General features: G+C 39.6%; 2 protein-coding genes and 1 pseudogene across 12 annotated transcripts in view; 1 reads left to right on the forward strand and 2 right to left on the reverse strand.

Moving 5' to 3' along the window:
* The window catches only part of LOC100773601 (b(0,+)-type amino acid transporter 1), a 9,201-nt gene extending 8,732 nt beyond the window's left edge, over positions 1-469 (reverse strand). For both annotated transcript variants that reach the window (XM_027424398.2, XM_027424399.1), the window contains exon 1: positions 1-469. This exon is cut by the window's left edge and continues 290 nt beyond it. In XM_027424398.2, coding sequence (XP_027280199.1) covers positions 1-469 — 469 coding nt within the window.
* Positions 470-31,454: 30,985 nt separating this feature from the next.
* Positions 31,455-43,887, reverse strand: LOC113836585 (annotated as a pseudogene).
* Pum2 (pumilio RNA binding family member 2) lies at positions 42,310-120,835 on the forward strand. Of its 10 annotated transcripts, XM_035448074.1 has the most exons (22): positions 42,310-42,371; positions 59,288-59,356; positions 60,296-60,420; positions 66,578-66,686; positions 71,267-71,454; positions 72,210-72,376; positions 75,431-75,701; positions 75,900-75,993; positions 81,380-81,505; positions 83,260-83,402; positions 84,962-85,100; positions 90,088-90,231; positions 90,350-90,637; positions 94,777-95,013; positions 109,334-109,601; positions 109,938-110,067; positions 110,902-111,036; positions 113,612-113,749; positions 114,905-115,030; positions 115,181-115,302; positions 115,705-115,897; positions 117,902-120,835. In XM_035448074.1, the coding sequence occupies exons 5-22, from the start codon at positions 71,275-71,277 to the stop codon at positions 118,031-118,033; spliced, it is 3,033 nt and encodes a 1,010-aa protein (XP_035303965.1). In that variant the 5' UTR covers positions 42,310-42,371; positions 59,288-59,356; positions 60,296-60,420; positions 66,578-66,686; positions 71,267-71,274; the 3' UTR covers positions 118,034-120,835. The 10 variants fall into 10 exon arrangements, with proteins under 10 accessions (XP_035303965.1, XP_027280411.1, XP_027280417.1 ...); XM_027424610.1 differs by lacking the exon at positions 60,296-60,420; XM_027424616.1 differs by lacking the exon at positions 60,296-60,420 and having other exon boundaries at positions 110,902-111,030.
* Positions 120,836-123,891: the final 3,056 nt, after the last annotated feature.

Below are 123,891 nucleotides of genomic sequence, written 5' to 3' on the forward strand. Positions count from 1 at the left end.
CTACAATCTTGACCATGATCTGAGGGAGGGAGGAGCAGCCTGGGTAAAAGGGAGCCAGGGCATACTCAGCGAAACTCAGAGAGACGGCAGTGATGGCGGCTGGTCTGGCCACCAGGACAAATGTGTAGATAACCAGGAAGGCAGGCAAAGAGCCAAAGGTTCGCAAAATGTAGGTATAGTCTCCCCCAGATTCAGGAATCAGGCTGCCCAGTTCAGCATAGCACAGGGCACCCAGCATTGCCAGGATGCCACAGGTTGCCCAGACAATAAGACTGGCTCCAGGACTGCCCATGTAAACCAAGACACCCTGTGGTGACATGAAGATGCCAGAACCAATCATAGAGCCAGCAGTCATGGACACTGCACTCCACAGACCAATCTCCCTCTTTAGTGTCAGCCTCGGTGCCCCACAGCCCTGCTCTTGCCCTGCAGGTCTGTCACTGCCATCTCTCTCCTCGCTTCTCTCCATCTCGAGACTTCAGCAGATACTGCCTCTGGTTGGTGACAGGCACAGGCTCTGGTACCTATTGTCTGTGGGTTTCCTGAAAGCATTAATGATTACAGTGCTGGAGGGAGTCCAAGCCAGAGGTCAAAGACAGGGTGTGATCTAGAAGGAGCTGAGCAAGCAAGCACCAGACCAGCTCAAGCCTCAGAACAGACAGTCTGTAGGAGATGGTCTGTGGTCACAGTCAGTCATGAGAGGTCCAGGAGAGAAAGGGTTGAAATCTCTACTGATAGCCAGAATGTGGCTCAAGGAAAAGGGTGCAAGTTCCAACCCCAGCCCCGAAGGTGGGACGGAGGAAAGAAAGGGAGAGAGGGAAGGAGGGAGGGAGAGAAGGAGGGAGGGAGGAGGGTGAGAAGGAGGGAGGGAGGAGGGAGGGAGGGAGGGAGGGAGGGAGGGAGGGAGGGAGGGAGGGAGGGAAGGAGGGAAGACATTTCCGTTGTCCAGTTCCATGGCAGCATGACAGCTGGATGTGTACACAATATCAGCAGGACAGTCAAGCTGCTGCATCTTCCTTTCATCCCACATCTCTCCGTTCCCCATCCCCACTTTACCCCTCTGCTCCTAGTATCCCCCTTCCACCTTCACATCGCATGTAGAGTCTCTACTCTTAGCCACTTCCTTCTCCCTTGTCAGGGAGCAAGCTCCTGCATCCTGCAGCTTCTTCACCAATCCTCCTGGTTCTTCCCTGGGCTAGGCTTTATGCAATTGGCTTTAAGACTGTATTGGAATCCTTGCTTCTTGGTAGACTTGGTTAAAAAATGTCTCAGACTCTCCAGGTGGTGGGGGGGCTAAGAATGTATAAAATGTGGTAAGCAAACCTGTTTGGGTGGGTGGTGACTGAAACATAAATTGACAAAGCATTGCTCTAGGATGAGACTGCTGATTTCAAATCCCAGATCTACGGCCTGAAAGTTGGGTGACCTTGAACCAGATCTCTGAACTTCATCTTACTCTCCATCGGTTAGTAACACCTATCTTGTAGAACTACTTGAATTAACTAACAATCTGAAGAAGTTTGAATAATATATGAAGCAAAGTATGAATTTCATCACTGTGGTCATCACCTTACTCTCTGAATTATTTTCCTTAGTTCCATTGGGAAACAGAGGGTTTGGCATTAATACCAGGAGGAGAAAAGATTAAAGGGATATATATATATATATATATATATATATATATATATATATATATAACGTCCAGTATTCTGTGTTATGTGAGTTGGTCAAAGAAAGAGGTCACTCCAAGATGAATTTTCTAGGCCTTTGTGGCAGCGGGAAGGTCCAGCCTCTGATGGACCTTGAATCTCATACCAAGGCATATTTATTGATTATTGCACAAACTTGTCTTTTGGGTAAACAAGTTCATCATAACAAAGATAAAAATCTAATCTATATGTTCTCTGAAGGAAAGCATCAGATCCCTGTTGCTTCAGTTCTTATTGTGCACCGTTTGCAGTACCCAGTGATCCAAGAACTTCAGGTATGCCGGAAGTGTCTAGGGAGGTTGTGCAGCTGCTTCAGAAAAACAACTCTGGAAATCACAAAAAGCAATCATTGTTTTCCACAACGATTTCTTCAAGGCTAAAGTACTTCTAGAAAACAACTATCCACTCTAATGTTTACCCTAGATACAGTGAAAACAACTGCTCATTCTAAGGTCTACCCTAGCTACAGTGATTCTGCTAGCTTCCTACAACAATTTAATAGCACTAAATTTCTTTGATCGATAAATAATACTTATTTCAGGACAGTGTGTGTAGCTTTTATATTGATCATCCCCTTTGCTTTAAAAATACTGAATAATGGGACCTTTGCAAGTTACAGGAATGTGAGAAGAACTTACTAGAATTTAGGGTAAAGATGTTGACTCCAAAAGTGAGCGAAGAGCTTCCCATCCAGCTCTTCTAGCTCAAGCTAGCCACATGGACAACTTGGATCTCATGAATGTGTCAGTAAGGCTTTCAACAGACACTCTATTGTCATGGCTCCTGAGTGTTCTACCTTTCATATCTGTTGCAAGACCAGCATCCTAGGTGTAGGTGTAAGATTTACTCGAGTTGTTTACAGGCTGTGGTCCAGTTCATTCAACAACGTCTGTCTACCAATGGAAAGTCTAGGAATCCAGTAGATATTCAGTCCATGAGGCTGGATGTCTCAGCTTGTCTTCAGTATACACCAGGATCCCAAAAGAGTAGGCTCCAATGCCAGTGAAGGGATGGACTTGTTAGCAAGAGCAAGGACAAGCAGACAAAGAGCAAGAGCTTCCTTCTGCCCTGTTCTGTAGCTAGGCTGCCACCAGAAGGGGTGGCCCAAATTTAAGGTGGATCTTCCCACCTCAAAAGGTCCAAATTTAGGGTGAGTCTTCCCACTTCAAATGATTTAATTAAGAAAAATTCCTCACGCCCAATGTTGGTGGCACATGTCTTTAATCCCAGCACTCGAGGCAGAGACAGGGAGATCTCTGTGAGTTCAAGGCCAGCCTGGTCTACAGAGCGAGTTCCAGGACAGCCTCCAAAACAATACAGAGAAACCCTGTCTTGAAAAAGAAAAAGAAGAAGAAAGAAAGAAAAAGAAATATCCCTCATATGTGTACCCAGCTGCTTGTGTTTCAGTTAATTATGGATGTATTCAAGTTGACAACCAAGACTAGCCATTTAAACGCTACGCTGTGAGTCCTGATAGTGCAAAGCCACCACTCTTGAAACTGGTCTGTGTGTGTAGCCCTGGCTTCGGTGACCACTGAAGTTCTGAGGGCTTGGGGGGGGGTTGTTTTTGCTTTGTTTGTTTGTATTTTAGTGTAATCTGTATATACTGGGGAAGTTTCACTGGTTATTTCTTTTTGACAAGTCTATCAATATTCTTCCATCAGTCTTTTGCATAATCATCTTGCCCAGGCTTCTTTTGAAATAATCTCCAAAGCATTTTCCAGTCCTTCGGGTGGCCATTCCGAACAAAATATTAACTTCCTTTTTATAGATATATCAAGTTACTTTGAGATGTGGAGACCTTTAGAAGGGGCTTCCTCCAAATCCTTCTCTTCCCATTTGAAAAAAATCATTCAGTCATCCAGTCACACATCCTGGGGAACCCTGAGGACTAAGGCCAAGTGCTCAGAACATGGTGTTACACCTGGTCTGTGACGTGCTATGAGGAAGGAGAGAAACCACTTATGGGTTCTATAGTCTCTAATAAGTCACTATAAAAGCAGGTCACTGATCAAGCAGGATTGCAGGACAAGGACTCGGAAGTCTTGTTTCTCCTGGCAGCCCTGAACAGGGGCAGAAGTGGGTTTATAAGCACAAAAACAATAAGTGTTTGTTGCCAAGTTACAGTTACTATGGCTGTTCCTAACCACAGAAAAAAACAAATGAATCTGATTGGTTGGACTGAAAAACTCACACTCTTGTTTCTGACTACCTGATGACAGATGTGTACCACTGAGCCCAGCATAACAGCACTATTCTGAGGAAACAGTTCAGATTTATACCAGGCAATAAATGGATAAATTAAATGTAATATATCTGTACAGTGGGATGTTACTGATATATATAAAAAAATGAAGTATAGATACATACAACTACATGAAAGAAGTCAGACACAACTGCAGAGGATGGAGCCCAGGTGACAGCCATTGTCTAGCAAGTATGGCACTCCAGGCTCCACCACAAGTACCACAAAAAACCGGGTAAGGTGGCACACACTATAATACCAACATTTGTGAAGTTGGGAGTTTAAGGCCACTCTTGGCTACACAGTTAGTTCAAGACCAGCCTGGACTGCTTGTGATCCTGTTTCAAGAAACAAAAAACAACAAAAATCAAGCAGAAAGCAAGACACAAAAGACTCCATAGTATTATGGCTGTATTTTTAAAAAGTTTCTAGGGTAGATAAACCCACTGAAACAGTATGGATTTTTTTTGGGGGGGAGAGTGATTTTAAAAAATCTTCTAGCGTTGGCTACTGCTCCTGGTTGTATAACATTATAAATGTAATTTCTTAAAGTACCTGGGAATCAATCTGCGTTGGTAAGCTCAATAGTTAGCTTTTGTCTAGCACGTGTTAGTCTGGGTTCAATTCTTGGAACTGTTAAACAAACAGGAAAACAATAACAACAATACCCAAAAGACAGGCAAAACAAAACAGAAACACTAAACTTACATGAAAACCATTATTACGTTATATATATTTTACTTCAAACATTTTTTTAATTAAGAAGAAGATGGTGGGGCTGCAGAGATGGCTCAGAGGTTATGTTGTTGCTGTTACTCTAAAGAACCCAGGTTCAGTTCCATACAGCCACCAAGCACACCCTGTATGGCACATTAAAGACCATTCCGATCTGGAGGTCAGGGAAAAATAATCTAGAGGTCGGCAGGATGCTGTTGGAGCCAGTGACTTGTACTAAGCCCCTGAACTCCCCCTCAAACCTCCCTGCCTGGCACCTGCTCTATGAGCCCAAATGTGACAATCCTGCCCTGAGTGGACTGTGAAGTCCACTGTGAAGCTGTGAGAGCTGTTATAGTTGTGAAGCTGGCTGCTGTGTATAAAACTATGGTGAGGGGAGGGAGCGGCCACTGCTGAGGCCTACAGGCAGGTGTCAGGTCCAAAGGGAACTCCATTTCTTTACATTCTGAAAGACAGAGGGAACACATGGTTACCTGCGGTGTCTGTTAGCACACCAGTGCACATGCTGGCCTTCAGGCTCCCTTAGTATCACAAATACCTGTCCTTCTCACCTCCTCCCCTACCCTAAACACCTCCAGCCCGTGGGTTTCCCTCCCAGCTACTCATTCTCATTATAACCCTGCTATTTCTGCTATGCTATTCTCTTTGCCTTCCTACCCCCACCCTTGGTCTGTCTGTCTGTCTCAGTCTCCCTTCCCTCTGCTTTCCAGTGTTCTCCCTCTCTATCTCTCTGCTCTGCTCCTGCTTCCCTCATGATCAAGTCTAGTCTGCTGGCCATGTTGTCTATTTCTGTCTCTCTCTGTTCTGGACTCTTCTAGATGCCTCTGGCTGTTCTCTCTCTGTGTCTCTGTCTCTGTCTCTGTCTCTGTCTCTCTGTCTCTCTCTCTCTGTCTCTCTCTCTCTCTCTCTCTCTCTCTCTCTCTCTCATATCTACAATAAAAACCTTTGCCTAAACATACCATAGATCAGTCATATCATCAGTTTATACACTAAGGTGTTCAGTTCTAGGAGTTTCTTCATGTACCATCTCCCAACCAGATTCTTCCATTTCTGTTCCACTCGCTTGGGAAAATTTCTCTGGGCCTCTCTGTGCTTCAGAAATGATCCTGGCTCCAGTCACAAACGGCCTTTCAGAAATTATCTGGCCTTCACATACCCTGTTGAGATAGGATGGAGCAGCCCATGGAAAGGAGCTGGGCCTTTGACACTCTGCATAACAGCAAACGCCTATCAAGAATGTCCTGGATACTTGGGGTGGGGCCATAGCTAAGCTGGCCCAGCATACAAAAGGCCCTGGGTTCCATCTCTACCACAGCATAAAGTGGTGATGGCAAACACCTGTAGTTCCAGCATGTGAGAGGTAGAGGCAGAAACTCAAGCTCACCATGCGTTCCAAACCAGCTTGGATTATTTGAGTCTATTGGGGGCGGCAAGTGAAGGAGGAAGAGGGAGAAAGAGGGGTAAGCTGGTTGATCTCTGTGAGTTCAAGACCAGCCTTCATTCAGAGTGTGTTCCAGGATGTCCAGAGCTACAAAGAGAAACCTTGCCTAAATATAGTCTAGAACAGAATAGGATATTCTTATAGACAGATCACTTAACTCCTATCTCTTGAGCTCTGTGGCCCTCAGCCCAGAAAAAGCCTGAGAAAGTGATTGTCCATTTTGAGGTGCTAAGAAGGTTCCTTGTTTTTCTGTCTCCCTCCTTCCATCTTCCTGTCAGGCAGAAAGAATTAGCTTCCAGCCGTGTTTCTCGATTTAGTAGGCAGGGTAGAGGAGTGGTTTCTCCACTTTCTCTTAAACGCAGCATTTCCCACCATGTAGATCCCTCTAACAATAGGAGATTTTTAGGACGGAAGGGGCCCCATAAGTTGTAAATTCAGCATCCTCTTTGGTCTCCCACAAGAGGGCAGCGAACAAACCGCCTCTGAGTGAATGCTGGTCCCAGGACTGTGAGATGTCGCCCTCTAGTGGACCCAGAGGGCTCAGACAGATGGAGGAGGGAGAGCCTAAGAGATGGGATGCAAGAAGGCCCAGAGGCATCCATCCCCATGTGACCAGCCCCATTCCCTGGGCCATCCTGAATCTCTCCGGCAATCTTTTCACCATACATCATTCCCTGGAGCTCATTCATCTGGAGTGGTGACCAAGCACCCTCATCCACCCACCCGGGGCCAAGCTCGGGCCAGGCTGGGAATTCCTGAACTTACAGATTCTTGCTTGTTCCCACCCATGTGTTCCTTGAGGAGGACCTGCCTGATGGCCAACTAGGATACCAATTTGCCTCGATTCCAATGCCCATTGATTCTTCTGATTGCCACTGCACCACTGTGGGTTTTTTTGTTTGTTTGTTTTGTTTTTGGCTAGATCTGTTACTGTCCTTGACATCTCTCTAGAGCATCGATTCTCAATCTGTGGTCTTGACCCCTTGGGAGGAGGGTTCAAATGACCCTTTCACAGGGGATGAATATCACATATTTAGATTATGATTCATAACAGGAGTAAAATTACAGTTGTGAAGTAGCAACAAAATTTTCTGGTTGGAGGTCTCCATAACAAGAGGAACTGTGTTAAAGGATCTTAGTGTTAGGAAAGTTGAGAAACACTGCTCTAGAGCACACATTCACACACTCACACTCACAAGCACGCTCATGCACTTGTCACACACACTCACAGAGGAGGAGGAAGTGGAGGAGAAAGAGGAGACGGAAAGAGAGGGGGATCTGGACAGCAGCACATGCCTGTAATCCCAGCACTCAGGAGCCTGAATAGGAGGACCACCAAGTCAAGGCCAGTCTTAGCTTGAGTAAGTCCCTATCTCAAAAGACACGGCTGTGTGCATGCATGCATATGTGTGCACATGCAAATTAATAAAAACTGTTAGCGGCTGCAAGAAAGGAGTTTGCTAGAATTCAGTACTAGTGATAAAATTTGAAAGTAACTGAAGAAAACTGTTTGAACTATACACTGCAAGTCCACAAAAATCTCAGCTGTTAACCTGTATGCTTGTCAACCTAAAAGTCAAATTGAGGCACATCAAATGTCAGAACAAGGCTTTACTGGAGCCAAAATAAAGATGGCCACCTGAGAAGAAAACACAAATTCAGCTGCTGAGAATAAGTGCTCCTCAGGTGGTATTGCAAGGGCTGAGGTTTTGTTTTGGTTTGGTTTTTTACACTAATACAAACAAGAAGGAAGTGTGGATGGTGGTGACACATACCTTTTGATTCCAGCACTCGGGAGGCAGAGGCAAGGCAGATCTTTGAGTTTGAGGCCAGCCTAGTCTACAAAGTGTGTTCCAGTACAGCCAGGGCTACACAGAGAAACCCTGTCTTGACAAACAAAGCAAAAAGAATGAGATGACCACAAGACAATGACTGGCTGTCTGTCACTGCATTATCTATTCCAGATAAGAAGTGATACCAACTGGAAAAGGCTTTCCTTGGTGTGTGTCTGCATCTTAATGGCTTAGGAAGTCTGCAGAAACCCAAACCCATGTCTCATGTTTTCCCCTGGGCTGAAGAATCCTGTGACTTCATTCTTGTGACATTTAAAATACTTTCTCATTTCCACCCTTCAGTTAACATACAGATGAATGGTTAATTGGGTACAATCATTTCTCAAACTCTTTCTCCGAAAGCATTGATGATCAACAGATAGCTCTGAGGGCTTAAGAACTACATCCCATGTTACTACATCCTGTGTAGGAGGAGAGGAGGAGGAGACTGAGACCAAATTATGAGTAACAATAGGCAACTCTTGTGAGTACTCTTGATTCTGTTATTTCATGACTTAAGTGATCTGGTGGCTAAGCAACTCTGCACTTTCCAGGTATGAATGATTCTTCAACAAATAAGGTATAAAATTTACAATTTTGACATGAGTGTACAGTGTCAGAAATGTGGATGAACCTCAGATGAACAGGTTTGTGTCTTTCTACAAAGGCACAGTTCATTGAATAATTCACAAAGTACAGTGGTTTCATTGGCAGCAATTTGCCAAGTAATTCCACTTTCCTTGCTAGTCAGGCCAAAGGAAACATGGTTTTCTTTTTTTCTTTCTTTCTCTCATTCTTTCTTTCTTTCTTTCTTTTTTTGAAACAGGGTTTCTCTGTGGCTTTGGAGGCTATCCTGGAACTAGTTCTTGTAGACCAGGCTGGTCTCGAACTCTTCCTGCCTCTCCTAAGTGCTGGTATTAAAGGCATGCAACACCACCGCCAGGCTTGGAAACATGGTTTTCTTTATTCCAATCTGTTTTCCTTCCTTCCTTCCTTCCTTCCTTCCTTCCTTCCTTCCTTTCTTTTTTCTTTTTTTCTTCCTTTCTTTCCTTTCTTCCTTCCTTTTTTGAGGCAGGGTTTCACTGTGTAGCCCTGGCTGTCCTGGAACTCACTCTGTACACCAGGCTGGTCTCAAACTCACAGAGATCCACCTGCCTCTGCCTCCCAAGTGCTGGGATTAAAGGTGTACACCACCACTGAGGACTTCCTTTATTTTGAAGCAGGGTCTCACTCTGTAGCCCTGGCTAGCCTAGAACTCACTATATAGACCAGGTTAGTCTCCACCTCCTAGAGGTATGCCTGACTCTGTCTTCCTGGAGCTGAGACTAAAGGTTAATTTTTACTCCCATCATGCAGTATGCAAATATGTGCATATATGCTCATATATAGGTAAATATGTATACCTGTGTTAGGGAATGGCTGTATGTAAAGGGTTAAATACTCCATGGCAGGGTTCAGGAGATTTCTAAAGAGGCCTGAGAGAGAAGGAAACTGAAGAAACATAAAAAGAGTCTTTGTGGGTATAAATTAAACCCAGGTAGGAAGTCTGCTGGAGATGCTAATGTAGAATCTGCCATTTCGTGCCTCAAGTTTGCAAAGGTGAGTCCAGCTGCAGAGGTGAATCCAGCTGTAAAGGTGAGTTGTAGGAACTAAGGTCAGGACCTTATCCAGGAGGATGGATGGACAGCATGTCCTGACATACAGACAGGCAGACTGCATTGTAAGTAGGCCCAATCAACAGCAGGGACCAAGCCAAACTAAAGCCCCTGGGACAGTCACGTGGATCCCTACACACACAGACACAGACACAGACACACACACACACACACACACACACACACACACACACACACACACACACACACACACCAGATGGTCAGAGGATACTCAGGAAGAGCCAACACCATCACAGTGTTAGAGGTCTTCTTCTTTACGGGGTCCAAGCAGGGAAGCTGCACCCTTTCCCTAATCTGGTATGTCCAATAAGTTCTTGGGTCTGGTTTACTTGATATGACTTTCATGTGCCCATGTGCTCCTACAATCTCAGTTCACCCCAATAAACATATAGGCACCTCTTTTGCTCCCGGGAATACACCAGTTTTCAGTCTATACTGTGTGGATGGTGCCGGACAGGTGGTCAAACATCCGCCAAGGTACAGAGTCAGTGTCTATCCTTAAAATGCAGTCAGATGCTACTTGTAAAGAAGAATCTCTAAATGCAAGGCACCATCTGGGAAAGCCATCATTTTACACAATATGGAATCGCTTAGGACAGGGCACAGTCTGCTCTCAGCAATTTCACTCAACTCCAACATAAACACCATTGCATGCTGAGACCATCTGAGATGAGATGGTCAAAGATGAAGCTCATTAGAAAGAATTTTTATGTTAATGTCTTTCCCTACTTGGAGATTTAGTTGGCAGGAAGGAAAACACCCTCACAAATGGAATTTTCCTTTATAGATGTGCATTTCCTTTATAAAGAGTTTTAAAATAGTCAGATAAAATGTCAGCAAGTCACACTTGGAGGGTGATTTGGATGACAGGTCTATAAACACTATTAACTTTTATATTAGGTTATAGATGTTAGGATATAGTCCTTTAATAAACAGAGCAAAGACTGTGTTTTAGGCCCATTTGACCCAAGAGAGTACTTGGGAATGCCTCTTCACAGCTTTCTAAAGCTTTTGAGCAGTGTAGAAAGAAATGTTGTAAAAGAGGGATTTTGGAGTTCATAAACTCACCAAGAATTCTACATCTGATGGTTCTGCTTGTTTTAATTGTCCCAATTGAGCATCTTGACTAAGTTTAAAGACACTTCTCTTTTTTCGAGAGAAAGAAATATGTGTATTAGAGTTTCCAAGAGATTTCCACTGGGAAACTGTATCAGCATAGATGGGACAAGTAGAGATGGGTGGGACACAAGAGAGGTGCTGCATGGAACATTAGGGTTGGGGCTTGTAAGCTGTAATCACTGCTAGGCCTTCCCCAGCCTGACTTTAAAGAGTTAGGACAAATCAGCTCCAGTGGCTCATCTCAGAAACTAGAGGAAGCAATGGTGAAAGACAAAAATCAATGCAATACCAAATGGGAATACAAGGGAACCAAGTGTCCTCAGTACTGTCTTTGAGGGTTCTACATAGATCTCAGCTTATACAGAAAAAGGTCAGAAGTGGGGAGAGCAAGGCCCATGTGTAACCGTCAAACTGTAGTCTCAGGACTGGCCAGGCTGAGGTATGGTTAATAAAAAAAATTGCTATTGCCTTTGAGGTAGTTTTGACCCTTGTCTCAAGTTGTTTATATATCTGCTCTATTATTATTGGAATCCTAGATGCCTGTAGGAAAAAAGGACTCAGAGGTAAGGAGACATGCAAAACAGAAGCAGAGATGCTAAGCTTTCATTCTGCTTGTAGTCACCCAGTGGGCATCTGCAAGCTTGAGGTGGAACAGAGTCCCCAGCCAAGCAGGGCCTTTCACAGCTTGGATTTGTTCTCCATTAGCAGACATTCTGACTTCTAAGGTGTTAAAAATGAAAAAGGGAAAGGCGTCTTGTAAACCCTCTATTCCTGTTGCCTGGGGAAACTAAAGGGATTGCCTTGTGTGGTTTTTGTTTCCTTGTTTGTTCCTGTATTTGTTTTTGCTTTGAGACAGTGCCTTGTAGTACAGTCCAGGCTGGCTTTGACCTGTGCTTTAGCTTCCTAAGTGTTGAATTACAGGCATAAGTGATCATACCCAGGCTTCCCCTGCTCTACCCAGTGGATACATATCCATTCATTTATTTATTCAAAGGACTATATATTTTAACAGCCATTTATTTATTATTTTCTTGTCTTTTTTACTTAAGTTTAAAACAATATTATTTTAATACCAATCCCAGTTCCCTTTCCCTCCTGTCTTCCATTCACCACCACCACCTCTCCATCCCACCCCCCATAGACTCCTCAGAGAGGGTGACGCCTCCCAAGGGGGATCATCAAAGTCTGTCACATCATTTGGGGCAGGACTGAAGCTCTCCCCTTGTATCTAGGTTGAGAGAGTATCCCTCCATAAGAAATGGGCTCCAAAAGGCCATTCATGCACTAGGCATAAATACTGGTTCCCCTACCAGTGGCTGCATAGACTGCCCAAGCCCCACTACTGACACCCACATTCAGGAGGCAGGACTATATTTTTGTTCTCAAAAAGTTAGGTAAAAGGGGAAGCCACAGCATTCTATCTAGGTCACCAAAATGTCATGGCTCCAGGTCCAGGAATCAAACCTAGGTCACAGGGATTAAAGTACTGACTTTACCACTGAACTACCAGGGAACAGAAGCATTGAAATCAAGGCACAGAAAGGTATAGTGGTGTAACTTCCCTTCATTCACCTCCTAGTGGATGCAAAGCTATTGTGCTCAAGAGGGAAATGGAGTGGAGAGAGGTTAATTTCTTGCAGTGACGATGGAGACACTGAGGCAATATTCCCAAAGCAATGTCTTCCCAAACAAAAAAAACAAGGGACTTTAACTGGGAAAACATACGTTCATCTACTGAACATCTACTCCCAGGTAGAGGTGGGCATACCCCTGAACACCCTCAGTTCCAGTTCATCTATCCCATATTCAAAACAACGATGAATGCAAGCCTCCGCAGGGAATGTCCATGTTGCAATGAGCAATATCTACACTATAGGTCCCCTAAACAGAATGAGTTAGAGTGACTCAGGGCTTTGGCTTGTTCCTTCTAAGTTTCAACTTTGATGGGGCATTATTGGTCATTTAAAAAGGGAGGAGCTCGGGCTGGAGAGATGGCTCAGCGGTTAACAGCACTGACTGTTCTTCCAGAGATCCTGAGTTCCCAGCAACCACATGGTGGCTCTCAACCATCCATTATAGGATCTGGTGCCCTCTGCTGGTGTGCAAGCAGAAGACTGTGTATGTAATAAATAAATAAAATCTTAAAAAAAAAAAAAAAAAAAGGGAGAGCTCCTACCACTGTGAGTTTGTCCCTAAAAGAGCCCCCTGGCAGCTAACAGTAGCCTCAGGACATCTTCAGTTCAGAGACAATCCTGATTTTGTTTTGTTTTGTTTTGTTTTAGAAAACTGACCTGTGCTGCATTTAGAAGTTTCTAAGTTGCCATTAAATGCAGATTAGCATTAAATATAAAATACCATTAAAGACAAATCTCCCACCTTTTTGTTTGTTTGAAACCATGCTTCTCCAACTTAATGACAAAACATGAATTTCAGAGACTCTCAGTCTAGCCACTGGAGTTTTAGTTTTTGTTTCATTTTTATCCTGTGCTCGGGTATATCATGTATGTGAATACAAGCAGGTGGGCAGATGTCAAGTGTTCGTATGCATGTCGAGGTTAGCAGGTAACTCAGTGGAGTTAGTTGTCACCTTCCACCTACACTCTGGGGATAAAATTCAGGTCACCAGGCTTGCATGGAAAGCACCTTTACCCACTGAGCCATCCTGCCTGCTTCCACTGGAGTTTAACACCTTTCTTAGTCTCTGCTTGGTGTTCAAAGTTGAAGATGTGATCTCTCAGCTTTCTGCTCCTGCCACCATGGCTGTCATTTGCTGTCCTATCCACCATGGTGGACTCTAGTAGATCCATCTAGAATTATCTTGACTGATTCATTGACCAGATACGGAGAACAAGCAATAATTTGTGTTCTTGGACAGTAAGAAATAGAATCCGGATTCAAAGATGAAACAGGAGAAAAACATTCCTACAGAAAAGAGAATGTTTTGCTCCAAATGAATTACTGAGAGCAGTTAATATGGAGAAAGATACAAACAATGATACGTATACTGATGAAATTGTGACATTTCAGGCAGAAAAGTAGTCTGTGTTCAGAGAAAATAAGATCAAATAGCCCAAGCATTCCCACTGGATGTTAGATTCTAGAAGAAAACAAAGCCAGGAGGACAAGGGATGGGCTAAAAAGTTTTGATCAAATGGGGTTCCTCACACATGACCCAAACTGTAAGGATTTAGAAAGTGTGTCATCACATTGTGTTCTCTGGGGGAAACAGACTGGGGAAAAACATTTAGAGAAGTATTTTAATTTACTAAGATTTAGACCACAGCAAAGGGTCCATTATTGTTGGTTGTTTTTTTTTTTTTTGGGGGGGGGTGTCGAGACAGGGTTTCTCTGTGGCTTTGGAGGCAATCCTGGAACTAGCTCTTGTAGACCAGGCTAGTCTCGAACTCACAGGGATCCGCCTGCCTCTGCCAACACCCAGCTCGTGGAACCATTTTTCTAGGAGCATATGGGTGTTGTCTGAAAAGCCAGCTGTACTTTTTAGGGAAGGTTATCTCCTAAAGAGAAACCTCAGGTGTTAGTTCTTGTCAATCACATCCTTCGAGAGTTCCCATACTCCAGCCAATTAATTGCCTGGAGGGCATGTTTTGTGACCCTTGCTCCTCCAAGTCTCTTCACCTTAAGAGTTGATTTTTCACCCTGGCAGTGGTGGCGCATGCCTTTAGTCCCAGCTCTTGGGAGGCTAAGGCAGGTGGATTTTCTGAGTTTGAGGCCAGCTTGGTTTACAGAGTTCCGGGACAGCCAAGACTACACAAAGAAACCCTGTCTTTCACCCCTCTCCAAAGAGTTGATTTTATTCTTTAAGAGTCGTGTTCAAGGTCCAGGTGAGCAGACTTAATGTGCATCTTCCAGGTGAGCTGAAGGTTCCCTTGAAGAAAAATTCTAGTGGGAGTATCCACACACCCCTGCATGTCGCAGACCAACATCCTAACATTTTGGTTGAGGCTTTTGATCACCCTTTTGGTCTACAAAGAACCATGTAATCTCTTCAGAGATTTATCCTCATGATTTTACTTGCTTCGTTTGCAAGGACATGGAGAGAAGGTTATTTTTTTTAAGATGTTCTTATTTTATTTGTATGTATGAATGTTCTTTTGGTTTTTTGTTTTTGTTTTTTTTGTTTGTTTGTTTGTTTTGTTTTGTTTTTTTTGCAGGTAAGAATGTGCACCATGCGCATGTGCTGTGGTGCCCATGGAGGCCAGAGGAGGGTGTCCGATCCCCTGGAACTGGAGTTATAGATGGTTGTGAGCCACCATGTGGGTGTTGGGATTTGAACCTGGGTTCTGTGTAAGGGCAAAAAGTGCTCTAAGCCTCTGAACCATGTCTCCAGCCTCAAGGGTTTTTTTGTTTTGTTTTGTTTTGGTTTTGGTTTGGGTATTTAGGATTTTTGCTTTTAGACAGAGTCTCTCTGGGTAGCCCTCATCTGGAACTTTGTGTGTAGATCAGCCTGATTGCAGCAACCCTTCTGCCTCGATTTCCCAAATATTGGATTATAAGCATATGCCTCCTTACCCACCTGAACATTTCTTTCCTTTTTTGTTTGTTTATTCGTTTGTTTCTTTATAGCCCTGGAGGCCTGAAATTTGATATGTAGACCAGGTTAGTTACAGAATAAGAGGGATCCTCCTGCCTCTGCTTCCCAAGTGCTGGGATTAAAGTCTTGCACCACTATATACCCAGTCTCTTATTTCCTTTTTTGAAATTGAAATCAGACTAAAGAGGATGCTTAACAAAGGTAGATAAAAATCTTGCCCCCCACATACATACAATTATAATTTGTAAAGTGCTTATACTAAATCAAAAACCACCTTAGGACCTTTACTGGTAACTAACCTAACCCTGACCTTGTCTAAGACTCAAATATTCTGCAAAGGAAGGTAGGAGGCAGTAGATATCTTACAGACATATACTAGGCCAGTTCTCACAGAGAAGGTAATAAAACAGCTCTTTAAAGACACAGTCTCATTGGGCAGTGGTAGCACATGCCTTTAATTCCAGTGCTTGGAAGGCAGAGGCAGGTGGATCTATGTGAGTTTAATGCTAGCCTGATTCACAGATCGAGTTCCAGGACAGCCAGTGTTATTGCACAGAGAAACCCTGTCTTGAAAAATTAAAACTCAAAAACCAAAAGTACAGTCTCACTCAAAGACCTTGGAGACTTGAGATCCTGAGGGGACTCAGTCCTGCTGTCTGGATGGGCCCTGGGCAGGACAGTACAATGGGTTCACTGTCCCAGTGATATGTCTGCCACATCTGAAGAGAGCCACCTGGGAAGTGTGGAGAGACACTTTAGGAACTCCTGATTAGGCAACTGGTTTGACATTATTCTTAGAAAACATTAGGTCTGGGCCCCTCCTTAATAGTTAGCAGCCTAAAAAACAAAAGAACTGAAGGAACAGGATTTAGTAACTGGTTTAAAAGAACCGTGCCTGAATCGTGTCTTCAGCCCTGGAGGAATACATGACATCCTGAACTTCTCAGAAGGTTAATGGATAACTTTCTAAACCTGATTCCAGGAACCACAAATCTTACATGATTACTACATAGCAGAAGATCTTTCTGACTAATAACGATCAAAGTCATACCATTGCTCCCTCCTTAAAACTCAATCAGCAGTGACCAGTCAATCATGTGCACAATGGCTACTTGCTCTAGACACCACTTAGAAAACGCACAAATGCCTGCCTAGACTGTTGTTCGACATAGTGGTCTCTTCAGCCATTGTCTGCCCTCAGTCCACCCCCAAGTGGGTACTCTACTCTGCTCTATGACAAACTCCATCTTTTTCACTGCACGTCAAGCTGTTTATCTTATCTGAATTCTTTTCACAGAGATAAGGAGGATCCCACAGGTAAAAGAAGATCTAGTTCTTGATAGTCATCCAAAGTAGCACCCTTTTAGTGGTGAGATGATATTTAAAAGTTGAGGCACATGGAGTATGTGAAGGGAGAGTGCACTGAAGCCAGAATGAGGTTGGTAGCCTGAGAAGAAAACATGAACTCAAGACTCTCAAAATAAGTGCTTTTATGTAAGTTTGCCCATGGGATCTGGGATTTACAGATTAAAAGAAGGAGGAAGAGGAGGGGCAGGAAGCTAGGGTATACCTCAGAGATGGAGTGTTAGCCTAGCATGTGCAAGGCCCTGAGTTCAATAACAGTAACAAAGAACAAGGAAGATGTTAGAGAAACCAGTTACCATAGTCACATGGGGCACTAAGAACAGCACAAGACATTGGTTGGGTATCAGTCACCTCCATTTTATGTCCTAGGTAAGGATGCTGGTAAGCAGGGATGAGCTTGTTCCCACATCCTTTATAATCCTTTTGGTGTCAGGGAGTCCACACAAACTGGCTGTGCTAGGTAAGTCAGAAGGACTTAAGTGATTTTGGTCTGACCATTCAAATTTTCTCTAGGCTAAAGTATTTTGTGACCTTATTCATATGATAATTTAAGTCATTTTTCATACTTAAATGAATATTAGAGCCAGAGAGATGGCTCAGCAGGTTAAGTGCCTGCTTCACAAGTCTGATGATCTGAAATTGATCGCTGGAACCCAGGTCGAAAAGAGAAGGGAGTCCATGGAGCTGTCTTCTGACCTGCACACACATTCATGGTGCACACACACACACACACACACACACACACACACACACACACACACCATGTACACAATAATAGTAATAGATAATTTTTAAATAAAGATAATAAAAAAGCACACCAGTAATAATAATAATAATAAATGTTAGAGTCAAGATTGAGATAAGAGCCACTGGACACAATGGGAAATGCCTGTAATTATAACTCTTGGGAAGTGGATGTAAGCATATTTGAAATTCCAGATCATCTTCAGCTATATAGTGAGGTCCAGGTCAGCTACGAGAGCTCAAGAAGAAGAAAGAAGAAGAGGAGGAGGAGGAGGAGGAGGGAGGAGGAGGAGGGGGAGGAGGAGGAGGGGAGGAGGGGAGGAGGAGGGGGAGGAGGAGGAGGAGGAGGAGGAAGAAGAAGAAGAAGAAAGAAGGAAAGAAAAGATAAAGGAGTAGAGTAGGGGCTGAAGCAATGGTTCAGCATTTAAGAGCGTCAGCTGTGGAATCACGAATCACGAGGACTGGAGTTCAAACCCCAGTACCTAAGTGACAATCTAGACATCAAGAGGGCTGAGACAGGAAGATCACTAGAGCTTGTAAACTTCCAGCCTGGCCAAGAAGGCATGAGACCCAGGTCCAGGGAGAGACCGTGCTCAAAGGAATAGGCAAGGAGAGATAGAAGATGCCCTCTTCTGGCTCCAAGCACACACAGGCTTGCATACCTACATATACACTACACACACATGTGCAAACACTCACTCACAGAGGCATACGCATACGAATAAATAAATAAGTACAATTTCTTTTTTAAAAAGCAAAAAACAGATCAAAACAAATAAAAACTACTAAGAGCTACATATGGGAGGGCGGGGGTGGGGGGGCGGTGAGGGCTGGAGAGATGGCTCAGTGGTTAAGAGCACTGACTGTTCTTCCAGAGGTCCTGGGTTCAATTCCCAGTAAACACATGGTGGCTGACAACCACCTTGAATGAGATCTGGTGCCTTCTGCTGGCCTGCAGGGCACATGCAGGCAGAAGACTGTATACATAATAAATAAAAATAAAAAAATAAAAAAAACTGCATATGGTGCATGCCTTTAATCACAGGACAGGGGATGCAAAGTCGTTCAGATCGCCTGAGTTGGATTCCCAGAGTCCCCATGGTAGAAGGGGAGAACCAACTTCACAAAGTTGACCTCTGACCCTTGCAGGCAGGCTGCAGTATATGTGTCCACCCACGCTTCCCCACACAAAATAAATAAATGTAGAAAGTATTTTTAAAAAGAAGTAAAATTGTTCAGTGCTAAGTAAAGAAGTAAGTCTTTCTTTTGAGGGACTATGGGCTTGACAGGTATCTGAGTGGCAGACAGATAGGTAGTGGAGCCAAGATGGCAAGCTTCCATTTTTCCTCATACTCCTGACTTGATACAAAGGCCTAAAGACCTGGCAGGCTTTCTCTCTAGAGCTTCTCGCCAGTGGACTAACCCAGCGAGTTCAAGACCAGATCAGGACATGTTAACCCCAAAATTGTGGGCCCATCAGCCTCCCCGTCTTTGTTCAAACTGACAAGCCCTGCATTAGGGAAGGAAGACCACTCAAAGACCCTTCAAACCCCCAGCCCTCAAGGACAGACCAGGGTTTGGCTTCACAAGCTCCACCCCCTGCTCTGCAGAGGGGTGTCCTCCATGTACACCTTGGTGCGTGCGTGCGTGCGTGCCTGTGTGTGTGTGTTTCTTCACCCCTAACGAAAGAAAGCCTTTCTTCATCAGCTGGTTCTGTCTTCTGTGTCTGAGATTTTTCCCTGCTGCTACCTGCTGCACTCAAGAATTGCCCTGCTGTTTCACTCTTTAACTAGCAGAGAAAATGAACCTAGATAGTAACTTTACAGCTTTATCTCCCTTTCTCTTTTTAAAGGACATGTTTTATGGTGTGTGTGTGTGTGTGTGTGAGAGAGAGAGAGAGAGAACGAGAGAGAGAGAGAGAGAGAGAGAGAGAGAAGAGAGAGAGAGAGAGAGAGAGAGAGAGAGAGAGACCCTCAGAAGCCAGAACAGGGTGTTGGATCCCCTGGAGCTAGGACTATTATTATAACCAGTTATGAGCTGCCCAAGTTACTCATGTCTTCTGGAAGAGCAGCAAGCATTCTTAACCACTGAACCATGGCTCTATCCTTTTTTTGGGGGGGGGGGGGAGATGGGACATGTGCTGTGGCTGGCAGCCCAGACTTGCTATATAGCTGAGACTGACCTTGATCTTCTGATTCTCCTGTCTCCACTTCTGGAGTGCCATGATGACAGGGCATATGCCGAGGTTATGGGCATGCGCCTCCATGCTAGGCTGATGCAGTGCTTAGGATCAAACCCAGGGCTTTGTACATGCTAGGAATGCACATAGCCCTCTTTCCTCTCTCCGTTCTCTTTGAGTCAGTGCAGTCCTAGAAGTCATTTTGTGACACACAATTGGACAAGTGTCAGATGTGATGGTGCACACCTATAATCCCAGAACCTAGGAAGCAGAGGCAGGTGGATCTCTGTGAGTTCAAGGCAAGCCCAATCTACATGGCAACTTCAGACCACCCAGAAATACATAAAAAGGGAGGTAAAGACATGCATATAAGAGTAGGGAGCTGTGAGGCCAGGCATTGGTAGTACACGCCTTTAATCCCAGCACTCCGAACTCTGTGAGTTCGAGACCAGCCTGGTCTACAAGAGCTAGTTCCAGGACAGCCTCCAAAGCCACAGAGAAATGCTGTCTTAAAAAACAAAACAAAACAAAAAAAGAGTAGGGAGCTGTGACAATCTCCAAAATAATAGTGTTGGAACTTGGACAGAAGACAGACACTTGGATAGAACAGTAACTGATCCTAGGATATCTGAGCCCACGTAAAAATGGGGGAGTGCCCCTGCTGGAGGGCAGTCTGGCCTGGGGTGTGGGAGTCAGAATGGGTGAGGAAGGCTTCTACTTGTTGGGACAGCTCAGCACAGAGTGAGAGTCCAATCAGTGTGCAAATGGTCTCAGCCTAGTGTGGGAGGCAATCCAGCATGAAATCTTGGAGCCTGACCACAGCCTGGGGCAACAGGAAGCAGCCAGGATGAAAGGGAGACAGTGTGGAGTCAGCAAAGCTCAGATGCTTCGGCAGTGGAGGCTGGCTGGTTATCAGGACCAACATGAAGGTGACGAGAAAAGATGTAAATAGAGGCTGTCTTCATCCCAAGGTGAAACAAACTGCCTAGCTCAGCATAGCACACAATGTCCAGCACAGCCAGGAAGCCCAAGACGACCCACCAGGACCATGAGATTGGCTCCACACCTGTCCATGTGGACCAATACAACTGCAGTGCCAGATGTGACATGTGGCAGGAAGGTACTGGAGCCAATTGAAACATGATGGATGCTTGACAGGTCAATTCCCCTGCTCCAGAGTGTCTTTCCCTCCTACACCATGCTTTCTTTCCTTCTGTCCATCTCAGAACTCTATAAAAAACTGTCTCTAGCTGAGCAGAGGCAGGCTTCTAAGCCACTTCAAGAGCTAGTGACTACAGCAGCCTAAGGGAGTCTGACCCAAGAGATGAACAATAAAGACATTCATCTCAGACCTAGATTCTCTGTCTGTCTGGCACCGTCTTAGACCTGTGTCAGTAAAAGGGCTCATGGTAACTCAGCAAAATTTCCAGAGAGAAAGGTTTTACTACAAACTCCTAGTATTTACTTTCTACAACTGTTGGTGTAGAACTAACAGAAAAGCTTAAAATAAAATTCTGGGCTTAAAATAGAAACCCCCAAGCCAACTAGAAAGATAAAAAGCCAGAATTCTTAAAAAATGGGTGTGTGCACAGATATAACAAGTACATGGGCTGTCAGGATGGCTCAGTGGGTATAGGTGCTTGGCCAGGGGCCTGGTGACCTGGAACTTATGTGACAGTAGGAAAGTTAACTCCTGCAGATTGGTACAAGGAAAAATGCTTCCACTGGGAGTGGTGGCTTAGACCTGTAATCCCAACACTTTGGAGGCTGAAACAAGAGGGCTGACACAAGTTCAAGGCCAACCGGGGCTACATAATGGGTTCCAGGCTGGCTGGTGCTACATGGACAGATTCTGTCTCAAAATAAACTACAATCAAAAGTACCGCTCATTCCAAGCCAGGCATCATGGGCTGAGGAACCAGAAAAGGGAAAGAACTCAGGGAGAATGCTACCATGGATGAAGGATGAGGTCAATGTAGACAACCAGGACTAATTCCACAGTGCCAAGAGGAAGGATTTAATATGAGAATGTCACTCGAGTACAGAGCCCATAATGTCAAAATGTCCTGTTGAGGTAGCATGTGCTACACAAAGCTAAAGGACACTTGAAATGTGGTTCTTACAACTGAGAATTTGTATTTTTTTCAAGTGCTTTTTGCCAGCATATATTAATTATACATAATGATGGGTTTCATTTTTACAGTTTCATATTTTATAATTATGATGTTTCATTCATATTCACCTTTGTTACCATCTCTTGTCCGCCCTCTCATTCCCACTGACTTCCTTTCCCTTCCCAACTAGTCTTCCTTTTAGTTTCATGCCTTTTTTTTTTAAATGACCAATTGGACTTCATTAGGGCTGCTTACAGAAATACTGAAGAGGTTTTGAGATGGGGCAAGTCCTTCTGTGTATATGTTTGTCTTATTGATTGATAAATAAAGTACTCTTGGCAAATAGAGAAGCAAGTTAGGCAGGACTAGGAGCCGAGGAGGATTCTGGGAAATGTAGTAAAGAGAAGTCTTGTGATCCAGGCAGGAAGTGACATAGCAGGCAGACTCAGAATATAAGCAGGGACAAGCAGGAAATGGATCTCTTCCTCCTCTCTTCTCTGTGGAGCCGCCATGTGATCCCGGGAAGAAGACACATGCCAATGGCGTCCTCCATAAGATAAATCTTTATAAATATATAGATTAATGGCTATGGTTGATACTTAAGACAGAGCAAGCATATAAGAAATCCTAGTCATTGGCCAGCAGCATTGTAACTAATATAAGTTTCTGTACTTGGAACCCTAAAGTGGTGGCAGGCGGAACTCGGGCAGCTGGTAGAAAGATTTATCGTTACAGGTTTGGCTTCAGATGCATGAGCACCTTACCAGATGCTACACCACTAAAGAAAATGCCTCTCTATACCCTACCAACCATTAACTTTGTACAAATACACCCAGCCCATGATGCCTCTCCCTCCCATCCCACCCCAACATCCCACCTGCCCCTAGCCACCCCCCCTCCACTCCCCAGGCAGGGTAAGGCCCTCAAAAGGGGCTCCCCAAAGTCTCTGGTGGTATCTTGAATATGGGCTGAGGACATGCAAAAAAGTTGCCTCCGGACAGGCATTATTAGAGTGCAATGGTGACCAGCTGCTATCTGGCCATGTGTTGCTTATGCTAGGACCAAGAATGTATCATACACTTCCCAAGGATCAATCCCAATCGAAACCCTTCTACAAAGGCATTCCACACATGCCTCATGGATGGATGCTAGAAAATGTGGCCTTGTTCAGTACAGATCAAGATCCATGATGTTTCCTAGTGCCTAGGGGTAAAACACAGAGAGAGGGAAACAAGTATGAGGAAAGCAATAAACAGACAGGAAATGAGGGCAGAGGATGGAGCCAGTGGGAAAGGAAACCTCTTGGGTCCAGAGAACAGCGATTTCTAACACTTCCCTGGTGAGGGCTTATTAAAACATAAACAACACACAGTCACGAGAGACAAAGGACTGGGAGGTCTGCTATGATCCATAAACCCACAGAAAGATAGGATATGAGGTAGTTGGGTCATACTGGACCCAAATCCCAGACCACAAAAAGATGATAAGCTGGGAGAGATGAGGTCCAGGAAAAATCCCAGGAAAGGAGAGGGAGCTGGCTGCTCAGTTTTCTTTCAAGTTTTTTGTTTTGTTTTAGTTTTGCAAGACAGGGATTCTCAATGGGCAGTGGTGGCACATGCCTTTAATCCCAGCATTCGGGAGGCAGAGGCCAGCAGATCTCTTGAGTTCCAAACCAGGTGTTTTTATTACATTTATTTTGCTTTTTTTGTGTGTGTGTGGTCATGAATGTGTGAAGGACAGAGGACAACTTGCACAAGTTGGTTCTTTTCATCATGTGGGTTTCACGGATCAAGCTCAGGTCATCAGTGTTGGTGGCAAGTGCCTTTACCCATTGAGCCAACACATCAGTTTCTGCTCAGTTTTCTTGCTGTGGGGTACATGGTAGGCTGAAGCATACTGGCTGTGGCTGCTGCCATGCCCTTCTTCCACTTGTCACACTCAAATGTGACAGGTTGCATTTGTACTCTTAGGTCAGATTTACTGTTATCTTCCTACTTGCTTGCCCTGGACTCGGGGACCATAAAAGTTTCTGGTACTGTGGGGAGTTCTCAGGGGTGCCATATGGATGTGCAAACACCAGCTTGTCAGCTGTATAGGGCCAACCACTTTCACCCCAAGCTCCTTTGTTGCTGTCCTGGTTCATGACTCTGCAGAGAGGGTGCCTCATGTCTTCCTCCTGGGACACAGCCTCTCAGGAAAATGGCAATGTCTGCACCAAGAATGCTATCTCCAGTATTTCCAAAGCTGCTGACTGGAGGCGCCAGAGGAGCTGGCCTTCCTTTAGAAATACCCCTGATTTTGTGTCTGATTTTACCACCTCAGTGCTAAAGCAATACTGCACATAACACCCAAATGTCAGACCTCAGCAGCCTGCTACTGCCAAGTGAAGTCGCAAATGTAGACTGAAAGCCTGCCTTTGGATAGCCTTGATGAAGCCCTGACCATCTCCTACCTGTCTCTATCTGAGGGGGAGGTTCAAGATCAGTAGCTCCTCCTTCAGGAATTTTCCTCACTCAACTTGTTTCCCTGCTGGGGAATCTGAAGCTCAGTCACATCCACAGAGCCAGACTGTAGACCCTCTGTCCAGCTTTATACCTTCATTGGGTTGCCCCCAGAGTACCTGCAGGAATGTGCACAGAAAAATGCAAGTCTCATTCTCAGAGCTCCTATGTGCTTACACAAACGAGGTCTCTGAAAACCTGTAAGAAAAAGTCTTCCTAGCAGGACGTTCGTGGAGCACGCCTTTAATCCCAGCACTCGGGAGGCTGAGGCAGGTGGATCTCTGTGAGTTCAAGGCCTGCCTGGTCTACAGTGCAAGTGCCAGGATAGGCTCAAAAGCTACACAGAGAAACCCTGTCTCGAAAAACCAAAAAAAAAAGAAAAAAAAAAAAAAAAGAAAAAGTCTTCCTTTGGGTCTGAGAACAAAAGCACCATGTCTTAGGGCGTCTATTGTGATAAACACCATGACCAAAGCAAGCTGGGGAGGAAAGGGTTTATTTGGCTTATGCTTCCATATTGTTGTCCATCACTGAAGGAAGTCAGGGCAGGAACTCAAAACTCAAGCAGAGCAGGAACCTGGAGGTAGAAGCTGATACAGGGGCCTTGGAGGAGTGTTCCTTGTTGTCTTGCTCCCCAGGGCTTACTCAGCCTGCCTTCTTATGAACCCAGGACCACAAGCCCAGGGGTGGCACTTTAGTGAGCTGAGCCCTCGCACATCTATCACTGATCAAGAAAATACACTACAGGCTTTCCAACACGCTGGTCTGGTGGAGGGATTTTTCATTTGAGGTTCCCTCTTCCCAAATAACTCAAGCTTGTGTCAAGCTGACATAAGACTAGCCAATACAGAGCACTAGAGGTGACCTGAAGTTATATTATCTCTGCTTATTTCCTCTTGTGGAGACAATGCCAGCCCTGCTGGACCATCATAACCAGAACTCAGGATGGGCTAAATGGACCAGGCAAGGGAGTGGCCAAATTCTGGAAATGAGATCACGTCAGTCTTCAAGTACTCTTGGTCTCAGCCAATTGTTTTAAATGTACAGACAAATGTTTACAGGTGATGTCATTCCTCCAGTCCCCAGGGAGCCATCACACAATGCCAGCTAATCCCACCTGGCCTGGTGCCTAAAGTGAGAGTGGATTGAGCAGCTGTGCTTCCAGGAAGGCTCAGTGGATTCTCCCGTGGTCTACACACTTGGCATCAGTGGCCTCTAATGTTAGTGGCTGAACTCCATTTCAAACGTCATTATGGCTTGTTTATAATTTGACACTTGTTCATCTCTGTTGGAGGTCTCTTTAACTACAATCCTGCCTGGCACACCAGAATACTCCACCCTATAGAAATATATCTTGTACTGTTTTCTGCATGTCCACTTGAGAGGGTTTTCTTAGCTGTAGCAAGCCACAAACCAGTGCCAGGGAAAGCTTTCAGGGTATCAGTAGACAGAGGTCTGGGTCTAATACCCAGGGCAATAGGTGCTGGATACATTGCTCAGTCTGTCAAGGAGTTAGTAGTTGGGATGTGTGCATGAGGGATTCCTATGGTGATAAGAAGTGATGGGAGAGGCAAGCGGATCTCTGTGAAGAGGCAGGCAGATCTCAGTGAGTTCGAGGTCAGCCTGGTCTACAGAGTGAGTTCCAGGACAACCTCCAAAGCAATACAGAGAAACTCTGTCTCGGAAAAAAAAGAAGAAGAAGAAGAAGAAGAAGAAGAAGAAGAAGAAGAAGAAGAAGAAGAAGAAGAAGAAGAAGAAGAAGAAGAAGAAATGATGGGAACCTAAAGAGGGCTGCACAGGCCTCACTGGCTCACTAGCAACCTTGGGGGCACAGAGAGGAGGGCTCTTTGTAGCTGCTTCTGCCAAGGAGGAGAGGGGAAGGTTGGAAACTCTTGAGCTGACAGGTACCCTTCCTGGGGACCCCCAGGTGGTGGTATCTCAGGAAGTCATCTCCAGAGACAGTCTTTATGTGGAGCTTGGGACACAGCACCTACTCAGTAAACATCTGTGGAAAGGTGGACTCAAAATGAAAGATCAGTGTCTGCTGGTTCCCTGGCAAAGCAGGCAGCAGCTTTGACACTGTGTGTGTGGAATGGTTGACTTCAGCATCTTAGCAAGAAGTCTCGGCCTGTCCTGTACCCTCATTGAAGACTTCTTCAGGAGACCCCATGAGTCTCTTGTCCAGCAGGAATCCTGGCCTTACTCCTGTCAGAGTGATTCTAGTGACTTACTCAGTGCCTGTACTCCTCAAACAGTTTCTGGAACAGTTTGTGGATTCTTCTCTCCCCTAGCTCATCCTCTCTTTCCCAGAGCAGCTCTCCTCTGTGGCTATGTGGTGAGGTAGAAGCCAAGGCAAGGTAGCAGCCTCAGAGGGACAGAGGCCTGCAGCATTCGCTGTAGAGGGTACAAGCTATGCCACCAAAGCTATTTGCCCAAAGAGTTAGGATGAGTAAATGCTCATTTATCACTCATTTACTCCCCATTATCCTGCAAAAGGTACTGTCTGGGAGATGGAGTACAACAAGGGAAGAGTACATTTCTGCTGTTATAGTACTTCATTCTAGTGTTGGAGCAAAACAGTAAACAGACAACCAATACTTCAGGCAATGATAAGTGCGGAAAAAATAAAATCCATTAGATGAATGGGTATGAAATGACAGAGAAGGATGTAAATACAGATGTGCAATCGAAGGAGGAGCATTTGGAAAAGGTTTTGATTTCACTTATTTATTTACTTATTTATTTTTGGTTTTTCAAGACAGGGTTTCTCTGTGGCTTTGGAGGCTGTCCTGGAACTAGCTCTTGTAGACTAGGCTGGTCTCGAACTCACAGAGATCCACCTGCCTCTGCCTCCAGAGTGCTGGGATTAAAAGCGTGCATCACCACCGCCTGGCTGAAGACGGTATTTTATGCACAGTACATCTGAGCAGAACCCTAAGGAGCTGAGGGATTAAGTTGCATGTGGATCTCAGGGCAAGAGGGTCCAGGCCAAGGAACAGCCCATGGTTATCCTGAAGCAAGGGTTCCTGCTGTGCTGACCCAGTAGTGCATACCCAGTGTGGCTTACCTCAGGGTGGGAGAGGTAAGGAATCTGAGAGAGAGCAGGGAGCCACATCATAAAGGCTGTAGTAGAGATTCTGGACTTCCTGAGAGTGACACCCAGAGCCAGGAAAGGGTTCTAGGAGCAGAAATGAACTTCTTATATAAAAGGAGCACACTGAAAGCCAGCCAGCAAGGGCAGGAATGCACAGTCTCACTCATATGTGGAAACTAAAAATATCAACAAAAAGTTATCTCCAAGAAGCAGAGAGTAGAATAGGGGCTGCCAGAGGCTAGAAGAGGACAATTGTAGGAAGAGGTTGGCTTGTAGTTAAAAAATGAAGGGCTGGAGAGATGGTTTGGTAGTTAACAACACTTGTTCTTGCACAGGACCCACAGTTCAGTTCCCAGAACCTACGTGGTGGCCCACAACCATCTTTAACTCCAGTTTTAGGGGATCTGAACCCCTCTTTTAATCTCTGAAGGCACCAGGCATGAATGTGGCACACATCTATACATTGCAGGCAAACCCTAATACCCATAAAAGAAATCTTCTTTTAAAAGAATATTATAGTTAGATTGAAGCTTTAAGTTGTACTCTTCTATAGTACAGTGGAGTGACTATAGTTACAACAACTGATTACATATTTCAAAACATCCAGAGGGGATTTGAACATTGTCACAAAGAACTGGAACATCTGAGGTGACAGATACGATAATAACCTTAGTTTGATTCTTATATGGTGCATGATGGTCTCAACATATCACACTGTATCCTGCAAATATATATAATTATTGTGTCAAACTAAAGGAAAACAAATGTTATATCCCAAATAAAAAGTCATTAGAAGAAATCCAAAGAAAAATTGGTATATAAAAAAAGAGCTGTTTGAAAATGTGGCAATGGCCAGAGAGATGATTCAGCAGATCAGGGTGCTTGCTGCCAAGCCTGTCCCATCCCTGAAACCTACATGGTAGAAGGTCAGAACCTTCTCCTACAGTTGACCTCTGACCTCTACATGCACATCATGACATTCATGTGCCCGCACATACATAAACACACACACAACACACACACACACACACACACACACAAATAAACGTAATTAAAAAATTTTTTTGAGATAGGGTGTCTTAGAGTTTTTATTGCTGTGAAGAGACACCATGGCCATGACAACACGGATAAAGGAAAACATTTATTTGGGGCTGGCTTACAGTTTCAGAGATTTAGTCCTTTATTATCATGGCTGAACATGGTGGCATGCAAGCAGACATGGTGCTGGAGAAAGAGCTGAGAGTTCTACAATTTGATCCACAGGCAGCAGAAGCAACTGTGTCACTGGGCATAGCTTGAGCATAGGAGACCTCAAAGCCCACCCCCACAGTGACACAGTTCCTCCAGCAAGGCCACAAACCTCCTAATAGTGCCACTTCCTATGGGGGCCATTTTCTTTCAGATCACCACATAAGGTCTCACTAAGTAGTCCTGGCTGGCCTAAAACTCAGAGAGATGCACCTGCCTCTGCCTTCAAGTGCTAGAATTAAAAGTAGGTGCCATCATAATACCAGCATTGATGAGGCAGAGGCGGGCAGATCTCTATGCATTTGAGGTCAGCATGGTCTACATACAATTTCCAGGACATCCAGAGCTATGTAGGAGACCCTGTCTCAAAAAAACAAAAAAAAAGAAAATACTCCCCCAACTGTAAAAGCAATAAATATTTTAAAAAGTAAAAAACAAGTAAGTTAAATTAAATTAAATTAAAGGGAAAAGGAAATGGGGTATGGTAGCTCATAGTATATAGTAGCCTATAATCCTAACACTTAGGAAGTGGGTGCAGGAAGGTTAGGGGTTCAAGGTCATTTGAAGCTACATAAGGAGGTAGGAACCAGTTTGGGTCACCTAAAAGAAGAGTGAGACATACTTCTCCTTACTGAGTGCTTCCATCTGTCATACCATGTGATACCTTCTTCCACATTCTCCCATCGTGATGCCATCCGTCATGAAGTAACACTTCCAAGGATGCCGTATCTGAGGGCCAAGTTGTTTTCAGATTTACCCTCCAAAACTGTGAGCTCAGCAAACTTCTTTCTTTACAGACTAACCAGCTCGGACATTTTATTACAGTGAGAGAAAACAGACTGACAACGTGTTCTAGAAAGAGCTATTTTCACACCCACTGCACAGGGAACCATGGACACTGAATCCAGGTCTGCTGTTTAACCAGGAAGTTTTCAATATTACATGTTATGACAAAGTTTGAGGGTTACACCTTTAGTTTAATGACAAAGTAAGAAGACATGTTTTGAAAATGTCCATTCCCGATAGCTCAGAATGTAAATGACAGCAGTAGCTTTTCCTTGAAATCATCAACTACTTAATTCCTTAGCATATGACTCCCTGACTCACCTCCTCACAAGCTGAGACTCACCCCAAGGGCCTGCAATTATACTCTAGAAGTCACAGAAGTGTGATACATCTGAGACGGCATAGGGTCTCTTGGTCAACTTTTGCTCCTGCCCCAGTCAGAGATATTAAATAAGGTCATACATAGGTTTGTTGTGTCTAAGATCTATCATTTATGGTTTTTTCCTTTTTTATCCTTTTTTAAATTAATTTATTTTTACATTCCATCATTTATGTTTTAAGCTGAGGAAAGCTACAGTCAAATGTGAAGAGGAGCTGGGATCTGCCCCTAAGAAACAACAATAAGTTATGTTTGAATGACAACATAGGCTCATGTATTTGGACACTTGGTCCCCACTTGGTAGTTCTGTTAGAAGAGGCTACAGCAACTTTAGGAGGTACAGTCTTGTTGAAGGAGGTACACAATCACTGAGGGGGTAAGACTTGAGGGTTTATAGTCTCACCTTGCTTCCTGCTAGCTCTTTGCTTTCTGTGTGCAATGGAGATGTGATCTCTCAGCTTCCTGTTCCTCCTCCTTGTTGCCTCCTCCATAATGGACTCTTCCTCTGGGAATGTAAGCCAAAATCATCTCTTTCTTCCACAAGTAGCTTTTAGTCATGGTGTTTCATCACAGCAACAAAAAGAGTACCTGGCCGGTCATTGGTGGCACACATCTTTAATCCCAGCACTCAGGAGGGAGAGGCAGGTGGATCTCTGTGAGTTTGAGGCCAGCCTGGTACCCAGAGCGAGTGCCAGGATAGGCTCCAAAGCTACACAGAGAAAAAAAAAAAGAGAGTACCTGATTGACCCACTCTATCCCTGTATGCCTGTATGTTTATTCCCAGGACATTCCCTCCAGCTTTTCCTCTAATCATGTGACCTCTTCTTCAAGGGTACTAGAACACACACGATTATAACAGTACTGGTCTTGTGCACAAACCCACCATAGCTTATCCAAGCTGGGATAATGGTTCCCAGAACCCAAACACTGAGAGCTAGATCCATGTGGTGTTACTGTGTATCACTCTGGAACAGTAGGCAGTCAATGTTTAGCTAACAGTGGAGGCGTCTTTGTGCATGAGGGTTTGAGCATGAGTGGAATTCAAGTTAGCCCCCATCAGCCATGAGCAGGAAGAAGTGGCAGAACTATTTCAGGATTGGAAATAAAATGTTGGAGAACCCCTGTACCTAACACTGGCTGTTTCAGTTCAAAGAGTGCCATATTCAGTGTCTCTTCAACTTATTTGACGGGACAAGCACTAAGGCATTTATTTCTTCAATTGAGAAGTGAAAACTTGGCATAAACCAAGCATCTGCCAACATACATATCCTGACAAAACTAGGCTGTTTTGGAGGGTGGGAGGAGTTTATGGTAGCCATGCACTGGCAGGCTTCTAGCTCTTGCTTTATTTTAGAATCAGAGTCAGGTTCAAACTATGAGGAGATGCTGTAGTAAACACTGCAGGTGTCACCCTAACTTGCCATCTACCAGGCTACTCCTAGTTGGCAGAATGCACCAAAGCCCATGGGAGTGGAACAGACCCATGACTGGGTGGTATAGGCACTGGCAAAGAGTGTTCAGAGGATTTCTACTGAGTGATCAGCATCCAAGCTGTTCCCCAGGAATTCAACTTAGCACTGCCTAAACTCTTATCCCCACAGTCATAGCTTCCTCAAGCTTAAGAGAGGTGGCTCTCTCACTGGAGTTTGTAGGTTATGAGCCTGGGCCCTGACAGCCCACTCACCCTCGATTTACCAATTTAAGACACAAGTCCTAGTGAGAAGTACAGAAAGGAAATTCATTCAATGTCATCATATCTGGAAGAGGAAGAAAGAGGAACAGTGACCCTTAAGTCCATCCTCCAAGGTACGAATGGGAAGTTCAGCTTTATAGAAGGTAAATGGTATGCTTACATCAGCAGTTCCAGTAAAGGCATTGTCTTGGCTTCTAGTCTAACCTGAAGGTGGTCTAACAAGATGCCAGACTATGAAATCTCTTCCTGGGAAACAAGTTCCTCCTTGGGATGGTACAAAACCTCCAGCCTCTCCTTTTCCCCATCATGAGATTGTTGAAGAAATTTCAATTTCTTGGGAACCACTTTGTCAATAGTCTGATAGCCAGAGGCAAGGGGAAGGAGGGAGGGAGGCAGGGAGGAAAGGAGGGAGGGAGCAAGAGAGAGAGCCACATGTGTCTCTATTTAGAATTTGCTCCCTCCTGCCAAGAGGGTTACAGCTTTACTCAGGACTGTACCCAGCAGCAGATCTCAAGGGAAGATATACTGGTTCCAGGTGAGTAACTCAGTTTTCAAAAATATTTTACTTGGGGCTGATTAGATGGTTCAGCAGGTAAAGATACTTGTCACCAAGCCACATGACCTAACTTTGATCCCCACATGGTGGAAGAAGAAAACTGACTCCTGTAAGTCCTCACACATTCATATGCCTACCCCTCAAATATAGGAATAAATGTAGTTTTAAAATATTTTAAGGGCAATATTTTTTAACAGCAAAAGGTAGGTATGTTAGTATGGTAAAAAAGAGGGTATATTATTGAATCTACTTTAATCTAAAAACCAACTGTTAATCTCAAAATACTTTACATTGATATGGATTTTGGTTTACTGATACAAACTTAATTTGTTATACTATATGTATATTTCTACTCTTGTTTAAGGTATTATGTTTATGGAGCTCATTTCAAAATGTAATGTGTAGTTAACAAATACAAATTAATAGTCATCTATACAATAGTCAAACATATAGTCATGTTAGTTAGATTTTATAGATATACAAAGATGTATTTAGAAGGATAGATAATCTTCAAACACTTCAAAGACCAATAGAATATGGCATTTAAAATGTTTTCAGAACTTAGACTTTTCTGGAGAGTGAGACACATCTGCTCCTGGCAGCACCAATTACTTCAAAGGGGATGATAGACCTCAAAGAAGCTCCTTACGATGTTGGTGTTTGCTTTCAATATGCAAGGCTAGCCATTTGGGCAAGAAACTTCTCTTGCCTGGACTGCTTGACTGTATGCTCTATAAACTGGACATGCAGGATTGACAGGAAAGTGACGGCTGAACGTCCCAAATCAAGACAGGATGATCCTTCAGGGTTCTTGCTTCACAAAAGAGTCTGCCAGACATTCTGCAAGACACAGAAGACACCTTCCCCCCCACAACCCCCCCTCTCCCACCCCCTCCCGCCATCCCCCCCACCCCCACCGCCAAAGGGGTGCTCAGCCCTGGGCAGGCCGCTCCTCATTGCAGTTGTCCCTGCAGGTCTGGTTAGAGTGGTGCTATTGATATTGCTAGAAGGGTTTGCTGGGACTATGTTCTGCACCACAGGAGGTCCAGGTGAGGAGGTAGTCTGTGTGAACTGTGTAGCTTCTTGGCTACCAGAACCAGAACCATGGTTACTAAATGCTTTCACTGGTTGCCTGGCTGAAGCCTGAGGTTGCATTCGAGGTATTCCTCCATTTGACACTTGAAAATTGGAGTCACTTCTACTGCTTTTCACCGAGTCAACTTATGCGTTTGATGTTCGGGATGGGTTTGGAAGACTGCGTCTAAGTTTTTCTTCATTTTTAACATTACTTGTCTGTAAATCTGTGGGATGGCCTTGGAGGGAAAGGCGAGGTTGCTGCAAATGGCTAGTCATAGCCTGTGGGGACACTCTACTGTATTCTATTCCCCGAGCAGGAGATGGCAAATGAGAATTTCGAGGTTACTGCTTGGAGATGGTAGGGGTGAACTGCGTGGTGATGGAGAAAACCTGTTAACAGCAGGGTATACTGCATGGAGCACACCATCATCTTCATCATCCAAGCTCTGTGCATCCAGTTCTGTGATCACTAAAAGTGCCCACCTCGTAGAATTGCAAGTGAACCAGAACTGCGCTGAGAGGTGGTGGCTGCATATTCTTGCTGGACGGAGACTTCCTTCCTGCATCTGGGCTAGAATCTGCAAATCAGTTACCTCATTTAGCTTATTGTTGGATCCAATTGAATCTTCATCTAATTCTGAGCACTTAACTCACTATCTATAGAGGATTGAGGGCTGAGTGGAGGATTTCTATCTGATGAACTTTTGAAGTTACCTAAATTTCCAGGAAGTATAAGCTACTTGACTATAGGAGGTCAAACTGGTGTTGAGGACGGAGAGTTGAAGCTGCTGCTGTAAGGGCTACTTGCATTTGGGCTATAAGGACTTGTATAACTCATAGAGTTGAAAGGATTATTGTATAAATTTTGCCTCTTGAGAGCTGACATAGTTTGATCAAGTTTGTGGATAAGAGACCTTTTTTTTTTTTTTTTTTTTTTTTTTTTTTTTTTTTTTAGCACATTCCACATCAGGACTTGGGTAATCCAAAACTTGCCTGCACCAAACTAATGGACTAACAGATTTCTGCATTGGTGTGAGTTTTTTTCTTTGGTGATGAGTATAGCCAGCTCTCCTCTTCCTCCCAGCCTGACAGTCCCTCCAGCTCGTCAGGCAGTGACTCTGCCTCGTTCAGCAAGCAGCCTTCAAAGACTGCCAGCAAGGAGATGGCTTCCTTCAGGTCCTGGCTGTTGGTCCACCTAGGGCCTGAGCCCGCCTTGGCTCCCAGGCCCAGGGGGCTAGGATATTTTCTTTAATTTTGTCAAATACAAATAGACTAAATATCATAACTTGCTTAATTGTTGCTTAATACCTATTATGTTATATGTAATTGGGTTAGCATTTTGGAGAGAAGCAGGTGGATCTCTGAGTTCAAGGCCAGCCTTGTCTACAGAGTTCCAGGACAGCTAGGGCTACACAGAGAAACCTTGTCTCAAAAACAAACAAACAAAAACACCACCAACAAAACAAGGAAGTCAAAGAAAAGAAACATACTATAAGAATAAAGCTAGAGAGATGGCTTAGTAGCTAAGAGCACTGGCTGCTCTTCCAAAGGACCTGGATTTAATAATTCCTAGCATCCACATGCCAGTTCACAGCTGTCTGTAACTCCAGACTCAGGGGATCCAATCAGATGCCCTCTTCTGACCTCTGTGGATACTACACACATGCATGCAAGCAAAATATCCATAAAATAAATAATAACAACGTCAAAACATACAGAATAGTAAATGTTAAATGGACAAATTATAAAATATATAATTCTGACGGGTGGTGGTGGTACACGCCATTAACCCCATTACTCAGGAGGCAGAGGCAGGCGGATCTCTGTGAGTTCGAGACCAGAGGTAGTTCCAGGACAGCCTCCAAAGCCACAGAGAAACCTTGTCTCGAAAAAAAAAAATATATATATATATATATATATATATATATTTCTACCTTCATAATTCTGCTTCAAAATAAGAACTAACAAAGTTGTCTACAAATTTAAATACCAAATAATATGAAGAAAAATTGTTAATAAAGGCATGGGAAAATATATAATTTGAAGAAAATAAAAAATCTCATTTTCCAGGGCTGATGAGGTGGCACGACAGTTAAGAGGGCTTGTTACTTTTGCAGAGTACCCTAGCTCAGTTCTCAGCACCAACACAACCATCTATAATCCTAGTTCCAGTGGATCTGACATTTTTTAGCTTCCATGGGTTCCTGCATGCATGTGGTGCATATAAACACAGGCAGGCAAACACACATATAACTCAATAAATAAATCTTTTTTTAAAATTACATTTTCTGCAGATGCCCACACTAAAGAAAAATTTAATACTAAGGTTTCAATACGATAAGTTCCAAAAGATGATGTATGAGTCACTGATTATTGTATGATTACTGATTATTGACAGTCACATTGATTATTTCACTGTTTTGCTCACTGTGGTGTTGGCAATGGAACCTGGGGCCTCACGCATGCTGTAAGTACTCTGTCATTGAGCTTGTTCTCCAGACTCTTTTCTTTTCTTTAAGATTATTTGAGACTAGATCACTATGTAGCTTAGGCTAGCCTTAAACCTGTCATCTTCCTGTCTCAGCCTTTTAGGTACCTGAGATTTCAGGCATGTATCACGATGGCCAGCTACACATTAATTACTTTCACAGAGAGACTATAATATGGGAATTAGTTACACAGGTGTCTAAGGAATGACAAGATAGAATGGGTCAGTGAGGAAATGCAAAGCTAACCACTGCAGTAAATACTGACTCTCCTGGGGAAGTAAAGGGGAAACAAAAGGAGGCAGATTGAGAAACTAGGGGGCATGAATTCCACGTGCACACGTGGATTCCTAAGGAAAGAGTAGCCTGGCTGCTCTTGTAGCTCAGGACCTTGAAGATATAACTCTGGGTCCTTCTAAGGAAGTACTCTGCCTAGCTTTAGGAGTGTGCAAAGAAGCTGAAAACAGGAAGTGACTGCTGCAGCTGGGCTACTGTGTTGTTTGGGGGTCATTCTGACAGAAGTTATAAGCAAACAAGAAGCAGCAAGAGGCTTCTCTTCTCTCCTGACTTCCAGCGTCTCTTCAGTTACCTTCTATCCTCACAGCCTGACAGGTAGTGAGCTTGGTGCTAAAAAAAACAGCATAACCGAAGCTCAACAGTGCAAGCTTGGAGCCAAGGAAAGAGGGTCCAACCATCAGGAGAACTGACTTGATCACACCCCTGGAATGAGATGAAAAAAGTGAACTGCATAAGGAAGCCAGGCAACCAAAACATCCCTGCAAGTGTGACTGTACACCACTGCATGGCTTGGCAATGAACACTTAGTAATTCACAGACTGAACTAATGTGGAGAAAGGCTTGATGTAATCATAGTAAAATCAGAAGAATGATCTATACAGAGGATAAAGGTGTTTCCAATAACAAACTCTTGCCCTGTGTGGTGATGCCTGTATGTGATCCCAGAATTTAAGAGATGGAGGAAGGAGGATCAGGAGTTTAAGGCAAGCTTTGTCTACAAGTTGAGTTTGAGATCAGTCTCAGCTACAAGAGATCCTTCCCATAAATAAACAAACAAGTAAATGAATGTGCTCTCTGTGAAAATAAAACATGAATGAAAGGGCCAGTTTTGAATTTCTGGACATCGTTATAAAGGACTTGTATTATTATTATTTAAAATTTTATGTGTATGGGTGTTGCTTGCATGTATGTCTGTGTCATCCCTAGTGTATGTCTTGCTTGCATGCCTGGTGCCAGTGGAGGATAGAAGAGGGTGTTGGATCCCCTGGAGCTGGAGTTAGAGGGTCCTTCCTTCCTTCCTTCCTTCCTTCCTTCCTTCCTTCCTTCCTCCCTCCCTCCCCCTCCTCCCTCCCTTCTTCCCTCCCTTCTTTCCTTCTTTCCTTCCTTCCTCTCTGCCTTCTTTCCTTCCTTCCTTTTTTGTTTTTTTTTGGGGGGGGATAGGGTTTCTCTGTGTAGCCCTGGCTGTCTAGAATGCACTCTGTAGACCAGGCTGGCCTTGAACTCTGCCTGCCTCTGCCTCCCAGGTGCTGGGATTAAAGGTGTGAGCCACCACCCATCAGTGAGTTGCAGATTTTGAGACATCTGGGTGATGGGACTCAAACTCAGGTCCTCTGGAAAAGCAGCAAGTGTTCTTAACTGCTGAGTTATTTCTCCATCCCTAGCTTGTGTTATTGTTATATAGATAACAAAGTTATAAAATGAATTTACAAGAAGCTTCACAAACAGTCTCAGGGGGAAAAGGCTATTTGCATAGGGAATATTAAAATGAAATTATGCTCTAAGATGTAATCTGCCTAAATTGTTGCTTCTCAATTATAACTGCACATTATAACCACTGAGGAGCTTTTAAAAAATACCAATGTCTAGGCTCCAGCCCAGACCCATTAAGCCAAAATCTCAGAAGTGGGACTTGGGAACTGATATGTGCTAAATGTTCCCGGAGTGATTGTGATGTGAAACTCTGGTCAAGAACCACTTGAGTCAACAAGTCACATGGGTAATTCCCAAGATGCATGGCATGTGGCTAGAAAGTCAGGACACTCCATTCTGTCCTAGAAGCAGTCACAACCAGAGCTAAGCAAGAAGGAAGAATGAACACTAGATGGACTACAACAGCCTGGACCCCAATCTGGCTTCCCTTGCTGTCATAAAATGCTTGTCAGCAGGAACCAAGAAGGCAACACGTGATCTTATTTGATCTTATTTACATCCTGTGTGTGTGTGTGTGTGTGTGTGTGTGTGTGTGTGTGTGTGTGTTGGGGGGTAGACTTTCTTTCTGTCCCCCAGATGCTCTGAGTTGACACCTCACTGTATGTTGCTGATTCCAAATGGATAAGGCACACCCATTACAGAAGCAATTTCTAGTGAGCATGATGGAACAATTGTGATTAGCTTACTAATGCTTCTCAAACATTACTGTGTACAGGTATTGCTTGAGAGTCTTTTTAAAATGCAGATTCTGATTCAGAAGGTCTGGCCATGGGCCAATTTTGGCACGTATAACAAGCTCCCAGGTGATTAGAGAGGCTGGCCGAGGTGTCAATTACAATGTCCGTCTTAACTGCCAAGCACACGAGATGTTTATATTAGCTGAGGAATACATTCTTTCCTTGTAGGTAACTCTAAAGAGAAGCCAATTATATTCACAAGTGCTTAATGAGCACAGCAGATTGTAAAGCATATGTGAAGGCACAAAAGTAAGAACCTGCTCACCGTGCACTGAGAGATGGGGCAAGGCAGAGTCAGATCACTAAAGGATTGGCCTTTGCTGTGCTTAAGAACACAAAACCGTAAGACATTGTCTATGAAAAAGAACTCTTCTGGGTCCAATTAGTGTGGGAGACATTGCATTCTATGTCTCTCACTTGTGTATTTACAATGGCTATTTTGATTTTCAAGATTCTAAGAAGTTTTCCTGCAGTTAAAAAAAAATTCCTCAAATAGATAATAACCAATAGGCAGGATGGGGTATATAATTTAGGGGATTTGGCACAAAATGAAAACGAGGGGTTGCTCTTCCAAAAACCATTAAGACTTCCTAGATGGTGACAAGAACTTTAGAACAACTGCCTCTAAATGAGGCCTTGTAGTGAGGCTCAGAAGGCCAGTACTGCTCTTGAAGAATTTGGTAGGAATAAAGGGGAAGGAATAGAAAATGTTTACACATTATAAACACCAAACACACAATAATTCTAATATACATATGGGCTTTGGTTAAGATTCTTGATTGCAGCAGAAAATCACTGGATCCAACTTTTGTGGTAATATATTATTTATGATTTAATAAAGATTCCCTGAAGAATGCAAAGTGAGCCACACTAGATAGCTATAGAAGCTAGGCAGTGGTGGTATACACCTTTAATCCCAGGACTCAGGAGACAGAGGTAGACGGATCTGTTAGTTCAAGGCCACACTGAGCTACATGAAATTCATCCAGTTCTAAAGAGAAACAGCTCACACAAAGGTGATCTCAAGGATCACATTTGGGATCCCATGCCTTTAATTCTAGGATTTGAAATGTATAAAAGAAAGCAAAGGGTCCCATGATAGATTTAGTCTCCAGCACAATCAGAGGCAGCAGTCTAGGACTACTGTCTGAGGATTCGTGGAGCTAGCCGGATCACCCTTTCAGTCTGAGGTAGAGGTAAGAGCTAGTGGCTGGCTGCTTTGCTTATCTGACTCTCAGCTTGAACCCCAATATCTGTCTCTGGTTTTTTTATTATTCCATGTTACAAACTTCTGCAAGAATGAGGAGAAGGAGTAACAGTAATGATTCATTATAAGATTGTTCATATGCATGTTTCTCAGACTCCCAAGTACTTAAGCATTGAGCCAGGCACCTAAACAAGTGGAAGAGAAACTTCCATATTGCAGAGAAACACTGTTACAACTCTTTCAACTCTATTCAAGAGGTTCTCCATCTACATCCTCCTGGAAGCAAGTCTCAAAGAGACTGTTTAGTGGTAGAGTGTCTCTCCATCCCAATTCTATTTCTAAGGAAGAGGCTCTGATGGTTCCCTTTCTCTCTCTCCTCTCTCTCCTCCCTCCCTCCCTTCCTCCCTCTCCCTCTCTCTCCACACTTTTCAAGACAGGGTTTCTCTGTGTAGCTTTGGAGCCTATCCTGGCACTCACTCTGTAGACCAGGCTGACCTCAAACTCACAGAGATCCGCCTGCCTCTGTCTCCTGAGTGCTGGGATTAAAGGCGTGTGCCACCAACACCCAGCTCAACAAAATCTTTATACAAACATGTTTATCTAACTCACTAACTCACTGTCTCTATAGACCAAGCTGGCCTCAAACTCATAGATTCACCTGCCTCTGCCTCCTATGTGCTAGGATTAAAGCATGTGCTACCAACGCCCAGCTGGGCATATTTCTTAATGAAATACTATTAACAGGAAACTGAGAGGGGGGATGGGGGAGGGGCGAGGGCGCAAGCTCCAGCGCTTTGGGAGATGCTGCTGGGATGGACATCGAGATGGGATGCTTGAAGTAGAGGTCTGAGTACCGTGAGTTGAACTGAACTTGTATGTTGGATGACATCAAGAACTTATTGCACGGGGTGAGGCCAATGATGGAAAGGTTGGTTACGAGCCAGCTACCTATAAAGTGGGGCTTGGATTAGTGGAAAGATGGGCGAATGAATCTCTGCAGAAATACTTGGGCAGTTAAAAATCTGTAAGGCTTGGAAATTTAAGCTATGTGTGTGAGGGGTCACAGAAAGTAGGTAAAGATAAAAACAGTCCAGAGAAGTCATTTGGGAATGGAGTGGTGATGAAATTGCTAACTCTGGAGACAAAGTGAGGATCTGGCATAGGGTACAGATATGACTTCAGTTCTTAGCATGTTTGGGGACAAGAGTGATACTCAAGTGGAAGCCTGGAACTTGGGCAGGAGGAGAAGACTTATACTGTGTCCAGGTTTGGATGCGTCTCTAAATGTTTATGGGTGGGAAGTGAGAGCCTAAAAAGAGGTGGGATTGGGGACCTGGGGCGATGGCTTGGTTGGTGAAATGCTTGTTGCATAAGGATGTGAGTTTGAGTTCCAGAAACTGTTTAAAAGCAGGGCATTGTGGGAACTACCAGTAATCACAGTGTCAGGCAGGCAGAGACAGGATTCCTGCAACTCACTGGCCAGTCAGCTTTGTCAAATTGGTGAGCTCCAAGCTCAGTGAGAGACAAGTTGGAGAGCAATTGGGGAAGATACCCACTGGCATCAACTTCTGGCCCCCAAATGCCACACACATACATGTGCACCCCCCCACACAAAAACATGAATATACATTTTTAGAAAGAGGTGGGATTAGTTCAAAGGGCTCTCCTTCATGAATTAGTGTCATCATTAAGGGAATACGTTATCTTGAGTGGGTTATTAAAAAAGCAAGCTCCACCCCTTCTCCCCTGTTCTATTTTCCTTTCGCATTTCACCATGGGATTACACAGCACCAAGGATGTTGCCAGAGAGTGGCAATTTAGCATTGGACTTTCTAGTCTGCAGAAGCTTGAGAAGTAAATTTCTTTATCAATTACCTGATTTGGTATTCTGTCAAAGCAATACAACACTAAGATAAATTTAAATGCCGGTCCGTTTTTATAATGATAAAACCCCAAAGACCTCCTGTGTTTAACAGACAATAGGAGACATTACATGAACAAAACACACATAGTCTCTGACCTGGTGGAACTCACAGCTGCCTAGAGAAGATATACTAAACGGGGCAATTTCCAGGCCCTGGATATTTATGAAGTACAAAAATGTCAAAACCAGTGGTAAGCCATCAAGATCTAGTCCCACAAGTGCCTATGCTCTCCAAGAGAGCTGTGATAGGCAATGGTCCCAATGACTGCGACCAAATCTTTGGAGTCATTGCTATTCTCTGAAGATTTCAAGGAAGTCATGCCTCACCAGGGCAGGTCTGGAGTCTGTAAACTGTTGACAAGAAACCATTTAGTCTGATACTTAGAGCAAATTAATTTCCTTTGTGCTTACCCACCACCGGGGCCTCTTTCTTTGCCGGTAGTTGGCAACACTTGTCTACTGAGAAGTCACTAGGAGACTAGACAGTAGACAGACATATGCGGGGTGCATTTTTTTCACTCCTAAATCACTAACATCTGGATAAAAGGGGAGCTAAATGGTGAACCGTAGGTGCCAGCATCGCGGAAGTGAAGACATACCCCAAGTTTGGGGGCGTGGGCAGCTGGGCTTGCACAGGCCGTCTGGGGAGAACAATGAGATATCCGGGAGGAAGCGGAGGATGAATAAATGCAGCCTCAAATAGAAAGTCAGGGTTTTGCAGCACCCTGACCATCCGAGGCATTGATCTACTCCGGGAGCAGAGCTCCAGCGGCCGAGGGCGAAACCCAGCCCTGAACACACAAGGTAAAGGCCGGGCAGTGCACGCCTGATGGCGGCCGCACGCGCAAGAAGAGCGCCGCGACAGTGCGCACGCGCAGAGCCTCGGCCGCCCCACTCCTCCCCCTCCCCCGCACGCCCGCCGCGCGGGAGAAGCTACGCACTCCACTGAGAGTCGCCGCGTCTGGGTGAGCGCTCCCCCCCACCCCTCCCCTTTTCTCCCGCAGTGCTTTGCGCGCGGCCGGTGGGCGGAGGGTGGGAGGGGAGGCGGCGGTGGCAGCCATGTTGTTGTGAGTCTCTGTGCCTCGCCCTCGGTACTCGGTGGTTCGGAGGAGGAGGGGGAGGAGAAAGGGGTGGGGGGGAGGGAGGTAGGAGGAAGAGAGCGAGCCGAGGGGAGGACGGCGGCCGAGAGCGTCGCCGGTGCCCAACGGTCGGTCCCCCGGCTGAGGCAGCGCGGCCGCAGCAGCCCTGTAAGTCAGCCCGCGCTCGCTCCGTGTCGTCCGTGGGCGCCGCGGGGGCCGGCTCCGGGCTTTGTGTGGCGGCCTCCCCGGGAGCAGGCCTCGGGCGGGAACAGGCCGGGCCTGGGAGGGTGTCGGCGGCGGGCTGCGGCCTGGGCCCGGCTCGCACAATGCCGCCGGGGGAGGGGAGCCGGAAGGGGGTGTGCGCTGGCGGGGGAGGGGGCGCAGCTCGCTGCTGCTTTCCCGCTTCCTTCCCGCGCCCTGCGCCTGCTTGCCTGCCTGCCTGTCTGCCTGCTGGCTGGCCGGCCCGGCCGGACCCGCTTCGGCGGCCTTAGTGACCAAAGCCGTATGCCTTCCAGCCTCAGCCCTTGGGGTCCCGCAGTCTGGAAGAAGCACGGTGGAGCCAGGGAAACGTGCGAGTTGCTAGTGGGTGAAGCGGAAAGGAGTGGTTTTTATATGAAAAACGAGTGTGGGTGGGTGGGTGGCGGGGGTCGGGAGGGGGATTGTTCCTCGAGCCCTGCGAGCGTCCAAGAAAGAAAACCTCGGCCGACGGACGCGGATGTGAAAGGAAATAGGGGCCGGGATTCGACCTGTTCAGGTGCCTTACTAAGGAACGTGGTGGTTTTTGTTAGAGGAACATCTTTCGGTGCTCCGAAGAGTGTGTAACTTTAAAGCCGAAGGCCGAATCAGCGACTTGAAATTATTTGAGCCTTAGTTTGGGGTGTGAACACGGTGAGATTTGGGCGGTGGGGCGGGGTGGGGGGGTTATAAACGGTGCAGAGTTGATGCTCAAACACGTGTAAAGTTGGTGCTTCTTTCCGAGAACACAGCTATAGAAACCCTATTTTTTCTTAACTTGGGCTTTTATTCTGTAACACATTTGGACTTTTGGGGAAGGGAATGGATTGCGGACATTTTATGTTCAAGAAGACAAAATAATGACAGTTCCTTCAGATTTTAAGAAATCTGGAAGCAGAGATTTTCTGTAAGGGTTTTAGGGGGAATGCTTTTAATACTTAAAAAGATCTAATGCCTGGAAAGGTACAGTGTGTCACGAAAGCAATTTTAAGGAGTTACCTTAGCATTCTAAAAGCTTGTTCATGGCTTAGATTCGTGACTCTTCATTCACCATGTGACCGCGTGAATTGGAGGATGATAAAGAAAATTCTGGCGAGGAATGAATGCTCTGTTTAAAAATACTAAGATGGATATTTTTAATTGGTTAATAATAAGCCTCTGTTGCTAGTCTAATATCTTGCTTTTTATAAATTACTTACGTCATGTGAACAGTCAAATAATTGACGATGTGTTCTTTTTTTGCAAGAATGTCTTTAAAATTAATTTTCGGGGAAATTAAGTTTTGTGTAGTCTTGGCGTTTTGGATCACATCTTTTCCACATGAAAAAGTTACAATAACTTTGTATTGCAGAAACTTGCTACAATATTAAGGGTTTTTGTTTTTACTTATTTTATGTCCCAGTCTAGCTGATTTACCTTAAGTGGATTTGTCGTGAGCACTTACAAGCATTTTCAGACAACCTAAGCTGTTTAGTTTTTAATGAAATTTTCCTTGTCTTGAGTCAAAAGTTCCTATAGGTGGTTCATTATTTAGTAAGCTTTTAGAGTAACTGTTTTTTTAAAATTATATTACGCTTTTATGTAACTTTTTGTCCGTGTATTTGTGTTTGTATGGAGGTCAGAGGTCAGAGGACAAATTGCGGATGTCAGTTCTCTCCTCCCACCATGTGGTTCCTGTGGAACTCAGGTTGTTAGACTGTTGCAAGCAGGCCTTTACTGCCTTGTCTCTGCAAGATTTTAAAGTAACTTACGAATAACAGCACAAAAACGTAGATTTTTTTCTTTTGAATCTTTTATACTTGCTTATTAATTTTTCTAGTGTTGAGATTGTCTTTTAAGTATGTATTTATCCAAGTTATCAGAAATACTAAGCGATTTAGATCAGGTGTGACATCCAGAACTGGTCAACCAAGATATTCTCCCTCCCTCTCTCTCTCTCTCTCTCTCTCTCTCTCTCTCTCTCTCTCTCTCTCTGTGTGTGTGTGTGGACAACAGTGTTGTTGGAATATAGAACCTTGTGCCTACTAAGGTGAGTGCTCTACTACCTATGTACATACCCTGCCTCTTTTTTAAGTAGTAATCTGAAAAGGAAGTTGGTTCATGTATCTTGTACTCAACATCTTCATGTCTCCTAATTTAGAATTTCATTGGATTTCAAAAACAGGGATTTTTCATGTTTGACAAACTGCATTCATTCACAGCTTGAGACCATCTTACTAACAGCTTAATAAAAAGGTTGCTCTTGTAGGTGGGTAAATTAGCTTGTGACATTAAATAAATACCTTATTTCATACTTTTAAGAAGGCATGAAAACTGTCTGGCTTACTCTTACTGTCTTTTCTCCTTGTTTGTCTATTAGATGAATTTTAAGAGGGAGTTAAAAACCATGCTAACGCTTTCTTTCTTTTTCTTGGGAGCATGCACCCTGCAGAAAATGTGTTCTATCTCATGTGACCAACCAGGATAGACAGTTTCTTTCTATAGGAGAGGACAGTAGTTGTGTACTGTCTAGTAGTTGTCTAGTGCTACCTGTGACTGTGTAGCTTTATCAGGAGCATATTGTTTGATTACCATCAGTCTAACTTGCCTCTCAGTTCAGTAGGTTCTGAATTCTGGTACAGTAGAAAAATATTCAAACTATAATGGTCTGATAGTGCTATTTCTAGTGACAAGTCAGTTTTTTTTTTTTTTAATTACTGCTTTGTGGTTAAAATGTGAACTTATAAAAGTATTTTCAAACTTTTCTAGTGCATGGACCACTAGAATTTATAGGTAGGTGTACGATGCTTTTTCTTAATTCTTCAGAAAGTAGTATATTTAGATATGAGGTAATACTTATTTATAAATGAGAATTTAGGGTTTACCTAGTTAACAAGTATCACCTTATAGTCACTTGCAAGCCTTTAATCCCAGCACTCGGGAGGCAGAGGCAGGCGGGATCTCTGTGAGTTCCAGACCAGCCTGGTCTACAAGAGCTAGTTCCAGGACAGCCTCCAAAGCCAGAGAAACCCTGTCTTGAAAAACCAAAAATAAATAAATAAGTAAATAAATTAAAAAATGCCCTATTAAATAAAAAAATTTTAACTGAATTCTGGACACTTATTTCTTTTTGGGGGGATTTCGAGACAGGGTTTCTCGGTATAGCTTTGGAGCCTATCCTGGTACTCACTCTGGAGACCAGGCTGGCCTCGAACTCACAGAGATCTGCCTGCCTCTGCCTCCCAAGTGCTGGGATTAAAGATGGTTTCTTTATTTAGCCCCATTCTGAAAGTTTAGCTATTTATTCTTTTTGTTGTTGTTTTGTATTTGTTTGTTTTAGGCACTGGGGTTAAAGGCTAGCACTACTACCACCCAGCTGCTACTGTAGTCTTAATTCCATGTAACTTATTTTCACTTTTCTTTTGTGGAAGGATAAAAGACTTTAGAGTGCTGAGAAACATCCAGCTGTGTCCCCCTGATGGGCCTTCCACACTAGCTACCAACTACAGAAAAGTAAAGGAACATCAAATGCAAAAAGGTGTCAGTATATTTTAATTGAATGCAAGTGGGACAGGAAGAAACAGCTACCTACTTTCTGGCAGAGTATGTGCTTGGGCTCTACACTGACCCCCAGATTTGTTTCCTGGAAAGAATTCGGTGGGCATGGCTACTACAAGACCATCTGTCTACTCGGTATTGCTTATGTCCAATTCTTGGCCCATAAGCTGCATGTGGTCAAGAATAGCTATGAGTGCAACTCAGCATAAAACCTTAAACTCACTTAAACACATGAAATATTTTGTGTGGTTCTCAAGTATGAAATTCATAGATGACAATGTTGTGTCACATGTCAGTTTGGATATCCTTGGAAGGAATAAAACCTGTAACAGACTGCCAAAAATATATAATGTGGTGGGATTGGGAAGTAGGAGAGTATTATTTCTGTATTTGTAGTCCTTTAAAAAAAAAAAAGAAAAAGGCCTGATTTCTGTTGTCGTTGGCTTGCCAAGAATAGCAAGTTCTTTTGTGTATATGTTCGAGTGTTTGAACACAGGAATGAATGTGCCACAGTACATGTGTTGAGATCACAGGATAACATTTGGTATGTTGTGACTGGAGTCTCTTGTTTGCTATTGCACTCAACAGGCTTGCTGGAGCTTTATGGGTTTCTCTTGTTTCCATCTCCCATTCACCGTAGGACCTTTGGGGATCTGGCTTTATGTAGGTTTTGGGATCTGAACTCAGGTCCTCACTCTAAGTGCTTTACTGATACCTCCTTATCCCTTTGACACCATTTCCTTAATGATGTCAAAGACTTACTAGGAATAAATGAGTCTTAACTAAAGCACAGTTGGTTTTATTGAGATAATACAGATAGCTAAGTGAAATATAGAGGCAGTTATTCTATATAGCCCTGTAACAGGCAGTCAAAACTGTAAGTAGAAAAATAATAGACTGAAATATATGATTTTGTTAATTATCAAAATATACCAGGCAGTGTTGGCACATGTCTTGGATCCCAGCATTAGGGAGGCAGAGGTAGGCATATCTCACAGTTCAAGACCAGCAAGGGCTACACAGAGAAATTCTGTCTCCAAAAACAAAAATTAGATACAAGTAGGAGCTACTTAAACATCTCCATATTATTTTATCTGTGCTTTTGTAATTAAATGCAAGACATTTCTGTAGTAAAATCTGAATCTTTACTCACAGTTCTGCATGAAGTTCTGAAGTTAGACAATGGGTCTAGGTTTTTCCTACAGATGTTTTCTTATATTTTGGGGGTGGATGGGGTGGAGTAGGGTAGAGGTTATGTGGGTAGTATGGGTTGGTCTAGAACCTCCTGAGACTAACAGATGCTGAGATTACAGGTAAACTGCTATGCCTGGCTTGGACCTTTGGACTGTAGCACAATTGTAATTGATTTTCAAAGAATTGAGACAGAGTAATTTTATATTCTGTGGCTTCAACACCAGCAAAAGAGGAGTACTCTAAGCTCTTGCTAAAAATAAATTGCCACTTTAAATTGAGAATTCTTGTTGAGAAAATTGTCAGGGGATGTTGAAGAATATAGTATATTTGTTTCCTGAAATGTTCTATCTTCATTAAGGTACACTATTAGAAGCACACTTGTTTGAGGATTGTAGGTTGATCTTGAGCTACACTGTCCTTAGATGTTGGTTATCAGTGATTCTTGTTGATGGAGTCTTGGGGGGGGGGTGTTGAGACAGTTTTTCTGTGTAACAGCTCTGTCTGTCCTGGAACGAACTAGTGGAACTAGCTCTATAGCCCAACTGGCCTCTGCCTCCCAAGTGCTGGTATTAAATGCGGGCGCCACCACAGTTCAGCTCTTAAGGAATTTATACTGTAGAGAAAGGATTAATTTGGGATTTTAGTGCAGTGTGTTAATTGTCAGAGAGGTGATATTACAAAGGTGGCTGTGGACTCTGAGGTTGAGAATACAATGATCAGGAAAAGCTTTGCATAGGTATAGCTGAATCTGGAAAGAGTCAGAGAAGTTAGGGTCAGTGAGATGACTTAGTGAGTAAAGATGTTTTCCATGCAAACCTGAAAGCCTAAGTATATTCTCCAAACCCATGTAAAGGTGGAAGGAGAGAATTGACTGTCAGGTTGTGCTCTGACCTCCACACGAGCATTATGGTTGAGTCATCCCCACACTCTTGTCATTACACACACATAATAATGGTGATAACAATAAAGATTTATTATTTAGTTAGAGGGATTTACATTTAGTGACTCTGGGAGAGAACTGACAGTAGATATAAATGGAACAACAGGAGCTCACCATAATGGAGTCATCTAATTCGGATATTTGTTTAGACATTGGACACCCAGGATTATAGTTCAGGAAGATTTAAACTAAGTACCTCCTGGAGCAATTCTAAAATTGTTATGAGATTTTTTTCTTTGGTATATTTGGATTTAGGCATATAACCTGTCCTTGAGGGATTGACTGAGGGAAAATATTACTGGAATTTCATTGAAGACACTACCTGTTAACAGTTCTATCCCTTCTCTAAGAAATATTACTGTCAATGGTAATGCTAGGAAATATGGTTGCCTTCAAGGAATAGGTATAGTTTCTTTTTTCCACTGTGAAATACTATTTTGTATTAATTTTCCAAGTGTTTTCAAGAAATCAGATACTAATCTAGTGTGAATATTACAGTCAAGTCACAAAGACTATTCCTGGACAAAGACAAAGACATATATGTATTAGAATGAGAAATAAGAAACTGTTACCTAAAAAAAAAAAAATTTGGACATGAACTATTCTTTTTCTATGCATGGAAATATTTTTTCTCCTTAGGTTTTGTGCCAGCATATTTGAACTCTTCCTCAAGAATGGAGATGGGGGAGGCAAAGAGGGGAAATTCTTATTATGGGGCCAGTATTTACAGCTAAGGTTCTGCATATGGTGAGATCAATACATCAAAGCATAGACTGTGTATATCAGATGATTATGTGCTCCCTGTTAGCTCAAAACCAAGTTCTAACAATGAATCCCTGCACAGTCCAAATTTGGCTTACCAAAGAGGTCCTTTTACTTTCCCCCATTAGTATATTCAAACTGCCATGTTTTAACCCTTTCTGACTATTTAGAAGGTATCTGAAGCCAGTGTGGTGGGTGCCATTGTCCTTCATGGTATGTAGCTGAAATTGGGCTTTTTCTTCCAAGGTCATGAGCTGAGAAGTTGTGGGGGTGACCTTGAGACATTTCAGATGGCAGGTAATGGAGTTTCTAACATCACAAACCCATTAAAAATCATCAAACAGATCTTTGACAATGACAGGCCTTTGGATTGTTTCATTATCATGGGGGAAGGCATGTCTACAGTGGCAGGCAGCTGTCTTGTCACACCACTTCTGTATTCAGGAAGCAGAGTTACATTTTGGATATTGAAAGGTGTTCGGGGAAAAAAAGAAAGATGTTCATACCTTATATTTTTCTTTTAATTTTTTTTAACTTCACTTTACTCTGTGTGTGGGGTGGGTGGTCAACTTGAGTGTATTTTCTTTCTACAACATGGGTCCTGGGTATGGAATTCTGGTCATTAGACTTTACAGTAATTCATCTTTTTATCTTACAAGGTCAAAAGTTAGCAAGTCAATTTAGAATTTATTGACTAGTTTTGCCAGGCGGTAGTGACACACACCTTTAATCCCAGTGCTCTGTAGCTTTAGAGTCTTATCCTGGAACTTGCTCTGTAGATCAGGCTGGCCTCGAACTCACCGAGATCTGCCTGCCTGTGCCTCTCGAGTGCTGGGATTAAAGGTGTGCTCCACTAATGCCTAGCTCAGACCCTCCTCTTTAAAAAATAATAATAATAATAATAATAACAAAAGTTTTTTAAAAGCTGCAATATAAAATTTAAGGTTTTATTTTTTGTGTATAGGTATTCTGCCTGTGTGTATCTGTGCACACTGTATGTGTACTGTGCCTGAGGAAACCAGAAAAATATGTTGGATCCTCCAGAACTATAGTTGCAGATGATTGTGAGCTGCCATGTGGGTGCTGAGAATTGAATCTAGGTCCTCTGGAAAAGCACTCAGTGAGTGAAGTGCTCTTAACTGCTGAGCCATCTCTCCAGTCTCAGAGTTTGTCATCTTTAGGATATTTGATTGTTTCATCTCACTGACAGTTACTGAGAAGTAAATAATCAGCAATTCATGGTTTATATGAATGTGTGAGAATTTTTTTATTACAATTTATCATTACCTCAACGATTCCTTTACTCAATTCAAAGATTTGTACAAACCATATATTTTATACTATTTCATGAACTATAATAACATTTAAAGCTTTTAATTGTTACAAAGTTGTTATAATGTTGCAAACCATTATAATGTTAAATCAGTGTTTTATTTAGCCTATTTGGAAAAAATTACTATACATATAAAAACATTCATCTTTTAAGTTGTCTTCAAAATTACTAGAAATATTACTGTGTTTCTATGTTAACGTTTACATAAAAGTTATGGTAGTAGATGGAGAGCTGGCTTAGTAAAGTCTCTGGCAGGTAGGCATGAAGAACTGACTTAGAGTTCTGGGACAGCCCACATAACAAGCCAGGCATGGTCATGCATATCTACAACCCCATTTATGGGGCTGGGTGGAAACAAGCCTATTACTGAAATTCATTGTCCAGACAACTTGGCTGAATTGATGAATTTCAATACTGGTTCAGCTCTTGCCGTGTCTCAATACATAAAGTTGGAGTGCCGAGATAACCTAATATCTGCCTCTGGCCTACACCTGTATATTAATAAGTACATACAGCCCCCAAACAACACAACACAGAAAAGGTTGTAGTACTTGGTTAAATAAAGTCTATAGGTGTCTCAGCCTTCAATGGGCAAACTACATTGATTGATGGATTAAGCATGTGTCAACTTTCAAAAGAGCTACTGGGTATCAGAATAACATGTCTTAAATGTATTGAAGAGGGAACTTATATCAAGAAGAGAGTAAATAATTTTACTGAGCCTGGTGGTGTGACATATGCCTGTAAGCCCGGCACTTTGAAAGTGGAGGCAGGAAGATCAGGAATTCAGGGGCATTTGCCTACACAGTTAATTTGAATCCATCCTGGGTTTCTTGAAGCTCTGTTTTGTCTCATCCCCCAAAGAAAGATGCACATTGAGATTTTTGAAAGAAAAATCTTAAACCACATTAACTGGTATTTGGTTTTTTTAATATAATAAGTACTGCATTAGTACATACAACTTTAATTTCATAATGTTTTTTAAAAGTTCATTTGTTACCATTAAACTTTTTTTTTTCTGTTGAACTTGGATTGTTCAGTTAAGCACTACTGGGTAAATAGTTAATTCTGTTTTATTGATGCTGTTGTTTGCATGAGGCAAATTCCCAGAGTAGAAACTTAGGTCTGTGGATTTTATATTAATTTTTAAATAAAATCACTCATTGAAGTAGGCAGTTAATACTCTAGGAAGCACTCATGGTTCAGCTTTGTGTATTCTATAGTCTTGGTCTTTTGATTTGAGTTTCTTATTTGTTGTTTGGGTTTTGTTTTGTTTTGTTTTGATGAAGTTTCTCTCTTTTTTAGCCCTGGCTGTTCTGGAACTCTGTATACCAGGCTGGCCTCTGCCTCCCAACCACTGTAATTAAAGGTGTGTTGGCAGCATTGCCTGACAATGATTTGGGTTTCTGTTGTGCTATGTTTGCTAAAACGTCTTTAGTTGGGAAACCTGGGCTGTTTGATTCACTCTTGAAGGATGATTTACCCGTACACAGATAGACTGGTAGGTAAGATGCTGTCCAGGTGACTTCTATAGTGTAAGTTAAAGATAAGACAAAGATCTTTTTTTAAAAGCCAGATAGTTATCACCTTTGTTAGCATTCTATAGCTGTGCCAAAAAAATGGAGCAATTTAAAAGAGGAATGATTTGTGTAGTTTTCAAGATGGGTTGTTTCTTGGTTGCTGCGCTTGTGGAGAGGCAGCAGCTTCATAGTATAGCATGATGCCACTGAACTGGCAACTTAGGAAGCTGAGCAGAATAGAAAGAGAAGGGACAGGAGAGGAAGTAAGTCTTTAAAAGGCACTTTCTGAATTACCTTTGATAGATAATTACCCCTCCAGATAGATAGGGTCCACATTCTAATGTTCTCAGCCCCCAATAATTGGGTCAAATCATGAATCTTGATAGGGTACTAACCAGGGTCTTCTTCATAATCCAGTCATTTTCCAGAAGACCCACCTCTGGACACTGCCTTGGGAAGTGAACCTTCAGTGTGTAAGCTTTTTAGGGTAAACATGATATAAAATGATAATATTGCTTCAGTGGTGGTTTGCTTTGTTGTTATGGAAAGGTCATGAGACTTTTGAAGTCTTGATTATACCTTGGTTTTTCTGCTGTTTAATAACTTTGTCTACTAACATTTGATGTTACATTATTAATACGTTAATGTTAATATGCTATCATTTTCTAATTTGTAGGAATATAATCTCTACTTTGGATTATATTCACCTAGACATAGAATGATCTCTATATTCTGGATTTGTTAGTTACTTTTTATTTTTAAGATTTATTTAATATGTATCCAGAGTTATGCCTGCATGTATCCCTGCAGGCCAGAAGAGGGCATCAGATCTCATTACAGATGGTTGTGAGCCACCATGTGGTTGCTGGGAATTGAACTCAGGACCCTAGGAAAAGTAGCCAGTGCTCTTAACCTCTGAGCCATCTCTCCAGTCCATGTTAGTTACTTTCTTAAAGTTCAGGTTTGGAGCTGTTTTCTTTTAGGCATGATCCTTTATAATCGGAGGCACTATTAAATACTATATTAATTATACTATGAGGTTATGTCTTGTTCTATTTTGGGGGTGGTGAGGTTTTAATTGATTTTTAATCAATTTGTTGTGTGTGTGCATACCTGCCATAGAGAGCATATGGAGGTTGGGGAACAACTAATAGGTGTTGGTGCTCTCCTTCCATCATGCTGGCCCTTGAACTCAGGTCATCAGGCTTGGTAGTAGGTTCCTTTTCTGAACCATATGCCAGCCTAATGCTGAGATGTTAAATTGGAAAATCATATAAGCTCAAATACTGCTTTTTTTCCCTTGGTGGAATAATGTGTCTTTTCCACTTGTACCTTTGATAAGATTTCAGCCACATTTTTTTGTGGTATCTTAATAGTTATCTAAAGCAGGTCATCTTCATTGCCATCTGAATCATCTGACTTCACAGTTTGTCACATTGGAAGCTGGCATTGGTTGAAGTATGTTGATCTCTGTAGTATTTTTTCCAAAATAAATCAGTTTACTATTTTGTTTCTCAAATAAAGCAATTGAAAGAGTGAATGCCTTGTAATATGAAAAATAATGACAAATATAATTCTTGGTATTTTTTTTAAGGGAGTTTTAATGGGAGGCCTTATTTGCATTTATGGAAATGTGTATTTTGCCTTCTTGAGGGTTTGGTCTCAGATCTAAACTTCAAGGAGCTAAATATTTTCATGTAGGAAACATTTGATAGGTTTTTAATGATTTAATTAGATGATTGGTGCTAATATCTTTGAAGGAGATTTGTGGTTTCTGGGTCACTAAAATGTAAGTAATGTCCCAGGTTTTCACATTACTCTTTGTTCATCCAGCATTCTTTTAACTCCCACAAGTAGATGCATCATCACACTTCTAATGTTGCTGTATTTCAGTATGTTTAAATGCACTAATACTTAGGCAATGTCACACCTGTTCAGTCCTGCTGCACACTTCACAGGTTCAGAGTTTGTAGCCATTTAATCTAGGAAGGGATCTCGAGTTTGCAGCTGAGTCACCCAGTACACATTTCAGTACTGTAGGTCCTGGTGGAATCTCTGTCACAAAGTGGTATAGGGTAATCACAATCTTCCTCCATTTTTATTTTATGTTTTACCTTTAAAGAAACTTACAAAAACATGTATTTGTTTGGGTAGGCACACATGTTACACACCGTGGAGTCAGACAATTGGGAGACATTTATTCTTACACCATTTAGATTCTGGGGGTGGGGGGGTCTTGGCAGCAAAGAATCTTTATTCACAGAGCCATTTTCCTGGCCCCTGTTTTTGGTGGTGAGTTAAGGCAAAGCCTAGCCAGCCCTTGAACTGATTATGCAGCCAAGAATGATGACCTTGAATTCCTGATGCTTCATATTAAGTGTTGGGATTAGAGGCATGTACCCTACTGACAAGCCAGCTTCAAAAAGGAAACTTTATTTTATTTCTTTTTTTTTGCAATATTTTTTGAAGATTTTATTATGTATATGGTCTTCTGCCTGCATGCCAGCAGAGGGCACCAGATCTCATTCAAGGTGGTTGTGAACCACCATGTGGTTGCCAGGAATTGAACTCAGGACCTCTGGAAGAATGGTCAGTGCTCTTAATCGCTGAGCCATCCTCTGGCCCCAGGGAACTTTTTTTAAAGACAAGGTCTCTGGGGGTTGGAGAGATGGCTCTGGTTAAGATCACTTGACTGCTCTTGTAGATCTGGGATTCAATTCCCATCAACCACATGGTGGCTCACAACCATTTGTAATGGGATCTGATTCCCTCTTCTGGTGTGCATGAAGGCAGAGCAGTCATATACATAAAATACATGACAAAAGATAAGGTCTCACCAGGTAGTCTATGCTGGTCCTTGTCCTGGAAGTCCTCCTGCTTCAGCCTCTTGGGTGTTGGGATTACAGGTATTGTCCATCCTTTGTGGCCTTTATTTTTCTTCCTACCTTTTCTCCTCTCTGTCCTTTAGCTTAGAAATCCTTTTGTCTCCAGCTATTGGTGGTTCACACCTTTAATCCCAGCACTCAAAAGGTCAGCCTGGTCTAAGAATGAGTTCCAGGATAGCCAAGGCTACATAGAGAAACCCTGTCTCCAAAACAAAACAAAAAACCAAACGCGCGCGCGCGCGCGCGCGCACACACACACACACACACACACACACACACACACACACACACACAAAACAAATCCTTTTATCTTACTTTGAAGTTTTACTGGCCCTTCTACTATCTAGTCTGTCAGTAATTGACATTGTAAGAGGCATTTTTCCATTTTAGTATTTCCATTGGTTGTTTTTTCTAGTTTTTTTTTTTAACTGTTGAAATTTGTATTTGTTTCTTTTTTGGTTCCTTGATAAAATACTCTGAAAATAGCAACTTCAAGGAGAAAGGGTTTTGTTTTGTTTTTTGTTCATTTTCAAAACAGGGTTTCTCTGTGTATCCCTGGCTGTCCTGGTACTCACCATGTTGAACAGGCTGGCCTTGAACTCAGAGATCTGCCTGCCTCTGCCCCCAAGTGCTGGGATCAAAGGTGTGCAACACCATGCCCAGCTTGAGAAAGGATTTATATTTAACTCAAAGTGAAAAGTACAGTGCATCATAGTAGGGGAGTCAGAGCATCAGCATAAATTCCACATGGTACCCACAATCAGGAAATAGGGAAAAGATTCTAGTGCTTAGCTCCCTTTCTCTATTTTCTGTAGTTCAGGATCAGAGTCAGTCTACTTCAGTGAATGCAATCAAGATAATCAGTCCCCCATAGGCATTCCCATAGAGTCCGTCAAGTTGACACTATAATCAGATTCACATACTAGAAGCATGGTTTTTCTTCATCTTGTACAGTTGATAGTTATCTCATAATTCTGTAATGTCTTAGCCTGCTGCTGGTTGATTGTTATGAACACATTGTCAGGAACATAGACAAGCACATGTGTGTCTTTCCACAATGCAGTAAATTCACAGAGGTGGGGGGCACGACACACAGATGACTCTTAATGGCAGCAGTTTGCTAGGTATTCCTGCTCTCCTTGACATATTCTTTTATTGCAATCTTATTTATTAGCATTAACTCTCATCGCCTGGGCTGGAGAGATAGATGGCTCAGTGGTTAAGAACACTGGCTGCTCTTCCAGAGGTCCTAAGTTCAGTTCCCAGCAACCACGTGGTGGCTCACAATTACATATGAGAATTGGTGCCCTCTTGCTGGCTTGCAGATATACATGCAGGTGAAACCCTGCATACATAATAAATAAATAAATAAGTAAATAAGTAAATAAACCTCAAATTATGTATATATGTAGGTTACAGAATAGCCACAAAGGTTAAAAAGGCAGAGTTTCAAGGAAAGAGGACCGGGAGGCTAAAGTTGGGAGCCTGATAGGAATGCCAGGGTCTGTTGATAAGTTAAATAACCTCAGTTGGAGAAACTGCTGGCTGCTACTTAAAGTCAGGCTACAAGGTCAGAGCTGAGCTGCAGGAATAAGGTAAAGAAAGCTAAGGGTAGGATTGGTTTAGATAAATGAATAGGCCAGTGGATGGCAGGTCCAGACTGGTGGGCAGATGGCATACCTTGCCAACAGCAGGAGCCAAACCAAGCTGGGGCCCCTAGGAAGGTGGAATGTTCTTTGCCTTTTGTGCCACCCCCCCCCCACACACACACACAGCTCATTGGGAGATTGCCATCACAGTGCTAGGTGTTTGTCTCTTTATGGTGAAGCAGTTAAACTCTTGCCTTGGCCTGATGTATCTGATAAGTTTTTGGCTTTATTTTTCCTGATGTGGTTTTAATGAGCCCATGTGCCCTTACATTTGGATTTACCCAGATAAATGTATGGGGTGGGCTTCTCTCTACTCCCAGACTGTCATTTATTAGTTTGCCATGTAGGTGGTGCTGGGCCTTTCACGTGTCGACCTAGGCACACAGTGCCTCAATGAACTAAAAAGCTGCTTGTGGTGGAGCTAGGCATGATCTCAGCACTTGGGAGGCAGGCAGATCTGAGTTCCAGGCCAGCCTGGTCTGCACAGCTAAACCCTGTCTTGACAGAGCCTCTTAAGGCAGAGCACAGCCCGATTTCAGCATTTGTCTTTAATTGTTGGTTTTTCTCTGTACATCATTTTCTAGTTTCTGAATTTTAGACTTTATGCTTGATATGTTGAGGATTAGATTCTGTTGTGGAGAATGTTGGGTTTTATTTTGATATAACTCAAAATCTAAGTTCCTTTGATTTTTCTGGTCAGCAGCAATTTGCTTAATTCTTATATACTTAATTGGCCTTCTGGACCTGTAGTTTTAGGGTTATCTACATTATGTACTTTAATTTAAAGGTAGAATTTGTGTTTTCTTCCTTTCCTTTCTGTTTTCTTTCTCCCCTTCCCTCTCCTCCCCTCTTGTCTCCTCCCCTCCCTGCCTCCCTGCTTACCTCCCTTGTTGGACAGTAGCTCTTGTTGCTCCAAACTATAGGGCTTATGAAAGTGGGTTTGCTATAGGAGTTTTAAAGCCCATCTTGCTTGTCCTTAGACAAAACCAGCAAACAAAAAAACCACAGGAAGGAAAAACAAAATTTTACTCTGTTGGATCCTTCTTTTGGGCAAAAGCTCTTGGTTTCTTTCAGTTGTTTTCTATTACCTACAAATAGTTTTTAGTCTGGAGTTAATAGAAAGGTTTGTGTTTGATTGAAGTTAACTTCTTTGTTACTAGGAAACACAAGTAAGACCATATTTGAGAATATTTTTTTTCTCTATAAAATTTTCCAGTAAGTCTAGTAAAAGCTTATTGAATTATTTTCATAATTTGTCTACTTTGGGTGGGTGCAAGCATTTCGTGTAGGGAGCTATCAGGAGGACAGAAGAGGATATTGGATCCTCTGGAGCTGGGGTCATGAGCTGTGTGAAGCAGGTGTCAGGAACTGAACTCTAGTCCTCAAACTGATGGGCCATCTTTTCAGCCCCTAAAGCTGTTTTACTAAGTGACTTGAATGCTTACCTAACAACCACTACTGTCTCACTTAGTGTTCACAGCAGATCTATGTGGCAGGTCTTGTTTGTCCAGAGTTCTAGAACTATCAAATATCTGAACTATAATTTGTTTTATTTTTATAACATTTGCTGCTTGGTCTTGAAAACCTGACTTGGGCATTATGGGAGTGAAGAAACACATGGGCTCTGTTAGTTTCAATGGAGGCTATCTACTAGAACCCTGGAAACTCAGCCTGTTTATTATGTACAGCACAGGGAGGAAGGGTTAGCTAGCCTCATAGGCAGTCTCTATAGGGAAGCAGTCATCCAAGAGAGAAAGCTATGGCTAGTTTGTGTACACTAGTTTGTGGTCAGTGTTCATAAAAGCTAACAAAAGAAACTTAGCCATTTTCATGGTTCTGAGGAATTGGAGTCCTTGACATTGCTGTGCTCTTGTCAGCAATACACACTGACTCAAGACTTATCAGGTACCCACAACCATTTAGTGGAGATTAGAGAATAGTGAGGGAGTCCTTTCCTCCCATCCAGGGGGTCCAGGGGTTTGAACTCAAGTTGTTAGTCTTGGATTCAGGGTTCTTCGACAGCTAAGATCTCGTTGTAAACCACAAAAAGAGTTTGAGCTCTATCTTTAGGGATGAAGTCATATGATCTGAGTAGTTTCAAAAAGATAGTGTGGAGATTAGATTGCAGAATGGAAATGTGAGTGTGGGTGTTGGTGGCGCATGCCATTAATCCCAGCATTCGGGAGGCACAGGCAGGTGGATCTCTGTGAGTTTGAGAGCAGCTAGGTCTACAAGAGTTAGTTCCAGGACAGCCTCCAAAGCAACAGAGAAACCCTGTCTCAAAAAACAAACAAAACAAAAGAATGAATGGAAAGGTGAGATGAGCGCAGTGTTTTCAGGTCTTTAAAGGGAAAATTCTCAACTAGAGAGCTGGCAAACAGATTGAAGCAGGTAAGATTGGTTTTACAGGACTTGGTAAATGGTAAAAATGGGTGTAAGAAAGGAAGTAAAGGAAAGCAAAATGGAAACTTTCTGTGGTATATCCAAGGAAATGAAAAGAAGGAACTGGAGCTTTGGAGAATAGAGAGGTTTAGTTTGTAAATAGAAATTTGGTGGGTGTGGTGTCCCTAATCTAGATAGCTCTCAAAGCATGGAGATTGTTCACATTACGGGATGGAGAAGGGTGCCTTATACATAAAAAACAAGGAATGCTAAGATTCAAGAGATGAAGGGAAAAACAGGAACTCAATTTATAGACCGGGATGGCCTCAACTCACAGAGATCGTAATGCCTCTGCCTCCCCAGTACTGGGATTAAAGGCTTGGGCCACCACTGCCCGGTTTCACCTTTATTTTTTTTTTCTTCTGTTACACAAGAACATGGTAGTGGTCTGTTGCACACAATTATTATTTTAAAACTCACCTATTTCAATGTAGCTTGCTCTCATGTAATTTATTTGGAGAAACCTGTCTTCATAGAATCATCTGTTCTTATGTATTTTGGAATGTAGTAGTTAATGTTAGTTAATACCCATACAATATAGTTAATACTTTGTTAAATTCCCACTAATTTTCAATTTTTATTTATCAGGTTTGATCTGTGGATGAAATGAATCATGATTTTCAAGCTCTTGCATTAGAATCTCGGGGAATGGGAGAGGTAAGAACTCACCAGTACTAAAAACTTATGTTTCACTTTAATCTTTGAGTCACTGGAGTTTATTTTTTAAATGATAAATCTTGGAAGTAGCAGTTACAGCTTGCAGATGTATAGGTTTTTAAAAACCCTTGCTATTATGTACTTGTGTAGTAATAATTTTTTTTTGGTTGCTTATTTTGTAGCTTAAATCCAGAAAGTAATTATTAGTGTGCTTATTTGTGTCTAGGTGATTTTGATTGACTTGGTTAAATAATGTCTTACTATTTTGGTAATGAATTATGTAATTAGAATTAGCTCTGCTCAAGAATACATCCTATTCTGCCATTTTATATATGTATGCTGTTTGCTTTAGCTATGCTTGTTACTATTCTTCCCCAAAACTCTCTTATTCACTGAAGATATTTGCTTAGTAAACTTCTAATCCTCTGCAAGACTCGACTGAAAACACAATTATCTAGTATCCCATTGCTATCTACATTAGAATTAATTACTTCCTCATCTGACTTCTCATTTAGTTCTTTATAAATACTTTCATTATGTTACTGATTACAGTTTGTTTTGTATTTGTCTCCTATAAATTGCTAGCTTTGAATGCTTAGCATAATAGGTACTCTACAATTTTGAATGGATGTTATCTTTTCTATTAATCTGTGGTTTTCTTTGGGTCACCCAGTTAACCATACCATTACATATTTTAAGGCATCTAAAATACTTAGTTTTCCATATTCCTAATGAACTTTAGAAAACTTTGATAAAAACTCTTGTGGACATAGCTTTGTTTTGTTCTTTATTACACACTCAAGTGTGGACTTTGATGTTAGAAAATGACAGTAAACAGACCTAAGATGTGTAATTAATTGCTTGCTCCTGGAGATTATTTTACTGTAGTAGATTAGAGACCTTCATGAGACTCACTCCATCCAATGCTGTGCTCTTCAGATGCAGAGAGAGAGTCCAGTCACTCCTTTGGGCCACAAGAGGGCACCCTGCAGCTAGCTAACCCTCCCTTTCTTCAGAACAGCGTTTTCCAAAGAGTTTGTCATTTTCAGAGGACTGATTTAAGGGTGAGTTAAGGTGCTTAAGCTAAGTATTGCCAAAATAAACTTGTTAGTTCAGTACATAAGGTAAAACCTGATCTGGGCCCTAAGAAAAATTTGAGAGAGGGAATACTTTTTTGCTCTTACAAGAAAGCCTATATCTTGTAACATAATGGCTGTTCAGGCATTATTTACACTCAAATAGACTAAGCAAAGACAGTTAGAAGGGCTTTTGTTTTTTACCTGCCACTTGTTTTCTTTGGCTTTTAGAAAATAGAGTAGCATATCTTTAACAGCCGGTCTGGGAGCACCGTAGAACATGCCTGCAATTCCAGCATTTTGTGGGTCAAGGCCAGTTTTAGGTTACGTAGGAAGGCCTATCTTAAAATTTTAAAATAATAAAGCATTCTTGAAGTGTTTCTATCTTCTGTCTGTGACAGACTTGAACTTGATGTTTGTAAGAGTGAGTGAGAACCCTACATTAAACTAGGCTTGGTTCTTTACTTTCATGTGTATTACAGATTTATGTACAAATTTACTCTTTGTATTTGAAAATAACATTTGATAAAGCCATATTTATACCTTTGTGGTTAAAAATTATTGTCAGAAGCAGTGGTTGCATTAGTTGTCTATGGGTAGACGAAGGTTTTGTAGAGGAATTGGGTTGAATAGTTAAATAAGCTAAAATCCAATCTTTATTAGACACATTAGATGTGCACAGCCAGAATGCTGTAGGGCCTTAATTTCCTGCTGTCTGGTGGATGGCTGCAGGGCAGTTTTATCAGTGACCTTCATCCAGTAAAAATAAATTTTTAAATAAGCAAGTTTTGCTTTTTTTTTTTAAAGCAATTTACCAATTAATACTGTTACCTCTAAGAGATAGTTAAGAAACCTACTCAAATTTCTGTCTCTGGGTTCTCTCCCACAAGCCTTTCTATCTTTCCTCATCTCACAGGCAGCAGGGAACCTTCTGGGATTTCCTTCTTTGCCTGTCTCTCTCTCACCAGTCTTCTCCTCCTTTACCGACAGGTGAGGTGTTTGTTTGTTTTATTCCAGAATTCACTCATTGGAATAAATTAAAGAAGCCTGTACTCTCTGGCTCCTGAAATTTCTAAAATTGATTGTTGGGGTTGTTTTTGTAATGTTTAAAAATATCCCCTTCTTAATAGATTGCCCTGTTCTTTCCTTTTAAAGATAAGGTTTTGCTTATTGGGTCTCAACTGTTATAATCTCTAATGTATGGAGAATCATGTTTACTTCTAGGACTCGTTTTAAATGTACCGTTTTTTGTATTTCTTGTTTATTGAGCTATCATCAGGGGGTCATTCTCTTAAGTTGTTCATCCAAAAACAGAAACAAATCTTTGTTTATCTATTCATAAACTCACTCTTCTCCCCCCACCCCCCCATAGCATGCTTTTGTCAAAAGACTACTGATTTCCATTATATCATGTGGCTTGCAACAAACAAATACGATCCATAGTAAAAGGGGTATTTGATTTGGCTTTACTAGTGTATATAGAGATGTAGTATTTTAATCAAGGACACTGAGAGGCACATGCCTATTAACTCTGTCGTCAGTTTACTAGGGTACATATAAAGAAAAATAGTGTTTTAAAATTCAAATAGAGCCTGGCATGGTAATGAACACCTTTAATTCCAGCACTAGGGAGGCAGAGGCAGGTGGGTTTTTGTGAATTCAAGGCCTGCCTGCTCTACATAGTGAGTTCCAGGCTAACTAAAACTACAAAATAAGATTCTGTCTTAAAAAAAAAAAAAAAAAAATCTCTTGTAGAGTAGAAAATGTATTGAAGGTACTAAGGAAACCTCTGTTTTTACAGAAATCTCACTAAGCTATACAATTAATGTTGTTCTTTGAAAACAGAAATAATACTTAACTCAAATGCTCTTACTGATCTGAGTTGTTAGGGATAAATGGAATCAAACAGCTTTATTATCCAGACATGTTGGCACATGTCTTAAATACTAGCAATCAGGAGGCAGAGACAAGGATATCTCTTGAGTTTGAGGCCAGTGTGGGCTACATGTGCCAGGACTACACAGAGAGACCTGTCTCAGAAAACAAAATCTACAAAGAGAATCAGCTATTTCAGATAGTGTTTAGAGGATTGCAGTATATTTTTAAAATCACTGTTTCAACTATTCTTAGAATTAAGAATACTAGTGATCTTTGGTTTACCTAGTGATAGTCTTTAATACTGGAAATTCTTAGAAATACTTAAGAATTAAACTATGATTAAAAAAAAAAACTATCTTCTCTAGTAGTTGGATATAAAGAGAAAAGCTTTAATATGAAACCACTATGGATTTCAATGCTGGTGGTGCTCTTTACCAGCTGGATGTGCAAACCTTTGGCATTTAACCTTCTGGCTGTGTTTCCTTATGCAGAAAGACTATATTAGACAACTATTCTTCAGTAATAAATAGGGTTTCATCTCTCTGAAATACTTTAACACAGAAAAAAAGAAATGAAATGGCTAGAAGACAGTCTTGGTAATGAGATACAATTCTTTGAAATAATCAGGTAATTAAATGACTTATACTTTTGGACATGAAAGGTTCTTAGTATTACTGCTATGTGCTAGATGATGTCTCTTGGTGGTCTTTCATTGTAGTCTCAATCTAATAACAGGTTTACTATATTTTCTTTACAAATAAAAATATCAAAAACTATCTTTTATAGAAAAGATTAAAGATTAGAAAAGCACACGAATTTAGGGTTTTTCTTTGTTGCCTTTCTCTACAACTTCGTTTGTGTATGTGTGTACTTATCAAGTAGAGTGATCTTATACCTTAATTTTTTCCCTGGATAGTTCAGTTATGGTCTGTTGTCACAACATTCATTTTCTTGAGAGTATCTGAATTCAGAGATAAGCTATATGAATCTAGTTTTAAACTTAATGTTAATTGGCTATCTTGAGATTTTGTTCAACAGTTTATAGACGAAAAGTGTGATGGGTAAGTGTTATGCAACTGCTTCAAATGCTGGAGCAGGAATTTGGTTGATTTGTTTATGAGGCAGTGTAGATAGGATCCTTACTTGTTTCTTCACAGTGAGAGGGCAAGCCATAAATTCTTCCTGGAGGAAAAAAGTTCTTTGTCAGTCATATCTGAGTTTGGAGGTGGAAGACGAGAAACATTGAGTGTCCCAACCATGGTTTAGACTCAGAGCTTTGTAAGTTAGGGAGTGGTAATAGGTGAAATACCTTTTTAGAAATTTTAAGGTTTCTTAGCCTTGTTTTATACGAATCCTTGTTTATACTGTATTATATATAATCAGAGAATTCCAGGAGACAGTTCTCTTTCTGTCTCGATTCATTTAACCTTCATTTGCTCAATTCTTGTTTTAACTTTTTGTTTCTTGAGTAATTGCCTTTACCTATGTTTAATCCATTTTAAACCATGGGTCACAAGCTAGGAAGAGTACTTAAATTACTGTTTAAATTGTCTTGGAAGGTATTTTCTTATGTTTTTGGTTGTGAGCCTAGCCTCTAATGGCTGAGCCATCTCTCTAGCCCATGGAAAGTATTTTCTAAGGAGCTAGGCAGATGGCTGAATAGGTAAGGTTTGTTTGCTTTGCAAACCTGAGAACTTGAGTTCAAATCCCTGTCACCCAAGTAAAAAGTCATCCATTACTGCCCATAGCTCCAGCCTTGAGTGGATCTCAATAGATCACTAGCCAGCAGGCCTAGCCAAAAAGGTGAGTTTTCAGTGTGCCAAGAGACCTTGTTTCAAAACAAAAAGGCAGAGCACCATAGACAAAGACATACTTTGCTCTGGCCTCCAAACACACAGATGTGCATGCAGTACACAAAGCGCGCGCGCGCGCACACACACACACACACACACACACACACTCAACTAAGAATACTGTTTTTAAAAAAATAAAAAGCATTTCTAGAATGTCTTTAGAAGTGCTAAGTTTAAGCTAAATTATTTCCTTGTGTATCCACTAACTTTCACATTTGCAAAATAAAAACAGGTTTTTTTTAGTGTTTGGCAAAATTGGCATATTGAATATTTGACATGGATTTTTCTCCCCTACTTAAGCAAGATGCACTTTACTTTTTTTGTGGTGCTGAGAATGGAACCCAGGACCTTGTGTATGCTAGGCAGGTGCTTTACCACTATGTTAATCCCTAGTGGTCTATGAGGGCAGTCAGAGAATGCTGTCAGAAGATGCATGCTTTAGCTACTTCTGCCCATGATTAGTGCTCCTACCAGTTAAAACTTGATATTATTTAAATATATAAAATAAGATGTTTTATACTTATTGGAGTCTTTGTCAGAGGAGATGACACATCATTTAGAAGGATCCTAACTTGTAAAGGCTGGACTTTTAAAAAGTTGATTTCTTTAAAATTATAAATTTTTATTTTGTAAAAGATCTTTGGGCCAGGTGGTGGTGGTGCATGTTTTAATTTCAGCACAGGGGAGGTAGAGGCCTGGTCTACAAAGTGAGTTCCAGGATAGCCAGGGCTATTACACGGAGAAACCCTTTTTCAAAAAACAACAAGAAAGTTTGTAAACAAGGAACATGTTCCTCTCCATTCAACACTGCTTCTCAGTTTGGTTAATAACACTGTCATTTACTGTTTCTTAAGTTAAAGTTTTTATGCATTTTCCACCATTTGTAATCAACTCCTTTTGATCTTCCAAATGTCTTTTGAGATCCATTTGTTTCTCAGCTCTTTTCTACCAGTACCCTCTTTCAGTTCTTAACTGTCTTGGCTTTGTTGTGATTTTCCTAAACTGGTTTCCTTGCCTCTAGCTCCCAACCCCCAATCCTATCAGTTGTTACTACAACTTGAATTGTTTCCCAAAACACACTGTTGCTCTTGCTAACCTGTCTTGATTTTCTGTTGCTTTAATAAAACTTTGGGTTACTTTCCTTAACATGCCGCCAAGGGTATTCATGATCAACTGGTTAGCTTTACCAGTGTCAAATTTGAGTCTTCTTACATCTTCTGTATGTATAACACTGAGTTTTCTTAAGTTTTGCTTTTGTTCATGTTTCATTTATGCTTATTGTATTTGCAACTTGCCCTTCCTCCTGAAAATACACACTACATTATGTCTCAGACCCTAAGTCAGGTATTACTGAGTTACTTCATTCTGTTTGTAAGTTCTCTGAAGATGAGGTCACCATGCCATTAAAGAGGCAAACACAGGTAACTGTAGTATTAGAGTATATACTACAGGTCTGATTATGAGTGCTGAATGACTTGGCATTTAATTAATGGGATGAAAATAATGTCTTATGAATGCTTACTTAAAATGCCATATGTGTATCTAAGAAAACAAATCTGTTCAAACAAATGTAATTCTGCTTCCAAGTGTCAGGGATAGAGTAAGTGAATAGCCCTACTGACTGTTACCATGTAGAATAGAGCATAAGACTTTAAGATTATTACCTCAAAAATATTGTTAGGGTTTATCTTTGTGTGTATTCTGTTAATTCACAGCTTTCTGATTTGGGCTTGACATATTGGTACTATTTAAGAGCTAATAAGAGTTGTAAAGTTTACTTCTGGTGAATATAACTTAAAGTAAGAACCAAAAAGACACAAAATTTGTATTCTGGAAATTTGATGAAAGATAGTTCAAAGGCAGCTTTTAGAAGTGAAAAAAAATTCATAGTTTGTTTGAACATTTTTATTATCTTTAACAGGATATTTAATAAGTCTTTTAATGATGATTATACAAAGAAAATCATGAGGGGGCTGGAGAGATGGCTCAGTGGTTAAAAGCACTTGTCAGTCTTTCAGAGGACCTAGGCTCTGTTCTTAGCATAGCTATATGCCTCACAGCCATCTATAACTCCTTTCTAAGGGGATCTGATACCTTCTGACCTCGGGCACTAAGCACCCATGTGGTATGCATGCATAGATGCAGGCAAAACTTTCACACAAAGTGAATGAATCTAATGAAATTTTAAAAAGAAAGTCAGGATATAACAAAAATGTTTGAAACTAGTAGTAAAGTTAAATGCCTAGAATTAGAGCCAGTGCATAAATGCTTGCTGTTCAATGAGACAGTTTGGAAAATAGATTACTTGAAGGTTAACATGTACATATGAGCGATATGTTTGCAGTTCCTTATATATGTAAATTATATGCCATTATAAAAGTTTTTTGTTGGTTTTCTTTTTTCCTTTCAAATAGCTTTTGCCTACCAAAAAGTTTTGGGAACCTGATGATTCAACAAAAGATGGACAAAAAGGCATATTTCTTGCGGATGATGAATGGAGAGAGACTGCATGGGGAACTTCTCGTAAGTAATTCGTGTTTGGGTGAAAATTATGAATAAATTCAGTGTTTTTTAAAACCCTGCCTATCCTTAAGCAATTAAGGGAAAAAAAATTGTGATCCCTTTGTTGATACTTATAGTTTGAACTTTTTTCCCTTTTTTCTTTTTTGTGTTTTTTTGAAATGGGTTTTCTCTGTAGACCAGGCTGGCCTTGAACTTGAGAACCACTCCCTCTGCCGTGATGATGACACCACAGTCTGGCTTTCGTTTAGATTTCTTAACAGAGATTATATTGATTATATTTACCGCATGATTTTGTTTCTTTTTGTTTTCTTAATTAACTCTAATGATAAACTTCTGAAAACTACCAAACTAGAGGACTCATTAACTTATCAGAGTTTTCTGTGTTAAATTTTATTGGGTGACAGTGACTGATTTTATCTAACTGTACCTTAGTCTAGCATTGTAAAACATTAACCACATCCAGAAATGATATAAATTGATGATACAGACCTCTTAGAAACAGAACAGATAAAAATACTTTTTTGTTTTGTTTCTGTTTTTTGTTTTTTTCAAGACTGGGTTTCTCTGTGTAATGGCCTTGGCTGTCCTGGAACTCTCTTTGTAGACCAGGCTGGCCTCATAGAGGTCCAAGTGATGGGATTAATGGTGTACTCCAGAGTGAAAATATTTATGGTTACCATTAGGTATAGAAGAGACAGTTAGACCTAAGAAACTTTTAAGGGAAAAAACATTTGGCATGTAAAAATTATAGCCTGTACAAGTCAAAGTATTTGTTTGTAAATTTTAAAAACATTTTGACATGTTCTCTTAAAAATTTATTTATTTACTTATTTATTTATTTCTTCGAGACAGGGTTTCTCTGTGTAGCTTTGGAGCCTGTCCTGGCACTCCCTCTGGAAACCAGGCTGGCCTCAAACTCACAGAGATCCACCTGCCTCTGCTTCCCGAATGCTGGGATTAAAGGTGTTCGCCCCCAACGCCCAGCCTTAAAATGTTTTTGATGAATCAGGTTTGAGGGGTATATAGGTAAATAAGCTTTACAGGTATACACGGGGCACTGTGTGTGTGTAGGCCAGGAAATCAATTCTTTGGTCATGGAGGCCCTGGGGCTTAAACTCAGATGGTGAGGCTTAGTGCAGGTGCCTTCATCACTGAACAATCCTGCTTTTCCAGCCTTAACTTTTTTTTGAGAATAAATTAACAGGTGGATCTTTTCCTAAAAGATTTGTTGTTGTGTTTTTCAGTATTTTAGCCTACAGGTGTGTGTATGTACCGTGTGTGTGTGTGTGTGTGTGTGTGTGTGTGTGTGTGTGTGTATGTATGTATGTATGTATGTATGTATGTATGTATGTATTATGGGGGGGTGTCAGGCTCTCTGGAAGTAGAATTATGAGTGGTTGTGAGCTTCTTGTGGATTCTATTAACTGAACCTGGGGACTTTGCAAGAGCAAGTGCTCTCAACCACTGAGCCATTGCTCCAGCTCGACAGATCCTTTGTTTCTTTTTTATGTTTTTAATTAAAAATATTTTTAAATAGGTGTTTTTATTGTCCAGATCAATAAGCTATGTTAAGAGATTTAAAACTTTTTAAGGTAAGATTCACTCCCTTGAGAATACTTTTCTTGTAGTATAATTGAGCACAATTTAATATACGAAGTTTGTGCTAGGGTTCACATTCCCTATAAGTAGCACATCCTTAGGTGAACAGTTGCTTAATAACTTGATTGGGAAATGTGTTATAAAAGTTGAATGCAGAACTCTTGCGATAAGGACCGCAGTAAAAACCTATCTAATAAAACTTGAAGGAATGCAAGATGGAGAAATGGTTAAGAACCTGTGTCAGCTTTGTAGGGGACCTGTGTTTGGTTCTTAGCACCCATATCAGGTGGCTTACAACTACCTATAACTCCAGCTTCTAGGGATCTAGCTTCCTCTTCTCATCTCTGTAGGCATTTCCCTAATGTGTGTTTGCTTCACACACAAAATGAAAATAGTGGTTTTCATTTTGTTTTGTTTTTGTTTTTTTGAATGGGTAATTACTGTTACATTTTTTAAAGCTGAATGGCAGAGAAAATGTCAGTTTTATATTTGTGGTGAGTTCACGAGTCATTCTTCCTCCTAACTGAAGGTAAAATTTTGATTGAGTATTTTACTAGAAATTATGAGATTTGAAATAAATGGAATTTTGTTTGCTTAAAACGTACATATTGGAGGCTAGAGAGATGGCTCGGGGTTAAGAGCACTGGCTGTTCTTCCAGAGGTACTGAGTTCAATTCCCAGCAACCATATCGTGGCTCACAACCATCTGTAATGAGATATGGTGCAGGCATATATGGAGGCAGAATTTTCTATCCATAATAAATTAATTAAGTAATTAATTAATCTTTTTTTTTAAAAGTACATATTGGCCGGGCATTGGTGGTGCATGCCTTTAATCCCAGCACTTGGGAGGCAGAGGCAGGCGGATCTTCATGAGCTCAAGGCCAGCCTGGTCTACAGAGTGAGTTCCAGGACAGGCTCCAAAGCAATTCAGAGAAACCCTGTCTTGGAGGAAAAAAAAAAGGAAAGAAAATGTACATATTGAATGACATGTTCAAGGTCAGCCTGGTCTACACCCATCAAGACTACATGCTGAGATATTATCTCCAAAAAAACGAAAGAAAATTCTTGGGCCAGTGAGATGGGCAAAAACAATGGTGGTTTGGCTGCTTTTGCTTCTTTGATCTTCCGGTTTTATTAGATCATAAGCAATGTATCACGACACACAAACCTGCTGCCATGAGTTCCCCAGAACTCATGTAAAAGTAGGAGAGAACATTCAAAAGTGTCCTCTGACTTGTGCATATGTTTCATGGCATATGTACATACACATAATAATAGTTTTAAATTTTTTCTTCTGCTATGAGAGGCTTAATCATACATATTTTCTTGCAGCTAAAGTGGTGTGATAGTCAGTTTGGTTACATTCTCTTAGCATGTTTAGAACCTTGGAACATGCTGGTTTCTGTAACCAAAGTACTTTTCCTCCTTCGTTGTCTCTCTTTGTAAATCTGTTCTTCATATGCAAGTTAAATATTTACTTTAGTATTCACCTTAAGTCTGGGGAGAATCAGTTCCCCATGCTATGTGTTCTGTAATATTCTGGATTATTTTTGAGGGGCTTTATCCTATTATGATCGTTCTCTACTAAATATAATTCTGTGTTGTTCTGGAACTCACTATGTAGTAGAGATTAACCTTGAAATTCTGATAGTCCTGCTTCCACTTCCCAAGTGCTGAGGTCACAGGTGTGTACCACTACACCAATCTTAAACAGTGTTAAAGATCAAACTCAGTCTCATGCCAGTTAGGCTACATTCCCAGAGTCCATACTCACTCTCTTTGAGAGTAAAGGCTGTATGCTGGCTAGTTTTATGTCAACTCCACCCAAGGTGGAGTCATCTGAAAGGAGGGAACCTCAACTGAGGAAATGCATCAGCTTCTGCCCCTGACCTGCTTGAGTTCCTGCCCTCACTGCTTTTGATGATGTGCTGTTTGATACACAGAACTGTGACTGAAATAAACCCTTTCCTCCCCAAGTTGTCCTTGGTCATGTTATTTCATCACAGCAATAGTAATTCTAAGTCAGATTGTCTTGTTTGTTCTTGAGTTCCCCATTGTGTCATAATGCCCATCATGATTCAAAGTATACTGACTGGTATTTAAACTGTGAGGGTGATTGATTAAAGGACAGAGGAAGGATATAATGACACATTTCCTATGAATACAAGTGGGAAATAGAAGAGTCTTATTTGAATACTGCCTCTAATTTGTTGATTATATTTAAATCATACTAGCTCTCAGATGTTAATAATTGCCTTTTGTTTTCAACTGAGACATTTATGTTGGATGTATAATTTTGCAAAATAAACTAGAAAGTAAAGTCTTTATGTGATACTTGGGGTTTTCACCATGAACACCTAAAATTCTGGGATTTGATTTTTTTCTAAATCTGATTGATATTTATTGTGTTAATAGCTGTGTTCTTGGTCTCCATGATCTATAACTGAGCTTGAGAACTGTAATATCTTGTTTTTGTTCCTTCAGCTCAGCCTTCAGTCATTTTTCTGCCTCGTTTGTTTGTTTGACTTCCTTGCATAAGCTTTTATCACTAAGTAAAACTCAACGTAATAGTGGGAGAAACAAATTCATAAAGTTGTCTTCTTGATGTTGTACATGCTCTAAACCCAGTGAGGTGGTTCAGTTGTTGAAGGTACTTTTCACAAGCTTGACAAACCTGAGTTCCATCCCTGGTACCCATGTCAAGGTGGAACAAGGGAACTGTCTACAGATAATTTGTCCTCTGACTTACAGGTGCATGTGAACACATACATGCACACATACATATGCACACATACAAATAAAATGTATCATTTGAAAAAAGGTGTTCCAACTATTCCAAATGAAAAGCTGTTTGAGTATAACAAAAACATTACACTAAAAGGAAAAATTTTTTTCTTAAATTGGTATCTTAATTTGTATAACTATACTTAATGTGGCTTAAAAGTTAAACTATATTGTGTTTTTCTTCTTTCAAACAGATCATTCAATGTCCCAGCCTATTATGGTACAGAGAAGATCTGGACAGAGTTTTCATGGAAACAGTGAAGTAAATGCAATTCTTTCTCCGCGCTCAGAAAGTGGAGGCCTTGGTGTGAGCATGGTAGAATATGTATTAAGTTCCTCTCCTGCTGATAAATTGGATTCTCGATTTAGGAAGGGAACTTTTGTAAGTATTTTGAACAAAAGTTTGGTATTTTCTTTTCCTTTTTGGTTTTAGCTATATATCTTTACTTGCAGGTGTTCATTGCAAAGCATCATTGGTAAAATTTAGTACTTTCAGTGACTTTGCTTTGTGGTATTTTGCTCTTCCTTTTGATATAAGATCTTACTGTATAACTTTGACTAGCCTAGAACTCACTATGTAGACCAGGCTGGCCTTGAACTCATGGCAGTTGTCTTGCCTAGGCCTCTCATGCCCTGGCCTTACAGATATGGGCCACTGCTTCCAGCTTTATTAGCTTATTTTTCTGCCCATAGAACTCAAAGAAACATTAAAGTTATTTGCTATTTATTTTCTTCACTTAGTTCAAAAAATACATGAAATTGTAGAATAATTGGAAGTACTTATATTTTAACCCTGTTAACAAAAAATCATATTTTAAAACTTTGCAAAGGTAAAATTGCTTGCTCCTGATAGTATTTAACCTGTAGCTAAATCAAATTATGTATGAATTAAATATTATAATCTAATTTGTGGTGTTGCTGTTTTTCCTGTACCGCTATAGTTAAGGTTGACTTAGCTCTTCTGTTATAAATAGCTAGCTTGTACTCAGTTCTTTGGCCTTTGCTAAATTAGTTTACTTAAAAAAATAAATAATTGTTTTTATTGTTACATGCACTACAGGGTAGTTTAGGCCATCTTTTGGTACCGTATGTGTGTTCTATCAAGTATTGAGAATCAAACAGATTGTTTTTCCTTAGGGTACTAGAGATGCTGAAACAGATGGACCTGAGAAAGGAGATGAAAAAGGCAAGGCTTCTCCATTTGAGGAGGACCAAAACAGAGATCTTAAACAAGATGATGAGGACTCTAAAATAAATGGCAGAGGTTTGCCAAATGGAATGGATGCAGATTGCAAAGACTTTAAGTAAGATTTTTAACTTTTTCAAGAAAAAAACCTCTTTTAGAGTTATTATAGTTACTTAATGTAACTGATTCAGATAGTTTTCTAATTTAAGATTACTTGATTTCCTTTGTACCTTGTGTTAGTCTGGATAAATTTTTTTTCATAAAATTAATATCAAATCATTTTAAAGTCTTCAAAACAGTATATGAAACAGGGTGTTTTGTTGGAAGGATAATGTTAGAAGCTGTGATTACTTTTTGTCTATTATGAACTGAATAGAAGTTTTTTTCTCGGGCTAGAGACATGGCTCAGAAGTTAAGAATACTGACTACTCTTCCAGAGGTCCTGAGTTCAATTCCCAGGAACCACATGATGCCTCACAACCATTTGTTCATGGTGCCCTCTTCTGGCATACAGGCATACATGGAGGCAGAGTGCGGCAAGCATAATAAATAAATAAATAAATAAATAAATAAATAAATAAATAAATAAATCTTTTTAAAAAAAGAAAGAGAAGTTTTTTCTTTGCTAACCTGTGAATTATAGGTTTAATATGGTTTTTCCCCCTCCTTTCAAATTGTGCTCGAATACCTTGCAGTGGGATTTTTCTCTTGTATTATGGTATTAACTACTTCTCCATCCCTGGCCATTTGATTTTTTTTTTTCCCCCAGCTGTTTTGAGGCAAAATTAGTTTAGGAACCAGTGGTTTTTCTTAAGAGTATGAATTGTGTTAATACATAATTATTCCTTCAAATATGAAATAGTTGGATTTTAAGCTTGGAAATCTTGAAGTTCTTTTGTTGTTTCTAGCAGTAAAATACCTATTTTCGTTTAGCTGTTGGTTTTCTGTATGCTAGAAAATTGATGCTTCAGGCTGACACTGCAGCTTCTAGTCGTAGTTTAGTTCTACCTCATGGACCATAGAACTGCAGCATAGTTACCTGGTGCATTTTATATTCCTGCACTTACTGCCTTCACGTAACAAAGCAGAGTAATATTCTGTTAAAGTACCATTCTTCTGTTCCTTGTGCAAGATAGCATCCAAAACAGTAAACCTCTTTTGATAAGAAATAATTTTAAAGTTCTTTATTTAGAACCTTTTCCTGATTTTGCTTTTGCTCTATTAAGTTTTAGTGAAGATTAGGCGTTTAAAACTCAGTTGATTATATATTTATAATGGAAGTGTTAATATACCACTAACTATAGCAAGGAAATAGCACCACAGATAGCATGATGTTTTCTTTTCTTTGCTTTTGCTATAGAGTTGTTTTATATGAAAGTTATTTCTCCCTTTAAACATTAATGAGAGTGGGATGGTGGTGGCGCACACCTTTAATCCCAGGCAGGTAGATCTCTATGAGTTTGAGGCCAGCCAGGGCTACACAAAGAAACCATGTCTTGGAAACCTCCCCCTCAAAAAAAAAAAAAAAAAAAAAAAACACCAAAAACATTAGTAGTATATACTGTTCTATTTAAGTTTTTATTGATGTTTGAAATTATTAATTAAAGTATCAGTTACTACTTGACATGTAAAATGCTTCAGAAGAATAGCTGTGGCTATGTGGTGTCTTTAAATTTATCACTAAAATTTGTAGTAATATATATCATTAATATATATGTATACATATTACTGAAGTAAAGCTGAAATGAATGAAGTTTAGGGCCATTCCACCTTTTCTAATTGACTGATTTGAAAGAAATCCTGTTTTGTTTCATTTTCCCCCCTTATGTTTCAAGTGAAAAAACAAGCTATTGAACCATTATTCCCATGCAAGTCAGGTATGGCTAAAAGTGAAACACATTTAAAATATAATATTGCAATGACAGTGATTGATTTGAATGTAGCATGAATGTTTAAATGTCTAGTGAGCTGTTCTTACAAACTATGCTGTATATGCTAGTAAATTTAGGCCAATGTGGAACACCTCAAATTATACGCTGATAGGTTTGATGGAACAGGTGGTGTTAAGTTAAGTAAAACACTCATTACCACTAAAATAAGTACTTATGCTTTGATGTATTAGGCAGTACACTTGGAGTAAGGCTTCTGTATAAAATATGTAAACTATAATTTAGGATTAAACATAATGTAAAAAGAATATTAGAACCATGAAGGATGTTGATGCAAAGGAAAACCGGTGCTGAAATTTTAATCCAATATTAATGGAAGCCATAGTATGATAGAGAAATGTTGAGCTATTTTGTGTATATAGAATTTTTTGTGTATATTCTGTATAATGTAAGTTTTAAAAATGTCTGCATTTGTATTTTTTTCCGATTGTTTATACAGAAATTACTTGATATAGAAAGGATGATTTTTGGGTAGTTAATTGTACAGGGCTTTCAAGAAAGCGGGCTGATTAACTGGATGCTTTCTTGCTCATTTTGTCTTTTCGTTCTTTTAGTTACTACTCAATCATACATTCATTCTCATTAATGAAGCAGGCTCAAAAGATAAGAGAATTTGCTCAGAAAACCCCAGAGTCATAACATAAGTCAGCTTTTTTAGTTTCCACTTCTTTCAGTTATGAAAACCATAACCATGGTGTCTGGCTCTTTTTTGTTGGGTGGATTTTTATTTTGAGCTTATTTAATAGTCTGTTTTGCTTAACTTAATTTTTTCTATGATTTTAGACAAAAGTTTCAGGTAATATATTCCTAAGTTGTAATCATAGACAACTTTGTTTTTTGTTTCAAGACAGGGTTTCTCTGTGTAGCTCTTGTAGACCAGGCTGGTCTCAAACTCACAGAGATCCACCTGCCTCTGCCTCCCAAGTGCTGGAACTAAAGGGTACACCACCACTGCCCAGCTGTACAACATTTCTTACCTGTGTATTGTTTGAGTTATATGATAATACTATTCAAATTGATGTAAGTAATAATAATAAAAATACTGAAGCTATGTAAACTCTTACTAGCTATTAAATAGGAAAAAATGGGAGAAATATAATGGTTGATGGCTGAGAAAACCTTTATTCTTTATATGTTGGGGATCATTTGTTTTTTCATACTTTACCATTTTACCCTTTACTTGCTACTTTTACCCATAGTGTTTTTCTATTTTCTTTATTTAGTCGTACTCCTGGAAGCCGTCAAGCCTCTCCAACGGAAGTAGTTGAGCGCCTTGGCCCCAGTACTAATCCCCCAGAAGGATTGGGTTCTCTTCCTAATCCTACAGCTAATAAACCACTTGTTGAAGAATTTTCAAATCCTGAAACTCAGAATCTGGATGCCATGGACCAAGTTGGTCTAGATTCCTTGCAGTTTGACTATCCTGGTAATCAGGTACCCATGGATTCTTCAGGAGCTACTGTAGGCCTTTTTGACTACAATTCCCAGCAGCAGGTAAAGCATGTTTCTTATAGGAATCTCTTTAACATGTAATCAGAGTACATGAATGATAGGTAGGGGTTTTGATATTATCATTTGAAATATCATTATGGTTAAGAAAATCCTTCAAATAAGTGTCTAAATATTCATAGCTTTCTAATAGAAATTGCAGTGTTTTGTATTAATCGTTTTATTAAATATTTTCCCTGGTAGCTCTTTCAGAGGACTAATGCACTAACAGTCCAGCAGTTAACTGCAGCTCAACAGCAGCAGTATGCATTAGCAGCAGCTCAGCAGCCACATATAGGTAAGTCTTTATGAGTTACTCCTTTTTCATTATTGTCAGAAAAATCTTATGTTAAAGCATATTAAATGTTTCCTTTTTCTTTTCCTGATTTGGTGATATTTTGTTAATTTTCAAAACACCTTTGAGGTTAGTAGTAATAGATTGCATACTAAGCACTAATTAAAGGAGGGGATTGTTTTTGTTTTGGGGGGGGTTGCATCATTGGTTAAACATCATTGGTTAAATTTAGGCCTGCAAAATTGTTGGGTGAAGGCATTTGTCACAAAGCCTGACCCAAATTTAATCTTCTTAATCCCCATGATCTATGGTGGAAGGAGAGCATCAGCTCCTGCAGGTGTCCTCTGACCTCAACATGTGTGCAGTGGCATGAAAATATATGTACACACATGCATTTTAAAATTTGAAAATCTATACTTAATAAAACTCTTAGTTCCACTAAGCAGTGGTAGTGGTGGTGACGGTGGCACATGCCTTTAATCCCAGCACTTGGAAGGCAGAGGCAGATGGATCTCTGTGAGAGGCTGGCCTGGTCTACAGAGTGAGTTCCAGGATAGTCAGGGCTACACAGAGAAACCCTGTCTCGAGAAAACGGGAAAAAATAATAATTATAGTACATTAAAACAAGCAGTATGACATTGAAAAAGTAGATAAAGTTTTGTATAATTTTATCGCTCTAGATTTGTCTACCTATGTCTATCTGATTTTGGATAAATCTGATTTATTATTTAGTTGGAAAAGCTTTATATGTTTTTTTTATGGTGGTTTTTGTTGTTTTGGTTTTTTTGTTTGCTTTGTGCTGGGAATTGACTATAGGGCTTTCCATGTGGTCCCTGGGTATCTCCCACTGAGCTATATTCCCACCCCGCAGATGTTCTGTAAGGATTGATTTGTTTCTCTTCTCTCAAATGTGTATTGTTCTGTATTAGTGCTGCTAAGGCTTCCTAGGAATTTTACTTTGGATTTTTGCATGGATAGATTCATTTATAGTTTCTTCCTAATTGCAGTGTACATTCTGGCCTTGTCTCTTTCTTCTTGAGCCTCCTTTATTAAAGTTTATTAATTCAATCTTTCTCTTACTGTTGAAAATGTACTGCTCCCTGTCTTCTCATGAAACATAACAGGTGTTATATTGGGACTTACAGTTGTGTTTTAAAATTTCACACTGTTGGATTTTTTTAAGAAGTTTTTAGAGGGTTTATTTTTTTGGTATCTAATCTACTGCCAGAAGATCTGATTGGAATGAATATATTGGAATGAATGAAATTTTTCATTCATATATATACATATATATATATATATATATATATGTATATATATGAATGAATGAAAAATTAGCGTGGCATAAATTACCCTTAATAATGAATGCAAACTGTCATTCTTTTGTTCAGATCTAGTGGTTATGGGGTGTGGCTCAATTGGTAAAGTGTTTGCCTATCATACATGAAACCCTGGGTTTGATTCAGCGCACGCCTTTAATCCCAGCACTCAGGAGGCAGAGGCAGGTGGATCTCTTGAGTTTGAGGCCAGCCTGATCTATAAAGTGAGTTCCGGGATAGCCACGGCTGTTACACAGAGAAACCTTGTCTTGGAGGGAATAAAAAGAATGATCATTCCAGAAAAACAATCTTAATAGTTTACACTCAAAGTATAGAATATAAATAAAAGCCATGATGTTTCACAAATTGTTTTAAAAATGCATTTACAACATTAATAGATAAATTTTGCTGTGTTCTTCATGGTTTGGTTCCCAGAACCCTGAATAAGGGTAGCAAGGGAATGAAGACAAGACAGACATATGGACAAAGAGAAGGTTAGGACTGAATGGACTAGGCTGTCTGGAGAAGCTTGGCCTGTTTAACAGGGAGGTGGGGTTATGGCATATAGCTGAACAGGGTGGGAGTTTAACTCATCTCAGTAGAAGCAGGTTCTGGAGGGAAAGCAGTCTTCAGGCTATAAACAAATGGAGGAAGAAAGCTACAGTGAACGTTTTTTGCACACACTGCCAACTTTGTCTTGCCATTCCTCTGAGCCTTGTCTGGGGAAAGCTTTGCCATTCCCTTAGGGCTGAATGAAGCATTGGGTAGGGTAGGGATCCTTGACATAGCATGTCCATTTCAGCAACACATATTGGATCAGAGCTTACTATCCTACAAAACGTGCTGGGCATACTGTCACTCTACCTTAATCCCCACACATGGGAGCCAGAGCCAGCCAGATCTCTTGAGTTTGAAGCCTAGCCTTGTCTAAATAGAGATTACCAGGCTAGCCAGGTTTACATAGTGAAACCCTGTCTTTTTTTGTAGGAGCAGGGATAAACTTAAGACATCAAAGAGGTCTTGAAACTGTGAAAAAAAATGTGAGAATTTTAAAAAAGCAATTCTTAAGTGAGCTGAATAACTGCACGTCTCTTAACTAAGAAATCCTTAGAATATTGAAATAATCTGTACTGACCAGGACATTACAGAGCAGAAAAGGGGGTGAATAACAATATATTGATTTTGAAACAAAACTCTAGGCTGGGTATGGTAGTGTACATGTAGCAGGAGGAATCATGAGTTTGGGATCAGGTTGGGTTACATAGTGAGTTCCAGGCCAATGTGGGCTACATTTGTCCATCCCAAAAATAAGGAAGAAAGACAGAGAACCACTTTGTCTTGAAACCACTTGAAAAATTGAAGACAATTTTGGAAGTAGGCTCTCAATATTGTAAAGATGCCAGTTTTCTAAATTAAAATGTTTAGTGTATTGTCAGAATTCTAGTAGGGATGCATTTGTTTGAAAGTTTTGTTTTTGATGTTTGTCTTGTAAAGTGAAACTAAGAAATTAGTAAAATTGAAATGAAAAATGGAGTTTTGCCAAACTATATTAAGACAGTTTATAACTTACCAGTGATTTGAAGTATGGTATTTGGCCTAAGAATATAAGTAAGTCAGTGGATGAGAACGCTTGTAAATAGGCGTGTGCTTGTGTGCTTAGGGAACATGAGTTATATAATCTTAAATCGTTTATTGTGTACTGTGTTGTGTGGAGACATGAGGGTTAAACTTGGGTTTGCTAGGCTTTTGCCCTCTGAGCTGTCTTGTACTCTCAAAACCCAACTTGTTGAGTAGCCAAGATGATCTTGACCCTCTTGCCTCCACTTCCTGTTGTGCCACCCTGCCAGATTTAACCAAAACAGTGAGTAAAAGCGTTTATTTGAAAATAGCTTGGGATAATTGAGTCTTTTTTTTTTTTTCTTGGATTGAAAATTTTAACTAAGAAGTAAGATTTATAAAATATTGGCACATTTTGTCAAAATTAAAACTGTCTACTTTTGCTTATTTCAGCATTTTATTTTACTGATGAGATTGGTAGCTGATTACAAAATTGATAGGTTCCTTTTTGGGCAAGTTGTAAATGGCATAAATAATTTTGTGATATAAAATATATTTTAGAAAGTAAATCCTAACTTTTAATTTCTTTCTTTTTTTTTTTCTTTTTTGAAGACAGGGTTTCTCTGTGGCTTTGGAGGCTGTCCTGGAACTAGCTCTTGTAGACCAGGCTGGTCTCAAACTCACAGAGATCCGCCTGCCTCTGCCTCCCGAGTGCTGGGACTAAAGGAGTGTGCCACCACTGCCTGGCAGCTTTTAACTTCTTGAGTATAGCATCAATACTTATATAATTTTCTATTGCTGTGATAATTAAATTCATAATAGATGAACCAGGGAAAACCTATTTTTTTACGCTTTATTATTTTGTGTATGTGTCTGCACATGTGTGTATATGAGTGGCCTAAGAGGCCAGATTTATCAGACATTCCTAGACTGAAGTGAAAGGCAGTTTCGAGATGCCTGATAAAGGTTCTGGGAACTGAATTTGGGTCCTTTGCAAAACTAGTTTGTGCTTTTCACCGGGGAGGAATCTTGAAACCTTTGACCCTGGGGCAAAATTGAGCATGTCACTTTCAGCAAATGATGTTAAGTATAAGAATATTCCTAGCTGGGTGTTGGTGGCGCACCCCTTTAAAAGGTCCGGCACTTGGGAGGAAGAGGCAGGTGGATGTCTGTAAGTTCAAGGCCAGCTTGGGCTACAAAATGAGTTCTAGGACATGCTCAAAAAAAAATATTCCAAAAACCCACATTTTAATTAATTTCTTTGCAAAAAGCTGTTTTATAGAAAATGGATGTATTGCAACTGGGCATGAAATTGTGGATTGTAGTCTGTATCTTCAAAATTTGAACACAGTAGGATATAAGTGCATTGGAATTTTCTAAGGGTAATCTAAAGGTACAGGAGGCTGAATTTTTGTGTGTGTGTGTGTTATACTATTTATATGTAGATTTTACATTCCTTTATGAAATATATTTTAAAAATTTGAACAGTCTCGTTCCAGGACAGGTGGGACTATGTAGAGAAACCCTGTCTCAAAGAAACAAAAAAATTAACACCCATCATCATCATCCATCATTATCTAAAGTTGGGTCTTTTGTATCTCTTAATTTTAGATACATTCATTTTATATCCTTCCCTTTTCAACTTAGTTACTCTCCAGACCAGAACAGATAATGGTTAATGGTACATTTTTCAGCAACTGGCAAAAATTGTCAATGCCTAGAAATTCCTTCTCTATTGATAAGAATATTGCAAATACATAGTTTTTTTTTTTTATCTTTTTTGTATTTTACTTAATCTATATGGACTTATGTTAAATTCAGAAATAAACTTAAAAGTCAGAAATAGATTTAAGTCACTCTCTTTTAAATTCCTTCTTGTTTCCCTGTTACCTTGAGGACAAAGTCCAAACTGCTTAGGATGAACCTGGAAGCTCTTGATGGATCTTGTGGGTATAGTTCCAGCTCTACTTAATTTTACTTTATAAGTTCGTTATTCCACCAACCTCTCACAAAGTTTAGTAGATAGTACTTTTTTCTGTGCTAATAAAGCACACTAGACTATATTTTCATTGGTAACTTACTCATTTTTCTCTCATTCTTCACTGAATTCCTACCTCAATTATGCTAAAAATTTGAATGAGAAACTATTGAATAATAATAGATCTAGAACCAAACACTGTGTATTTATTATTTTTTGCAACTTACTGTGTAGGCCAGTCTGGCCTTGAACTCAAGAGATCTGCCTCCCGAGTGCTGTGATTAAAGGAGTGCACCACCACTGCCCATCTACTGTGTATTTCTTAACTGACACTACAGTAATTTCATATTTTAGTATCATTTTATTTCATAGACTTAATATCTGGAAAAGCCCTATAAAACAGTTGGTGTTATTCAGAAAAAGTTTGAACCCTTATCATACATGGTCCCACTCCAGATTTAAAATAGAATTGTTTTTGCCTACTGAAGAAATACTTTACATTTTTATTTATTATTTTTCACCCTTTTAAATATAGCTGGTGTATTCTCAGCAGGCCTTGCTCCAGCTGCATTTGTGCCAAATCCATATATTATTAGTGCTGCTCCTCCAGGGACCGACCCGTATACTGCAGCAGGATTGGCTGCAGCAGCAACATTAGCAGGTAACTTGTTGTTCATCGTTGTTACTGGTTATGAATTTGGTTTAAACTCGACTTAAGTTTTATTTTTGTCTATGAGCAATTTGATGTTCCTCTGAGTAACTAATATATTGTCAATAAACTGAAATTTGCAGTAATTGGTTTATTTTTCAGCTATACTATTACAGAGCAGTAGCATGGCAGCAATAACTCTTTTTTCATCCCTGTGAATAGTTGGTTTATATGTCTGGTTTGTAGCTTAGAAATGGAACATATATCTTCATTTAATAACTGATCTCAGTACTCACGAAACAAAGTCACATCATTTTTCAGATAATAATCTGGTGATAGGTGAAACTCTTGAAAAGAATACGTTTCTTAAGCATTACAAGCAAGCTGAGGTGCAAAAAAATGTGGAAGGAACTTTACTGAAAGTTGTCCCTTCAAGCCAAAGCTGTATAACTGCTTACTTAAGAGAAACTTACAGGTTAGTCAGGTGCAGTCTTATTGACAGAACACTTTTCTTGGAAGTTTGATTCAATTTGAATTGGCTACAGATACAGAAAATAGTTCAGTCCTTAAGCTTATATTGATTATAGAGGCAAGAATGTATTGCTGTTATTGCTTTTTAAAGTAAGCAAGCTTATTGTCCTGATTTGACATGCCAGAAATCAGGACATTTACTCATTACTTTTAGTGGACTCATCTTTTGCTCTATATAATCAAATATCAAATGGAGTAGAAACAGTTCATTTTGTTTTTCCTGGTTTCTTTCTTTGTTTATCTTTCTCTTGGGCTTTTTTGTTTTGCTTTTTTGAGATGGTTTCTCTGTATACTAGAGGCTGTACTACAACTCACTCTGTAGACCAAGCTGGCCTTGAATTTATAGAGATGTGCCTGCTTCTGCCTCCCAAGTGCTGGGATTAAAGGCGTGTGCCACCACCACCTGGTTAGGACACTTAGCCACCACTGCCGGACCTAGTTTCCTTTCTTTACCCTTGTTTTCTTTGCTTGAATCATCTAGTTCTTGTCCTAACTACTAATCTCATTTTCCTGACTACATAAATACTAATGTCTCATTTGTTTTTATATGATTCTCAGTTGCTTGTAAGGACAGTGACTAATTCTATTTCAAAAAGGAAAAAAATGTGTTTAAACTAAAGGCTTACAGTCAAATCTTGTTGCTTCTCATGAAGCTTGCTCACTAGTTTTTTGTACAAAGTAAAAAATTTAAATCTTTGAAATCAGCAAAAAATACCTTTTCAATTAGTGAATTATGGTTAAGAAGCATCACGGTTTTATGGTATCTCTTGTAGTACCATATTGTTTCTATATTAGATCCATACATTGGCAGTCAATACATGTGAATGTTAAGTGTTTGTCATTTCATTGGTAGTCTTGAATTTTGCTTCAAATCTATTTAGAAACCCACTACTGTCAAACTCTTTAGTCTTTGAGAATCAGTAATAAGCTGGGTATGAAGTATGTAAGTACTTGCCAAGTTGAGGCAATCATGATGAGTTTGAGACCAGTTGGCTCCAAACTGAGACTCTGTCCAATTTAATAAACAAACAAACCCATGCCGGAATGATACTGTGTTTTAATAGGATTAGAAAAAGAGTGTGGTGTAGCAAGTGTGTGTGAGTAGAAGGAAGATTACAAGGATATGGCCAACTCCTAAATCTTAGTCTTGTCTCCTTTTATAATTTAATAGTAACTGATCTCAAGTATAAAATCTAGTGACTTTTTTTTCTTTTGGTGGGGCATGTGGGGTTTAGGTCCAGCAGTGGTTCCACCTCAGTATTACGGTGTTCCATGGGGGGTGTATCCCGCCAATTTATTTCAGCAACAAGCTGCAGCTGCGGCAAACAACACAGCCAATCAGCAAGCAGCATCACAAGCTCAGCCTGGACAGCAGCAGGTAGGTCTGTCTTCATGAAATAATAACCTGAGCATTCTCTAAAATCTGTGAGTTCCTGGTATTTAAAAAAAAGTTTATTCAGTAGATAGCATGGTACTTGGTAGATGCACAGCTCCTAACTTTTTTAATATTCTGATCGTCATTGTTATTTTGCTTTCTTCAAATGTCTAGCAATTTTAAAACTTAATGTCATAACTTTCTTTATGTAGTTGTTGGATGGCAGTGGTGGTGCACACCTTTAATCCCATCATGCAAGAGTCAGAGACAGGAGTATCTCTGAGTTTCATGCCACCCTGGTCTATAGAGTAAGTTCCTGGACAGCCAGGACTCTTGTACGGAGAAACCCTGTCTGGGATAAAAGGCATGCACCACCAACACACAGCAAGCGCTTTACATTTCTAACTAAGAAATGGTGAAACATTTTCACTATAGGTTACCTTTAATTTTTCAAACAAACTATGAATTAGGTAGAGTTTTTTGACAGGATTTTGCTGTATAGCCAGGAGGGCATCAAATTCACAGAGATCCTCATATCTCTGCCCCTAGAAAAGATATTTTACTTCATATCCTTTCAAAAATTATGATAAATATGAACACATTGTTGATAAATAAGAAAACTCTGCTCCATATTCATCTTATTTTTACAGAAGCAGCTTAATAAATACCTTGTTGGTTCCTTGGTAGGTAGTTTTTGCCAAGAAGTTTCTTTAATATTTTTAATGATATAGATGCTCTATAGAAGCTATTATTTAGTGCATCCATTGTATATCCTATATATATCATTTAACAATTTCTTTTAGTCTATGTCTTTGGCCGGGTATACATTGTTGAGTGTGTGTGTCTGTGTGTGTGCGCGAGAATGTATGTGTGTATGTACTTAGATTGACTCTACTCTACCCTGAATTATTTGCATATTTGTAAAATATGCTATTAATTTCATCATAGTTGTGTTGTTTTATATTTTTCATACCAAGATTCCTTGGATTCCAAAATTTTGTTTGGAGGGGTTTTTGTTTTGATTTGATTTGGTTTGTTTTTATTGTATGTTGCGCATCAAAATCTCAAAGACAAACCATAGTTTCTTTCTTTAAGCTTCAATTTTCAGCCTAGGACAATAATTGTAACAAATCTTTAAGACTTAGCTGTTTCCCTTTTAGTCAAATTATTTTTTAAAATGTATCTCTTTTTTTTATCTTTTTGGTTTTTTGAGACAGGGTTTCTCTGTGACTTTGGAGGCTGTCCTGGAACTAGCTCTCGTGGACCAGGCTGGCCTCAAACTCACAGGATCTGCCTGCCTCTGCCTCCCGAGTGCTGGGATTAAAGGCGTGTACCACCACTGCATGGCATAAATATTGGAAGTGACTTTTACCCAAAGATCTAGAACCTCCATGTTTCTTTATAGATCATTATAGTAAGAACCAGTAGTGTTTTGTTTTGTTTTTATATAAAAATCTACATTTCCTTCAAAGAATATCCAAAATCTGCTATGATGTGTACATAGTTGTCTTGAGATGAATTTGTTACTCTGTTGGTTTAAGAGAGTCATTTGTCCTTTCTAGGTTCTTCGTGCTGGAGCAGGTCAGCGTCCTATTACTCCCAGCCAGGGCCAGCAAGGGCAGCAAGCAGAGTCTCTTGCAGCAGCTGCAGCTGCAAACCCAACTTTGGCTTTTGGTCAGGGTCTTGCTGCAGGCATGCCAGGTATATAACTCTAGTTTGGGGAGAGGGTTCTGCTAGATTGGGTGATTGGTGGAGGTGGGGCACAGAGCTCAAGAGATTAAAAATGTTAAATGAGAAATGACTAACTCTCAGCATCTTTGAAGCTTTGTCTTCTTGGTAATACATTATTTAAGACTCAGATCCAGATACTAATACTTGAAATCAAATGTTTTTTTTGTTTTATTGAAACCCAGTTGTGGAAATGACAAACAGTATATCAGATTTCTCCACACAGCTATCTTCTTTTTATTGTTTCTGACGTGAACCAGTGTCTTTCCATCTCAACTAATGTAACTTCTCACATCCTAAGAGTCCCTTCTTGAGGCTGATTCTAGATTGTTAAGTTGACAACTAAAATTGACAATGTCACATGTAATTATCCAATATCAGGGAAATTTACCTATCACAAAAAGCCAGGAGAATGAGTTGCTATGAAGGCTTAGTGAGAACAGGTTGCCCCTCTAGAGGTCCCTGGTTTGATTCCCTTAACACATATGGTGTCTTAATACTATTTGAGTTCCAGGGCATCTAACACCCTCTCCTGGCATCTGCTGGTACTGGGCAGGTACATGATGCACAGACATACATGCAAGCCAATACCTATACACATTTTAAGAAAGAAAAAGTGCAATCTTTAGAATCTCATGTTGTATAAACTAGGAATTTTAGGCTGAGTAAATTTGCATTTTTATGTCCATCTTTAGTTTGTTGAAATAGTAAGTCTATTATAGAAGTAATACAGCTCCTTATAGCCTACATCCATTCTCAACAGATACTTTTTATGAATCCAGTCACCTTTTTGTTCAAATCATTTTTCTATCCAGCCTTGTATATTACCTGGATTAGGTTTCTATCTAGGCTCCAGTAGTTAATCTTTTCCTCTTTTCTGCCCTTATAGGGAGGTTCTGTCCTTAGAGCCTGTTCTTTACAGGTTGTCTAGGCTGAAAGAGAATCAGGTGATCTGTTCCCCTTCTCATGTTTGATTGATCCTCTAATGATTTTTTTTTAGTTTTCTGAGTAAAAGTCTTGAAAGTCCTTATAGTGGTCTCTTCTTGCCCAGTTATTAGAGGTATACTCTCTGTTCCACTATTAGGAGAACACCTATTGAAATCTTTTTGGCTTGTCCTACTCATATGACACTGTGTTACAGATAATTTTTTTTTAAACTGCAACTTAAAATGTTAAGTTGTTACTGTTACTAGTTAGTGCTACTAATGTATTCTGTCTTTAGTTTCTTTCCCTTCAGTACTTAAAACTCTTGGGCATATTCTTTGACTTTTTAAAAAGATTTGTTACCTATTATTAGGTATTGCCTGTATGTATACAGGTAGGTGCCTATGGAAGCCAGAAGGGGTGTGACTTCTTGGAACAAGAGTAAAACATGTGTGAGTTTCCCAACCTGGGTTCTGAGATCTGAAACTTCAGTCCTCTAATAGAGCCGTGTGTACTCCCAACTGCTGATTCATCTCTCCAACCTATCTTTCTTACTGTTTATTTTACTCTGTTTGTGGTAGAAAATAATTTCCTTGGGAACAAAGATGTTTCTTTTAATTGTTGCTCCTACCTGACAAAATGGCAGTTACTTGGTAAATATGTCAGGTGGACAAGTGTGTGGACAATTTGTTGAGAATGAGATAGAGAAGAAGGAAAACATGACCTACTCCCTGTAGTGATAAGCAACATGTTGCCTTTTGGGAATTTGAAACATCCTTATTTCCAGAACATGTAAGGTATGGGTCTGCAGATAAAAGGTGGGAGACCGAACATATCTCTTTGTGGACTACATACCTTTTGGAACGTGTTGAGGAGGAACATGATAGCAACCTGGTTATTAAAATATGGCTGGAGCTTAAAATTAAAAAGATGAGATAAGGGAACACGATAGAAGGAACATGGCATATCAGTCTGGTTGAAAAGGAGTAGTGGTGGCCGGGCGTTGGTGGCGCAAGCCTTTAATCCCAGCACTTGGGGAGGCAGATGCAGGCCTGGTCTCCAGAGCGAGTGCCAGGATAGGCTCCAAAGCTACACAGAGAAACCCTGTCTCGAAAAACCAAAAAAAAAAAAAAAAAAAAAAAAAAAAAAAAAGGAAGAAAGAAAGAAAGAAAGAAAGAGTGATCAAAAGAATGGATGAGCCAGGTGGTGGTAGCACATGCCTTTAATCTCAGCACTCAGGAGGCAGAGGCAGGCGGATCTCTGTGAGTTTGAAGACAACCTGGTCTACAGAGAGTTCTAGCACAGTTAAGATTGTTAAACAGAGACCCTGTCTTGAAAAACCTAGAAAGGAACGAGTTTGAGAGAGATTTACAAGATGTCAAATAAACAGGTCTTCAGGAGATGGCTAGGTAAATTAATACTAGGATTTGTATACATCATTTAAGTATAGTTTAATCTTTTTTCTTTTTTGGTTTTTCGAGACCGGGTTTCTTCTGTGTAGCTTTGGTGCCTATCCTGGTACTTGCTCTGGAGACCAGGCTGGCCTCAAACTCACAGAGATCCACCTGCCTCTGCCTCCCGAGTGCTGGGATTAAAGGCATGCGCATGCTACCACTGCCCGCTGTTTAATGTTTTTTTCTACAGATATTTGCGACCTAGTATCCAAATGGGTTTTTTTGTTGTTGTTTTTTACATTTATTCATTTACCTGAGACATGGGAAAGTATGTAGAGGTCAGAAGACAACTTTTACTGCTTGTGGTTATAGGATAGAACTGAGGTCACCAGGCTTGGCAGGAACCTTTACTTTCTGAGCCATCTTACCAGCCTGACCATAATGCTTTTAAGTAGGAGTACTCTTTAGTCTTGAATTTAGGACCATTGTATGTACCACAGAAAACTACTGGCTGACATTCCACATCTTCAGATGTGAAAGTATTGGTCTTAATAATGGTAAATGTTTTATCCCAGCATAGTTCATTAACATGAACTGAATTTGCCTGTGTTTCAAGCCTCTTTGTTATTGTAATTTTACTATGACTTTGTTTCTGCATAGTCATAATAAAATACAGTTCAGAACTGCTATGTTCATGTAATTTGGTATGTTCTGTGTTTTTTCAAAACTTAAAAGTGTAAAAGCTTGATGGTACATTTTTCACAGATAGCTGTCAAGCTATTGTCTCTATGTAAGGCGAGTCTTTCTCAACCTGAGTCCTAGGAGAGAATTAAACCTTATTGCCCCAAAATACATGTTAATCATGGCTAACTTTTCTCCAGTGCTACTAGAGCAGTACTTAATATGTACCATCCTTGGGAAAATTGACAAAATTGTCATGTGAGTAATTTTGCGTGTTTGGGGTTCAGAGGAAGAATTCCCTTGAGAGAAGCTGCTTAGAGGTGAATTTCACTTTCCTGTATTTTTGAGTAATATGAAAATATTATTGGCCTTACACACAACCCTACAATAAAATAATGCCTGTGTAAGAACTTCACAAATAGACTCTTAGTAATTTTAAGTTATGTGTTCAAATTATATTTAAGAATTTTTTTATTGTTTTAAAAAGATTTATTTATTATTTACACAGTGTTCTGCCTGCATGACAGAAGAGGGCACCAGATCTCATACAGATGGTTGTGAGCTACCATGTGGTTGCTGGGAATTGAACTCAGGACCTCTGGTGTATCCAGTGCTCTTAACCTCTGAACCATCTCTCCAGCCCTAAGGAAATTTCTTAACTTTTTTTCAGGGGTGGGGAATATTGAGACAGGGTTTCACTTTGTAGCTGTAGCTCTGGCTGTCCTAGAACTCACTGTGTAGACCAGGCTGGCACTGAACTCAAAATACTTCAAAAAATGTTTATTTTTATTTTGTGTGTATGAGTATTTTTTTACATGGATGTGCTGGATCTGTGGAATTGCTTATAAATTTCCATGTGGGATTTGGGAACTGAACCCATGTCCTTTGCAACAATAATAAGTGTTCTTAGCTTCAGCCATTTTTCCAGCCTCAGTATTTTAAGATTTTTAAAGCAATGCTTGTAAGTGAAATTCTAAGGGAATATTGTGGTATGTGGATTTATTTATGATTTATTAAAGCTGGTGTTGTGTGTCTCGTCCCCGTCCCCGTCCCCATCCCCCCCCCCCCAGAGGGTTTCTCTGTATAGCTTTGGAGCCTATTCTGGCATTTGCTCTGGAGACCAGGCTGGTCTCGAACTCACAGAGATTCACCTTCCTCTGCCTCCCAGCACGAGTGCTGGGATTAAAGGCATGCGCCACCAACGCCCGGCTTATTTTTTATTTATTAAAGCTTGCCTGAGAATTCAGAAAGCAGAGTTAACCACAAGCTTTAGAGGTCAGATTGTAGTTATCACACACCTTTAATCCCAGGACTCAGGATTAAGAGGTAGATGGATGGATCTCTGTTAGTTCAAGGCCATCATGGCCTATAGTAGAGTGAAGAGAGTTACAGAATTTATGTCTTTGATCCCAACACCTGTGATCCCACACCATTAATCCCTGCATTGGGGAGGTGTATAAGACAGAAGCTAGGTCTCAGAGCTAGAATTCATTCTCCAGCCACGCTGAGGAGAGGTTACAGTCTAAGGACTGGAGTAAGAGCTAGAGACTAGCTGCTTTGCTTTGTGATCTTCAACTTGAGGCTTGAACCCCAGTCTGTGGGTCTAGTATTTTTCATGTTAGACTCATTTTCCTGTGTCTTTCAAGCCACTCTCTTTGTAAATGACCAAATGGTGATATTTCTCTAATATTTAGTTGTTGGTAGTCTTTAGCTTCTGTTTTAGGAAAGTAACTCTTTCCATAATCTGTAAGCAAAAGACATTGCTAATAAAGGTACGTCCATAAAACTTTTGAGAGTGTTTAAAATACCTCAGATGGAGTATTTCAGTAGTTGGTATTCAAAGGTTTGGTGGTAATAGTGTGAAATAGTTAACAAAACTTAATACTTAAGGGAAAGTAAATATTCATGTTTTCTGCAGTAAAGTGTTTTCATTAATAAATACTTATTTCGATGTTATATAGGCTATCAAGTACTAGCTCCAACTGCCTATTATGATCAGACTGGTGCCTTAGTGGTTGGCCCTGGAGCAAGAACTGGTCTTGGAGCCCCAGTACGGTTAATGGCTCCAACCCCTGTCTTAATAAGTTCTGCAGCAGCACAAGCTGGTAAGTGTATCTGATTAGAGATGATGTTTTTCTGAAGTTTAAATTTTTTGATTAAATGTGTATATTTAAATATTCTTTTCTGGGTAGTTTCAAGAAGTATCTGAAATTTATTTTGCAGCAGCAGCCGCAGCAGCTGGAGGAACTGCAAATAGTCTTACAGGCAGCACAAATGGTTTGTTTCGGCCAATTGGCACTCAGCCACCACAGCAGCCGCAGCAACAACAACCAAGCTCTAACCTGCAGTCTAATTCATTTTATGGGAGCAGCTCTTTGACTAATAGCTCCCAGAGCAGCTCTTTGTTTTCTCACGGACCTGGCCAACCTGGAAGCGCATCTCTTGGCTTTGGAAGTGGTAGCTCTTTGGGAGCTGCTATAGGCTCAGCCCTCAGTGGATTTGGCTCATCAGGTAAGTTTGTTTTAAAAACAAGTGTACTTTGCTAAGTGTACTTGAGGTATTTGAGTTTTTAATATAAAGATAAGCAGTAATAACGTAGTACAGGAGGGATAGGAATAAAGTGTGGGGCTTCTAGTTTAATCTCACAGAATTCCTGTCAATCTTTCAGACATTAATAAATGTTTAGCTCGTTTCAGCACCCATCCTACCCTTTCCCCCAGCTTTTAAGAATTTAGTGCTCTAAATTTTGCTCATCATTATCACTTCCTATTATCCATAATATTGGAGGAGGTGAATAGCTTGCCACCTAAAATACAGATAATTTAAAAACAAAAATAGTAATTGGGTGGAACATTCTTACTAGGTTTGGGTAGCTGATTGTGATTTTCTTTAGTTGGTATAACATCTAAATAAATTTGGAACACTCTAAATAGTCCCGTAAGAAACTACCAGTGTACTTAAATAATTTAGCCTTTTTCATTAAAATTAATGTAATAAATTGTCTCTTACTTAGCTTACGAAATCATAATTTTAAAACATCTTCACATTAGGTAAGGACAGCTTACCCTAATTCTGTTGATATAGTTGATGGCCTTCAAAAGAGCACAAATATGAATTTGGACTTCAAGGGATTTTTCTATAATCTAAAATTCTTAACAGTTAATATTCTAGGATCATTAATACTCATTTTCCATATGTTTTCTTACCACTTCATCATCTTCTGGAAAATGACAAAACTGAGTCTTTGGGTGTAGCTCAGTTGTTAGATTCCTTGTCTGGTATGCACAACGCCCTAGGTTTGATCTCTAGCATAAACTGGGTGTGGTGGTTCAAATTCATAATTCCAGTATTGCAGAGGTAGAGGTGTAAAAATCAGAAATTCAAGGTCACCTTTTGTTAAATAGTGAACTTGAAACCAACCTAGCTACATGAGACCCTGTCTCCCTCCCAGAAAAGAAAGAAAATGGCAAAACTAATGCAGTGCTAGGTATCAGGTGCTTGCCATTTTCTGCTGTGTTTTCTGAGCTTTTAATAAATGATCTAAAATAGCTATAAAATTGTAGAGAATAAAAGTCACTTGGGGTGCCAATGAAATATAATAAAGGAATGCCGTACTTAACAAAATTTTCTAAATAATGAGCACAACTTAGAGCAAATCTATTGAATTTGAAGATTATGTTCATTTTTTTTTCATTTTATTTTATGTGTATGGGTGTTGTGCCTGCATGTATGTCTTTGCACCACATGTGCAAGTGCCCTCAGAGGCCAGAAAAGGGTGTTGGATCCTCTGCGACTTGGTGTTAGAGTTGGTTGTGAGCCATCACATGAATGCTGGGTTTCCTCTGGAAGAGCAGCCTTTGCTCTTAGACACTTAGCCAACTCTACTGTCCAATCTTTTAAATTCTTTTGGAGTTGATTATTTTAATGTCCAGGTGATTCACTCCTGTGAGGACTCATTTTTTTTATTCTAACCCAGTTGAGACATTATTTCCCAAAGAACCCTAAATAATCTGAGCAAAACTGAAAGAACATACAGCTTAAAATAGAAGCATCCTGGGCACAACATATAGTTTCTAAACTATAGATGTTGTCCCCTTATCCTTGGGGATGGGAGTGGGGAACAGGTTGGATAACTCCATATTCCTTTCTCTAATGTATGTTACTGATGCTCTGCTATAGATGGCTAGGTCACTCTTCTTGGTTCTGCAGATTCCCATTTGTCTTAGTAAGAATTTTCCCCTTATCTGAAGGCAATGGTCTTAGTACTACCCTTTATACCTCTCTTACTTTATTCTGGTGCCTGGTCTGAGACTTAGCCATTTCACCTTACTTTTAGGAGAAGTAGGACTTAACCCATAGCTCAGCGTTAGAGCAGTTGTGTAGTTTGCATTAGGCCCTGTGTTCAATTCCCATTAAGTACCATGTAAAAATGAAATAAAACTTTTAAATTAATAATTACAAGGAGGGGGCTTTACACTTGACACCTGTAACTGCCTCTAAATAATCAAATTCATCTTCGTCATTCTTTTAGACATTTTGTGAGTCCATTCAAGTGCTGTACATATGCATTATTAAAACAAACCTGTTACTGCCATGTCACATAATTGCATACTTAAGTGAAAGCTAAAATACATAGTTGCCTGTTTTTTATACAGATTTTTCTTACCAATATGATAGTTTTATTGTGGAGTAGTATTAAACACCCAGATTTAATAATACAGTTGGCCAGGGAGTGGTAGCCACTGTAATGTAACAATTAAATCTTCCTGTTATTTCTAGACTGATATTTTAATTGAGAGTTTGTGATGTAATATTTAATGCATAGTTTATGAATAAGTAGTGATTTCAGCATTTGTCTAGCTGCTTAGTATTTTAGGTGTTTTGTTTGTCAGTGTTACAGGCAATTTACATACAGAGCAAAATTTAAAGAGTTTTTATGAGTTTAAGTAATTTCTGACTTTTAAAATTTATTTCCGTTCTCGAGGAATATATTGTATGTGTCATAACCAGTTTCTTTGGTTATTTGACAAAGGAATTATAATGCTGCTGCTCTTAGAGAGCTGGTGTCTTATCAGATAAATTGATTACTAAAATAGTTATCTTAGATAAATGCAGTATGCAATACATGTTTCAAGCAATCACTTTGACAGTGTCCTTTTAAATTAGCATATTTGATAATAGCATATAGTGACACTTTTTCTAACACCAATTCAAAAAGATATATTAAGGTTTAATTTAGTTTTACTATTAAAGTGCAGACTCTAGATTTCATGTGTAAGGTCTTAAGATGTGAATATTTCCATGAGACATGGCCAGGATTTTAGAAACTGCATTGAATATTACAAAAGTCAAATACTGCATTAAAATCTTTTGTGTGGTGCAGTGTCATAAACCCCCCCCTTTTTTTCTGTGTAGGTATTTGATTTTGACAAAAAGGGTAATCATGGTTCCTCTCTGTGTTACAAGCTCAACTTGGTTTTATTATGTTCTCTTAATTGTTTTCCTTAATCCATATAGTGTATGACCTACTTATACGTCTATTACTTAGTTATGTATGACTTGGGATGTAAAACCAAGATTGAATAGACTTTACAATTCCTTGGAAAGAATTGCCATATTGGTCCGAATATAGAGCTTGTCCTTAAAACCTTATTTGTTACATAAGAAATATTACATGAAATTCTTTACTATATTAAAGGTCTTTGGCCAAAGAGCATGATATGTCAAAATAAGAAATTTATTTGAAAATATCCACTCTTAGTATATGTCTTGAGATAGAAATTGGGGATATCTCTTTTACATTCTCAGTAAAGGATTTGACTATCCACATGCATGCCGCTTTACAGACAGATCTTAGATTGTTATTCTGTGCATGCACTCCTAGCTAGCTAAGAGGTGGGAAACTTTTAACTTGAATAGGGAGCTCAGGAGGCCAGTGCTAGAAACTTAAAGAATGAAGGGTCCTTGCGGTTAAGAAGTAAAGGCATGTCTTTGGTTTGGTATAATAAAGAGAGGTATTAATTTTCCAAGAGAAAGTTTGGTTTTCGGGGAGTTTTTGTTTAACAAATTATATGAACAATACTGAGAAGTTAGCTTCCACTTGTATTTCACAACCAACCAGTGATATTCGGGCCAATATGGACTTAAAGGGTTTCATTTGGAACACAGCTAAATTTCAAATCAGATATAACTGGTGAGGGAAATTGGTGAATACTCAGCTTATTAATATAATCTTTTTGGCATTGAGTTGAACTCTTAAACAGGTTGCAGACAATTAGGATAATACCAAAGTAAATCTTATTTGAATGTAATCTTTACCGTGTCCTAAAACAGACAACTTTGCAATTCAGTTTATAAATCATACCAGGGTATTAAAGCACAGTAATCATGTGTTGGTGGTAAATATGTGTGAAATAATGAAACATATAACTGCTCTGTTAAGGATTTGCTTATTGATTTATTGGGGTGCATTTATACCCTTTTATGATTACTAAGTTGGTATTATATAGTTATCACAGTAATTATCTTCTCCATAATGTTTCTAAAAATAATTATTGTGATCACTTCTATTATTGCCCAGCGAGAGTTGGGGATAGGTTTTATTCAGTTAACACTGTATGTAATTAGGGTTTTTTTTATTTCTTCTTCAGTTGGCAGTTCTGCAAGTAGTAGTGCCACAAGGAGAGAGTCTCTATCTACTAGCTCTGACTTGTACAAAAGATCTAGTAGCAGCCTAGCACCCATAGGGCAACCATTTTACAATAGTCTGGGATTTTCCTCCTCTCCAAGTCCAATAGGCATGCCTCTGCCAAGCCAAACTCCAGGACATTCACTTACGCCACCGCCATCACTTTCATCACATGGATCCTCATCCAGTTTGCATTTAGGTAAAAAAATACCCAAAACCCTTTTTATTTGTATGTATACATGTATGTGTGTTTGTGTGTGTGTTTATAATATATGTAAAATATTGAATGTTGGATAAAACATGCCAAATTGCTTTTGCTTTTAGATACTAGCCTTTTGAAAAAGTTCTACTTTCCTGAAATTCAAAGTGAGGGTCTAATGTACAGTAAGGTAAAGACCCTCTTTTGTATCTTATGTTCTTTTTATGACATACAATGGTGTGTTTTTTCATGTCTGTGCTTTTGATTTGTGTGTTTTAGAACATCTGAAAAGTCAACTATTTATACATGATAGTGAAAGAAATTTTTACTATCAAAGTTTTTACACACCATAAGAAAAGATTACTTACACAATAATGGGTTATGTAAATCATTTAGTTTAGTACAGTGTTGGCCATTTTATCAGAAAGTTATAGCAGAATATCAGTTAATGTGTATTAGAGAAGTTGTTGAACTTCTCTTACTTTTGAATATGTTAAAGGAAAATTAAATGTTTTGAGCGTGTTGTATTCCTAAAGGTGAAGCATTTAGAACTTTTATTTCTATCTAGTTCAAAATTATCCTCACCTTCAGATTATTAAATTGATTGTTACCCTGTATTCCTCTCTAGGAAGCATTTGTCCATATAGATAACAATATTTTTGAAGGACCTTTAAAATATTTTAGACATTACAGACTGGGTATGAATCCCTACCTCATCAAAAAAATTCTGCTATTAAAATTAGGCTTCAATTTTTTTTTTTTTTTAAAGTACAACTGAAACTAAAAGGTTCTGTTGTTGGCTTTATGTGCTTGGGAAAATTTAAAATATCTTGTCTTTTTAAAGTAACATTATTATAAACAGACTATATAAGTTAGTATCCTCTTTTACTCTTCCCTAATATATAGGTCTATAACTTTTTCCTCAAGCTCATTTGGTAGAGCAAATGTCCATATAACAAAGGGATTTGTTGGCAGTGGTCATCATTTTAATTTGTATTATTACATGGTGAGCTAGGTTTCTTTATTGAAAGACTTTGGTTCTACATCCCAAATTCTGGAATTTTGCTCTTTGGAAGATTTGCTCTTTTGATTATGTTGAATTTGTGCAGTTTAGTTTATTCAGATGGAGTTCTGAGGGCTGTCTCAAACACTATGGTAGCAACGTTGCCTGGAGTATAGCCTCAGCCTCCATTTGTAACTGTCTCAGTCACAAGAGCTGCTTGATTTCTTCTATTGTTACCAGACTCTCCTCCACTTTTAAGACATGCATTTGAAATGTATGCAGACATTTGGAACGTAAGAACCATAAAAATGCCAGGCTTGGTGGCGCACGCCTTTAATCCCAGACAGAGGCAGACAGATCTCTGAGTTCTAGGCCAGCCCAGTCTACAGAGTGAGTTCCAGGACAGCTAGGGCTATACAGAGAAACTCTCGTTTTGAATAAAAGAAAAAAGAAAGCCATAAAAACAGATGTATGGCAATAGTTTTGTGTTTGTTAAAATTATATTTGTTGTGTCTTGTCATCTTTTCATAGGTAAGTTGCAGATCAGGTTCTGTTCAACTGTTACTGCTTGTGTTTGTTCATTTAGAGCGTGTATAAATGGACTCATTCTATATAACTTGCTGAGACAGTGAATAGAAGTGACATTTTAGTTGTCTGTACTTACACTACAATCTGGATACGTGTTTCACGACTTCAGACAGAGAAGAAATTCCTCGTCAGTTGTGGGAAATAGTCAACATCTAAGCAAGCATCCTATGTTACAGAGTAGTGTTATTGTCCCCAAAGCTTCAGCTGGAAATCAGATACTCAAGCTCACTTCTTCTGTTGGCAGTTAGTAATTGCCTGTCTTGTTTTCTTATATAAGCTCCCAATTTTCCCTAGTTCTAGTCATGTGATTTTTAACAAGGTTATCTCCTGCCAGATTGAAAATGATTCAGATAACATGAATTCGATCTTTATACCTTTTCATGAAAATAATCTAGTCTATACTTTGTTACGATGGGATCATGATACAACTTTTTTATGCTTTGTGACATAAAAAGTATTTTATTTTGAAACAGAGTGTTGCTGTTAGGGCCTGGCTGACATAGAATTTGCTGCATAAACCAAACTGCCTTCAAATTAGTTGATGATCTTTCTGTTCTTGCCTCAGTACTGTAGAAAGTGAGTTTGAATTCTGTATCATTGAATTAGATTTCTTTGTGAGTCAATATCAAGATTACTGATACATAAAATACTTTATGGAAGTGAAATTTGTGTGTTTGATTTTATAAATCAATTTTCTCGTCTTACATAGGATTCTCTCTGAGGACATGGGATTCTCTCTGAGGACATGCTTTATAATCGCAGCTACTTTGGAGGCTAAGGCAGGGATGGTAGTAAATTTAAAGTTAGCCGGGGCACTTAGCAAAACCCCTATTTCAAAAATAAAGAGCAGATCCTCCTGCCTTACTAAAATTTGTTAAAATTAATTCTAGGTTATTCTTGGATAAGAGTTGGAAGTAATGAAACTACAACTGTTATAGTTATCGGTGGTTCTGGGGCTCAGTATTCCCAAAGTTCTTGATGAGACGTTAACTTTAAAACACAGCTCTCCTTTTGGTTATGCACTCGGAATGCCAAAAAGCAACAATCTGTTTCTTTAAAAAAAAAGGTTTTTTTTTTTTTTTCAGAGTAAATACATAATCAACATGTATCATTAGACTTGCTAGAAACACTTTTTATTGGAGAACTATTTTAGTTCATAAGTCTTGAATATTTTTAAAATAAAAAAATAAAATAAAAATCTTAGAACATATATATATATATATATATATATATATATATATATATAATATATATATTGATTGAGTTTAGGAGCATGAAAAATAATCTTAATTTCTTATTATTTTTTTTTGGTTGACTTAAATTTTCTATGGTCATTTCATTTGAGTCATGGTCCAAATACAGTGCCTTTGTTTAGTTTTTCTTTTCATTTATAGTTGTTTCCCCCACCTTTTTTCTTCCATTCACTTGTTGAAGAAATTGTCCTGTTGAATTTCTCACATTCTTGAGTTTGCTGATTGCTTCCCTATGATGGTGGCGAGCATGTGCCTTCCTGCCGGTGTTTCCTGTAAATGGGATTGTATCTAGAGCCTTGGTGGGTTGATGAGCTTGTTTGGTGAGATGCGACTCTGAGTACTTTCTGTTCGTTGCACTATATCAAGATACATCTGGTTGTCTTATTTGTGAGATTGCTGGCCTAGTTGTGGTAATGTTTTTAGCAACCTTATGACCATTTGCCTAAAATATTTCTTCAAACAAAAATAAAAACAAAATTTGTGGGCCTTTAATCCCAGCACTTGGGAGGCAGAGGCAGGTAGATCTCAGTAATTTGGAGGCCATCCTGGTCTACAAAGAGAGTTCCAGGACAGCCATGACTGTTACACAGAAAAATATAGTTATAAAATGGTGTAACTATAAATTCACTATGATGGATTTTCCTTTATAACTTCTGGGGTTATCCTAAAAGGCCATTACTATAGCAGTTAGTTAGAATAATGCTTCATTCCTTTATTTTCTAACTCTCAGAATAATTAGTTAATGTCTAGTTTTGAACCAAAAGTTATACTATGTTTGGTCCCCTCAGATCAGTTCTTTCACTACTTTTTAGGAGGGAAATGGAATCTTGCTACATATCCCAGGCTAATGTCAAACTCACTATATAATCCTAGACTAGCTTTGAATTTGTCATCTTTCTACCTTGAAAGTGCTAGAGTTACAGATGTAAACCACATACCTGTTGAAGTTTAGTTAAAATTCTGCTTCAGGGTCAGCACTGAATAGTGAGTGAGTTATTTTCTGGTGTTATATTGAGGAGAATAGTCTTCTATCTGCAATTACTTAGTTGAGGATACCTGTTCTGGACCTTGCATTATGATACAGGAGCATACCATGCAATCATCATGTTTTTTCACTTTACTAGTCAGTGGATTATATGAACTAGTCACTATTAAACAGACTTTGTGTTTGTTATTTTTGCCCAACTGTTTGGTAATGTAAGAGTTGCAGGCATATGTAAGGTAGGCTAGGCTATGCTGCTTATTCAGTTAGGTGCATTTTGTGCATTGTAGATTTTTCAGCTTACATTGGGCTTATTGAAATGTGGCATCCTAAGTCAGGGAACATCTGTATTTAACACTTCATCAGGAGCATTGGGTATTTACATTATTACTTTACTCTTCTGGAACTAGACAAGCAATCCCTTCTTGTATCTCCCCTTTTAATAAGCTGAAATGTGTTAGTGGTTTCTAATTTGTCCTAATGCTTATGCTCTTAGTATTTACATTAGTTTGGGACTTCATAGTTAGAATGCACTATTTTAAGTATTGTCCCTTGGTTTTGATAGACTAAATGGTTTCTCAAAATGTGAGCTTCCACCCCCAAGAAAAGAAATATTGAAATGTATTCGCTTTGAATTCAATGGAATTAGTTGATTTGAAAGATGGCTATGAATTGTGAAGATTGATGAATGTTAAGTAAATAGGAGTACATTCACTCTGTATTAGACGTTTTTAGAACTCATCTTTTCTCCTAATCAGAATATTTTATATGAAAATGGCTTATTTACTGTTAAGTCTTACTTACTAAAATTTCTGACTTTGATAGATTTATGTATTCAGCTTCTCCTCTCAGAGGAAATGTATAAGAGTGAACAAGTGGCAAGTTGGTTCTTAGGCTGTGTTCCATTTCTGTGTTTTATGTGTGGTAGTTAAATATTTCAAAGTGCTAACTGAATGGTGTTAAGTCATTTTTCCCTAAGACACCTTTATGTTCTTCATTTCATCTTTAATATCGAGATAGACTGGCTCAATGCTGTCCATTTAAAATGAAGAAATTAAAAAGTAAATGAGCCCAAAAAACTCAGACTAATAACTGAAATAATTGAGGCCAGTGTACAGTTCTGACCTTGGATATTATTCCTTTCCTATTACACTGTTACATGAGGAATGAAATGATTTTAAAAGGTGTTTGAGTACTATATTTTAACTAGCCTTATCCTGAGAATTTTTGTTTTGGACCCCTTTTCTCAATTTAGTTATTCTTGAGATTTGTATGATAGATGTTGTGTAAGCAACTTTAAGGTGCAAGTATGTACCTTCTCTGAAATCATATTTCCTAATCTAAGATGGGAAGCTCATGAGCAGGCTGTAGAGCATCACATCTAGCTCTTGGTAGGTTATGCACAAGTAGTCATGTATGCTAAGGCACTATTGCAACTCCTCGGGACATCGGAGACTTGTTTATTTGCTCATGGGAGGGTTAATATAAAGAAATTCTAAAATTGTGTTTTATGGTACAACTTAAGAATGACTTTCTATGTAAAATTTTGCTTTGTTTTTTATAACAGGGACTCTTACTATGTGACTCTAGCTGGCCTGGAGCTCACTGTGTAGACTAGTATAGCCTGGAACTCAAAGAGATGTACCTGTCTCTGCCTTCTTGAGTGCTGGTATTAAAGGCATGCACCACCACACCTGGCTGTGGATAAAAACAGTGGTTTTGGTTTTATTGGTGTCAAGACAGAATGATTTAATTTTTCCTCTTATGATTTTGTTCAATACCCTTAATATTAATTTTTTCTCAGAGCTATCACTAAATAACTGACCAGAAGCAGTAAGGAGAAAGGAATTTATTTTGACTCATGGTTTAAGGGTATAACCCATGATAGCAGGGAAGTGGTAGATTATATTCTATCTTGAGATTTAGAAAGCCCTCTCCTTCATTCTGAGAACCCAGGATATGAGATGGTGTGGTCCACATTAACAGTGAAAATTAACCATGAATCCTTTAAGCATATTTGTGACTTTGTAGTTCTAATGTTTGTTAATGTTTTTTCTATCTGTTTCGAGATAGTCCATGACTGAACTATATATGCCATTACATTTTTAAATAGAGGAAAGGGTTTATGGGATGAGAGATAGAAAATTAAGTCTAATTTTTTTATATGTTGTAAAAAACATGCCCAGCCCTCAAATATTTTGTAGATGAGAGCTTTTGCATTAAGATTTTTATTTACTTTATTTTCCAGCTTTCCTTAATTGATCATTTACTGTCATTTTTTTATTTTTCCATTGTTCATTTTCCCATTTCATTTTCACACTGTGTAGGTCAAAAGACAAAGCATTGTTAAGGTACCAGCTTATGGGTGCATTTAGTGTTAATTTTTTTTCAAAATTTTAAAAAATTTATTAGCTGATTTTGAAAATCATTAGAAAAGCATAATCAGGGATGTTCAAGGCAGTCTTGAATTATACTTAATAGACTTTCATACTGCCAGATACCGAACTTCCACAATTGTAGTAATTAGAATTTTTGACATGGACATGGACAAATAGAGTACCCAGAAATAGATGTGCTCATTTAATTACCTGACTTACGACCATAGTTGCTACTCTAATGTATGAAGAAGATGATCTTTCTTATCAGTGAGTTGGACTGGAGCAATGTGAGATTTTGAGTTTTGTTTCACACACCATTTTTAAATGAAGTGATTAATTTTTAGTTTTATATAAAAAGAGACAACAAATTTTTATTGTGCCCATATGGTTTATTCATATATTTCTTAAAGGGTTCTTTTATTTCTTGGTAATATCTGTGAATAAATTAAAATGATCTTATTTTACAATTTTAGAATCTTAGATATTTATATGATAGTAAAGCTTGTAAGTATAAATAGCAAAATTTTAGTTGATACTGTTACTTGAGAAAGGTGACTTTGTTAGTATATTATCTTTAGACTTTTTACTTCCTAGTTGACTGTAAATTACAAGATAATTCCTTAAAATGTTTTATTATGCCAGATAGTGGTGGCGCATGCCTTTAATTGAAGCACTCCGGAGGATCTCTGTGAGTTTGAGGCCAGCCTTGTCTACAGAGAGAGTTCCAGGACAGGCTCCAAAGCTACAAAGAAACCCTGCCTCAAAAAAAGCTAAATAAATAAATAATGTTTTTTTGCTCATTTTTAAACTGACTAACCAGTGAGGGTCTTTAAGGCTTTAAAAATACTCTAAATAGAATATAAATAACAGCTTTTACTCCTAAATTACTAAAATGAATTGCTTATTCGGTGTCTCTTTCATGTAGTTGATTAACTGCTACTTTGGTTTGGTGTAGTTTGATTTTCTTTGGTAGTGCTAAACACTTGTCCAGTTATCCAGCCCAAAGTTATCTAACATTGAATACTTAATGAGATATACCCTGGCTAAGAAAAACCATAGCCTTTATTCTCTACCATCAGGTTTGTATATTTGTGGTGCTCTTGCCTTACTTTATTATTAGGAAGGTAGTAATTCTCTCCAGTAGAGAACAGTAACTTTCCTTTGTAGTTCATACTAAGTTTGTTGTTGGCAAGTTAGTGGTTATAATAGTTTTAAGTTTATTTTTCCCAATACATTACAAATCAGAAAGTCCAGACCATTGTATAACTTTGAAAGTTAGCACACTCAGTTAAGCTGACTGGTACACTCAATGTGATCCCAGCATTTGGAAGACTGAGGCAGGAAGATTTGTAAGTTCAAGGCCAGCCTTCGAAACAGTTTGTGGTAGCATATTGGCTCTCAACAAGTTGTAGATTTTGGGTTTCCATTTTTTATTGGGTATGTATATGACTATTATAAAAAATTTTTAGGGTTTTTTTTTTATAGTTATGGGGTTTTTGCCTTTTGTATGTGTATATTTAAGTTTTTAAAAGATTTTTCTAGGTTTGGTATATCTTCCACAATACCTTTCCATTTGAGTCCTTTACCACTTAATAACATGAAGGGGAAAAATAAATGTGCTTGTGTGTGTTCAAAATACAATGTATATTCATAATTTATGGAACAAACTTTGATACTGCTAGTAATCATGGCTTAAGGTAAATAATCCAGTTCCTATATAATCAAGAAAGGCTGCCGAATTGCTGGAGAGATGGCTCAGATGGTTAAGAGCACATGAGTGTGCTTGGAGAGGACTGAAATTCAGTACCCAGCATCTCTGAGGGCACCAGGTGTGTATATGGTACACATACATACATGGAGGAAAAACATATTTACGAAGATAAATTAATCCCTAGAAAATTTTTTTTGAGGCCAACTAAGCATGAAATCTCACCAGGAATATTTAAAGTGAAATAGAGATAATACTTTAATGGTCTTTTCACTATGGTAAGAAGTATTAGAGAAAAGCCTAATGAAACCAGAAAGGATGAAGTGACCTTTGTCTGTGTGTTTGTTGTAGTTATCTAGTAGAAATTTACCTTGCTGGTCTTTTGATGGAGAATGAGAAAATAAGTTTTCAAAGTATTCTTGTGTTCATCAGTCTAGAAGGGGAGGTAGTTTTCATGGAAGAAATCCAAGCAGTTTTTGAAACCACACAGAACCATTCCATTTTGATAAAATAATGGAGGTGGAACTATATGCTTTTGAGAGAAATGATACAATACCAGACTATGTGGATCATATGTTAAAACCTGATCTGTTTAAAATATTCTGATGCATGAAGGGAGGTGGTTTAAGTACCTTGTGGGTGATGACACCATACATTAGTTATAGCACTGGAGACTGCAAGATTCTAAACTGCTTTTAGAAAAGAATCATAGAAGCTGGGCATTGGTGGCGCACGCCTTTAATCCCAGCACTCGGGAGGCAGAGGCAGGTGGATCTCTGTGAGTTCGAGACCAGCCTGGTCTACAAGAGCTAGTTCCAGGACAGCCTCCAAAGCCCCCCCCCCAAAAAAAAAATCATGGATGCTTCTTTCTGTGTAAAGGAACTTCTGAACTACAGTTACCCAGTGTCTGTGTGCATATTCTCACAAAATTGTATGTAACATAAATAATAAAAACCCAGAAACAGATATTGAGTTCAGGCTTTGGATCAGAAAAGCAAAGCAGCCAAGCCAGTAGCTCGTACCAAGCTGAAATGGCAATCCTGTCTCCGCAAATGCTTTCCTGGTCTGGAAACTAAATCTCACATGAGACCCTTTGCTGCTTCTTTTTACACCTCCCTAGTGCTTGGATTAAAGGTGTGAGCTCTGTTAATTCTCTTAAATTGATTCATTCTTGTGTAGCCTTGAACTCACAGAGATCCATCTGCCTGTCTCATGAGGCGTGTGCCTCCACTTCTGTGGCTAACCAGTGTGGCTGCTGGAATTAAAGGTGTGTGTCACCACTGCCTGGCTCTATGGCTGTGGCTAGCTTTGCATTTTGATCCTCAGGCAAGCTTAATTAAATCATAAACAGTATATCACCACAATCACACATTTGTGCTTTTTATATTAGTCTATTAAGATGGAATCAAACTTAACACTTCTTACTAGGATCACTTCAGTATTTAAACATGTAGTTCTTTTTAAAACAACAACAATAAAAGAAAATTCTTTGGAGCTTAAGAGATGGCTCAGTGGTTAAGAGCAATGGCTGCTCTTCCAAAAGACCTGGGTTCAATTCCCAGGACACATGGCTGCTCACAACTGGTGGATCCAACACCCTCACACAGATAAAAACACCAGTGCACATGGAATAAAATTAAATTTAAACATGTAGTTCTTGTCGCTTCTCCAACAAAATGCTTATGTAAACACACAATTATTTATAGTAACTAGCAAATTTTACAGTTTGTGCTCTATATAATATCATTTTTATGTTTACATATTATAAATGTATTAAATGTTTTCTTTGAAGTGCCGGCGAGCAATTCTGAAAACTTTTAAGTTGGCTGTTCAGCATAACTTAGTTATGCTTTCTTGATTAAGTTGTTAGTTTCTCAGGCTTATTTTAACACAAATAAAATAGGAATACATTTGTGTCACATTGTTACTAAAATGATGACATTCTATTATATATGTCCTTGTTACAGTGAAACACATCATAAGCAGTGTTGCCAGGGCAGAGAAACATAAAAAGATGTGAATTTTAGTGGGTTTACATAAAAAGTTTTGTATTTCTAAGGACTAGAAGTCTAAAATGAATGTATAGATTTGGTTATACTCTGAAGGTTCCATGAGTAATTTTTTCCTTACCCTTTTTGAGCTTCTGGTAGTTGATGTCAGTTTCCCCCTTTTCTGTGATTTGAAGATGGAGAACTCCAGTCTGTCACCATCAAGTCAACACATAGCTTTTCCCATAAGAATCTCTAATGGCAGTGGTTCTCAACCTTCCTAATGTGACCCTTTAATACAGGTCTTCTTGTTGTGGTGACCCCAACATAGAATTATTTTCATTGCTGTTTCGTAACTGTAATTTTTACTACTGTTAGAAATCATAATGTGAATATCTATGTTTTTTGATGGTCTTAGGCAAACCTTGTGAAAGGGACATTGGATGGACGGAGACAGACACACACACACACCCCAGGTTGAGAACCACTGTCTTAAGGGATGGTTAGAACCCGTTGTATCCTGGTATGACCTCATTTTTGCTTAAGTCCACAGAGCTCTGTTCCTAAAGTCAGAGTTTAAGACTTGCATATGTTTTGCAGGAAAGGTGCACAATTCAACCCTGGTTTCCCAACTCAGAACCAAAGTCTTAACCAGTCAGAGAAAGGATAGAAGATAGTTTTAGGAACACAGTGGAACTGATTCTAATAAATGATTGCCTTAAAACATTTTAATAATGACTTTTGGAGAGGACACAGGATAATGAAATGTTTTTATGTAAAATTTGTATATCAGTTTAATATAGAATACTTACTAGTTGCTACCATTTTTTAGGTTATTGCTAAACACAGCAGGCTAACAAATCTAGAATAGAAATGCCTCTAATCCCAGTATTTGAGAGATAGAACAGAAGTATAAGGAGTTCAAATTCATCCTCAGCTACATAATAAGAGCTCAGCGTTGCCTACTTAAAACTGTCTCAAGCAACGAAAGATACGGGTATGGTTGGCAGGTAAGGGTGTTTAACGTAGAACAAGCCTGGCAATTAAACTTGCATTTCTAGGATACATAGAAGATGAAAGAGGAAAATGCCCAGAGTTGTCCTCATCCACATCTGTGCATGTTGCATACATACACAGAGTTTTAAAGACAAGGAAAAGAGATGGTAGGGATAGATGTATTTAAAGGCTGATGAGGAATTGCTATTCCAGATTGGGTGGGAGGTGAATGGTAATTGAAGCTAGTCCACTGTATTTGCTTTCTTTCAACATTTAAATGTTTTTGTTTGTTGAAACAGTATCTCACTGTATAACTTTAGCTGGTCTAGAACTCAAAGATCCACCTGCCTCTGCTTCCCAAACTATGGGATTACAGGCATGTGCCACCATACCCTGTTTACTTTCTTAAATGTTTTAAATTTCTGGTATTTAGTATGGAAGAATTCTAAACCATTAGACTTCTTAGAGAAATTATGAACACTTAAAATCATCTTTAATAAAATTTTGGTTTTTTTTTTAACCATTTTCATGAATGAAATTGAAAGATAATAGCATATGAAGGCAGCATACCCTAACTGACTAGCTGCATGTTACTTTGTTGTCATCCCAGACTGAAATGACAGTACTGGTCTGCTTGTTCTACATACCTACTCACACAGTTGAAGTGAGTGATAGAGAGCGAGTGGGACCTGTCACCCTCTCACATACCAGGTGTGGAGCACACTGGCCCAAAATCAGTTTCAGCAGAAGTACAAATGAGGGTGACTCTTTTGCTTGCATATTCTAAAATAATTTTGGAATGGTTGGGGTGTCCTATGGAGAAACTGGACAGTTGTTAATCTCATGTTATTCATTTAAGTTCTCTAAATACTAGAATTTTAGCACAATTACTTTGTCATCTAAAAATAGCGTCTTTTCAGACTCTATCAATTTAGCATTATTAACTAAACAAAGGTCATGTCAGGAATTAACTTTGGGGAACAGATAGAATAGGATCAAGGAATGTCTAGTCTATAGACATTACTAATAGGTATTATTGGCAACATTCAGTAGGTATTGCCACACTAAATCACCTTAGGAATTTGGTGTTGATAGTCATTAGTGCATTAAGGGTAAGTTTAGACCCCACTAAAAGTAAAGATAAGCAGTGGTACTATTAATAAAATACAAAAAGAGTGTGTATGAACAATTATGGTGTAAATAGCTTATGAGGGTAGTATTTGTAAGAAATGCACTAACTGCATTATTAAAGAATAAAATTATCCTGGCAGTGGTGGCTCAAGTCTTTAATCTCAGCACTCAGGAGGCAGAGGCAGGCAGATCTCTTGTTAGTTGGAGGCCAGCCTGGCCTACAGAGTGAGTTCCAGGACAGCCTTCAGAGCTACACAGAGAAACCCTGTTCCAGAATTAATTAATGATGAAATTGCCTGGAATATATGTGACTCAGTTGATAGAATGTGTAGCTGGCATACACAAAGCCTTGTATTTGCTCCCATCACCACATAAACCAGGTGTGGTAAATATTTATGTAATCTTAAGAAGTGGGGAAGCAAGAGGATGAGAGGAGTTCAAGCTACTCCTTGACCGTATAGCAAAGTCAAGGGAGGTCTGGGATGCATATGACCCTGTCTCAAAAGTAAAATGACCTAGGCTGCAGGATGACTCTGGGTAAAGGTGCTTGCTACCAAGTTTGGGGGACCTGCATTTGATTCCCAGAATCCACATGGTAGAAAGAGAAAACTGACTTCTGACCTCCACACAAGCACCCTATCCCACTCCAAATGTAAAATAAATAAATAAACATGCTGGTAATCAGTCATTCATGCAGCTTTATGAACAAATAATGAGAACCAGAAGGGTTGACAGTGATGAAATCTGAACAGAATTGAAACACTGAGCTTAGTCACACACTGAGATAATTAGATAGAACTGAAACAGAATTTGGCTAAAGTATACACTTTAAATAGGATTGTTCTAGAAAGAAACTTGAGGGGCTATATGTTACATATAATGTCTATGAGCAGGAAAGATGGCTCAACAATTAACATATACTCTTGCACAGGACCCAGATTCAGTTCCCATAACCAGCTTTGAGTGGCATACAACTGACTGACTACCTAATTCCAGGTCTACAGCAGTGGTTCTCAACTTTCCTAACACTGTGACACTTTAATACAGTTCCTCATGTTGTGGTGACTCCCAGCCATAAAATTATTTTCTTTGCTACTTCATAACTTTTAATTTTGCTGCTGTTATGAGTCATAATGCAAATACCTGATTTGTGACCCCCAAAGGAGTTACAATCTCCAGGTTGAGAACTGCTGCTCATTAACGTTTTTTCCCCCACTGAGTTTTCTAGGTGTCATTTACTAAGTATATCCTATATAGCTAGATATCAGATATCTAGCATGTAGTTTGGTATAGTTTGATAATACTTAACAAAAGGTGAATGTTTCAAATAAATATTTACTATACTGTAGAGTGGGGATGTTCAGAGAAAGAAAACTAATTAGAGTAGATGCTAGAGTGAGGGGGGAAAGAGAGTGCAGTTCACACTGCAGTATTAACTTACTGTTCTCAGACCTTTTTAGGCCTTTTGGGTTGTAACGTCTGTGATTTTGCACTGGTATTGGGGTCATCTCTACATTGTGGCCTGGGTTGACTATGGAGCATTACTGTATTTACAGTTGGTATAAAAGAAAGCTGATGGTGGATAATTGTTTTTGTAACTATTAAATCTGCATTTTATAGTTGTGTTTACATTTTCTTGTTTTAAAAGGACACTGTCAAGTACTTTAGCTATTACTCATAATAGAAACAACTTCCTTATATTTAAATTTGTTTCTGAGTACTGCCTTTTATTTTCTTGTATGGAATAAACGTAAGTAGTAGGCTTGTGGTTATGGCTCTAGTAATAACTGCTATTTATTACTACTATTATCTACAGGATAATAGCATTTTAAGGGGAATAATTTTAATAGTTTCAAGTTTCAAAAAAGTATGTATATGATGGGTTTTTTAAACTTTCAAACACTAGTAAATTGACTAAAATGGCTTGTCTTTACATGGAAGTATATTGACAATGTCTTTTCAATATGTTTCCCAAAAGTATAGATTTAGCACTTAATGTTATCCCATTATACTGTATACTGTAAATGAATATTTTTTTTTCCTCTGGTGTTGGAAATAGAATCCAGGGCCTTGAGTATGCTAGGCAAACATTCCACCTGAGCTACATCCTGAGACTGCAAATGAATTTTAAACCATTTTCATGGCTCCAGATTTGCGTTTTACTAGTTAATTATAATGTGCTTGTTAATACAGTTGAAAGCTTTGTTGAAGCTTATTTACTCAATTTAAATTGTAGCTTGTCTGTGGAATAACTTGTCAAAAATATTTGCTGACCACAGCTGCTTTGTTGTAGGAGGACTGACAAATGGTAGTGGTCGGTATATCTCTGCAGCACCTGGAGCAGAAGCAAAATACCGAAGTGCATCGAGCACTTCCAGTCTGTTTAGCTCCAGTAGCCAGCTCTTTCCTCCTTCTCGGCTCCGCTATAATAGATCAGATATCATGCCCTCCGGCCGCAGTCGGTTATTGGAAGATTTCAGGAACAACCGCTTCCCCAACCTTCAGCTCAGAGACCTGATGGGACATATAGTCGAGTTTTCTCAAGACCAGCATGGCTCCAGGTAGGTGGTTATGGTTCCTCACACTTCCCACTGTTTCTGTTGCACACTGCTGCCTTTAATAAGAAAGGAATCTAAGTGTTTATCTTCCTGGGCTACATGGTAAGATTCTTGTATGTGTTTTTAATTTTGCTGACTAAAGTGGCACATGCCTGAGGCTGCCCTAAGCTACATAGTGATGTTTTAGGGCAGCCTTACCCTTACCACAAGATCCTTTTCTCTACACGCACAGGCACACGCACACGCACACACACGCATGCGCGCACTCGCAATAGGGCATGCAGATGATTTCAGAAAGATTGTTTTTTAACTTGCTATCTAAATTTTTTTCCCTTATAGATTTATACAGCAAAAGCTAGAGAGAGCTACTCCAGCTGAGCGACAGATGGTATTTAGTGAAATTCTACAGGCAGCCTATCAGTTAATGACAGATGTTTTTGGAAACTATGTTATACAGAAGTTTTTTGAGGTAAGTACATTTGTGTTTGTTTATATGCTCATTCAGTTTTGCTAGCAAATAGCTCTAAAGTAGGGCAACAGTCATTTTCAGTAAAAATACATCTGAACTAGAATCAAAATTTTGGAAGTCATATGTCAAGGGCTAGTAAAGTGCTGCTTGTCGTGCATGAATTTGGACCCCAAGTGCCCACGTAAGTAGTAGTCATGGTAGTAAACATCTGTAATCCCTGCACTGGTGGGCCAGAGACAGGATCCCTGTAGCTTCTTGGTGAGGCTGTCTGCCTGAATTACCAATGTCCAGGTTTAATGACATATGGACCCTGTTTCAAAAAAGGCCAAGGTGGGGCTAGACAGATGGCTCAGCAATTGAGAGTGATTGGTACTCTGACTAGGATATGGTTCCCCCATCACCCATTTTATAGCCTCACAACCACTTGTGACTTTAATTCCAGGGACTGTGGCAACTTCCTTTGAAGGCACACACATACACACTTTTAAAAATAATTCAACTTAAAAGAGTACAGATGAGCCAGGCATTGTTGCACACACCTTTTGGTTGTATGCACACCCCCAGCACTCAGGAGGCAAAGGCAGATGAATCTCTTGAGTTCTAGGTCAAGAAGTGCTACAGAGTGTGACCTTGTCTGGTGGGGGTGATGGTGTAAAGATAGTAAGATAATAACAAGGAAATTTTAATATGACTCGATACTCCCCAAAAGGTAACTACTGCAAGTTTTTCTTGAGTCTTAAGTTTTTACTATAGTTACAGAGTGCAGCAGATAGTATGTTGGTCAAGTTTGACAAAGTACTATGATGCTCATTTCTTACCAATACTGTCTTTCAGTTTGGAAGTTTGGATCAGAAATTAGCCCTGGCTACCCGTATTCGTGGACATGTTCTCCCATTAGCCTTGCAGATGTATGGCTGCCGTGTCATTCAGAAAGCATTAGAGTCTATTTCTTCTGATCAGCAGGTAATTGTAAGTTGAGATAGGAGTTTTGTAATATTTAACTTTAAATTTCTTTTCATCTTAACAATCTTGAGAAATATGACCTGAAGATAATCTACCAGGAGACTTAAGATTTCTTTAAAGTCTGTCATTGCTATTTAAAAGTCCCAAAGCAGATGTTTAATCTGTTACCCATTCATTCATTGCTGTACCTTTCATGGAGTGCCTGCAGTGCCTGCTGTGGAGTGTCTGGCAGATAAAGTACCCAATGATGTGTCTTGCAGTCACTTACCTTTTCATTATCTGCAGTTTCACATTCCATTTCACTGTTTTCCCTGTTTACTTGCTGTCTACCTAATATTTCTATTTTAAGAATTCTAAGCAAACATCATTCTTATATTCCAGTTAGCATGTACATACATGTGTAAATACTTTTTTAATGTCTAACCAGTGAAGAAAAAGATGGACTTCCTTGGAGCTAGAAAGAGAACATGCTACTCTACTAGAAGACACAAGTTCAGTTCAGACCCAAGTGCACATGGTATAATCTCAGTACAGATACGTATACAATATATGTATGCATATATGCATATATATGAAGAAGATTAACTTGATTTTAAAGAAAAGAGAAATATATGTGTGTTTTAAATGACAGTCTTGAGTATTTTAATAAAGGACCAATGTAATTCCTGTTACATATTCATTAGACTTAACAGTATTAAGAGTAGGATATGAAAATAAATGTTATTTTGTCAGATTTTTAAATATATGCTATATGACACACTAATTAGTAGGTTCTTGTGTCATCTTATGTTCTCTTTCAGTATGAAATTGTTTTATGTGTTTATATAACATGGAATATAAGTGAAAAAACTTTTAACTTCATCTTAATAATTTAGAAAGCTATTTTTGACTGTTAGACAATAAAAGTAAATTCTATAAGTTTGAAAGCTGAAGGATGAGGGTATCTTAGGGTTTCTGTGGCTATGATAAAACACCACGACCAAAATCACCCTAGGGAGGAAAGGGTTTATTTCAGCTCACTCGAGGGAAGTGAGGGCAAGACCTGGCGGCAAGAGCTAATACAGAAGCAGTGGAGGGTGCTGCTACAGGCTTGTTCTCCATGGCTTACTAGGCCTTTTTTCTTAGAGCACCAACATAGTGATCTGGGCCCTTCCACATCAATAACTAATTTAAGAAAAGTGCCCCTTGGGGCTGGAGAGATGCCTCAGCGGTTAAGAGCACTGTTTTTCCAGAGGTCCTGAGTTCAATTCCCAGCAACCACATGGTGGCTCACAACCACCTTGAATGAGATCTGTCATGCAGGCAGAAGACTATATACGTAATAAATAAATAAAATCGAAAGAAAGAAAGAAAGAAAGAAAGAAAGAAAAGTACCCCTCAGGCTTTCCACAAGTCAGTCTGGTAAGGACATTCTCTCAATTGAGTTTCCCTCTTCCAATACTCTCAAGTTGGCATAGAACCTAGCCAGCAAGGAAGAGGTGAGTAAGTGGGTGGGGGTGCATATGTATACACTTTAATTACAAAATTTTAAATCTGCTGTGGAAGAAATTCTTAAGTTTTAGATTGATTGAAATGAGGCACAGAGGAGAAAATCCACTGGTATCACAAGCAGCCTAGTCTTTTTGTAGCTGTGTCTTGGGTATTTGGAAATAGAAAGGACTGACACTGTCATAACAAGAACTAGTTAATAAATAATAGTATCTTTTTTTAATTTTGGGTTTTAAGTTAATTATTTTGTAATTCAGTCTGTTTTAGTTTAGGCATAAATCCATGTTGTGGGTTGACTTAACAGAATTACTCCATAATTGTGTTGGAATATAGTAGAGTTGAAGATTCTTCAACTATCTTTAGATTATGTGTGCTCCATTTCTTAGAGTAATATTTTCTATCTAATAAGATACACAAATTATATTAATAGTAAAATTTTATTAATTTATTAATTAATTTATTGTTAAACATTACACAGTGCCCATCAGTAATGACAATTATTGATAATAGGTGAAACACAGATAACCTAGCGTCCCATATTTTACTGTTTTATGCACTTTGATAAACTCATGCAGACATTAATAATGATTCCTTAGGAATAAAGGATGGAGATGCTAAATAGGTCACAAAAATAAAAGCTTCAAAAAATGCTTATTAAGCTGGGTGGTAATGGCACACACAATCCCAGCACTTGGGAGGCAGAAGCAGGTAAATCTGTGAGTTCAAGGCTAGCCTTGTCTGCAGAGTGACTTCTAGAACAGCTAAGTCTACACAGAGAAATCCTATCTTGAAAAAGTGTATTAGATACCTGTTTTAAAAGATAATGCAGGAAACATGTGCACAGTGAAAATTGCAGTGTAAATATAGCAAGTTCGCCATCACTGGGTTATGTTAGCATATATCATTGTTTCTATCTATGATTTGCTTTAATAGTTTTTATTTTGGATGGTTTCTAAATTTTCATATGCTAAAAAAAATACAAAATACTTTTGAGCATACTTTTTTCTTTGTTATTTTTAATTTTGTTCCACATGAATATTTTTAACTCAATTGGGTTTTTTGGTGAAATAATTATTTAAATGACTTTTTGCAGAGTGAAATGGTAAAGGAGCTAGATGGTCATGTACTCAAATGTGTGAAAGATCAAAATGGAAACCATGTTGTACAGAAATGCATCGAATGTGTTCAGCCACAGTCACTACAGTTCATCATTGATGCTTTCAAAGGACAAGTAAGATTGACTTTTGGCACTAATTTCCTTAGCATAGCATTTTGTGATTTGAATTTAGCATACAAGTTTATACCTGGCACTTGCTTTAACACTGTAAATGTAGGGACTAGAGAGAGGACTTGTCAGTGAAGAACATTGTCTGCTCTTCTAAAGGACCTGGGTTTAATTCTCAGCACCCACATGACAGCTCAAGGGGATCTGACACCTGCATACAGGTATACATATAGGCAAGACACCAACATACATTAAATATATATGTGTGTATGTTTGAGGTGGTGAATGTAATTTGGTGCAGTTGTACACACCTGTAATCCCAGCATTTGGGAGATGAAAGCAGGGGCATTTGAAAGTTCAATGTCGTTCTCAGGTATCATGTCTGAGCTAGCCAAGGATGTGAGACCTGTTTCTAAAAAATGTCTGCTTCCTTAGTAAAGTCATTGGATAGAAGTGGTTAGACAAGTGTTTTCCATAATCCCTAAGAAAGGGGAGAGCAGCGAAAATCATAAAATGATATTTACAAAGGCAAAGTAACTAGTACCAAAAACAAATAGTTAACAGTCCTAGGCACACTCTGTCCACCCTTGATCTTGTGACTAGGTTTCCTCCTAAGGGTTGAACCCTGTGCTTACACATGCTAAGCAACCGAGCTACATCTCTTGCCCATTAGATTCCTTTTTGATCAAAATTATCTTCAAACTGTCTAGGTATCTCAGTAAGTCAAAAGGAAATGCTGTCAAGCCCAATGACCTGAGTTTGAGTCTCGAGATCCCACATAATAAGAAAAACAGACTCCACCAAGTTGGCCTCTGACCTCCATATACATGCTGGAGAATGCCAATGTTATGATTATGTTAAATATATATCCACCAGCCAGGTGGCTGCAGTATAGATCTTTAATTCCCAGCACTCAGAAGGCAGATGGCAGACGGATCTTTTTGAGTTAAAGGTCAGCCTGGTCTACAGAATGAATTCCAGGACAGCCAGGACTATTTCACAGAGGAAACCCCCCCCCCCCCCCCGTCTCTAAAAATAAATAAATATAGTAATAATAAATGTGGGCCCACTCGCCTAGTTTAACTGGGTCATCTGTCAGTCTCATGCAATGCTTCAGAAATAACAGAAAATGTACATTTCCATACTTCTATTTATTTGAAGGTGTTTGTGCTATCAACCCATCCTTATGGCTGCAGAGTCATTCAGCGTATCCTAGAGCACTGCACTGCAGAGCAGACCTTACCCATCCTGGAAGAGCTTCACCAACACACAGAACAGTTGGTACAGGTAAATGTCATCTAAGAATTTGAAATGTTTGTATTTTGAATTCTTTTGGGAAAATGTGATTTATTGTTAAACTCTAAAAATGATGAGGCAAAGAAAGTTTATTCTCTCAGTTCTTAATTATGGAAAGTAATTTTTAAATGTCTGTTATAGGATCAGTATGGCAATTATGTTATTCAGCATGTACTGGAACATGGTCGACCTGAAGACAAGAGCAAAATTGTTTCTGAAATCAGAGGAAAGGTGTTAGCCCTGAGTCAACATAAATTTGCCAGGTATTGCAACAGTCAGTTCCTCCAGTTCCTTCTGTACAATTTTTTAGTAGGCCTATAAAACTGGGTGTCAAGTTGTGGGTTGTTCTGTGGCCATTCTGTTTTAAAAGTAATTACAGGCCTAGTGTTGGTAATACATGCCTGTAATCCCAGCACTCGGGAGGCAGAGGCAGGTGGATTTTTGTGAGTTCAATGCCAGCCTGGTCTACAGAACGTGATCCAGGACAGTCAAGGCTATTATACAGAGAAACCCTGTCTTGAAAAGAAAAAAAGTCACTGCAAAACGAGGAATTCTATATTATCTTCTTTTTTCTAGTATATTGGAGCAAATTGAAAAGTCTAGAATATCTGACTAAAAAAAAAAAAACCATAATAAAGATTTTCTGTGTTGCCTTTAATTTTTAGCAATGTAGTAGAGAAGTGTGTTACTCATGCCTCCCGTGCTGAGAGAGCTTTACTGATTGATGAGGTGTGCTGTCAGAATGATGGTCCTCACAGTGCCTTATACACCATGATGAAGGATCAGTATGCCAATTATGTGGTTCAGAAGATGATTGATATGGCTGAGCCTGCTCAGAGAAAGATAATCATGCATAAGGTATGTTGCATAGCTCAATGATGAGTGATGCCGTCTGTTCAACTTTGGACCATGCACACACTTTTATAGGATTAATTTCTCCACACTAGTTCACTAAGTAAAATCACATTCATTTCTCAGCTGGTACTTTCATGTTAGTCTTCCTTCCTTTGTCTTTTTCAGTTGTATTTGATTTGCAGTAATTCATTGGTTGAATACTGAGGGGGTTTTGTCATTGTTTTGGTTTTTTGTTGTTGGTTTGTTTTTGAATGCTGAGAGGGTTTTTGTTTGTTTGTTTTTTTAAATAATAGATTTCCCCTTTAAGGGGGCTGCTCTTCCAGGGGACCATTTGAATTCCCAGCATACTCATGGTGACACAAAAGCATCTGTAACTCCAATTCTGGAGTATCTGGTACTCTTCTCACCTCAGTGGACAACTGCACACATAATGTGTACGTACACACACACACACACACACACACACACACACCAATAAAGACAGATTTTTTTTTTCCTTTATTTATTTCCCCTCTTGAATCTAATGATACTTTAAACTCACTAACTCTTCTGGCAAGATGGTTCATGAAAGTAGAGTCACTTGCTGCCAGGTCTTTTCTGCCTGTGTTGTATCTCTGGGCTCCAAATATGATTGATGGAAAAAATTGATTGTCCTTTGACCTACCTGTATGCCATGATGTACATGTGCTTGAACACAATGTGTAATTTTCGTTTGGGGTTTTGTTGTTATGTTTCAGATTCATTTTATGTGTGTGTGTTGCCTGCATAGATATATATACCACATGTGATGGGGCATCAGAAATCTTGGAACTGGAATCGTGGGTGTTTTGAGCAGCCTTAAGGGTGCTGGAATTCAGGTGCTCTCAACCACTGAGCCCTCTCTCCAGCCCATAGATGTAATTTTAAAAAATCATTAACTTCCATAAGGAAAATGTAATATTAAAAAGAACTCTCTAAAGCTGGCCTCAGTGGTACAAGCCTGTAATTCCTAGTTAGGAGGCCAGCATAGGAGGATTACAAGTTTGATGCTAGCCTATATAACTTGGCAAGATTCTGTCTCAGTGAATCAACAAAAAACTGAAAGAAAAAAAAATGTGTTACTGCTCTCCCTGGCTTGTTTGCTTTAGTAAACTTGTTACAGTATTTGTCACCTCTTTGAACCTTTCCCTTTATCAAGCAATCTCAGGATTCCCTCATGCCATGCATTTTGTCAGGGCCATTGCCTGTGCATGGTAATTAACAGATTGAAGCTCTTAATTATAGCACTGAGATTTTACAAATTCATCCTTCAAATTGATGTGCTGTTGTTTGGGGGGGGGCTGGGTGTTTGGGAGTTTTTTGACTCTCCTAAGACTTTAAATAAGTTTATTTTTAATGTATAGTACTTATTGAGCCAGTAGTATATATAGTATTTTTAACTGTTCTAATGTCATGACTTCCTAGATATTGCCCAGTTGTACTCGGGAATCTTAGAAGCTGTGTTCCTGTGGGAAGAGTGCTTATTCACCAGTCTCTTCTGTGAAAATGAGTGTATTCACTGCAGGTCTAGTTACAAAGAGGGCAGTATAGGTTTAAAGAACATAACAGTTCCCTAGTGCGCTGTATTTAGGGATTCCTTTGTTTTTGTGTGACACAACAGTGGTTTGTTTATTCATTGAGAGAAAAAAAGTGTTGCTTTTTTAGAGAATTTTATGGTTCACAATTGGTTTTGTATCCAAGCAGCTCTTATTTTTTAACAGCATAAGTTATCCATAGCTATTTTAAATCACAAAATGGCTCAGTAGGTAAAGGTACTTGCCTTGCCACCAGGCCTGAAGACTTGATTAAGTTCAATCTCCAGAGCCCACTAGTAGAAGCAGAGAACACTCTTAAATTGTCCTCTGACCTCCATATACTGAACTGGCATATCCATACCACACACGCACACACAAATAAAATGAATTAAAAATCAGAAACTGTAATACCTTAGGGTTTTTTTTTTTTTTTACAAGATTATTTGTTTTTCAGATTCGACCTCACATTACTACTCTTCGAAAATATACATATGGGAAGCATATACTGGCCAAGTTGGAAAAATATTATTTGAAAAACAGCCCAGATCTAGGGCCTATCGGAGGACCACCAAATGGAATGCTCTAAGGGAAAGGAGAAGATTCAACCATGTTTAAAGAATGGGTTTTCTTTGTGAATTATCAAAACACAATTCAACTATGAATCTTTGATTTTTTTTTAAAGCAAAACTATTTATTGACTTTCTTCATCCATTTGTAAATTTTTAAGGTTCTTGTGTATATTTAGGGGGTGGGGGTGGTGAATTATAAATTATATTCAACCCTGAGTGGAGACCTATCAGATTGGATTTCTGGTGAAGCACAGAATGCCTGTATATGATGTAACTGTATCCCCTCCCCCCAAAAAAAAAACAAAACAAAAAAAAGGAAAAAATGTTGTCACATATTTTGTAAATTTATACCTTGTAAAGTCACAAAAAAATAGTTTTTAAAGGGAAAAGTACAGTATTTTAATAAACTGGCTTGCAGTCTGGTAGGTCTACAACCCCATAGCACAACAGGTTTATATAGATGTACATAGAATTATAGTTCTTATTTTTTTCCTTTATGTGAAGCCTTTTATAACAGATTAACAATCAACTGCATAAATATTATTAATATTTTAAAAAGAAAGTTAAGTTGTATTTTGGTAATTCACAAACTATCATGCAAAGAAAAACTCAGAAAAAGACAAGAATAAAATGATTTGAGATAACATTATTTACAGTGGATGTGGTTTTAATAAAAATTACTGCCCTATAATGTCCCTGGCAATGTACAGAAGAATTGTATATACTTATTGTAATGAGTTAGGAAAAAAATCATGGAGGCACTTCCATTCAGTTAAAATTGCACTGAATGAAAAGTTAAATTTCACACTAACTTTTCAGTTTGGTTTGCAACAAGAACGGATGGAGATTTGTATTTTGTTCTAATTATAGAATTAAAGACTGTTGAGGAAGTGTCGGTTTATTCTGCGTTTTCATAGTAGATACATAAGTAGGAACCTGATAGAGGTGAGAGAGGCCACTGAAAAGTGAACTGATAGTTCAGCATTTAGCATGATTGCATATTCAGAGAGCTTTTTTTTTTCTTCCTATAAATAAACACATTGTGTGTGTAGGGGTAGGTGTAAGTTTACAATTTGAAAGCAGATCTTGTTTCAGTGTTTTTTGAAAGCCTTGCTAATTTCGTAGTAACTTTCCTTGGTTGTACAGGTGTACATTTGTAAACCTTCATGCTGTAAATGGAATCTGTTTTATCTCTTTGGGAAACATTTGCATTTTAGTGTACATTTACATCCCTGCCCACTTTAACCTGGCAATATAGTGTTGTATAATGTAAATTAATTTCTCCAAATTGAGAGTGATTTTTAAAAATTTTTTATCTTTATATGGTTTCAGAAGTATGAACCAGCTTTCCTTTTATTATTGTGGGAAACCTTTTGTTTTATAACATAGTTGTTGACTCTGTTGATAATGGACATGCTAGGATCTGGATCACTTTCAACTGAAGTCAGGGTATTGTGCATAGTAAATAGAAAGTATTGGACTGAGATTTGATTACCACAGATGCCAATGCTTCTTCCATCTTTAAATGTGATGTGACTTTTTTCTTTGTACAGAAGAGTACTGTATTTTTGAATAGCCTACTCCCAAGTAAGAGCAAATCTGTATGATAACATTTTTTCCTCTGGACATAAGACATTATAACAATAACATGATGTACATTTACAAGCGGCCTTATGTACATTTCCCAACAATCTTTTTAAGGCAAAATTGTGACCATATGTGTATAATTAAAATCGTTTTTAATCCTTTGCCTATGAAAATATTTTGGAAAAATTGCTTTGTATATTCAGTTTCTGAAAGATAAAGAAAGTGCTTTGTATTTTGTTGAAGTCAGTATTTTGTATAAACATTTATGTTGACCCACTTACGTTCAGTGCTGAACACTGAAATGACATGTCATGAATTGTAGAAGGGATTTTTTACTAGAGGTCTGCAGAACAAAAGCAATCAGAGCACAATATTGAGTATAAAGTTCTATCCTTTTGTTACTCATATCATGAACCTTAAAATTTGGCATGAAGTTTGGGGTGTCAGGAGTCTTTCACGTTGATGTTGAGTTACTCTAGCTTTCTAACCCAACATTCCTTGGTGAGGCCATTAAATCCAGCCACTTGTCACCATTCTCAGTCACACTGATTCATCAGCATGTCCCTGTCACAGTAGCAGCATTTTGTCCCCTGTAGAGTGGCACTCTTCCTCCTTTTTCCACTTTGTTTTGCCAGCCTCAGAGTGTCTTGTTCCTGGGTTGAATGTAACTTCCCTGCATCGGCCCATGGTTTCAGGGTCAAAGCTGCCTGCAGTTATTAGAGATTAGCAGCCCTTCCTGGTTCCTTTTCACCCTTTCTTTTGGATGTTCAGGCAGCTGTCACTCGGTTCAGAAAGTGGCAAGTTCTAGAGAAAGTTACTTGGAACTGAATCCTCCTCTAGCAGTCCTGATTCATACTTCCCAGTGCTGACAACCCAGTCTTCCTGATACTTTTAGGCATATTCTAGAAAAATACCTGTTCGTGTAGAAATTTTATGATCTGCCAGTTTTGGTGCCCACCCTGATTCCATCTTCTAGTATGTTGGCATGGAACTTTAGGAAAATCAATATTTCAGAATTTAAAAAAAATCTGATTGGGCAGAAACCGCTTAGGCTTTACTCTTGAGTGTCTCCTTTTGATGTAGATTGTTTCTGGACCAGTTTGTCTAAGTCCTGGCTCTTATTGGTTCATATGAAATGTTATCTTCACTTCTTTGTATATTATGTATAAATTAGAAAATGAAACGTGTGAATAACATTGTATGAAATAAACCTGGTCTTGTGTTTTTCTCTAGTTAAAATATCCCTGTATCTCAGTTACAGTCCAGATTGCCTGATTAAGTCACTTAACTTCACACAAACTCCAGAGAGTTATCTTACTGTTTTCAGACTTTATAAATTTGGCTATGTCAACAGCCTGGGTGCCCTGGTGGGCTAGTGCTAATTATAATTACTTAGCTCATTGGTTGTAGGGATTGAAAATACATTAAAAGATACCTAGAGTAGGATGGTGTTTTAAGGGAATTTGGCTGGAGAGTGATGACCTTTTATCCCAGCACTTGGGAGTCAGAGGCAGATGGATCTCTGATTTCAAGGCCAGCCTTGTCTACAGAGTGAGTTCCAGGATAGCCAGGGCTACACACAGAAACCTCAAAAAGGGGAGGGGAGACAGCCTCGTGACAGAAACAGAGACAAGACTTGGAGCTTCTTGCCTCCACAGAAGCAGGAGCATAAGAGAATCTCCCTTGGCAGCATGGGAAAGAAGATGGCCTGCACCCTGATTTCAGACTTCTAGCCCTTGAAACCGAGAAAATCAAGTTACATTGCTTTCACAATATACTCTGCGGCCCTAGAAACTGATACAAGTAAGGGCTATTAATGTCATGGAAATAGAGACTTTACAGTCCTTCTGATAGTAGAGCACATCTTTACAAGTAAAACACAAGCTCTGTTGGCAGAGTGTTGGCCTAGCATACAGGGAGCCAAATCCCTAGCTAGGTTTGTTCCCCAGGACCACTATAGAAAGCTGGCTGTGATGTGCCTGTGTGGAGGCAGATGAATCAGAAGTTCAGGTAAACCTTAGTGGCTGCACCCTAAATTTGAGGCCAGTCTAGGGACCGTGAGCCTTATAAATAAATAAATAAATAAATAAATAAATAAATAAATAAATAAACCTAGCCAGGCATGATAGTGCGGTGAAGAGAAAGATGTGAGTTCAAGGCCAGCCTGGTCTACACAGCGAGTTCCAGGACAGCAAGAACTGCACAGTGAGGTCCTATCTAAACACCAACAAAAAATGTAAACCCCAAATAAACAACCAACATGAAGCTGCGGGAGCTAAAAGATATTTTCATTTATCTTCCAGACTGATCAAATACTTTACCCCTAAGATCCCTTATGGCAGTGTGGTTCTCAACCCAAACCATCCTTTTACAGGGACCGTCTAAAACTATTGAGAAACACAGGCATTTACAATATGATTCACAATAATAGCAAAACAACAACTAGCAACAAAAATAATTTTATGGTTGGGGTCACCACAACATGAAGAGCTCTATTAAAGGGTCTCAGTGTTACGGAGGTTGAGAATCATCACCTTAGGGTCTCCAGAGGGATCAGCATCTTTGACTTGGGCTGGAGAGATGTCAGGTCAAGAACCATACCATCAATCTGCCACAGTTGCCAAGTCAGGCTTTTAACAGGTTCCAACAAAAACAAGGTGGCTTCTCACACTTGTAACCTCCTCATCTCTGCCCACTGATCAGTGTGACAGTTAATGCAGAAGCCTGGTTCCCATACTTCTTTTACATGGATCTTCTTGGTGTGGCTGTGAGACCCTCTCCATACTAGTTTAGACCACATGGAAAGGATATGCTATTGGCAACTATTTCCAGTTACAGGGATGCTGTCATGAGAGTATCGTGACTCCTTCCTCCAGGCAGAGCTGGCTCCCCTGTGTTCTGTACCTGTAGCCCTTCCACATGTCCTCAGCACACCTCAAGTATGCAGCCTGTGTCTGGTACCTCATGAGCTGCTGTCATACCAAGTTCACCTGATGCCTGCACCTTCCACCCAGTGCTCAACTCCTAGAGTCCAAAGGGGATCTACAGCAGCCTTCTAGAAATTTCTTTTGCACCACGTAGAGGCATCTCCACCTTGCAGTCCTAAACCTGAGGCCTCTCCAGGACCTATCCTGCCCTTCCCAATTACACGCCTACTCTTTGGTTCTGTTCTAGATGAGCAGTTCTCTTCTTTCCATCAGCCATCAATCCCCAGAACCTGGAGGCCACTCTGACTATCATCCTGGCTTGCAATTTTGCCATCACATTCCCTTCCTAATCATAAGTAGCCACCTGCTCGAAACCCACCCAGCCATCCCCACCCCCAGCCCACATTTCACCTAGTATTTGTGTTTCCCAGAGAAGAGGTTACTTCCAAGATGCAAAGCCACGTTTGGAGGGTGAAGACACCCCATTCCTTCTACTTCCTCCTCCTCACCTGACTGCCTCACACCCATGGTTGATATGACAAGCATGAAATTGGGGGCAGGGTCAATGTACATGCAGCCATGTATAATGAGTTTAAAAGTCTTACCACAGAACCCAGCAATCCTGCTCCTTTGAATCTCTCCCCACAAAATACAAAAACTTGTGTCCCCATCAAAAGACTGCATGCAATGGTTTATAGCAACTGTGACAGATTACATTTGCACTGTCACCCAAAGGCCCAAAAGTGGGGTTCCCTGGACAGTGAAAGTACTAGGAAGAGATAGATCCACAGAAGGTTTTACTCCATTGGAAGTGTGCCTGCCCTCCAAGGAAATTGTAGGGTCTTGGTTACTTCCTCTCTCTTTTGTGTCCTGACCACAAGGCAAATAGTTTTGCCACCCAATGTCACCATGACACAATGCATCTCTCTACTGCTTGAAAGCAACATGGCTAGCCAATCATGGCTGCCAACTCACAACAGAACTCAAATCATGCTGATACCCCTATGAGCTGTTTATGTCAATGACATGTTGACAGAAACAGAAAGCTAGCTAACATATTGAAGGGACCAGCTCCCCATTTCGGCAGCCATAACAACCGGACATGTGCTTTTCTGACCTTGCCTTGGTCACTAGAAGTCAGATGCCTGCCTCGTGGCAAGGAACCAATCAGAAGTTAGCTGGTGGTGGTATACTTTACGGCTCTGGGTGTGCTTTATGGACAAGCACACAGCAATGACATGCAGAGCATAGCAACCACCCTGGGAGGGTCTATGGGCCATAACAACCAATTGACCAATCAACACAGGGCAAGCCCTCCAAGCCCGGAGGCACACCAATCCTGAGACTGTGCTTACCCTTAG

Source organism: Cricetulus griseus, chromosome 7 (genome assembly GCF_003668045.3).
Source record: "Cricetulus griseus strain 17A/GY chromosome 7, alternate assembly CriGri-PICRH-1.0, whole genome shotgun sequence".
NCBI lineage: Eukaryota > Metazoa > Chordata > Mammalia > Rodentia > Cricetidae > Cricetulus > Cricetulus griseus.

What these genes read in the sequence shown, in the direction of transcription:
- Pum2 (XM_027424610.1), top strand. Translation starts at nt 59,306, where the DNA reads ATGAATCATGATTTTCAAGCTCTTGCATTAGAATCTCGGGGAATGGGA. An exon ending in CTCAGCCTGGACAGCAGCAG is followed by an intron (nt 83,403 to 84,961) that starts GTAGGTCTGTCT and finishes TGTCCTTTCTAG; the next exon opens with GTTCTTCGTGCTGGAGCAGG. An exon ending in CAGTGGATTTGGCTCATCAG is followed by an intron (nt 90,638 to 94,776) that starts GTAAGTTTGTTT and finishes TTTCTTCTTCAG; the next exon opens with TTGGCAGTTCTGCAAGTAGT.